The sequence below is a fragment of the Vipera ursinii genome (assembly GCF_947247035.1).
Source record: "Vipera ursinii genome assembly, chromosome: W".
Lineage (NCBI taxonomy): Eukaryota > Metazoa > Chordata > Lepidosauria > Squamata > Viperidae > Vipera > Vipera ursinii.
The window spans coordinates 6141249-6285427 of NC_139522.1; the positions used below are offsets into that span (position 1 = coordinate 6141249).

General features: G+C 43.2%; 1 protein-coding gene across 1 annotated transcript; it reads right to left on the bottom strand.

Moving 5' to 3' along the window:
• Positions 1–10927: 10927 nt before the first annotated feature.
• On the bottom strand, positions 10928–84234 carry LOC310648209 (uncharacterized protein; the record flags this gene model as incomplete). The annotated part of the gene is made up of 43 exons (XM_083375958.1): positions 10928–11390; positions 12038–12280; positions 12384–12574; positions 15278–15560; positions 15658–15765; positions 16146–16199; positions 17977–18004; positions 18277–18330; positions 18827–18934; positions 19090–19143; positions 19781–19888; positions 22969–23130; positions 28108–28190; positions 30565–30618; positions 30714–30821; positions 36140–36193; positions 36352–36405; positions 42347–42454; positions 43777–43884; positions 44254–44335; positions 44432–44476; positions 52000–52053; positions 52503–52556; positions 52660–52713; positions 53474–53527; positions 57156–57221; positions 59783–59881; positions 68624–68677; positions 69300–69407; positions 69507–69560; positions 71921–72019; positions 72109–72153; positions 72396–72494; positions 74154–74198; positions 74339–74392; positions 75886–75911; positions 76507–76560; positions 76995–77048; positions 77721–77774; positions 81872–81925; positions 82905–82949; positions 84018–84092; positions 84181–84234. The coding sequence occupies 43 exons, from the start codon at positions 84232–84234 to the stop codon at positions 11244–11246; spliced, it is 3591 nt and encodes a 1196-aa protein (XP_083232084.1). The 3' UTR covers positions 10928–11243.
• Positions 84235–144179: the final 59945 nt, after the last annotated feature.

Sequence of the window (144179 nt, forward strand, 5' to 3'; positions counted from 1 at the left end):
GATCCTCTAAAACAGGGGTCCCCAACCTGTGGGCCATGGCCCACTACTAGGCCATGGCCTAATTGCCACTGGGCCATATGAGTGGCCTGTCACTGTGCATGCGTCCACACCCACACTGCCCCACTTGCGTGAGGGTCGCTGAAAGGGTCGTGGGTGGTTGCAGCCCCACTCACACTAGCATCATCATGGGTGCTTGCAGTCCAACTCACACTCACATCATCACAGGCACTCATAATCCCAGTTGTACGAACCTCGTTGTGGGTGCTTGTGGCCCCACTCATACGAGTGTCACCACAAATGTCACAGGAATTCACGTGGCACACGTATGCTCACATGCGCCTGCCTTCCCCACAAAAAAACATCCCCTTTCCCTCTCTCCCCCCCCCCACTCCGGGCCACCAACCTGGAAAGGTTGGGGAACTCTGTGTCAAGACTGATTCGCCATTTCACCTACATTTTCTCCCTCATATCTTTTTTTTATTAAAAAGTTTTACAATACATTTTTAAATACAAAAAACTCCCTCCTCCCCCTCCCCTCTCACCAACCCTCCCCTCCCCTCCCTTCCCCTCCCCCCTCCCCGACTTCCCAGAGCTGAATACAGGGTATAGTGATACAAACATAAGCTAGAATATGCTAACAATAAAAATAAAACAATAAATTCTATCGCACTTTAACTCTCCCTAGTCATAATTATATTACTAACAGATAACAAATAACTAATAATACATCATATAAAACCACTACTTATTCAAATGCTAAATGAAACTTTTTAGTCCCATATTTATTCTGAATATATTCAATCCATCTTCTCCATTCCACAATATATCTCTGTTGCAATTGTTCTTTCAAATATGCTGAAATCTTTGCCATTTCCGCCAGGTTAGAAACTTTCAGAGTCCACTCTTCTATAGTCGGCAGTTCCTCCTTCTTTCAATATTGCGCTACTAAAAGTCTTGCTGCCGTGATTAGATTCAACATCAATTTAGTGTCTATGACAGTAAAATCTGTAATAATACCCAACAGAAATAACTGTGGAGAAAACCTTATCTTTTTCTTAAATATCTTCTGCATGGTCCACCAAATTTTAATCTAAAAAGCTTTGACTTTTTTACAAGTCCACCATATACTGTATAATAATACATTGCATCATCACAACCACACCTCCAGCATTTGGGCTGACAGTTCGGATACATACTTGCTAGTTTTTTAGGATCTAAATGCCACCTATAAAACATTTTATAAAAATTCTCTCTTAAATTTTGGGCCTGTGTAAATTTTACATTTCTAACCCAAATCTTTTCCCAAGTATCCATTGTTATAACCTCCTGAAAGTTCTGGGCCCACTTTATCATACAATCTTTAACAAGTTCCGTTTCTGAGTCAATTTCTATCAATGCATTATATATCCTTCTTATATGTGCTTGACCTTGATCTCTAATTTGTTTTACCAAATTTTCATCAGTTATCGAGAAACCAACTTTCTGATCCTCTTTCCATCTTGCCTGTAACTGCCCATACTGGAACCAAGTTTGTACAATCTTTTCTTCTTTTAAAATATTATATGGCTTTAATTGCCATACATTCCTTTCTAACCTTAACATTTCCTTATATGTAATCTCATCATGTTTAAATCCAACATTTATATTTTCTATTGCATGTTTAGGTATTGTCCAAATTGGTATCTTATAATTTAACTTATGTCTATATTTTTTCCAGACTCGCAACAGAGCATACCTTAATATATGTATCTTAAACACATTATCCACCTTCTTATTTATTTATTTATTTTTAATTTAATTATATTTTTATACCGCCCTTCTCCCGAAGGACTCAGGGTGGTGTACAGGGCAATAAATATAAAAAACAGAATATAAAAGTTAAAATACAATTAAATATAATGCCCAAATTTAAAATTTAAAACAATAATTAAGAACATGTTTAAAACCCCAACCCTAACCCATCAGACCAGGTCAGATTGCTCAAATAGATACGTTTTTAGATCGCGCTGGAAGGAGCGAAGGTCGGGGGCCATCCGGAGCTCAACCGGCAAGCGGTTCCACAGGTCTGGCGTGCCCACAGAGAACGCCCTCCCCCTGGGGGCCACCAATCGGCATTCTTTGATCGGAGGCACCCTGAGGAGGCCCTCTCTGTGGGAGCGCACTGGACGAAGGGAAGTTGACGCCGGCCGCAGGTGTTGCTGTAGTTAATCCGGACCCATGCCATGTAGGGCTTTGTAAGTCATTACCAACACCTTGAATTTCACCCGGAGTGCAACCGGCAGCCAATGCAGCTCGCGGAGCAAAGGTGTAACATGGGAGTATCGGGAAACTCCCAGTACAACTCGCGCGGCTGCATTCTGCACCAGTTGAAGCCTCCGAGTGGGCTTCAAGGGCAGCCCCATGTAGAGAGCATTACAGTAGTCTAGATGAGAGGTCACGAGCGCATGAGTGACTCTACGCAAGGCATCCCGGTCCAGATAGGGTCGCAACTGGCGCACCAGGCGAACCTGGGCAAAGGCCCCCCTAGTCACAGCTCCAATATGCTCTTCCAAAGAGAGCTGTGAATCTAGAAGGACCCCCCAAGTTACGTGCCCTATCTACGGGGGGTAATAGCTCACCCCCCATGGCTAGAGATGGAATAATTGGAATTTCCCGGGATGCCGGCACGAACAGCCACTCAGTCTTGTCAGGGTTGAGCCGAAGCCTGTTCCTCCCCATCCAGACCCGGACCGCCTCCAGGCAGCGGGACATCACGTCGAGGGCATCACTGGGGTGGTTTGGGGTCGAAATAAAAAGCTGGGTATCATCAGCATACTGATGATACCCAACTCCAAAACCACGAATGATCTTGCCCAGCGGCTTCATGTAGATGTTGAACAGGAGAGGCGAGAGGACCGATCCCTGAGGGACTCCACAAATGAGAGGCCTCAAGGTCAACCTCTGTCCCCCTGCCAACACCGACTGCGAACGTCCCAGAAGGTAGGAGGAGAACCACTGGAGAACTTTGCCTCCCACTCCCAACCCCCTGAGACGTCGCAGCAAGATACCATGGTCGATGGTATCAAAAGCCGCTGAGAGGTCTAAAAGGACTAGGACAGAGCAGCAACCCCTGTCCCAAGCCCGCCAGAGATCATTCACCAGTGCGACCAATGCCGTCTCCGTGCTGTACCCGGGCCTGAAGCCCGATTGGTACGGGTCTAGATAATCAGCTTCATCCAAGAACAAAGGGAGCTGTTGCGCCATACAATAGATATGCATGCCAGCCAAATGACAAGTCATAACCCTCAAGATTTAATAATCTCCCTTGTGTTAAATTAAACCAGTCACTAATTGATGATAAAGCAGCAGCCTCATAATATAATTTAAAATTAGGCATTTTAAGACCACCACTTTCACGCGTATCTTGCATTATCTTAAATTTAACTCGCGGCTTTTTCCCTGCCCAAACAAATTTATTAAAAACTTTTTGCCATTCCTCCAAAATTCTCCCTCATATCTTGACAAGATTGTGGAATGGAGGTAGGACAATAGAGATAGGCGCTCCTGGCGCGTAAATGAGAATTTGTTTAGAAACCAGAGAAATGTGGAAGAATGTAAAAAGCAGATGAAGGATTTTTTTGAAATTAATATGAACAAGGATACCTCTATGGACATGGTTTGGGATGCTAGCAAAGCTTATATGAGAGGGGTGTTAATATATATGAACAATAAATATAGACGTAATTTGGAAGTTAGAAGGAAAGAACTGGAGAATGAAATTAGGGAAAAAGAGAAGGCCCTAATTTTGAACCCATCGGATGCGAAGATTAAGGAGGTTATTAAACTGCTAAGAGGACAATTTGATAAGCTGATGGCTGATCAGGTGGCAACTAACTTACGGTTTGCTAGGCATAATACTTTTTGCAATGCCAATAAACCAGGTAGGTGGCTAGCCTACAGGTTAAGGAAAAAACAAAGGGCTTCTAATATAGATAAAATTGAATACAAAGGAAAGGTTGTGTTTCAACAGGATCTTATTAAGGAAGCCTTTGTGGATTTTTATTCTAAACTATATGTTAAGGAGAAGATTAATGAAACAGACATTGATGTATATTTGAAGAATGCTAGCATCCCGGTCCTTACACAAGAACAAAAGGAGGAGATTTTAATTTAATTTAATTTATTAATATTTCTATACCGCCCTTCTCCCGAAGGACTCAGGGCGGTGTACAGGGCAAGAATAAAACATAAAGTTACAAAAATTAAAAAGTAATTAAATACATGCCCATAAAAACAACAAATACATTAATAAAACCCCCAATAAAATGATAATAAAAAACCCCAGCAATCCCACCCTCAGGCCAGGCTGGCTTGTTCGAACAGGTATGTTTTCAGATCGCGGCGAAAGGAGCGAAGATCGGGCGCCGTCCGGAGCTCAACCGGTAACTGGTTCCATAACTCCGGGGCGCCCACAGAGAAAGATCTCCCCCTGGGGGCCACCAATCTACATTCTCTGACCGGTGGCACCCTGAGGAGTCCCTCTCTGTGGGAACGCACAGGGCGGAGGGAAGTTGACGCCGGCAGCAGGTGTTCCCTAAGGTACTCCGGCCCCCTGCCATGTAGGGCTTTAAATACCATAACTACTACCTTGAATCTTAATCAATTGATAACAGAAGAAGAAATTTTTATAGCAATTAAGGAATTGAAGTTGGATAAAGCGCCAGGTATGGATGGTCTGACTGCGATCTACTACAAACATTTACAATTGGAGCTGATAAAGCCATTAAGGGAATTGTTTTAGACAATTCAGAGGGGGGGAAAGGTGCCTCCGTCTTGGAGAACTGCTTTTATTTCTTTGATTCCGAAGGAAGATCAAGATGCTACTCAAGTAAAAAACTACAGACCAATATCACTTTTAAATACAGACTACAAGATATTTGCCAAGGTGTTAGCTAATAGACTGATGAGGGTTTTGCAACAGATGATTCATGGGGATCAAACCGGGTTTATTAGTGGTAGACAAATGAAAAATAATGTGAGGCATATAGTTGATGTGTTAGAGCTTTTGGAAAGGAACAACCAGATCCCTGCGGCGCTAATTTTTTTAGATGCTGAAAAAGCTTTTGATCAATTGAATTGGCAATTTTTGATGAAAGTTTTAGATAAAATGAATTTTGGGGATAAATTTTTGCAACCAATTAGGGCATTATATCAAAAACAAACTGCCCGAATAATAGTTAATAATAGTTTGACTGAAGTATGCAATATTGAGAAGGGCACAAGACAAGGGTGTCCGTTATCACCTTTATTATTTGTTTTAACATTGGAGATATTGATAAAAATATGGAACTCGAAAAAAATTAAGGGTATTCAAATTAGAGATCAGGATTATAGACTGAGGGCGTTTGCAGACGATCTGGTTGTTACGGTGACTCAGCCAGAAAACTCTGTTGTGGACCTGATGGAGATAATAATGCAATACGGGAAGGTTTCTGGATTTAAGGTTAATGTACAAAAAACAAAAATTTTGGCCAAAAACATGACAACACCGCAAAAGGCCCTTTTAGAAGGATTAACTGGATTTGAGATTGTTAAAAGGGTCAAATATTTGGGGGTGTATTTGTCACCCTCAAATGCAAAGTTATATAAAAATAATTATGAAAAGTTATGGGGAAAAATTCAAAAAGAATTGGAGAGTTGGGAAAAATTGCAATTGTCTTTACTGGGAAGAATTGCAGCAGTGAAAATGAATGTCCTGCCTAAATTTTTATTTTTATTCCAAATAATACCGATTCTTAAAAAAGACTCTAATTTGGAAGAATGGCAACGGGGTATCAATAAATTTGTCTGGGCAGGGAAAAGGCCACGAGTTAAACTTAAGATTATGCAGGATACTCGTGAAAGAGGTGGTCTTAAAATGCCTAATCTTAAATTATATTATGAAGCTGCTGCGTTGTCAGGAATAAGTGATTGGGTTAATTTGACACAAGGGAGATTATTAAATCTTGAGGGCCACGACTTGTTATTTGGCTGGCATGCATATTTGTTGTATGATAAGAAGGTAGATAATGTATTTAAAGTGCATATTTTAAGACAGGCATTGTTGAGAGTTTGGAAGAAGTATAGACATAAGTTAGATTGCAAGATGCCGTTGTGGGCAATTCCGAAACATGCAATAGAAAACATAAACGTAGGCTTCAAACATGATGTGACTACGTATAAGGAGATCTTAAGTTTGGAAAGGAATGTCTGGTGTTTGAAGCCGTACAATTTCTTGTGAGATGAGAAGATCGTTCAAACTTGGTTCCAATATACTCAATTACGTGCCAGGTGGAAAGAAGACCAGAAAATTGGTTTCTCAATGACTGATGAAAATTTGATAAAGCAAATTAGAAATCAGGGTCCAGCACATATTAAACGGATTTATTTTGCATTGATAGATATTGACTCAGAAACAGAACTTGTTAAAGACTGTATGATAAAATGGGCCCAGAATATTCAAGAAGTTATCACAATGGACACTTGGGAAAAGATCTGGGTGAGGAACGTAAAATTTACACAAGCTCAAAATCTAAGAGAGAACTTTTATAAAATGTTTTATAGATGGCATTTAGATCCTAAAAAGCTTGCAAGCATGTATCCGAATTATCAACCTAAATGTTGGAGATGTGGTGGTGAAGATGCAACCTATTTTCATATATGGTGGACCTGCAAAAAGGTTAAGGCTTTTTGGATAAAAATTTGGTGGAATATGCAAAAGATCTTTAAGCAAAGGATAAAGTTTTGTCCGCAATTGTTTTTGCTGGGCATAATTACAGATGCTACTGTTGTGGACATTAAGTTGATGTTGAATTTAATTACAGCTGCAAGACTCTTAATAGGTCAATATTGGAAAAAGGAGGAACTGCCGACTATAGAAGAATGGACTCTAAAGGTTTCTGACCTGGCCGAAATGGCAAAGATCTCGGCTTACTTGAAAGATCATTCGCAAGAACGTTATATTATGGAGTGGAAAAAGTGGATTGATTATATTCAGAACAAATATGGGACTAAAAAGTTTCACTTAGCATTTGAATAAGTTTTCTTTTCTTTTTTCTTTTTTTTCCTTTTTATATGTAACATTAGTATTGCTTGTAGTCATTTTATATGAGCTAGAGGGCGATAGAATTAATAGTTTATTGTTTTTAGCATATGGATGTTTATGATTGTTCTTTGTTTTTATACCTTGTACTTAGCTCTGGGAAGTCGGGGGGGGGAGGGGGAATGGGGGGGAGGGATAGGGAGGGTTAGGTAGGGGTGGGGGGAGGGGGGATTGTTAAAGATAAAATGCACTGTAAAACTTTTCAATAAAAAAAAAGATTGTGGAATGGAGGGCAAAGGTGGGAAGGGTTGGTATTTAGGCAACTGAGGCATCTTTGAGATCTTTCCAGAATGCCACGGTCTCTAATGTAGGTTACTCACCAGGAAGCAACTCACTAGGAATTCCTCTGGCCAGTTTAAGCCAGGGCTTTTCAACCTTGGTGGAGCCTTGGTGGAGCAGTGGGCTAATGCCTCCTTAAGTAACACCAGCTGCCTGCAATTAGTGAAGGTTCGCATCCCACCAGGCTCAAGGTTGACTCAGCCTTCCATCCTTCCGAGGTAGGTAAAATGAGGACCCAGATTGTTGGGGGCAATTAAGCTGACTTTGTAATAATGCCGCTGGGGGGGGGGCGAAAGCCCTAATAAGCAGGCATATACATAGAATGAAGGCTACTGCTAAGCTTGTAAGCCGCCCTGAGTCTTCGGAGAAGGGCGGGATATAAATGGAATTTTTAAAAAAACCTTTTCACCCATTGTACCACTTTTAGGATATGGCAACATCCGAGTACCACCAGTTGCCTAGCAAGGTGTCAAAAACTTGATGACCAAAAAAAAGGAAAAAAAATGATGAAGTACAGGTAGTCCTTGACTTACAACAGTTCACTTAGTGACTGTTCAAAGTTACAACGGCACTGAAAAAGTGCCTCCCAAGTCACAGCCAAGCAAGACACCTGCCTGCCCACCCGATGGCGCTCTTCCTCCTGTTCAAGGTTTTCATTGTTGTGAGCATTTCTGTTGAGGATTGGCAGTGGGGGTGGGGGGGTGTTTGTTTTTTTATTTCCCCCATCTGCTGGGTGGTTGCAGCAGGTTTTGGTCACATCACATGACCCTGGGACACTGTGACCACCATAAATATGAATCAGTTGCCAAGCATCTGAATGTAAATCACAAGACCCTGGAGATGCTGCAAGATTCCAGCTGATTGGTGCTTCTGGGCTCAGCAGAAGTGCCAGGATAGGTGCCAAGCTCCAGCTGGAGCCTGGTGCTGATCCTGGCGCTTCTGCTGAGCCCTGACAGCCCCGAAGAAGCGCCGATCAGCTGGAAAGTGGTGTTGATCCTGCCGCTTCGACTGAGCCCTGACAGCCCTGCAGCTCCCATCATCGCTTGCTCAGGCTTGTGCGGTGCTGCCACCGGTTCAGCTCATTCCCCTCCCCTGCTACCACTTTTCTAGGATGGTCGCATACCACCTGCCAGGTGCCAATGTACCACAGGTGGTACCCGTACCACTGGTTGAAAAGCCCTGGCTTAGATTACATTCCTTTCCTCACATTGCCTGCTACTCCTTCTTGCCAACTAGCTCTCCTCATATGGACCCACAGATGATTGGGGAAGATAGTTGTTGGAGGCAACATGTCTTCTTGGTTCAGAAAGGCCCATTTGCCCTGTATTCTTCTTTCAAAAGCAAAAGAAGACACCCCATTTTGGGGGTTAAATTATGGCTTCCATCACCCTGGAAGTGATGGAATGACATGGCCTTTAGAATGAGCTGGCTGGCCTTCTTTTGTTTCTGAAAGAAAAAAGGAAAAGGAAAAAGGACAGTTCCAGGCCAGCTGATCCTTCTGTTCAGATAGTTGCATTGCTAGAGTGGTCACTGCTGCTCTGCAGCAATAGACTGTGTTGCATAACTTGGTTTGTTAGTGTTATGAAAGACCAATCTTTCTAAACTTGGTTAGCTTTAATTTTGGTTCGGTTTTTTGTGGCTTAATATATTGTTCTTTTTTATTATGGTGAAGGTGTCATCTACATATCTGATGCATATTTTGGGTTGTATTTATGGAAGTGCTATGGCTTCTAGATGTTGCATGACAACCTCCACTATAAGTCTTGAAAGCAGTGATCCCACAAGTGTCCCTTTAATTTGTTGGTAAATTTGTCTATCAAATTGGAAGTACAGTATGTAGTTAATCAGAAGTTTATGAGATCCATAATCCTGGGTGTTTTGATCTTTGTGTATTCAGTTAAGTCAGTTGTGTTGTGAAGCAATGCGGTCACGGATTCTTTGGCTAATTCTGGATATATAGACATGAACAGGGCTGTGACATCAAATGAGACCATGATTTCATCCTTATCTATAGTAGCAACCCTGATTGTTTAAAGACACTGTAGGGGAGAGTTAATGAAGTGTTTGGTTCTTTTTGTTAGGTGCCCAAGCCTAAGAATATGATAGGCTTTTATGCTTGTAAGTATCGACATGTCCAAATTGTGTAGCAACTATGATCCCAATCCCCACCACCAGTCATCACCCCAACCATCTCCTGGCCTTCCATGACAGAAAAGTCTAAAGAACAACTGGTGTATTTGGATCATTTCACATGCTTTATTTCAGCAGTCAAAATAATTAAAAACATCTCAAATTATTATACATAAACAAAATAGGTATAAAATCTTTGGTCAGTCATACTCCCTAGAACATCTCCTTCTTGATACAGAAAAGAATGGATTTGCTTGAACTTGAACCCACAGGATAAAAAGAAGAGTTAAGGTGACCAGAGGGATGGTGGTGAAGACCTGGATGAATAGGAAGAAAAGGAAAGCCAAAAGGGAATCTACCTGCTTTACAAGAGAACAACAGAAAATATTAAGACCTGGATAGCTTGTAGCAATGTTTTTTTTTGTCATCCTGGATTTTTTTGCTTGTTAAGAAAATTAGCACCTTTTGAAAATTCACAAGTATCTTTGGGCAGCAAGAAATTAATTCTACTTTTTCACCTTCTAATGCTTTAATTTCTATAACACTAAACAGGGCACACTTAGCAATAGAATTTGCTTGGAGCAAAAGTTGTTATAGTTTCACCACTTCAGAAATAATTCTATGGGACCTGAACATTATTAACATACAGTAGCAGACTAAAAGAATAAAAGTAAAAGTAAACACAGTTAGCACCATTCACTAAACTTCACTAAATCTGCTCTGTTCCCTGCTCCCCAACAACCTGGTGATAACATTGAAGAAAACTCCAAAACTACCCCATATTGTTGTCCATACAACAATAATATACGTTTAACATTACATTTTCTCTGCTTTCTGTATTAGCCATTTATTTTTCTTCACTTGTTCACTGACAACATATTTGTAGCTCTTAAACCTATTTTCTCCACCTGTTCTGCTTTTTAAAAAATAACCTTCAACCTTTTTTGCAGGTATACCAGGCATTATTTACTGTTAACACTTATCAAAATTGGTATTTGTGTTGAAAATCACTCATTGTCACACCTATATTTAAGGTTAATCAAATTCCTATTACCAACTGAACAAAACAGGAAAATATGTACACTTACAGTGGCTGAAAGAATAATCTTTTCTGTGGTATTGCTCTGTATAAAAACAAATAAAAATGTAAAATTGCCAGTAGAGAAAGAGGGCCTATAGGGAAATGTTTGGGGTGGGTGGATGGGTGGTTTACCTCCAGGTTAAAGGGTAAATTTATAATAATTAGGAAGAAGTTATGGGCAGGCTGTACCACTAGTTTACCATTGCTTTTTTGTTGGTTTGGAAACAACATTCCCCCCCACCCCCGAGTTGTAGTTAATATTCAGGTGTTCCTTAGTTGGTACTGATTTTTATCATTTTGTATGGTATCTCTATATATTTATTTGGAATGTGCAAATAGTGATCACAAGATATTAGATGATTTAAATAATGAAGAAAGTAAAATCAGGCCATTCTGTCTTTGGTGATTTTAATTTAAAAGGTCAAGTAAATGGATGCACTTCCTTAATTATTTTTCAAAAGTCTTTTATTTTTGCTATTTTGATTTGATACTTTTTCAGTTTTTTTAATGGAAATGAAAATAGTTTTAGAGATGATGGATAGAAAAAGACACAAATTTAAGTCCATGTGAAATTTCCTTCTTTTTTAGCTGTTTTTTATTTTATTTTAAAAACTGTCAGGTTTCCTTTGGGGTTTACAAGTAGCAGACTGGTCCAACATCAAAGCCAAATTCCTGGTCTGGAGCACCAATGTCCATGGGAGCCACATCAATGATGGGCAACCGGGAAGTTTTTGTTGTCTTATATTCAATGACTGTCTTTTTCCAACTGTTGGTGTGACTCTGTAAAGGAAATGAAAATGGAATGAAATTACAAATGCTGTATATGTTTTCTCAGGTTTCTTGGTATAAGTAAAATGTCATCTAGAGATCTGGGCTATAAAAGAACTGGAGCTTTGAAATTTAAATCTCTTAAATTTGCATAAATGGTTAGGGGAACCATCAAGCCTTCTCATCTTGCTCTATTCCTTAACTTTCAAGTGCATAGCAGCTCCCAGCCCTAAGAATCTTGGTTGAGACTTAGCTACAAGTGTGGACATTTTGCTGTTCTGTAAAGATCTAAATGGAGGCGATATCTTTTTTTTTAGACTTTTTATCCCACCCTCAAGGTAGCGAACATACCCAATACTCCTTCCCCTTCCTATTTCATTCAGAAAAGACTTGTTATTTTCCAGTCTTTGACTTGACTGTTACATAATTTCTGCCTTTTAAATCTAACATCTTCCTAGGTATTAATTCCGGATTCAAAATATGGCAAAAGCTTTAGTAACTTGATGCAGGGAGAAGAAAAAATTTCCTTTCCACACATACAACAATATATAACATATTCAGGTATTTCTGCTTAGGTCTAGGACAATTTTAAAAAGCAAGTGATGTCCTTGTGTTTTGCTTCAAGCCAGCTGCCCCAGCTAAAGGACTTGAAGACTCACTGTGCAGCCATCCTCAATGACTCCATAGGTGAAACGGCTGTTGCCCTCTGCTCTGATCTCAATTTCGTTAGAGCCCTGGAGGAGCAGCGCCTTCTTCAGGTTTCCAGTCTGTTGGTCCATGTAAGCTACACTGTTCTTGCAGTGGTAGGTGATGTTCTGAGAAGCCTCAGTAGACATAAGGCGCAAGAAGGTCAGTTGAATGGCAACATCAGCTGGGATGGATCCCTCACTACCATATTCAAACTAACAAAAGAAAAAGGTGAAATAGCATTTACCTTATCTCCTGTAGAAAAAAAACTCAGCAACATCTAGAAAACAACTTGTTTCTTAATCTGTCCTTTCTCACCTGGAAACCATCAGTCATAGTCTCTCCAAACCAGACATGTTTCTTCTCCTTAGAGTTCTTGCTGATGTACCAGTTCTTCTGAGAAATAGTGGCCTGAGTTGGGTAGACACAACTCTCTCCACTCTCCATATTACAGTAGACTTTGATGGCATCCAGATTGCAGCCTTGGTTGGGGTCAATCCAATACATGCCTATTTATGAGAAAAAATAAATGAGTAATTTGACTGACAATGATCTTGGAAGGGACACAATTATCATTTATTTCAGCCTCTAAAGAAGACTGACTGGCTAAATATCTTCCCTGTTCCTTCCTCTCTATAGCATCTTCCTATGCTATGGGTTCTTTGTTCTCAAAAATTGTCCAAGTGGCCTCTCCATTTCCTAAAATATATGTAACATTTGATTGTGGTAGTGGTGATGGTGGGGAATATCCTTGCATGAAAATGATGCATGCAAATATGCATCTATGAAAATAATGGGCCTAAGGATTATAGGCAGGGGCATGACCATGTGCAATAAAAATAGATGTTCAGAATCAGAATAGAGCTGGAAAGGTGGAAGTCTTCTAGTTCAGCCCCCTGCTCAAGCAGGAGGTCCTATACCATTTCAGACAAGTGACTGTCAAGTCTTTTCTTAAAAAACTCCAGTGATGAAGCACCCACAATGTCTGAAGGCAAGCTGTTCCAATAGTTAAATGTTCTCACTGTTAGGAAGTTGCTCCTTAATTCCAGGTTGCTTCTCTCCTTGATTAGTTTCCATCCATTGTTTCTTGTCCTGCCCTCTGGTGCTTTGGAAAATAAATTGACCCCTTTGTGGCAGCCCCTCAAATACTGGAATACTGCTATCATGTCCCCCTTAGTCTTTCTTTTCTCTAGACTAGCCAAACCCAAATCCTGTAACCGTTCTTCATATGTTTTAGTCTCCAGGCCTTTAATCATCTTAGCTGCTCTTCTTTGCACTTTTTCCAAAGTCTCAACATCTTTTTTCTAATGTGGTGACCAAAACTGGATGCAGTATTCCCGGTGTGGTCTAACTAAGGCTTTATAAAGCAGTGCTAATACTTCACGTGATTTTGATTCTATGCCTCTGTTTATACAACGAAGGATTGTATTAGCTTTTTTGGCTGCTGCCGCACACTGCTAACTCATGTTTAAGTAATCGTTCACTAGGACTCCAAGGTCCCTCTCACAGTTACTGTTTTTAAGCCAGGTTTCACCTAATCTGTACTTGTAACTTTGGTTTATCCTACCCAGGTGTAAAACCTTGCTTTTCTCCACATTAAATTTCATGTTGTTGGATAGAGACCATTGTTTAAGTCTGTCAAGATCTTTTTTGATCCTGAGCTTGTCTTCTGGGGTGTTGGCTATTCCTGCCAGCTTAGTGTCATTGGCAAATTTGATGAGTTCCCCTTCTATTCTCTCATCTAAGTCATTTATGAAGATATTGAAGAGTACTGGGCCTAAGACGGAGCCTTGTGGTACCCCACTGCTTACTTCTCTCCGTGTGGATGTAGTACCATTGAGGACTACTTGCTGAATACGGTTTGTCAGCCAGCTACAAATCCATCTGGTGGTGATGTTATCTATTCCACCTTTTTCTAGCTTACCAAGCAGTAGATTGTGGTCTACTTTGTGAAATGCCTTACTGAAATCTAAGTATACTATGTCCACAGTGTTTCGCTGGTCTACTAATTTAGTCGCTTTATCAAAGAATAAAATAAGATTGGTTTGGCATGATCTGTTTTTAAGAAACTGGTGCTGGCTACTAGTTATAAATTTATTTGTTTCTAGAAGTTCACAGATCTGTCTTTTGATTATTTTTCCCACTATCTTTCCAGGTATTGATGTTAGGCTGATTGGTCTGTAGTTTCCTGGGTCTGTTTCCCCCCCCCCTTTTTTTGAAGATGGGAACCACATCAGCTCTTTTCCAATCCTCTGGTAGTTCCCCAGTGCTCCAAGATTTTTTAAAGATATGATACAATGGTTCTGAGATAACATCTGCCAGCTCCTTCAGAACTCATGGTGATTTATGTTCATCAAGGTCAGACAGGTGCTCTCTTACCATTTTCTTGCTTATTTTAATTTTTATTTCTAGTCTGTCTTTTACAGTTATGTTTTTGGTATGTTGGGCTATAGTTTTTGTGTGAAGACTGATGCAAAGAATGAGTTAAGCAGCTTTGCTTTCTCTCTACTGTCTGTTACTTCCTTGCCATCTTCTCTCTTTAGTGGACTGAGTGTTTCCTTGACTTTTTTTGTTATTTATATGTTGAAATAAACTTTTTTATTATTATCTTTGACATTTGTTGCAAGTCTTTGTTCATTCTCAGCCTTTGCTTTCCTGACTTCATCTTTGCAGTTTCAGGCTATGTGCTGATATTCTGCTTTAGGTATGTGTCCCTCTTTCCATTTCTTGTACTTATCCTTTTTGTCTTTCAGTTTATCAGAGAGATCTTTGTGCAACCATGCTGGTTTCTTCATTTTCCAGTATTAATAATCAACAGAAGAAAGAACATTCTAACTTAAGTGACTTCTCTTTTAAGAGTTGGAACGGGCAGGAAATAGGTAAGAGTTGTTAATTCATAGTAACTCTCCTGGAAAGAGAACCTCACTAAAACAAATGCAGATCATACTCTGCAGAAAGAAAACCTGCTTAATAGAATATTTTTGTGAAATTGCTGAATATTCTGCTGAAAGAAATAATTTATTCCTGATCCCTGCTGAGTCAATAGCTATGTTGTGAATAACTAGTTATGAAAACATGCAAGAAAAAGATCAGCAGTGCAAAAACAAAGAACAGCAATTCTGACAGCACAAGGCAACATGTTCAGCCACAAGGATCATTCATAGCAGTAAATACTGTTCTAGAAGCTCAGATATGACTTTTCTCACACTTACCACTCTTCCAGTCTCCATGGCACATCTTCAGGTCACGGCAACTACGGGCTGGGTTCTTACGGGTTCCTTCAGGGCTACGGATGTTCTCAATCTGGAGAGAAAGACTCTTGAGGGTAGTGTCAACTTCCAGGTCACGGTCACGCATTACATTAGCATCATCAGCTCTGTAGTATCGGCCACCATCATGTGCTTTCTCCTGAGGAGGTTGGGGCAGGAAGCTGAAGTCAAAGCCACCACTAGGTGGGCCTGGGGGACCAGGTGGTCCAGGAGGTCCAGGAGGACCCTGCAGGAGGAATATGAGGAGAAGAATAAGAATTAAAGACAAAGATCTTTTCAACTTACTGTAGGTCAGTTATGATATTTCTAGAATTATTACATACAGCAGGGCCAACATCACCAGTACGCCCACGGGGTCCAGGTGGGCCAATGGGACCAGGGAGACCATTCAGACCATCTTTGCCAGGGGAACCAGCAGATCCAGGGGGACCCTGTCAAGAAGAGAATTATTAGTGAGCATTTGGCATAAGATGGAAAAGCAAAAAAGCTAAAATAATAGCATATCCAGCTTAACACATCCAAATCTCATTTTATAACATGATGTATCTCTTTTCTTCTGAAATAATACCTGTGTGTTTGCAGAGCATTAGAATCTAATTCAATACAGAAATACATTTCTGAGATTTTCATCAACAAAATTACAGCCTCGTTTTTTCTCAAGTGGCTGTACTAGAGTTTTATGTTAACCTCATCTTGCAATAATTTCTTTCGTCGATCAGATTCAAGATATTTCAAGTTGTTCTCAGAGTTCCCTTATTCATCCTGGACAGTTATAACACACCAGATAGTGTTACAGAATAATTATGCTTACTCTTGGACCAGCAGGGCCAGAAGCACCAGAGGGACCTTGTTCACCAGGAGAGCCCTATACCAGAAAAGAAACTGTCAATTACCAAATCATCTACATGGATATCTGATTATCCTAATACAATGACAAGTGGGAAAGCTGAAGTCATGACCTTAACAATGGCTTAAAAATCAGTGAAGTGTGTCTCATAATGATTAATAAGAAATGTTGGGCTTCTTAATGGCCCATAATATCTCTCACTCTCTGGCAAATGTTGAGAACACACAGCTTCTCTCATGGACACAGGGAATCAATACATATGCAGTGTATATGTATGTATGTACATATCTGTTTGTCTGTATACAGTTTTTGTGGTCACCTAAATAAATGTTTGAATATATCACACTATTGAGGAATGCTTTTCTGCATGAAGGGAAAACATATTAACCAAATGTTTATGTTTTTGAAAGTCTGTATTTCTCTGCCAATTGGGTGGCCTCAAACTTGTGTCTATTATCAGAAAATACAATATGCAAGACATTTTGAGGCCTACTGCACTATACTGGTCTCACAAACAGTCCTACCTGTGTTGAGCTCAAATTGGTAAATTTGAATTTATTAATTTTTAGATTGATTTGTAAAGAAGAATAGTTGATGAGGGCAGATAGTTTTGGTATTCTTTGAAAGCTGATGTCCCTATAGGACAGCTTGTAGAAGTAGTTTTAAAATCAAAATGATTTTAAAAGGCAGCATTTCCTTTTAGAAACAAATTGTAGTTTTTGTACTGTATATTATAAATGCAGCTCAATTGAGAAGTCGCATCCAAAGCAGAAAAATATACAGCCATTCCTTGCTGTCTGTGCTCAGAAACCTATCTATGTTCTAAACATTGGAGGTTTCATTTAATCATTTTCTACAAAATGACAGCATTGAGTTAAACTCCTTAATAAGATATTTGGGTTCTCATCAAGAAATTTGTTTGAATTGTGTGGGAAGAATTTATATATATATATAACTGTTAGAAATATTATATGGGGAATCATATGTTAACTAACCCAGGTCTCCACAAAGTTACTGATCAACAGTCTCTGAAATCTTTTAAACTTACACAGACATAAAAAATAAACACTTATTTCAAGTTGTAAACACACACAAGCAAACATACAAAACTCAATTAACACAATGTAAACATAATTATAACACAGTTCAAAGGCATAGACTCAATCCACATCACTTGATTTAATCAACGTCTTCTCTCTAGGGTCAATACATACACACACACTCCTCAAGTGTCACCCTAGAATCATCATGTACACACTTCCACACCCAGGACAAGCTCCCCTATAAAGCAATCTTTCTGTATCCCATTTTCTCTGCAGCTGCCCCTAAGGCAAAGCAATTTGCTTTGCGGAATAAGCAATTCTCCTTTCCTTAAAGCTGTCTGGATTTCATTTTTATTTATTCTTGTGCAACCCCAGCTCAGCTTGGAACCCCAGATTATTCTTCTGACAATTGGAATACTCTTTTCTAAACTGTGAGTGTGAACAACTACAAAATCTGTGATTTTTTAAAAAGTCTACATTATAATAAAGTAAATTACACATGAATTCAGATCTGATATTTTAAGACAAAGGGATTGACATGGAAATTGACTAACATAATGGATTAACATAGAGCCCATGATATATCCCTCCCCTTTTTTAACCAACTAGAGCTAAAAAAGATTTCAGAAACATAGAGTTGTATCTTGTTCTTGGTGAATTACAGATACTCACAGTGGGGCCAGGGGGACCCTGAAGACCAGAGAATCCTCTATGTCCCTTCATGCCTCTTTCACCTTGTTCACCAGTCTCACCCTTGTCTCCACGTGAACCTTGTGGGCCCTGGGGATAGACCAGAAGAAAGTTTAAAAAACAGTTTTTAACAAACAAAGCAAAACCTATTAATAACATTTCTGTGTAGACATTTTGGCTATTGAAAATATTGTTTGTATTAGCATAAGGGAAAAATAAGAAATATGTGAACAACAACAAACTCAGCTACATTCATTCAGTGCTGTGCAATGGCAGGACTCTTGGAAAAACAACTAACATAATAACCAGAGTATTATGTGGTTTCTTTTAAGAAAAAGAAAAATTTTGTAACTCCAACTTACAGCAAGACCACGAGCACCACCAGGACCAGTGGGACCAGCCGGGCCAGCAGGACCCTTGAGAAGAGAAAAAAAAATGTTCACATCTTTAGTTAAGCATCTCCACTTGCCAATCCTTTCCTTGGAAATTCAGTCATTCTATGGAACTATTTCTTTTCAAGCAAGAAGAATTCTGGAATGTGAATTATATTTTATTTTACAAGGAGCAAATATATTTTTTATGAGACAATAACTTTAATTTCTCTTTTGTTTCCACAGCTACGAGTCCTTCGGGAGAAGGGCGGTATATAAATCAAATAAATATAAATATATAAATATATATAAATATAACTGGACATTTAAAGAAGAATCAATAAGATTTTTTCAATAAGAGAAGTAAGCCTGATCTTTGGAACATGAAAATCAGTTGGAAATCAGTTGTTTTGGATTAATATTCTCTTGTGCATATGAAAGCACAACTCTTGGAGCAAGAAAGGATGACTCTGGTGTTTGGAAAAAGGTTTCTCTTGCTACATTTGAAACATGATCTAAGAATGAAAAAAATGTCACTTACACTCTCACCACGCTCTCCATTCTTGCCAGCAGGGCCAACAGGGCCAGGGGCACCAGGGGCACCAGGAGCACCAGGAGCACCAGCTGGGCCAGTCTCACCACGATCACCCTATTTGGGAAAGGCAAAGGGAGACAAGAAGATCAAAGCTCATAATCAGTGTGAAGTCAGCCTTTTTTTCAAAATCATTTGAATATGATTATCTTGTAGCATTGGTCAGTTCTTGATCCTTGGTGTGTGATTCATTCAAATACCTAATAACTCACCTTGTGACCAGCAGCACCATCACGTCCAGGAGCACCTTCAGCACCGGGAGCACCCTGTGAACCAAGAAAGAAGGGAGACAGATTAAGCAAGATGGCAAGACTAAGGAGAGTTAGAGCTTGAACTTGACCACAATAGAGAATTTAGAATCCTACACTGACAAGCAACTCCAGACTCTCCAATAAAGTATTTAATTAGAATGCAGACTATATGAAATGGCTGTATTCCAACTCAAACCTTGGGATATTACTTAGGATGCTTAGGGAGAGCATCCCTCCAAGGTCTCCAGGAGAAGTCTTTTAAACAAGAGCTTTGAATGCTAAAAACTGAATTCAAGATTTTCATATATCTTATCATTAACTGTCTTTTCCTGAAGCTCCCTTGCACTGAATCAAACCATTGGCTGATTTAGCCTCCACCTGTCTGATACATTAAAGCTCTCTAAGGTCTCAAACATAGAACTTTCTTGAATTTCCTACCACTCTTTTAGTTAGAGGGCTTAGGAATTGAACTGAGGTCTTCCTGTATGACACTGAACATATGTTCTACCTCTAAGGGATGTCCCCTTCCAAAGCTACAGACTTCTAGTTTTGAAATTAATAGTAGTAGGTTTTATGAAACTAAACTTCCACACAGGAATGAAAAAGTTGAGAGCTGGAAGCATCAAACTCCCTTGGAAATATGAAGACACACCTCACGTCCAGCTTCACCAGGGGGTCCAGCCAATCCAGGGGGTCCCATTGGGCCAGGAGGACCACGTTCACCAGGGGAACCAGATGGACCTTGTTTGCCAGGCTCACCCTATGGACAGCAAAAGAGAATGCAATGCTGTGACTAACAAGAACTGCTGTTCCAAAGAGAGAAAAGAGGAACCAAATCATATAGATTATGAATGATATTCTCTAGTACTCAGTATCTGGGAAAATACTAATAAAATATGTTCAAAATTCAAGGCATGAGATACACAGTAAGATACGGCATTTTGCTGCTTGATTTGGAATTGCTTAAATCAAAATGCATTGTCAGCCAGGTAACTTGATCATGGATCTTTCATTTCTCTCCTAGTATGTTAAAACATTTGCTTCCCTTTTGTGACATCCCAAATCTCATCAAACAAAAATCTCACTCTGCCTAATGGAACAGCCAGCTCTGGGGAAGGCGCTTGTCCTTTGGATTAACACAAGGCAAGATTGTTCATTTTGCCTAAACTCTAAATCAAGCTGAATTCTGAGAGCCACACAACATGGACTTTGTCCTGTGTGAAATGTTGAATATATATTGCTTCTTCAGGTAATACTGCTACGTATCTTTTAAGTGCAGCCTCAGCATGGAGGCAGATCTACCACTAGTAGAAAACAAAACTTATCTCTGCAGCAATGCACATTAATACTATCACAAATGGGGAAACAAATCAAGCCGATTGCTATTGTGCATTGAAAGAATGTGCAGAAATAAAGAACAGCAACTGGGTTAAAAAACACTCTTGCCTTGAGACTTCAGTTGCAATCCGAATCACTGTTCCTTGGAAATATACCCTGTATATCAACTGTGCTTTCTATACAAACACATTTAGCACAGTATTATTGAAGAAACAACATACAGGTGAAACTCGAAAAATTAGAATATCGTGCAAAAGTTCATTTATTTCAGTAATGCAACTTAAAAGGGGAAACTAATTATGAAATAGACTCATTACATGCAAAGCAAGATAGTTCAAGCCGTGATTTCTCATAATTGTGATGATTATGGCGTACAGCTCATGAAAACCCCAAATCCACAATCTCAGAAAATTAGAATATTGTGAAAAGGTGCAATATTCTAGGCTCAAAGTGTCCCACACTAATCAGCTAATTAAGCCATAACACCTGCAAAGGGTTCCTGAGCCTTTAAATGGTCTCTCAGTCTGGTTCAGTAGGAATCACAATCATGGGGAAGACTGCTGACCTGACAGTTGTGCAGAAAACCAACATTGACACCCTCCATAAGGAGGGAAAGCCTCAAAAGGTAATTGCAAAAGAAGTTGGATGTTCCCAAAGTGCTGTATCAAAGCACATTAATAGAAAGTTATGTGGAAGGGAAAAGTGTGGAAGAAAAAGGTGCACAAGCAGCAGGGATGACTGCAGCCTGGAGAGGATTGTCAGGTCTGTTGCTCAGTGGTCCAAAGTCCTCTTTTCTGATGAGAGCAACTTTTGCATCTCATTTGGAAACCAAGGACCCAGAGTCTGGAGGAAGAATGGAGAGGCACACACTGCAAGATGCTTGAAGTCCAGTGTGAAGTTTCCACAGTCTGTGTTGATTGGGGGAACCATGTCATCTGCTGGTGTTGGTCCACTGTGCTTCATTAAGTCCAGGGTCAACGCAGCCGTCTACCAGGAGATTTTGGAGCATTTCATGCTTCCTTCCGCAGACGAGCTTTATGGGGATGCTGACTTCATTTTCCAGCAGGACCTGGCACCTGCCCACACTGCCAAAAGCACCAAAACCTGGTTCAATGACCATGGGATTACTGTGCTTGATTGGCCAGCAAACTCGCCTGACCTGAACCCCATAGAGAATCTATGGGGCATTGCCAAGAGAAAGATGAGAGACATGAGACCAAACAATGCAGAAGAAATAAATGAACTTTTGCACGATATTCTAATTTTTTGAGTTTCACCTGTATAAACAAAAGGAAACCTTCATTGAGTTTGCCCGTATTTATTTATTTATTTATTGGTCTGAAGAAAAATCCAGTTAAATTTTTCCTTTGCCACTTGTGTTTGCAGCCCTATGTATGTGTGAACCCTCCTAGGAGACCTCAGATACTCTTTTCTTTTTTTTTAGTACTCTGCTTCTTTCTTGGAGATCAAAGTTTATGTCATAAAGCTAATGAATGAAAATGGATTAATATTACATTCCTGAAAACTCCAGATGACTGAATTGAAGAGAAGTACTCACAGTGGGACCAGGAAGTCCAGGGAATCCTCTCTCGCCTCTTTGTCCAGGAAGACCAACTACACCACGTTGTCCAGCAATACCTTGTGGGCCAGGCGTACCAGGTGCACCCTATAAAACAAAATAACAGATTTTAGAATCAAAGCATAGATTTAAGTGGACAAACAGGTTTCTTTCTTATGAGTAGCATGGTCTACCAGATTTCTCCATCTTTTTTCTTCAATGATTTATGGACTGCACATCTTCTCCTCTTCAGCTAACATAGTCATTGGTCATCAGCTTAAGGAAGGTGATGGAACTAGACCTCAATAACTAAGTAACAAGCAGTGTGTTGTCCCTTCTATGACTGGATACAAGAATCTTGGAGGGCTTACATGAATGAGAAAACTGGTGGATGCCCTGATATTTTTTAACATTACAAGTAATATTCCTTCCTAGTTTTCCAACCCATATCCTTCCTAAACATGAATCCCCATCTTCTTGATGCCTATATGTAAAATTCTCTACAGAAGAGAGACTCTTTTACTACTGAGATTTTTCATATGTCATGCTTTTTATTCAAAACAACATAAGCAAACAAACTAGTAAATATAACTATAACAAAGGTAGGAAACCATTTTTTTAAAAGAGTAATTAAAATGTAACTAATTTGAATAATGTTTCTAACTTGGGAGGTCCCCAAGTTGTGCGTAGTTTGATTTCCAGAACTGTAAGTTTAGCAACATGGCTGTTATTACCAATTGCCATTAAAATGGTCATGGGTGGTAGGTGCATGAAAAGGCATGCTATAACCACCAGGAAAGGATACCTTTAAATGTCAGTTTCAGATAAATTTGCTTTCAAAACTGTTATTGCTAGATGTAATAATAGGGAGACTTTTCAAGGAGGAGATACCCAACTTGGCTCAAACACTTCATTTAAGAGAAGTGAATTTTAGGTTTACTTACAGTGGGTCCATCAGCACCAGGAGATCCCTTCTCACCAAGAGGACCAGGTGGGCCAGCAGGTCCAGGTTCACCAGGGCGCCCAGCAGGTCCAGACTCTCCACGGGGTCCTTTGTTTCCTTCCTTTCCACTAGGGCCAGGTGGGCCAGGAAGACCAATGTTGCCCTTTGAGGGGAAAAAAAAAGTAACAGACATATCAGTCACTGCAACATCCAGCCAAAAGGCTGAGTTGTATGCAACAATATTTTTTTTAAATAAATCTTCATTAATTGAGGTGCTGTGGATGGGGATGCAATTATGCTTCCAATCAGACAGATCACTCTGGATGAGCAAAATTTTCTCTCCCTTTGGCTAATTATTTAGTTGTATGTTTCTTAAGGCCCCTTCAAGGAAACTAACTAACCACATTCTGAACAAGTGGCATGTTGAAAAAATCCAGCATTTTTAATTGACAGGCATTGATTCAATGAAATTTGAGGGTTGCATTGTGAGGGTTTTAATATTTTCCTCTTAGAGATCTTAGCCTGCCCTCTCTAACAAGAACTTCCAGAAATCTCTGGGAATGTTAAGGAATTTGTTGTGCAGAGGTCTCCTTGTGCTACCAAAGAGTTGCACAGACAAGGAAGGGTACTGAGAGTAGTAAAAGTCACACAAAGGAGTACACTGAGTTCTAAAAGCAAAAAGTATTTTACTTTGAGGTGGTGTAAGAACAAAAATGCACAGTCAAAAAATAAACAGTCCAGGACATAAACAATAGCAACAGTCCAAGCTACAAAGTCTTCTTACCGGTCCAGAGGTCAATACACAGTTCAGGTTACAACAGTAGTAAACCAACAGCAGAGCAAAAACAGTAACAGTAGAGATCAGTGAATTCAGAGAGAGAGAGAAGCTACATTCCTAGCTTCCTCTTATGGCCATGAGAACACTTACACACCCATTGGCCAATTAACACCTTAAAGTCATAGCATTATGGTTAATATATTTTCAACCCAACATTGTAGGCTAACACCATATGCCTAACATTCTCCCCTTTGGGTAGAATAATATATAACTCTTACAATCTTATGCACATTCTTTCACAATTAGCATTGTGTTTCACAGCACTTTGTACATTCGTAAAATGGTCTGCAATATTTACATCAGATGAACAATACTCTAGCTGTATTAATTTATCTTTGACACATTGTCTGACATTTAAATAACGAAGATCAGTATATTTAGATCTTGTTCTTACTGCAGCATTATTAGCCATCTTTATCGCAGCTTGATTGTCCTCATACACAATAAATGGATCATTTACATTTAAACCCATATCTAACAATAATTGTTTGCACACTAGCAGTTCTGTACATAACACTGATAGACATGAAAATTCAGCCTCCATTGTAGATAAGCTTATGTGCTTTTGTCTAATGGACTTAAAGTAGTTGCCCTTAGACTGGGTGCAAACACTTGGTCATAATCCTCAGTAGTTTGGGCAAAACCTTGTGCAACCAAACGTGCCTTATGGGTTATAGTTCCATCTACACCCTTCTTTATTTTATATATCCATTTGCAACCTATAGTTTGCTCACCAGGTGGCAGTTTTGCTTTCTCATAAACTTTAAGATCCTGCAAAGACTTCAACTCCCTGTTCATTGCAGCTTTCCATGATGCTTGTTCCTTTTCAGGATACATCCTGATCTCATCATAGTTAGATGGCACTAAACTAACTTGACATATTATACTAGCTTCATAGCGATCAGGTGGACGTCTGATGCGCGTTGAACGCCAAGGAATTACAGGGCTTTGAATTTCAGTCTCCTTTCCTTCCTCTGATTCATCTTTTATCTCCCCTATCCCCTCTTCTATATTTACAGGAGATATATTATCATTACTAGTTACGTTATCAGAGGAGTCCTCAAACACTAGAGGATCAGTATTAACAGTTTCTTGCTCTAACCTATCCCAACCTACGTGCTCAAGGAATTTTGCACTCGCACTGTTATATACATTAGTTGTGCCTCGTTCCCAGAAACGATATGATCTGTGGTTAGCTTTGTAACCTACAAAGTATAATTGCCTAGCCCTATGTTGGCCTTTACTCCTGAGTTGTGCAGGAATGTGGACCCAAGCTGGGGTGCCAAACGTGTGCAGGTAATCAAGGTTTGGTCTTCTACCATGCCATATAGTGTATGGTATTTTACCAGTAGAAGTATTAACAACTATATTCAAAACATGGTTTGCACATTTTGCTGCCTCCCCCCACAGTCTATCTGTTAAGCCAGAATCTTGTAACATGGTTCTCATCATGGCTTGTAACGTTTGCCCACGTCTCTCAACAAATGCATTATGTTGAGGCCTATAAGGGGCTGAACGTTTATGCTCAATACCAGCTGATTGTAGCATATCAACAAAACGCTTGTTTGTAAATTCAGTACCATTATCAGTAATTATGCACTGAACCTTTCTCTTTGTTTTTCTCTCGAGGAACTTCAGCCAGTTTGCAAATTGTTGGAAAGTGTCTGCCTTTGACTTAAGCAGATAACAAAAACCATATCTAGAGTAGTGGTCCAATATACTTAAAATATAACATGATCCTCCTAAACTTGGTTTCATGGGTCCTATTAAATCAGCAAACACAACTTCCAAAGGTACAGTTGTTTTGAAGCTGTTTATCCTGTTTGCAGGAGTTGCCTTGCTCTTTTCCTGATTACAGGCATTGCAATTCAAATACTTACTACATGGCTTCAGTTTAATTCCTACTAACTCAACTGTTTTACGTAGTGAGTTAAAGTTTACATGCCCTAACAGCCTATGCAATAAATGTATACACTCATCATGTGGCTTCTTGTTCTCACATATTGAGTTAGCTTTAACTGTACTAACCTGGTTACTTGTGAGAACAAATAAACCATCTTTCAAATTAGCAGTTACACAGGTTCCATTCCTCTCAATAGTGCATTGCTCCCCTCTGAATGTTACCACAAACCCAACTTTAACCAATTCCCTTACAGATAACAGGTTGAATCTTAGCTTAGGTATATATAACATAGGTAACTGTTCATCAATGCATGGACAATAGGAATTACCTTCACCAGAGGCCTTCATCCTCCAACCATTTGCCAGTGAAACATATTGGTTGCTGTTTTTCATATTAACAAACCTCTTTTTCTCTTTAGTAATACATTGTGAAGCCCCACTATCAACAACCCACAATTCATTATTTCTGGATGTTGGTTCACCAGAAATAGCCAAACCAACGTTCTTTTTAGCCTTCCCACTGCTCTTCTTCCCTTTCTACAGAATTTGGCTATATGCCCTCTAGCCCCACAAGAATAACATTTCTTGACGTTGTAAGCAGTGGTAAATTGCTGCTCCTCTTGTGGCTGTGTCTCTCTCAGCTGGTCTCTGTCACGCCTCCTTCTGGACTCTTCCAGCAGTCTCCCAGTAATGTTAGTCAATGTCAGTTCCTCTCTGGTCAGGACTTCCAAAGAAGAAACATACCCATCATAACTCTCATCCAAAGATGACAGAATAATGTAGACCTGATGCAACTCTGAAAAAATCAGCTCCTTTTCATGAAGCTCTTGAAAAATTGCCTTCATGTAGTTTAAATGGGTCAGCATATCTCCATTCTTCTGCAAACGAGCCCTAAACAGCTTACGTGTAAGGTGTATATGTGCACCCACACTGTCTCGAACATAAAGCCTTCGCAAAACATCCCAACACCTAGCAGCAGACTCCTCACCACGAATATGGACAAGCTGCTGGTCATTCAGTGTTAGTCCAATAATGCAAAGAGCTTTCTCATTGCTACATTTAAAGTTGTCTAACTTCTTTGCATCCTCTTCGTCATCTGGATCCCAAGCAGTAGTATCTGGTGGGTTATTAACAACAGTCCATAGTCCTTCCTTGCGCAAAAGCAAGCAGCATTTCGTGGACCAGGAAACATAGTTTGTCCCATCCAACCGGGTTATCCAGGAGATGCCTGACAACAGTTCCTGTGCCATTTTACACCAAATAGCTAACACAAACTCAGCTAGGATACTGTGTGTACTAACTCTCAGTACAGGCCTGGACCCATAACCAGTGTTAAGGAATTTGTTGTGCAGAGGTCTCCTTGTGCTACCAAAGAGTTGCACAGACAAGGAAGGGTACTGAGAGTAGTAAAAGTCACACAAAGGAGTACACTGAGTTCTAAAAGCAAAAAGTATTTTACTTTGAGGTGGTGTAAGAACAAAAATGCACAGTCAAAAAATAAACAGTCCAGGACATAAACAATAGCAACAGTCCAAGCTACAAAGTCTTCTTACCGGTCCAGAGGTCAATACACAGTTCAGGTTACAACAGTAGTAAACCAACAGCAGAGCAAAAACAGTAACAGTAGAGATCAGTGAATTCAGAGAGAGAGAGAAGCTACATTCCTAGCTTCCTCTTATGGCCATGAGAACACTTACACACCCATTGGCCAATTAACATCTTAAAGTCATAGCATTATGGTTAATATATTTTCAACCCAACATTGTAGGCTAACACCATATGCCTAACAACAGGCATTGATTCAATGAAATTTGAGGGTTGCATTGTGAGGGTTTTAATATTTTCCTCTTAGAGATCTTAGCCTGCCCTCTCTAACAAGAACTTCCAGAAATCTCTGGGAAATAAGGTGTATCTATATCAGTATATGTCCTAACATACATTTCCTGTCCATTCCTTCATTTTGTTGTGTATTTCTGAATTGAAACATCCACAAAATATCCATAACACTGAAGTAGGTAACCTGCATTCTATTACAAATGTTTTAATTTTTGTGCTGACCTCTTTCAGTCAGCAATTTGTAAAAAAAAAAAAGTGGGCGCAAAGCCTATTTCTAAGTAGAGTATTTTAAAGCTTCCAATTCAGAATTAAATATTAGACTGAATACTCATTGAAATTAATAGATGTTAGTCTCAAGAAAGGGAAAAAAGAAAAATAATTTGGGTATAACTCATTGGATATTAAGACCTGAATTTCTTCAGCCTTTTCTCACATTGGTAACATTTCCTCTTTATAATTAACATTATGGTCCTCATTTGCCAAAGGGCAAAAAATTCTCCTGGTGAATGATCTCACCCTGATGGCCATTTTGAGGTTTTGAGGATTTTTCCTCTTATTTATTGCCAACAATGACAAACTGTGTAGTTACTTACAGATGGACCAGGAGGTCCAACTCTTCCAGCAGCTCCAGGGAATCCAGTAGCACCCTATAAAAATAAAGAATTATTCCATTTTCAATTATCCTTTCCTACAAAAGAACACTAACACAGGTTCACTGTATACCATGTTCCAGTGAGTTTTGCAATTGTTTAAAGGGGTTTGGTTTTATTCAAAAATGTGAAAGCTGGCCTGAAAAGCTCTCTTGGACCTTTTTAGCACCTTGTCTGCATACATCACTGTTTCTTATTTACATGAAGATGCTTTTATTTCTGATGCAGTAAGTTTTTTCTGAACTGCCAACTGGGAATCCCAAATATTTCAGACAGGTAAGAGTATAGGATCTAGGTCAGGGCTTTTCAACCAGTGGTACGGGTACCACCTGTGGTACATTGGCACCTGGCAGGTGGTACATGACCATCCTAGAAAAGTGGTAGCAGGGGAGGGGAATGAGCTGAACTGGTGCACAAGCTTGAGCGAGAGATGGCTGGAGCTGCAGGGTTGTCAAGGCTCAGCGGAAGCACCAGTGCCACTTTCCAGCTGATCGGCGCTTCTTTGGGACTGTCAGCTGGAGTTCGGCGCGGATCCTGGTGCTTTTGCTGAGCCATGAAGAAGCACCAATCATCTGGAAAGCAGCACTGATCCTGGTGCTTCTGCTGAGCCCAGAAGAAGCGCCGATCAGCTGGAATGTTGCAGCATCTCCAGGGTCTTGTGATTTACATTGAGATGCTTGGCAACTGATTCATATTTATGATGGTTACAGTGTCCCAGAGTCATGTGAAGTGACCAAAACCTGCTGCAACCACCCAGCAGATGGGGGGGGGAATAAAAAACAAACACCCACCCCACCCCAATCCTCAACAGAAATGCTCACAACAATGGAAACCTCAGACAGAAGAAAGAGCGCCGCCGGGTGGGCAGGCAGGTATCTTGCTCAGCTGTGGCTTGGGGGGCGCTTTTTTCAGTGCCATTGTAACTTTGAACAGTCCTTTTTTTTGGTCATCAAGTTTTTGACACCTTGCTAGGCGACTGGTGGTACTCGGATATTGCCATATCCTAAAAGTGGTACAATGGGTAAAAAGGTTGAAAAGCCCTGATCTAGGTAATATACTATCAAGTAGTGCTAAGATCTGCTAGAAGGACTTGGTGACAGGATCTAGAATAGGATTCTTTCACTATCATACTTGGTATTAAGCTGGCTAGTGAGACATTTTTAATATGGGCTGTCCTTCACTTCCCTATCAAGTAGCCAGTGCCATATATATATATATATATATATATATATATATATATATATATATATATATATATATATATATATATGTGTGTGTATATATATATATATATATATATATATATATATGTGTGTGTGTGTGTGTGTGTGTATATATATATATATATATATATATATATGTATATATATATATATATATATATATATATATATATATATATATATATATATATATATATATATATATATATATATATATATATATATATATATATACCATATTTATTTAAGCTCCTGTCTCAACTACTTAGTGTAGATTAAAAGCTATTAAAGAAAAGTTGCCTTTTTCTATTGTGTTCAGCAGTTCATAAGTGCTGAAAAATTTATTAATTTCCTAAATCAAATTAGAAAACCAAAGAAAATTAAGAATCAGGCTTTTTAAAAAAAAATGTTACAATATTTTGCAGATTGAATTCTGCATTCTTCAAAACCAGGAACAATGATTTTAATCCTTAGTGAACTACCATTTTGTTGGAAGTCAGCACCCACCCATCCTGCTAGAGAAGGAAATATTTTGGGGGGATATTAAAAAGGACAGAATATTATATTTCCCCAAAGGAATAATGAAAAAACGTAGGCAAAGACAGCCCCAAGTCTCCCTCCTCCAAGCAGAAACCAAGCAGGCCAGCTTTTAGAAATGCAGATTTGATCATCCTTTCAGAAAGACTGTAGCCAGGAAGCTTGGAACTGATGGGATTAGAAAGACAAAGATCCTTAGAACCAACAACCCCTCACCCAAAAAAATCCAACACAGGACATAGCCATCATCCACAGCCCCAGGGAAGCAGGATATGACCTTTAGGACATAATAGGATTAACCCACCACCATCAGAATACCAAAAAGGACACTCAAAAGCTCAGGTCAAAGTTCATGCCACAGGAACAGGAAACAACTCCAAACACAAAAGCCCAAGAAAGTATAAAACCCACCACTCCCAGCTACATGTGGTCAGCTTTCCCAGAGCCACATTTCTGTCTGGCTCTGCTTTTCAATAAACTACAATCTTCATTCTAAAGCAGTCTCCATTTTGCTTATTCCCGGCTTGGACTGGAGCCTGATAAAGATTTTTCTTTCAACAATTTAATAATATAGCATTTGATTTAATAATACAGAAAGAACTCTTACTCACAGGGGGACCGGCGTTTCCACGAGCACCTTTGGGACCAGGAACACCAATAGGACCCTGCAATCAATAGGGAAAGGTTAGCATGAAACTAAAGGCTGAGAGAAGGGAAAATTTTCATGGAAGGGACTGGGAAGCAGTGCAGGAGAACTTACAGCAGGGCCAGCAGAGCCAGTAGCTCCAGCAGGACCAGGAGGACCAGCATCACCTTTAGCACCAGCATCACCAGGTTCACCTTTAGCACCTGGTTGTCCATCAGCACCCTATTGGAGTAGAAATAACACAGATGGTGAAGATCAGGGAGATGGGGACAGAAACATAGTTGTATATTGATTCTATGAGATTTAATTTCCACTTTTCTATGCATTTTCCAAATATATCTAACTAAACCAACCCTTGAACCAAAGTAATTTCCTGTTGTATGGTTTTCTGGATCTTCCATAGATGATCAACCAGGGAAAGGTAATGCAGAAGGCTTAGGATGTGGGATTTGATACGTTTTAAAAAATTTGCTTGCAGATTTATATCTCTGTTACTATGGGCAGAACTGCTGATTACAACCCTTTACCCTTCAGTTACTGGCTGAAGTAGAACAAAAAAAAAATCAGATGCACAAATTAAAGAACTTGCAACAAAAATCAAATTGTCTAATGTTCTTGGGAATCTCAATTGAACTGGTTCTGTGACAACTCTCCATTATCATCCAGATCATTTGCTTCTGAAAAATACTCCTAACATAGATTTAGGTGGACACAGTGACTTGCATTCTGGACTTCTATTGGTTTGTGTGAGTTCCAAAATTGTTCAGAGTATCAAACTTTATAGGGAAAATTATTTGTATTCATTCATATATATCCAGTAACTGTAATTAGGTTATACATAAGGACAAATTGACTATGATCCTAACTCTGGAATTGATTGGTTCAACTTTCTTTTCCTACCAAAGGTCATCTGTTGGTAATCTATGGCTGTTTTCTGGTTCACTTCCTATGCTCCTACAAGAATACAACAAAGTAAACTGATTTTTTTTTATTGAAAAGTTTTAAAATACATTTTTGAAACATATACCCCATCTACCCCACCACTCTCCCCATCCCTCCCATCCCAACACCCCCCCCAACTTCCCAGAGCCGAATACAGGGTATTACATCATACAATCTTACTCTAAAATATTCTAATTACTATAATTACTCTTTAAACCCTATCGCACTTTAACTCTCCTTAACCATAGAAAAGAAAAATAATATAGCCTCTAATTACTAATTACTAATAACTATTCAAATGCTAAATGATACTTTGTAGTCCCATATTTGTTCTGAATAAAATCAATCCATCTTTTCCATTCTACCATATATCTCTGTTGTGAGTGATCTTTCACATATGCCAAGATTTTAGCCATTTCTGCCAAGTTCGAAACTTTCAAAGTCCATTCTTCAATAGTAGGCAGGTCCTCCTTCTTCCAGTATTGCGCTACCAAGTGTCTTGCAGCTGTTATTAAATTCAGCATCAATTTGGTTTCTATAGCAGTACAATTAGTGATAATACCCAACAAAAACAATTGTGGTAAAAATCTTATCTTTTTCTTAAAAACCTTCTGCATATTCCACCAAATTGTAATCCAAAAAGCTTTAACTTTTTACAAGTCCACCATACATGGTCTCGTGCCTTCAAAACTGTATTAAGACGATATCTTATTCCAGCAAAATTCACCACAATCCCCATTGGAATCTCCCATCTGAACTGAAGCTGTTGTTTTTTCAATTCTTCTGCCAAAAAAGCAAATTCTTTCCTTTTTCTCAAAACCTTTGGGGGAATCTCTTTCAGAATCAACACCTCTTTTTTTTTTATTGAAAAGTTTTAAGATACAATTTTCCTTTAAAAAACCCCCCTTCCCCCTCCCTCCTCCCCCCCTACCTCCCCCCCTCCCCCCCTCCCTCCTCCCCCCTACCTCCCCCCCTCCCCCCCTCCCCCCCGACTTCCCAGAGCTAAATACAAGGTATATATATAAAAAAAAGCAAACATAAACAACCATATACTAACAACTATAAATTCTAAAATCCATCACTCTCTAGCTTATATAGGATAAAACAAACCTTAGCAATATTAAATATATATAAAAAACTAAGATAGAAAAAGAAACACTCTCTAACTTATATAGGATAAAACAAACCTTAATAATATTAAATATATATTAAAAACAAAAAAGAAAAAGAGAAAAACCCCAAGATAGAAAGAAAAAAAGAAAAAGAAAAGAAGGAAAAAAGAGTTATTCAAATACTACATAATACTTCTTAACCCTATACTTATCCTAAATAAACTCCATCCATTTTGTCCATTCCATGATATAACGTTCTTACAGATAATCTTTCAAATTAACCAAAATCTTCACCACCTCAACCAAATCAGAAAACTTTAAAGTCAACTCTTCTGTAATCGGCAGTTCCTCTTCCAGTGCCACATCTATAATTATTCCAAACAAAAAAAAAGATTGCAAACAAAACTTTAACCTCCATTTAAGAATCTTCTGTATATTCCACCAAACTTTAATCCAAAAAACCTCACCCTTTCCAGAAAACCACCACATATAAAAATATATTGCGTCTACACCCAAATCTTTTCCCACCTCCCATTACTTGACTATAAATACATTGTAAAAAATCCATAGACTTCTGCAAATCCTGCTATTTTCTCTTTTTAGATCGTTTTGCAGCAGCACGCGTCACCCTCTGTTCTATAGGATCATCCGACGAAGTTGTATCTTGATCTCCTCCAACACCGTTGTCTTCTATCTGACCATCTTCGGCCTCTTGATGCACTCCTTCTCCAGATCCCTTTTCAGCTTCCAGAAGTGTTAATGGCGTTGCTTTTAAAACATTATTGTAGAAATCACGCGCTTGCATCACAGTAACCAGACGGTACCTTTTACCTTCGTGCGTCACCATCAGCCCAACTGGGATCTCCCATCTGAACCTTATATCTCTTTGCTTGAGCTCTTGCACAAGAAATGTAAAATCCTTCCTTCTCCTTAAAATCTTTGGAGGAATTTCTTTTAGGACCAAAACTTCTTGATTAGCAATCACAACTTTAGTATCATAAGCAGCTCGTATAACTTCATCTCTAATTTCCCTTTTTGCAAAATATACCACCACATCTCTAGGCAACTTTCTCTGTCTAGCAATCCATGAATTCACACGAAACACTTTATCCATGCCTCCTTTTATTTCAGATGCTGGCTGTTTCAATACTACTTCGAAAGCCTCAGAAACCAGCTGCTTTAGATCTTCCTTAATATTCTCCTTTAAGCCTCTAATTCTAATGGCAAACTGCATCTGGTAATATTGAGCAAGACTCAGTTCCTTATCCATTTTGTCTTCATTCTCCAATACTTTTGCTTCTAATATAGCATTCTTTTGAGTCAAATCTTCTAGCTTTTCCTCCAATTCTTCCACACATCCAGCCACTTTATACACTGAAGACAAGATGTCTACCTTCATCACTCTGAACTTCTGTTCCATCCTCTCCTCCATTCTCTCCTCCAATTTCTCCAATTTCTCCTCCATCTGTGCAAATCTATCATTAATTGATTCCAAAATTACCTGGGTGTGTTTTTCAAGAGCATCTTGTAAGTCCTTTGATGTCAATACATCAGGAGGATGCAGCGCCTGCAGTAATGATTGTTGCACCGGAGAAGTTCCAGCACTCCGAAGAGTTTTAGGGGGTGGTTTAGCCGCCATCTTTTACCAATTGTGACGCACTTTCACTTCAGATTTAAAATCCAAAAAAGTCCATCAAGCTGGAGAGTAAAATATAATAATCCTCTTCACCTTTTCCTCTTGTACCGCTCTGCCTGCTCCTTTAATCCATAGTCATTCCTTCAGGCAGGGGTGGTCGCAGACGCCTGGCTCTGCTCCAAGAAATCAGGAGCAGAGGCGCTGGCCAGCTGGGAGCAGCCCAGGCTACGGGGGAGTTCAATCAACACCTCTTGACCAGTAATTGTAAATCTCTTATTATAAAAAATTTGGATAATCTCATTTCTTATCCTCCTCTTCGTAAAATACACCACCACATCTCTTGGCAATTTCCTCTGCCTGGCAATCCAAGAGTTAACTCTGAAGACTTTATCTATCTCCCCAAAGAATTCTTCGGGTTTAAACCCCAAAATAGGTGCCAAAGCATCCACCAGCATCTCTTGCAAGTTCTCCTGAGAATTCTCTTTCAAATCTCTGATCCTTAGGGCAAACTCCATATCTCTATACTGTATCATCAGAACCTCTTCCTCTGTTTTATCCATTTTAAATTCAGCTTCACCCATTTTAGCCTCCAACAACAAATTATTTTGTTTCACTTCTTCCACCCGTTCATTCAAAGTCTCAATACATCCTGCCAGCACCTGAAGTGCTAAGAGAATGTCCTCCCGCATTTCCTTGTTCTTCTCCTCAATAAGCTCAGCCACCTGTTCAGTTATTTTTTCAGTTATTTTTTCAGACTGAGTGGCTAAAGCCATTTTTAAGGCATCTTGCAGGTCCTTTAACGTTACAGGTGGAGAAGCTGCAGGGGATGATGTCAAAGACTGCAGTCCAGATTGCTGAACAGGTGATGTCCCTGCACTTTTAGTAACAGGGATTCTAGGAGGCTTAGAAGCCATTTTAAAGGCACTTAACTCTCCGTTCACACTTTCACTTCTCTTCTCCTTTAAGAACTAAAACCACATCATGTAAGTTCAGGCAGAGCAAATTTAAAGTCCAATTCCTCCTCAATCTCCCAGCAAACACTTTCACTATAAAAAAAAGTGAGAGAGGGGAAAAAAGAAAAACCCCTTCACCTCTTATAAAAAAGGAAAAAAAAGTTCTTCCCCTCTCTCCTCCCTATTCACTCAGATACCATTTTCCCTTTCTTTTCCAAATAGTAAGCAAGACGAAAAAAAAGAATTGTTTTTTGAGGGTTAAAGCCTTGTACTTGCTGTTTATACGACTCCTGTCTCCGCTCTGCTGCAACAATGTTTCTAGATGTCAATCAAATCCGGCAGAAGTGGATTCAACGTCTTGTTCTGCTAACGGCAGAAGAGTCCTCCGCTCCGGAGACTCCCAGGCTTTGGGGGTGGCCCTCACCCTTCAAGCCCCAGAACAAACGCTCTGGGGCTCTAAGGGGGCTCTGCCCCTACCTGGGAACTCCCCCTCCCCTCTTCACCCGAGGAGTGGGGTTTTCACACCACAAAGCAGCTGATTGGCGGCTGCTCAGCGGTTTAAACAGAAACGAAGGGCCGGCGGTTGATTCCGACCGTCCGTGATGCTGGAGAGCCACCCGGAAGTCCCCAACTGATTATTGAATTAATCCAAAGTCTTGGTTAACACCAGATCACACATTTATCTAATGGGCTGGATTCACATAATAAGCTAAACTACAGAAAACACCCAATCAAATCAAACACTTATTAGGTTTACCATGTTATATAAATATATCTGCTAGAATTCTAAGACTAAGCATATTGTGTGTACCACCTTCACCTCATCATAGCTTTAAGAGGATGCAAGCATTTTAATGGGGTTCCTGAGAAGTAGAAGATATTTTCCATCTTACTTACAGGCGGGCCAGCAAATCCAGCAGGCCCAACAGGGCCAGGTTCACCACGATCTCCCTGGGAAGGACAAAAAACCAAAAATGTCATGATGAAATGAAAGAAATGCAAACTTAAAAAGAAAGAGAGGATTTATTTAAGAGCTGTATAGACTGCATTTCAGGATAAGGCATCTCAAGGCAAAATGAAAAGCAAACCTAGGAAGGAAAATTACTTACAGGAGCACCACGTGCACCAGTGGGGCCAGCAGGGCCAGAGGGACCAGTTTCACCCTGGGAAAGAAGAAAAAGAGAGAAGGCTAAGCACCAGACATAGTAATAGCTTTCTATGCATTAATAGCTTGTTATAATTGTTAAGAAACAAAATTAGAATGTGCAGAATGCCTTATACAAGGCTTGCAATGCACAAAGGAAAGTGTACTGGGACCTTTAAGAAGAAAACAGTAAAAGGCAAACTAACTTGAGTTGTATCATAACAATATTTTTACTCAGACAATATAACACAAAACAAAAAAAAAACAATTACATATAGTCCAGTTTTCAATCCAAGGTCAGTAACGAAGAATCACCATTGAATAACAGTTCAGGAGTAAACAAAGTCAAAGTCAAAAAACCTTACCAGTTAAAAGTCAAATATCAATACACACAGTAACAAGTCAGTTAGAGAAAAAACACTAGAGAGCGTGAGCAAGTCTAACATCTGAAATTCATTTATGCTGAATAGAATTAGTCACACCCTTAGGCCATTTCTATTCTTAAAGGTACACAACCATATTATATGTATTTCACCCAAACCAGGTTAGGACTTTAATTCCTAACAATAATAATTTGTTATAAATATTATAACAAATTATATTTGCTATAATGTTGAGACTCTAGAAAGAGTGCAGAGAAGAGCAACAAAGATGATTGGGGACTGGAGGCTAAAGCATGTGAAGAACAGTTGCTGGAAATGGGTATGTCTAGTTTAATGAAGAGAAGGACTAGGGGTGACACGATAGCAGTATTCCAATATTTGAGGGGCTGCCACAAAGAAGAGGGAGTCAAGCTATTTTCCAAAGCACCTGAGGGCAGGACAATAAGCAATGGATGGAAACTAATCAAGGAGAGAAGCAACCTAGAACTAAGGAGAAATTTCCTGACAGAACAATTAATCAGTGAAACAACCTGCCTCCAGAGGTTGTGAATGCTCCAACACTGGACGTTTTTAAGAAAATATTGGACAACCATTTGTCTGGAATAGTATAGGGTCTCCTGCTTGAGCAGGGGGTTGGACTAGAAGACCTCCAAGGTCCCTTCCAACTCTGTTATTCTATTAATAATGTACTGTAAGAAGGATTTCTTACAGTCAGTCTTATATTCAGTACTACCCACTGCTTGGATAAAAGTCACAAATGCCATCATTTCTAACCAGAGATTCACTGAGTTCCAATAGAAAAATACAGGTTTCCTGTTATTTGTGACTATTAAGCTAAAAGAACATAACAATGGTTAACAGGTATCAACAGAGTTTTAAGGGACGTGGGAAGAATGGTCATATCTTTTGGGTGAGTGGGTGGATTAGCCAGTTTCTAGTCTATGTTCATTTACAAGTACAGGTGAAACTCAAAAAATTAGAATATCGTGCAAAAGTTCATTTATTTCAGTAATGCAACTTAAAAGGGGAAATTAATATATGAGATAGACTCATTACATGCAAAGCAAGATAGTTCAAGCCGTGATTTGTCATAATTGTGATGATTATGGCGTACAGCTCATGAAAACCCCAAATCCACAATCTCAGAAAATTAGAATATTACATGCAATCAATAAAACAAGGAGTGCACATAGAACAATATTGGACCTCTGAAAAGTATAAGCATGCATATGTACTCAGTACTTGGTTTGGGCCCCTTTTGCAGCAATTACTGCCTCAGTGCAGCGTGGCATGGAAGCTATCAGCCTGTGCCACTGCTGAGGTGTTATGGAAGACCAGGATGCTTCAATAGAGGCCTTCAGCTCTTCTGCATTGTTCGGTCTCATGTCTCTCATCTTTCTCTTGGCAATGCCCCATAGATTCTCTATGGAGTTCAGGTCAGGTGACTTTGCTGGCCAATCAAGCACAGTAATCCCACGGTCATTGAACCAGCTTTTGGTGCTTTTGGCAGTGTGGGCAGGTGCCAGGTCCTGCTGGAAAATGAAGTCAGCATCCCCATAAAGTTCATCTGTGGAAGGAAGCATGAAGTGCTCCAAAATCTCCTGGTAGACGGCTGCGTTGACCCTGGACTTAATGAAGCACAGTGGACCAACACCAGCAGATGACATGGTTCCCCCAATCAACACAGACTGTGGAAACTTCACACTGGACTTCAAGCATCTTGCAGTGTGTGCCTCTCCATTCTTCCTCCAGACTCTGGGTCCTTGGTTTCCAAATGAGATGCAAAAGTTGCTCTCATCAGAAAAGAGGACTTTGGACCACTGAGCAACAGACGGGGTCTGTTTTTCTTTAGCCCAGGTAAGATGCTTCTGACGTTGTTTGTTGTTCAGAAGTGGCTTGACAAGAGGAATACGACATTTGGAACCCATGTCCAGGATCCGTCTGTGTGTGGTGGCTCTTGATGCACTGACTCCAGCCTCAGTCCACTCCTTGTGAAAGTCCCCAACACTTTTGAATGGCCTTTTCCTGACAATCCTCTCCAGGCTGCGGTCATCCCTGCTGCTTGTGCACCTTTTTCTTCCACACTTTTCCCTTCCACATAACTTTCTATTAATGTGCTTTGATACAGCACTTTGGGAACATCCAACTTCTTTTGCAATTACCTTTTGAGGCTTTCCCTCCTTATGGAGGGTGTCAATGATGGTTTTCTGCACAACTGTCAGGTCAGCAGTCTTCCCCATGATTGTGATTCCTACTGAACCAGACTGAGAGACCATTTAAAGGCTCAGGAACCCTTTGCAGGTGTTATGGCTTAATTAGCTGATTAGAGTGGGACACTTTGAGCCTAGAATATTACACCTTTTCACAATATTCTAATTTTCTGAGATTGTGGATTTGGGGTTTTCATGAGCTGTACTCCATAATCATCACAATTATGACAAATCACGGCTTGAACTATCTTGCTTTGCATGTAATGAGTCTATCTCATATATTAGTTTCCCCTTTTAAGTTGCATTACTGAAATAAATGAACTTTTGCACGATATTCTATTTTTCTGAGTTTCACCTGTATACTTCAAATTATTTGCATATTAATCATGTCATTTTCAAATCTATATAAAATGGCATTTTTAATCTAGGTAGTTTAAATTCATCTAATTGTAATGTAAGGTTTCCACTCAGCCTCACAAACGTCTCTGCGCTACTCAGAAATTCCAAAGAGCCGAAAGAAACTCCTGAGCCGAGGTTTCAGCAAAGAAAACAACTTTATTTTGGCCAAGACAGAGTTGGGTAACCTTCTCCATTTGTGGCTGCTTAGAGGGACGAAGGCACACCCTTTAGAGATTTCTTCTACCTTTTATACGTTTTCAAAATAAAGAGATTCAAGTCTCTGTACCAGGAGCAAGGAAGCACAGAAAAACAAATTCCAGAATGATGACTCATATACATCAATCCAAGCTAACTCACCTTCCCCCTCCCTATCTCCTGGACCACTGAATCCCACCTTGCTCCTTTCATGTAAGCAATCTCCTGTATATTTAGCATGAGACATTTACTTTTTCAATATACGTACACAAAACACTTGCTTCTATCTATAAGGTTGCTTGCATATTAAAAAAATACCGTATTTTCCGGCGTATAAGATGACTTTTTAACCCATGAAAATCTTCTCAAAAGTCAGGGGTCATCTTATATGCCGGGTGTTAGGGTTGGGGCGGTTTTATTGTCCGATGTTACAGGAAAAACCAGAGGCAACACCCCTCCACACATACACACATGCAGGCAACCTCGGCAGCTCATTGATAGGGGGGAGGAAGGGGGAGGGAATCACAAAATTGCTGTCTGTTGTCGAGCCCTGCGGGCCCGACACTACACAGGGGGTCTCGTTCCAAAAACAAGCCCTGCTTCACCTACTCACACCCCCCCACTGCACACGGCTCGCTCCATGACCCGGCGCTCCGACAAACAAGGGAGGAGGTCGCCCGTAATCAGCAAGCCCGACTATCAGCTGATCGTCGGTTCCTGGCTCTGCAAACCCAATGACCAGCTGCTTCACGGTGTTTGCACGTGCCTGCATCGCAGGGCTTTGCTGAGGACCCCGCAGGCACTCAGGAGGACAGCCCAGTCTGCCTTGCCATACAGGGAGCTTGGGCACTACAAAACATGCCAGCTGTTCCCTTGCCTGCCAACGGACCTCTGCCAGGACTGCATGCTATAGCCTGCGCGCTGGAGGCAAGGGCCGGCTGTTTTCCATCGGTGTCAGATGGACTGGAGCTGGGGACTGCTGGAGGGTGGCCCTGGGACGTGTGGACGAGCCCGCTGGAGCCAGATATGGATGAGGGGGGGCAGTTGGTTGGAGAGGGATAGGCACACACTGGGAGCACGTTAGCATTTTCACCCAGGTTGGGGTAGAGGGGGTTTGGAGAAGAGTCACCCAGGATACTAACAGCAGCAAGGTTTACAACGCTGAAGTTGTCGAGAGTGGGAAGAATGTGGAGGTTAAAGAAATGCAGGCAGGCTCTGGATGCCGGAAGTGTACTTTGTACATTGCTAAGCACATTGATTTGTGCTTTATATTGTAAGCTGTCCTGAGTCTTCGGAGAAGGGCGGGATATAAATGGGATTTTTTTAAAAAAAATTGCGTACTACCACGCTTGGATCGTCTTGGAGACAGGGAGGGCTGGGCAGGCAGGGAGGGAGAGCTGACCCACCCAATCCAAGCAGACTTTGTATGCAGTGGGGTAGTCTTGTACGGCAAGTATAGCCCAAACCCTATAATTTAACAGTAAAAGTAGGGGATCGTCTTATACGCCCAGTCGTCTTATATGCCAGAAAATACGGTATATAAAACAGCTACAAACTAACACTACTAATATCAAGCTTAAGCATAATAAAATCATAAGCACAATAAGGTCCCTTCAGTAAAATAGATTGTTAATGCATTTCTCATAAAAATATGTTTATAAACCAGCAACTACATCATAAAATATGGGTAGGTGTAATATCCAAAGAATAATTGAATTCTAGTCTGTGTATTAAAATGGAAGATGCACATTTGTGTCCCTTTGCTTGAAATAAATGAAACCACTGAGTACCCCACTGATTTAGTTTCTAGCAGGGTGAAGGTTCATTCTCTAAGCTTTTGGGTTGGTTTACAAACGTTTCGTTCCCAGGCTAGGTGTTCTGTACCAGCCTGCTACCGGCCCTGCAGAAAAGGCAGGGACAACCCCTTTACAAACGGCAAGAGGCTGGAATTACGCCTGCCAAATTTATAGCTACAAAAACAAACAAGACACGAACCAAGAAACAGGAGCTTTAAGAAACACGAACTATCCAAGCAGTTAACTTCAGCAAACCAGCCCTCCCCACACATTCCCCTTATATAGAGTTCAGGGCGTGGCTTCTCTCTGCCTCCTTCCGAGAAGCCCCATTGCCTTCCTCTGTTTACTCCTAATTGACTGCCTCCTGCGTCGGGTGTCCTTGAACAGGGCCAGCTGTGGGTCATCTTCATCCACGCTGTCAGGCTCACACAGCTGGGTCTCCGTGGTGACCAAGTGGGAGGGGCCTGGCTGAGGGCTCTCATCAGCAAGATCTTCAACCCCCTCAGCAAGGTCTTCAACACCCCCTCCTCCTCCTCTGAGTCGTCCGACCCAACTGCTGAACCCACAGGCTGACCCTGAATCACAACACTAGGTAACATCTTCAGCAGAGTTTAGGGGAGTATAATGTACTCATTCTATGACACAATTTAAAGCCCATGTATATAGCACTTTAATTGGTTGTGAGGAATAGCCTTTAGAAGGGATGTTTGGTACTCTGCAATCCCATGTTATCCAGGAGAGCATTCCATTTCTATCTCCTGGTGGCAGCTAGTCCTTTTTGCAAAGCTTTCCTTGATGCTTTGCAAAGAATGACAATCCAAGCTTGACCTGAGTATAGCAGCTAGTTCCTAATTCATGCACAGATCTGTGTAGATGCCAGGAAATGTACACAGTAAGTGAAACACATAGCATAGCTTCCAATGACCATACTGTAAATCAGTGGGAGTTTGGGGAGAACAACTTGGTGTAATACTTGCCTTGTCACCAGGAGCACCAGCTGGTCCAGGTGGGCCAATGGGTCCAGTCAAACCTCTAGGTCCATCTTTGCCAGGAGAACCATCAGTGCCTTTGGGACCTGGGTCACCCTAGGAAAATAGGAAAGACAAAATAAGATTATCAATACTGAAAATATCAGAAGTGTATAAGAATTGGAAAGAAGATCCTTCTGTTGATGATACGTTATCTCGCACATTTGAAATTTTGAAATAAGTAGATTTCACATCAGGCTTGATGTTAGGAATTTTCTCTAATATATCTCAAAAGCTAAATATGAAAATCATGATCCTGGATTGCCCTCTTAAGTTTTACTTCTTACTAGAAGGCCTCAGGCCAAACTGGAAGACAACAATGGCCAATCAACCTCTTAATCTGGCTTGTGCTGTATTGAGGAAAATATCTGAATGCCAATGAATGGAGGATAATATAAACTTCACTTCTTCTTTGCCTTTATAATTCTCCCAGCAGTTTATTTGTATGGTGGCATTAGAGAAGGACGATAATTTATTGATAGATGAGAAATATGGATGCAGAAGACTGTAAATTCAACTACTGTCATACTTCGTCTACAATAAAAAGAATCCCAAGTTGCAATGTTGGGAACTGATGCCTACCTTCTTTTGGGGGCTAAACACCAAGCCTGACTCAAGGCTTATCCACAGGATATAGTCAACTTATGACAGCTCATTATTTGTGTAAATTATTCAAATTGCTAATAAAGAATTTGAGAGGCTGAGATGATCATTTCGAACTTATTATGTTCTCATCAGTCAGTCATACCCTTTATCTGAGATTCAAACCTGGGATAAGCCTTGAGTCAGGCCAAAGCAGGAAAGAAAGAGTTAATTAGCAAGGTGCATTCAAAAAGCCTTGACAAATTCTTAACACATATTTCCCTTGCCTTCTAGCTAATAAAAGAGAGAAAGAACCTGTGGCTCAGGAAGTTAAAACAACTGCCTAATATATAATCAGCCCAGGTTCGAATCTCAGATAAAGGGTATGACTGACTGATGAGAACATAATAAGTTCGAAATGATCATCTCAGCCTCCCAAATTCTTTATTAGCAATTTGAATAATTTACACACACACACACACACACACATATATATATGTATATATAATTCCACGGTCCTATCCAAAATCTTACTATACCTAGTCTAAATCAGACTGGCCTGATGGAATATTTATGTCACCATAACAGGTAGTGAATATCTATGTCAAGATTGTCTCTGGGTACAATCTTGAAGAAACTTAAGCCATGCATGAAGCTGGAAAGTAGATGATACTTGGAAAAGAGTGGATGTTATTTGAAAAAGGCAGAATGATTTTTCTTGTTCTCCATCTTTTTAAGCATAGTAAGATGATGACTGCCATTTTGATGATAACAGTGTTCAACAATCATGTACTTACTCTATCTCCCTTGGCACCAGGCAACCCAGCAGCACCACGTTCACCAGGCATACCCTGAAGACCGGGAGGACCTTGACCACCAGGAGCTCCAGGAGCACCAGCATCACCCTAGAATTGTATAGTCAAGGCAACAAGGAAGGCATTGATCAGGAATGGAAACCATACAGAGAGGTGCCTATCTATTCTGAATTTCCTTTTTCTTTAAAAAAAAATATATTTTTTCTTCTATCTTCAGAATTCTATTCTGAATTTCCTGTATTTTTTCACACACTTTTCTAAGACAACATTTAATTTTTCTAATGTCCACAAGGCTTATTAGGGAAAAGAAAAAATGATATTGCTCTTAGGAAAGCAGCAGTTTAGTGGGTTGATATACTCTATCATTCTGAGTACCCAAGGCCAAGGTGTGTTCATTTATCTTTTAGGTAGCCTTTTCATCTTGACTTCATTAATCTCTCACCTTAGCACCATCGTTACCAGGAGCACCATTAGCACCACGGGGTCCAGGAGGACCTGCAGGACCTTGGGCACCACGTTCACCAGGGAAACCTCTCTCGCCCTACATGAAATAGTGACTTGATTACAAATTGATTATGGAAGTGTTATTGGACAAATCAAAGACATATAGGAACCTAGAGAGAAGATCTTTACTTACTCTTGCACCAGAAGGACCAGGAACACCGACATCACCAGGGGGACCCTGCCAGAGTAGGGAGAAACAGAAATTGTTAAAAGAGAGCCATTAAGAATGCATTCAGGTAATGTACTTAATTTGACATGGGGGTGGATAGGTGGAATGCAGTTCAGCAAGAAATGGGTTGTTCATGCTCAAGTCTGAGGGCAAGATTAGACAGTTTTTTTGCTTCTTTCAATTATGAAGTTATAGAGAATTTTAAATAGAAGAGCACATATGAGAAGGTATTTATTTATTTTTATTTTATTTTATTGAATTTATATACCGCCCTTTCCCGTAGGACTCAGGGCGGTTTACAGGGTATATAAAACATTGATACAAAAATTAAGAACAATTTAAAAAGATTAAATTAAATCCCTGAAAAAATATAAAACCCCAATTAAAACCCCGATTAAAACTCAGCCTGGGCCGGAAAGCTCAAAGAGCCAGGTCTTCAGGTCTCAGCGAAATGATCGAAGGTCGGGGGTGGTCCTAAGCTCCACGGGCAGCTGGTTCCAAAGGGCAGGCGCCCCCACAGAGAAGGCCCTCCCCCTGGGTGTTATCCGCCGGCATTCTTTTACCGGCGGCACCCTGAGAAGGCCCTCCCTGTGGGAGCGCACAGGACGAAGGGAACTTGATGCTGGCAGCAGGTGTTCCCTCAGATATCCTGGACCCAAGCCATTTAAGGTAGGGGTTTGGTTTTTTTAGTGGAAGTAAGAACTCTAAAATAAAGGTGTGCTGTAGAAGAAAGAAATATCCAATATCTTCTTCCATGAAGAAGAGATTGTTTCCTTCAAAATGTTTTATTTGAAATATAAATATTCCTCTGGATAAATTCTAAAGGTGGCTTTCCTAAACTGCCAATTACTTCTTCAGAAAAATAGAAAAAATAATTGAACCCTGCATATTCTGCTGCCATATTGATCATGCACTAGGCAAAGATGAAATTTTCCAGAAACCTTATTATTTTAATCTCAAGTCTTACCCTATTGAAATCTCCAAGAAAAAAGTTATATGTGTCATGCATTAATCTGCATTTAAAATTATGATCATACCACTTCCGGCAGACTCATAGAAATAGAATAGACTCATAGTCTTATAATACACTCAGTCTCAGTAATAGACTCATAGAAAAGGTGATTTGAAAGATCTAGTCCCAGATTACAGTAATCCACTGTTACAACAGTACCCCTGAAAAGTGACGATCTGTTGTTATCAATGTCCCTCACTGGATGAAAGAGTCCACCATCTTCAAGGATGGTCTGTTCCAAACCTGGGAAAACTACTAAGACTTTACAAGGGAATGGGAAGGTATAGTACAAACCTTGCATGCTTAGCAAGAATCAGATGAATATTTGTTTTTTTTTTAAAAGAGGCTTTTCCAATCAAATAACTGTTTCATCAAAAGAACCTGAACTGGTCATAATATTGTCCTGAAGAGAAGGTAAACCCAGTGGTGGGATTCAAATATGTGAACAACCAGTTCTCTGTGTTAGATGATTAGTGCCAGCCATGGCAGTTCCCCAAAAAGGTCATCAGATGGGAGCAAAGAGGCTTCTTTGCTTCCACTGATGAGCCAAGGGTCTCGGACCCGACAGCCCCATTGGTGAGAGAGTTTTATGGTCAGGGAGGGACCAAGACCCCCCATAAATACCTCTGCACGAGGGGCTGCTCTTTGTTCTAGTTTCTAGTTTCTAACTTCTACCTCTACTCCTAGCTCTCAGTCCTTCTCCTGTTTTAGTTATGCAATGCTAGCTTGTTTTATTTTATTTCTCTCTCACATGCAGGCATGAATGCTTTCATGCCAAGTATTTCTTTCTCTTTGATCTATCATTGAATAAAGCTAATATGATTGCATCTCTGCGTAATGCCTTTGCTTGGAAGCAACTTTAACGGTTCATCGTGAAATCACCTCACAAGTTGGTAGCCAGAGGCTGGTTTAAAGGAAAGCTTCCAAGCCAGCCAGGACCTATCCAACAAGATGTCTGGAAGACCCGGCTCAAATCCATTTATAACAGATGGCAGGATTTCTCCTATCGTGACCAGAAGTCATCGATCACAGACGGCATCCCTGCCTACATCCAAGACTTCAGTCCCTGAAGCAACCTCAGCTGCAGATGAAAGCACAAATGGCCTTCATCCCGTCAGAGGATCCAGCAGAGCGTCTAGGACCCCTTCACATGTCTCTCTACAACTGGACGCCACAGAGGAGAGCATAGAAGGCTTGCAGACTGCCCAAGATTGTTCAGATGCTGCAGAGACGGACCTGGCTGAAGCCAAACGCCGCGTGAGTAAGCTGACTGCACAGGAACGTGAAGAGCTGCTTAAAGAGATCTTTGCAATGCAGGGGAGGGGGAAGGCAGCCCAGGAAACCGCGCAGGAAGCCTCCGAACACGTGGTGAGTCTTTCCCTAGCGACCACGAGGCCTCCAAATATGGCGCCTGCCACCCTTAGTGACCCCGGGACCCCAGGGCTTTTGGCGCGAACCCCCCCGCCCAGCTGTGAGCTACAGCTTCCTGGGGCAAGCGGAAACAAGATGGCTCCGCCCACATGGTCTGGCACAGGAAACAAGATGGCGGCCCCCTGTAACCCCACACGGTCTAACAAAGACAAGCCTTTTTTAAGCCTGGAAAGCCTGCAATCCCTGGCATCCAGCAGAAACAGCATGCAAATTCCTGGGCTCTCCCCACCACAAAGCCTAAAGTCCTATGATGGCGATGAGATCTGCCCAGCCGATACTAATACAAATACAAATGCAATTAAAAAGGCCATCCAAGTCCTGACTACGGCCCTAGGGGCCAAGCAGACGTCGGGGGTGCCCACCCCCCCCCAAGGCCTCCCATCCTCTCCCCAGGGCCCAACTGCCGGGGGGAATCCAGCCTGCAGCCTCCCAACAATCAACCCCCACGGCCTCCCACCTTCTCTTCAGGTCTTCAGGACCAGCCAGGCAAACCAGGCAATGATGAAAATCCATGTGGTTGCAATTCTCGGGAGGATTCATTGTGGCAACTCCGAGCTGGCAAATCTGGGCTCCGCCCCCCCAATGCCTCATGGGAAGAAGGGAGAAATCCTGAACAACGCCCTCCCCCGGATCACATGGTTTCCGGGCACGCCCATCTGGAGTTACTAAATAAGCAACAAGAAAAAATTCCCTCCTTGTCCACTAGAGGGATACCTTTCCCTTTTAATGATAAAGGAACTGAAAAGGGTTTCATCTGTGGCTCTGAGGAGCACCTCAAGAAAGACTGCCCCCATCAACATCAAGCCCCTAAACGTGGTCCCAATCAAGTAAGGGGCAAGGGGCAAGGAAGGGGGCATGGCAGGGGCAAAGGAAATTTTCTGCCTACTTGTTCACTCACCCCCAGAACAAAGGCTGATAGCTCCACTGACTTATGGTTACTGGACTCTGGAGCTTCTTCTCACATTACTAATATGAGTCAAGGTTTTAAAAGGTTAAAGAAAATTAACTCATCTGTCAAGGTTGCAAACGGTGATACTGCTTCAGTTGTTGGGGAGGGGTTTGTTTGTGTACCTGGTCTTGGGAAAGTTGAAGGTGTCTTACACGCCCCCTCCATAGCCAACAACCTTTTAAGCATTACCAAATTGTGTGACGATGACAAAGTGGAAGTCTTATTTCGCAAGGGGGGAGGTCATGTCACCCGGGACCAGAGGGTCATTGGAAATATTACAATCATAAACGGCTTACCATATTTTTCTCCCAAGCCGCCACAGCCTGCCCCAAGGCTTTCCAAGGGCAGTGTGGGCAAGGAGCCTGAATCTCAGCAGGCACCTACAGCACCACTCAAAGCAACCAGAGCCAAGAGGGTGTCAATGGGGAAGCCAATTCACAATAAGTGCGTCCACCTCATGCACAGAAGGCTAGGACATGCAAGCTTCCCTGTAGTTAAAAAGATGGGAGAGTTTGCTGAGGGAGTCCAGCTCAAGGACTGTGACGTGTTTCTGGACTGTGCCATTTGCAAGAAAACAAAGAGAAAGGCTGCCCCTATACCAAAGGTGTCATCCCGTAAGACTCAATACCCATACCAACTAGTACATGTTGATTTGGTTGGGCCTTTTACACCATCCCTAGGAAAGAAAAAGTATTTTCTCACTGCCGTTGATGATTTTTCACGATACGGCCACGTGTATACCCTCACAGAAAAATCTGAAGCCTTTGACGCCATAAAGTCACTGTACAACTTCGTAGAGGCCCAGTACAAGACCAAGATCGCACAATTGCAGAGCGATCGCGGGGCTGAGTTCATGTCTCAGAAGTTCCAGGACTGGGTAAGGCGTAAGGGCATCCGCCATTTTCTTACTGCACCGTTCACCCCTTCGCAAAATGGTGTAGCTGAGAAAAGGAATGGAATCCTGCAAACCATGATGCGTAGTCTGATTGCAGACGCAGGTGTCGCAGAATCATACTGGGGAGAGGCGGTCCATTACGCCAATTACACCTTAAACCGCACCTGGAGCAGTGTTGTGAACCAGACCCCATATTTCCTGGTTCACGGTAGGAAACCAAATCTGGGACATTTGCGTGTGTTTGGTTCCTATTCATGGGTACACATCCCCAAGCAGCTGCGGAAGAAGGGGAGATCTGTTTCCCAGAGACTACGGTTCTTGGGCTATGCTCCTGGCTCCAAGGCCTATCGTTTTCTGGGAGAAGGGGGCAGGCCTGTGACTTCCCAATCTGCCTCTTTCGAAGAGGACTCCAATTGGACTCAGATCCACTCAAATGATCTGAGCCCATATGCCAACCGACCCAGCAAGGACACACCGACCGCGACATCACCAGAGGCGACCACGTACCCTGCCACCGACGAAAGTGAGGAACAAGACGAAGATGCGTCCAGTCCCATGGAGGAAGACACGCCGTCTTCACCCCCAGCAACACCTCAGAGACCCGCGGAAGAAAAGAGCGGTGAGTGGCAGAAGGTAAGGAGGTCAAAGCAGTCCAACAAAGGGGTCCCGCCAAAGAGAATTGACATTGGCCACATCGCGTCTGTCAACAGCGTTGTGGTCACCCCAAAATCCTTCTCTGACATCCAGGAGCTGCCCATCGAAGAGCAAGAGAAATGGCAGCTTGCGATGGAGAAGGAGATGCAGAGCTTAAAACAACTCAAGGTCTTCACCCCCCAGCAACCACCAAAGGAGAGGAAAGTCATTGGCACAAGGTGGGTTTACAAAGCCAAACCACTTGCCAATGGCCTCTACCTGTATAAGGCCCGTTTGGTAGCCCAGGGCTTCGCTCAGCGTTATATGGAAGACTACTCGGAGACTTACTCTCCAACCGTCCGGGCAGAGAGCGTCAAGGCCGCCCTCGTGACTGCAGCCGCTGTGGGAGAGGAAGTCTTCCAATTCGACATCCAGACGGCTTACCTCCACGCCAACTTGGACCGGCAGATCTACGTGAGGGCTCCTCCTGGCTACCAGCAAGAAGGGGGAAATACATGGTTGCTTCACAAAGGGTTATATGGTCTCAAGCAGTCAGGGAAATTATGGTATGACTGTCTTAGAAAGAGTTTAGAACGAGTTGGTTTCTCAGCATCTCATGCAGATCAATGTGTTTTCACACGCAATTCCAAAGGTACCACAGAACGGGTGTTAGTTTATGTGGACGACCTATTATATGTAGGGCCTAACAAGAAAGGGTGTGATGAATTTGCCAAGGCCCTGGAAGAAAAATTTACTCTGAAGTCTTTGGGGTGGGTTGACAAGTACTTGGGTGTGCATATTTTGGCCACTAAAGGGGGGTTCGCTTTATCTCAAAAAGAAAAGATAGAGGAATTACTGGCCAAATGCAAAATGACAGAATCTAATCCTACGCATAGCCCAATGCAAAGCGACTTTTACAACCACACCCATAAGGACGGTCCTGAGTTCACAGATAACACGCTTTACAGATCTGTGATTGGCTCCTTGCTATACATCAGCAATTGGAGCAGACCTGACATAGCTTTAGCTGTGAATCTATTGTCCAGGCACGTGGAACACCCAAAGGAATTCCACTGGACTGCTGTTAAAAGGGTGCTTAGATACCTTAAGGGCACAGCTGATGCCCTCCTTATGCTAGAACCAGAGAAGGGGAAGACGGCACAGCTCTCCGCTTACTCAGACGCAGACTGGGCTGGCGACACCAAGACTAGACGGAGCACTTCTGGTTTCCTCATATTGCTAAATGGCTGCCCAGTACATTGGCATGTTAGGCAGCAAAAATTTATTTCTTGCTCCACGGCCGAGGCTGAATATGCCAGCCTGTCAGACACGGCCAATGATTTGACTTGGTTCAATGAGCTGATAACAAGCATCTGGGCATCTCCCCCTCTGCCCATCCAAATTCTAGAGGACAACACAGCCGCCATTGCAATCTCGGAGGCTTATGCAGTAGGATCTAGATCTCGCCATATAGACATACGCTATAAAAATGTCAGGCAGCTTACCAAAAAGGGTTTTATACATGTTGAGCACTGTAATACAGCTGACCAGATAGCTGATCTGTTTACCAAGCCTGTTCCCATTGACCGGCACAACCTTCTGTGTAAGCGTTTGTGTTTGGCCTTCTGAATGTTTCTATGCATGTCTATGACACCTGCTCACCCCTCACATACATTCACTGGTCCCTGTCATTGGCTGGCAAGAAGGGGAATTGTTAGATGATTAGTGCCAGCCATGGCAGTTCCCCAAAAAGGTCATCAGATGGGAGCAAAGAGGCTTCTTTGCTTCCACTGATGAGCCAAGGGTCTCGGACCCGACAGCCCCATTGGTGAGAGAGTTTTATGGTCAGGGAGGGACCAAGACCCCCCATAAATACCTCTGCACGAGGGGCTGCTCTTTGTTCTAGTTTCTAGTTTCTAACTTCTACCTCTACTCCTAGCTCTCAGTCCTTCTCCTGTTTTAGTTATGCAATGCTAGCTTGTTTTATTTTATTTCTCTCTCACATGCAGGCATGAATGCTTTCATGCCAAGTATTTCTTTCTCTTTGATCTATCATTGAATAAAGCTAATATGATTGCATCTCTGCGTGATGCCTTCGCTTGGAAGCTCCTTTAATGGTTCATCGTGAGATCACCTCACACACTGTGTGGATGCCACTTCCGGAAATCCATTCTGGGCCTGGGCAACAAAAAATTAGCTACCTGTTCTGCCGAACTGGTGCAAACCAGCTGAATCCCACCACTGGGTAAACCTCCACCTACTAAAATTCTCTACAACTACTAAAAGACTGTAGGAATTGGAAATTCTAAAGCAGAAACATGCTGAAGAGGCCTGATTTTCCATATGTCAGTAGATGCTTTTCAATTATTGGATGATGCATGCATCCATTTGAAAAAGAAATACAAAAAAGCCCCAGTGGGGAAAATGGTAGCCATTATCTAAAGTACGGTTATTCTGGAGAATATTTGTGCTGAATTCAGACTCCAAAGTAGCCTTTTCTAAATGGAGTCCTGCAACTCAAGGGTCCTAATTTAGTTTCTCCCTGCTTTAAAGTATGTACAGACCCCATAATTCCTTCTTTATACTTCTGCACAAAGGAACACATTACATACTTGTTCACCAGGCTTTCCAGCCTCACCAGGGGCACCAGTGGAGCCAGGAAGACCCTAAAAACAGAAGTCAGAAGTGAAGAAAATATTAGCTTTGATAGAATTGGATAAGCTTGGCAATCAAATACAGCTTGTTAGTCTTGCTAGCACCGCATGAATTCTACATGCTTATATTTTACAGCAGTGTTTTTCCAACTTGGCATCTTTAAGACCTGTTGATTTCAACTCCCAGAATTCTCCAGCCATCTGAAAACACTGTTTCAGTTTTCTTATAGACCTCATGATTTGAAAGGGGGAGGGATATATTTTTTGACTATTTTAGTTCAGTTCTCCTTCCACACCTTTCAGCTCCTTGTCACAAAATGATTAAATAAACCTACATCATTTGAACATCGAAAAGAAACAAAAACAATTGTATTAAATCTTTAACTAGTGTCTGCCATTCCAAATTTGGTATTTTGTTGTAGAGAGAATATACACATTTGTTTTTTGAAGTAACTGCTCACCTGAAAGCCAGGAGCACCAGATGGACCTTGTTCACCTCTTTCTCCAGCAGGACCCTGTAATAGAAAGGTAGGAAAGTTCAAGCCTTGATAGAATTCAAAAAGAGATAAACATTCATAATATTGTAGAAGGAGAAATCAGGAAGAAGTTCCTACTTACAGCTGGGCCTGGAGGACCTTGAGCACCAGCATCACCATCTTTGCCAGGAGCACCCTGGGAGAAACCAAGGAGGAATAAGCATTAAAACAAGCAGAGCTCAATGTTTTTAAAATAAATCTTGCATAAGAAATGGGTTGATTGAAAACCTTCCCACTTACCACATGATCAGATAATTTACCCTCCTAAAATATTCCTGCCACTTATCATTGCATGCAATACCATCTCATTTGGGGTATTGTGGATATAGTAGTGAAGGTGATGGACTGGCATGGGGGAGTCCCAGCGTTAACCCACACTCAGTCACAAAGCCTACTAGATGACTTTGAGCCAGTCCCTTTCACTAAGCCTAACCTATCCCACATCATTGTTGTGCGCAAATGTAGAAAGAGAGAGCACTATATATACTCTCTTGGTCACCTGTTGTCTGCTTTTCCAGTACTATTTATTTGACTACATGGCTTCATTCATTGCCTCTTTCTCCATTATGTAGATCCAAAACACCCTAAAACAGGACTTTGACTATAAAATGCTTAGCACACATATATAAACTCTAGTTCATTGAGATAGGGTAAAAGTAGCAGCTCACACAGCTTGCTGTAATGATCCCAAAGGAAACATTTATGTATGTGTGTATGTATATGTATGCATGTATATATGTATATTTATTTAAAAGATGTGTATGGCCGTCCATGTTATATAAAATAACTCTGGGCAGCTATTTATTGCTAGCAATTATGTAAACAAATCCTTGTACATATGTCCATCCAGATCACTGAAGTAGATCTGGATAGAGGATGAGGAACAAAATACTTACAACAGCCCCAGTGGGTCCAGGAGCACCTCTCTCACCAAGTTTGCCAGGTTCACCCTAGAAGAGGATGGGAAAAAATGGATAGAGGCTGGGAGTTATTTCAGGGAGAAAAATCAATGACTTTCATTTCACTCTTCAATATGTCTCCATGCTAGGGCAGATCTAGGATATTTGGATTTTTTTGGCTTGCTAACAAAGAATAAAGGGAGACCGATATTCTTTGTTAGCAAGCCCCCCCAAAAATTTACACAAATATGAGCTGCCACTGCTGTGGCTACTGCCTGTACATGGCCTTGGGCTAGGCTGAAACAGGAAATAAGATTTGTCCCATGTCTAGGACTAAGCAAGTGTATTCTGAATGCTTAACAAACATTTAAAACATACACACACACACACACACACACACACACACACATATATGTATATGTATATGTATATATATACACACACACACACACACACACACACACACACATATATATATATATGTATGTATGTATGTATGTATGTATGTATGTATGTATGTATGTATATATTCCTTGATAAGATTAAAAATGCGAATCCCAGGCATATTAAAATTAACAAACTAAGTGAACACTGAGATGAAATAGGAAAAACTAAAACAGTTTTTATTGTTAAAAGATCAAGCTTTCGTTGTCTAACTGCCAACGTCGTCAGGATGGAAATGCTGGGGTGGGGGGATCGCGTTTATACTGTTGGTGTCTCTGCGCTCCACTCATGGAGCGCATCACTGGTCTGTTTGTTGAGGCTAATAGAACTGACACTCAGAGAAAATCACACTCTATAGGAATGAATACGAGTCGACTCGAAAGAATATGGCCGGTTGAAACAAACAGAGCGGTGATGCACTCTATGAGTGGAGTGCAGAAACACTGATGATATAAATGCAGTCTCCCCACTCCGATGATTTCATCCTGATGACGTTGGTAGTTAGCCAATGAAAGCTTGATTTTTAATAAAACTGTTTTAGTTTTCTATCTTATCCCAGTGTTTGGATCATGGAGAAATCTCAATACCTGCACTTCTGCCTTGGGTCAAAGATTATTCTGTACAGAAACATATATTCCCTTCCCATACTGGGCTTCTGAAAGGCAACTTTCTTTTACACAAGCAAACTATTATGTAGGAATGACCTTGGGATACAAGAGAAAGAGTCCCAGCCTTGGCAATGGTCAGATAAGAGGCAACTGAGTTCACAGAAGGAATGGGTGATTCTGTTAATGTAACTGTCAATGCTGCAAACATTGGATGTTTTGCTCTGACAATATAAGAGGCAGTCTTTTCCTTTAAACTGTTTTGCTTTGAATCCATGAAGCTGGGGGCGAGGGGGATCAGAATGCTAACCCGGCTACAGAAAGGAAGTGAAACTTGGCATGTTAAGCTAATTGGAGAATGTGATTTATGACATGCAATTAAGGGAGGGAATTGTGTATGATAGGATGTGTTCAGGGGAGGAGAATTCAGATTCTGGCATCCTTCCATGAGTGCCAATGCTTCGTTCTCATTATTATAGACTTTTTAGAATAAACAATGCTGGAATGTTCTTTGATCTGTCTCATTAGTCGGAACCATGACAGTAACTTTACAATAAAGATAGAACTGGTACTCCTGGGTGTGCTTCTTATCTAGATTACCTAAGAGGGCTGACTCAAAAAGTATTTTTTATTATTTAGAAATTCTTCAATATCACTAGTATTCCATTTTCATTTGGAAAAACAACCTGTTTTATCAACAACTTCCTCTCTTCAATTCACAGTCTAGACCATGGGTGTCAAACTTGCTGTGTCACATGACGTGTCACGGCGTATCGTGATGCATCGTGACTTTTTTCGCATTGCTGGAGCTGGGGTGGGTGCGGCCTCCACATGATGCAACCGGCCCACAGGCTGGCAGTTTGACACCCCTGGTCTAGAGTGATATTTACAATGAACTGAAGCCAAATAGATCTTGAAATAATCTATTTCATGTGTATTCAAGTGCAGTTAGTGCTTCTCTCAATAGATCTATTTATACTTCAAATAGTTTGTTACTGAATATAGAGTTGTAATCATTAAAACAATCATGAAGGCCTCTCAGAAAATTGATTAACTAGTGGGTTCTGATAATGACAGGAAGATCTGACAATCACAGAGAAAATCTATCTATATGTTCACTAACAGATGAGAATGATTTGATGACATGTAGTTAATAGTGGTAAACTGGCTCAATAGTGTCTGAAACAGTACTCAATGAGTAGTCCTTAATGGTACTACATGTACATGGCACATGTACATGTATCTACATGTACATGGCAGGAAGTAAGCAGTGGGGTACCACAAGGTTCTGTCTTAGGTCCAGGACTCTTCAATATCTTCATAAATGACTTAGATGAGGGAATAGAAGGGGAACTCATCAAATTTGCAGATAACACTAAGTTGGCAGGAATAGCCAACACCCCAGAAGACAAGCTCAGGATCAAAAAAGATCTTGACAGACTTAAAAAATGGGCCCTATCCAACAACATGAAATTTAATGTGGAGAAAAGCAAGGTTTTACACCTAGGCAGGAAAAACCAAAGGTACAAATACAGATTAGGTGAAACCTGGCTCAAAAACAGTAACTGTGAGAGGGACCTTGGAGTCCTAGTGGACAATCACTTAAACATGAGCCAGCAGTGTGTGACTAGCCAAAAAAGCTAATACAATCCTTGGTTGTATAAACAGAGGCATAGAATCAAAATCATGTGAAGTATTAGTACCGCTTTATAAATCCTTAGACCACACCTGGAATACTACATCCAGTTTTAGTTACCACATTACAAAAAAGATGTTGAGACTTTGGAAAAAGTGCAAAGAAGAGCAATACGATTAAGGGCTTGGAGACAAAAACATATGAAGAACGGTTGCAGGAATTGGCTATGGCCAGTCTAGAGAAAAGAAGGACTAGGCGTGACATGATAGCAGTATTCCAGTATCTGAGGGGCTGCCACAAAGAAGAGGGGGTCAACTTATTTTCTAAAGCACCAGAAGGCAAGACAAGTAACAATGGATGGAAACTAACCAAGGAGAGAAGCAATCTGGAATTAAGGAGCAACTTCCTAAAAGTGAGGACAATTAACCATTGGAACAGCTTGCCTTCAGAAGTTGTAGGGGCTTCATCACTGGAGGTTTTTAAGAAAAGACTTGACAGCCGCCTATCTGAAATGGTATAGGGTCTCCTGCTTGAGCAGGGGGTTGGACTAGAAGACCTCCAAGGTCCCTTCCAACTCTATTGTGATTAATTGTCAATATAGCATATACATGTGGATTATTTGTGCAACCAGTTCTGAAATGAAATTTACTTTTATGGTAAATAAATATTTTACTGGAAAATAATCTCAGTGACATGAACCAGGAAATAAGTCAGAAGGACAAATAGAGGGAGATATAATATAGCCATCAGCTGTCCTTATTTCAGAAGTAGCACTGTACAGTAGGTAGTCTTTTTTGAAAGTTGCTCCTTGAAGTATTGAAAGCTGTGGTTCTGGTGTCATTGCTTTTTCATGGGTTGAGTGCTAACTAGGCTGGTCATTTGAGGGAGAAAAGTAGATGTCATCCTTTTATTTCACCCATAAAGCATGTGATTCAGGAAGCAAATATGAAGTTCTACTTACAGCAGAGCCTTTAGGTCCAGGGAATCCCATCACACCAGCTTGACCTCTTGCACCAGGTGGACCTGCAGCTCCAGGGCGACCATCTTGACCAGCAGGGCCCTACAAAGAAAAGGAAACAATAAGCCCATTAAAAAATGGGTTTTATTTTGCAAAATGTAGGAGCAATCCCAGTAAGCTCTCTCAACACTTACAGCAGGTCCAGTCTTGCCATCAGGACCAGGACTACCAGGGCTACCAGTCAGACCCTAGAAAAGAAAAAAAAAGGAAGAATATTTGTGAATTGGGAAAGATGGTGTGATGGGATGTAATGAGGAGGTGGGAGAGGCTGCATTCCAGAAGAGTAACAGTTAAATCAGCCCATATATCATGTGTGTGACAAAGAGAGTGAAGACAGGTCCTCCATAATAGTTCACAAAGTATATTATAAAAGCAGATAGTAGTGTCTTCAGTTTGGTAAGTTTTTGTCTATAGGAGTGAAACAAAAAAAAATTCAGCTTGGAAGAATTACCATATGTCATTTCAGGGGTTTGGGCCTGATAGATGGGGAAACTATGACTATGTTATCCTTGCCTCTACATTACACAGTCTCATTTTTATGCTATAGAAGCTTCTATAATGTCACAAAGATAGTGGGCTATAACTCTTAAATTGCACAAGTTAGACTAGACTTCGTATGCTTTAAGGCAATAAAAGTACCTGTTAAAAACTTTTAAATCCTAGTTTTCTGTTTTAAAACACGCAAACTTTTATATATAAGCTGTATTTTGTAAGAATCCCTGACTGGGCATTTCTTTTGTGAAACAAATATGCCCTGCACTTTAAGGGTTTCTTCTGCAGCTTTTGTGTTCAATTGTGTTTTGACTATGTTTGTCTCTCACTTCCTTCCAATCACCTTAAATTGTGCAGGCTTTTTGAATGATCAATAAGTTTAATCCATGGTCATCCAAATGAGTAATGTTTTGATCAGAGGATGGAAGAGTCATTTTAAAAAACACCAAATGGAAAAGCATCATTGGTTTATCTTAGTATTTTTCACAAATGAAGGCAAATATGTGTCCCAGGATAATGTTGCAGGATCCAATCAGGGTCAGTCACCAGGAAGTACAGGTAGTCCTTGACTTACAACAGTTTGTTTAGTGACCATTCAAAGTTACAATAGCACTGAAAAAAGTGCCTTATGACCATTTTTTGCAGTCACCACCTTTGCAGCATCCCCATGATCATGTGATCAAAATTCAGATGCTTGGCAACTGGTTCATATTTATGACCGTTGCTCTGTCCCAAGGACATGTGATCACCTTTTTGCGACCTTCTGACAAGCAAAGTCAATGGGGAAGCCAAATTCATTTAACAACTGGGTTACTAGCTTATTAACTGCAGTGATTCACTTAACAACTGTGACAAGAAAGGTCGTAAAATGGGGCAAAACTCACTTAACAAACATTTCACTTAACAACAGAAATTTTGGGCTCAATTGTGGTTGTAAGTCGAGGACTACCTGTATTTTTAGTATTAATTCATTGTTGCTTTGAGGTTTTATGTTAGTTTGAATGGATTAATACATGGATTGATTTGATTAGGATTAGGGTATCCTAAGAGGATGATGATAATGGTAATATCTTAAAATATTTCCCAATGAAATAGGGACAACATGCAATAGAGTGAGTTTACAGTGACAGTTTTGTCTTGAAGTGAGAGCTAGGAAGCAATTTATTCACCATAACAGAATCTAAGAGCTAAACCATTGGTAGAGCAACTTGATTTCTAAATCCTAAATTCAGATTGCAGCTGGTATATTTGACTTCATAATCTTTTCTACATTAAAGTTTATCACTCCTGGGAAAAAATGGGGTTGTGAAAAAGGATGATTTGTGTGTGTGTGTGTGTGTGTGTGTGTGTGTCATTCACAGTGTCCTTTCAGTTCTGTTTCATTGCTGATTATTTAGGGCACGGCTGTCAAAATCACTGCGTCACATGGCATGTTGCGATGTGTCACAACTTTTTTCACATTGCCGGAGCTGGGGTGGGCGCGGCCTCCTCATGATGCAACTGGCCCGTGGGCCAGCAGTTTGACACCCCTGATTTAGGGTCTTGATTTTCCTTTTTTCTTTTTTCCAACCAACAAAGTCTCACCTGGAAAATGCATTCATATCATAATGCTAAACGGTCAATCAGATCATGTTATATGATTACACCAAACACCAATCCAAAAGGAGCCAAGGTTTTCTGGATTAGCATTGCCTTTTCATGAGTAAAAATATTTGCTCTACAGTAATTCACATATGCCCAGAAATGTAACTAAAATAGAACAATAAAACCACTGCAAGGAGCTTAATTCCTTTTAACCTAGTCCTATTTATTTCTCTGCTTCATTATCCTATGAGTGAAATAAGATAGTTAAAAATAACCTTGCTACTAATTCACTTAATTGGGGAAAGTGGATTACTTTGCATATGGTAAAATCCCAAATTACTGTTTATGACAGTGTTTCATATAATAAAGAAGAAACTAGGTGATATATCAATGTGCTTCACTACTGTAGGGCCTAAATGCTGCACAGGGGTGGACAGGGGTGGTAGAATGTGCCCCATTCCCCACTGTCTAGGAGCCCATGGGGCAGTATGTGAATATCTCCCATGGTAAGCTTGCCATTTGCTTACCTTGGCTCCAGGAAGACCAGGCTCACCAGGGCGTCCAGCTTCACCAGGAGATCCTTTATGTCCAGCAGGGCCAGGAGCTCCACGTTCACCAGGAGGTCCCTGGAAGAAGGAAAGGCATCAAGAAAAGCTACAAAGAGCAGGTAAATCCTAGCTTTCTTTCATTTCTCCCCAGTTTAAGAGGCCTCTGTGTGATATTAGGACTATGAAAAGTGTATGTAAGAAGGAAAGGATATGCCTGGTGCAGCAATGGATGGCTTCAGCTGCAGATATTATACATGTTCATGAAAACAAGATCTGAGGCAAAGCAAACCTCAAGACTCTATCAAAAGTCCAAAGCACAACCTGAGCAAGAATTGTAATACAGCCTGTAGTTTAGGCAAACTAACATGCATAAGTTTGAAATTCTCTACCTGATGTGTACTTGGAGAATTCTAATGTGAGGAAGGGACAAAACATGAGACAGAAGAAAGCAATATGGACAGGGAGGAGAAAGCATGAAAGAAATGAAAAGAGACATTGAAACTGCCTTCCAGGCAAGATATGATTATTACAAAAAAGCACAAGAAAGTCTCTGGAGATTTCAGTGAAGCAAAACGTATGGGAAAGCAGGGATCTTATTTACATTATTCTTTGGCACCCAGGAGTGATAGCAGAGTACCCAGGACTATTAGACAAGAACTAGGTGTGATAGCAGGTGTTAGCAGTCCCACTAAGAATAAGGACCCTAGAGGTTTGCAAAACAGGCTCTAATACCATTCATATGAATAAACTTTCCTACTTTTAGTTAAGTGAGGTTGGCCTCATCCCTACTGAATTGCCTCAAAACCTGGTTAGGTCATCAGGTCTGGAGGCCTAAGGGGATGGTTGAGATACTAAAGTGGCTCCATTGTTATTAACATCTGCTGTTCTCTCTTAGCCTCATGGTTTTTATTCTAAACATTTTTAAAAAATAATTGTCTTTTATTTATTAACTTTTTGCCATCTTGTTCCATGCTACCAAGAGTCACTTTTTTATAAGATAGGTGGCCCTCCCTGTATATTTGACAAAAAACTAGCCATCCCTCTTAGCTCCTATAAATCCTCACAGTACTATTCAACTGCTTCAGACAACGTTGAAGGGTTAGGGTTATAAAAAGGATGTGGCAAGGAAGACCTTCATTTTTTTCCCTGTTTCCTAGGTAATAAGAACCCTGGATATCTGAGTTTCAGTATGACACAAACTCATTGAACATGATCTTGAGCAATTTGCAGCCACAAATGTGGATACCTATACAGGTGAAACTCGAAAAATTAGAATATTCCGGGTGGCAAGGCGTCGCCGGAGGCAGCCATTCTCAGGCTGTCAGCCCCGCGGCTCCGTAGAGCTGCCGAAAACAGCGCCGATCAGCTGTTTCGGTGGCTCAGAAGCCCCCTCCTCAGGAGAAGAGGAGGGGGTGAGCGCCCAGGTAGGGGTAGAGCTCTCCGGGGCCGCAAGAACTTAAAGTTTTGGTGGCTGAAGGATTGAGCCCCCCCGAAGCCTGGGTTTGCTCCGGACTGCGAGGCGCTTCTGCTCCGGGCTTTTTGGAGCAGAACAGGGCGTCTGCAACCATCCCTGCCAGCAAGAGAGAACTTTGGAGAACTTGGATGCAGGCAGAGCGATACAGGAGACTCAGGTGAAAGTGGATTTATGATCTTTAACTCAATGGACTTTGCGGAGTTTGAAAGTAAAAGTGCGTAGCAGGCAATAGTGGGTGAAAATGGCGGCTAAATCTTCTAAAGTTCTTAGAAGCGCGGGGGTTTCTCCGGTGCAGCAGTCTTCGTTGCAAGCTTTATTGCCCCCTGCACCCGCACCTGCACCAGCCCTTACAGTTAAAGATTTGCAGAATGTGATGCAAGAGGCTATGGAAAAGCAATTGCAACAATTAGCTGAGATTATGGATGAAAAGCTGGATGAGAAGTTAACAGAAAAACTAGCTGAGGTTATGGATGAAAAGCTGGATGAGAAGCTAACAGACATAAGGGCAGACATCTTACTTGCATTTCAAGGCATGGCTATATGTATTGAGCGTTTGGACGAAAGAGTGGAAGATCTTAGCCAAAATAATATCAGATTAGACGCAAAAATGTCAGAGACTGAGAATTTGGTGGAGAAAATTGATAGTGATACAGTATCACGAGATGGAGTTTGCTGTGAGAATCAGAGGCTTAAAAGAGGATCCTAAAGAAAATTTGAAGGAAATGGTTTCTGAGGCTTTGGAAGGGGTGCTGGGGCGACCAGCAGATGTAATTATGGAAGATATAGACAAAATTTTTCGTGTTAATTCGTGGATTGCAAGACAAAGGAAATTATCCAGAGATGTGGTGGTTTATTTTACAAAGAGAGCAATTAGAAATGAGGTCATTCAAGCCTCTTACAATACTAAATTTGCAATTGCTGAGCAAGAAGTCTTGGTTTTAAAAGAGATCCCTCCAAGAATCTTAAGGAGAAGGAAGGAGTTTGCTTTTTTAGCACAAGAATTAAGGCGACGTGATATTAAGTTCAGATGGGAGATACCAGTGGGTATGGTGGTGATGCATGAAGGTACGAGACATCATCTTACTACAGTGATGCAGGCACGTGATTTTTACAGTAATGTTTTAAAAGCAACCCCCATACCACTTTTGGAATCTACAAAGAAGAATGGCGACGGAGAGCCTCAATTATGCAGTGAGAACTTACAAGGTGCTGAAGGAACAACGCAGATAGATGAGAAAGCTACAGGAGTGGATCAAATTTCAGTATCATCGGAAGAGGCTAGAGACCAGAGGATGACGCGTGCTGCTTCGAGACGAATGAGACGAGAACAAGATCAAGACCAGCAGAAAGTCATGGGACTTCCAAAACGTACCTATAGCGAAGCTGTGGGAGGGGCGCGACCTAAGAAAGTACAGGGGATCCTGGAAGAAGCGCTCCAAAAGCTTCGGGTCGCGAAGGATGGCGACAAAGTTTCTAACTTGGAATGTTAATGGTTTAAATTCACCGCAGAAGAGAAAGAAAGTTTTTCAATATTTAAAACAATTTAAGAATGATGTTATTTGTTTACAAGAAACACATATTAGAGTTATGGACCAAAAGTACTTATTAAATTCAAGACTGGGTACACACTTTATTGCCTCTGCAATGGACAAGAAAAATGGAGTGGTTGTTTATGTTAAGAATACCTTGACAGCGGAGTTAATTGAAGCAGATAAACAAGGTAGATATGTTATAATTGAACTGTTAATAGAAGGCAAGAAAACACTTTTGGTTGGATTATATGCTCCTAATCAACAACAAGCAGACTTTTATAGTTTACTACACAGCAAGATTACTCAGTTGGATTATAAATCTTTTATTTTTATGGGAGACTGGAATGGTGTTTTGGATGTACAAATGGACAAGAGTGGTTCTTTTAAAAGTGTCCCAAGTCATGCTAAACTGCCTAAATCCTTTTTTCAGATGAAGGATGATTTGGAACTGCGAGATATTTGGAGAGAAAGAAATCTACAAGAAAAGGACTATACTTTTTTTCCGATAGACATCAATCTTTTTCTAGGATTGACTTTATACTAATTACCAATGATTTCTTTTCTAGGACTAAGAAGATTAAGATTTGTCCAAGAACCATGTCTGATCATAGCCCAGTCTGGCTACAGATAGACAAGGATAATAGAGATAGGCGCTCTTGGCGTCTAAATGAGAATCTGTTTAGAAATCAGGAAAATGTGGATGAATGTAAAAAACAGATGAAGGATTTTTTTGAAATTAATATGCATAAGGGTACTTCTATTGAAATGGTCTGGGATGCTAGTAAAGCTTACATGAGAGGTGTGTTAATATATTTGAATAACAAATATAGACGTAATTTGGAATTTAGGAGGAAGGAATTAGAGAATGAAATTAGGGAAAAAGAAAAGGCTTTAATTTTGAATCCATCGGACGTGAAGATTAAAGAGGCAATTAATTTATTAAGGGGACAGTTCGACAAGTTGATGGCTGATCAAGTGGCAACTAATCTACAGTATGTTAGACATAATACTTTTTGCAATGCCAATAAACCAGGTAGATGGTTAGCTTATTTGTTAAGGAAGAAGCAAAGGGCTTCTAATATAGATAGAATAGAACATAAGGGTAAGGTAGTGTATCAGCAGAGTCTTATTAAGAAAATTTTTGTTGATTTTTACTCTAAGTTATATGCTAGAGATAAGATTAGTGAGGTAGATATTGATGTATATTTGATGAATGCTAATATTCCTGTTCTTACACAAGAACAAAAGGAAGAGATGAATCAATTGATAACTGAGGAAGAAATTTTGTCAGCAATCAAACAATTGAAAGTGGGCAAGGCGCCAGGGACAGATGGGTTGACTGCTGTGTATTATAAAAATTTACAGTTAGAGATGGTAAAGCCATTAAGGGAATTGTTTCAGACAATTCAAATGGGAGGAGGGGTGCCTCCGTCTTGGAAAACTGCTTTTATTTCTTTGATACCGAAGGAAGATCAGGATGTCACCCAAGCAAAAAATTATAGACCAATATCACTTTTGAATACGGACTACAAGATATTTGCTAAGGTTTTAGCTAACAGATTAATGAGGGTACTGCAACAAGTAATTCATGGTGATCAAACTGGGTTTATAAGTGGTAGACAAATGAAGAACAACGTGAGGCATATAGTTGATTTGTTGGAATTTTTGGAAAGAAACAATCAGATCCCTGCAGCGTTGATCTTTTTGGATGCTGAAAAAGCTTTTGATCAATTGGATTGGCAATTTTTGTTGAAAGTATTAGATAAAATGAATTTTGGGGATAAATTTTTACAACCAATTAGGGCACTATATCAAAAGCAAACAGCCCGTATAATAGTAAATAATAGTTTGACCGAAGTATGTAACATTGAAAAGGGCACAAGGCAGGGGTGCCCGTTGTCACCTTTATTATTTGTTTTAACATTGGAGATATTACTGATTAAAATACGGGATTCGGAAAAAATTAAGGGAATTCAAATAAGAGATCAGGATTACAGATTGAGGGCGTTTGCAGACGATCTGGTTGTTACGGTGACCCAGCCTGAAGATTCAGTTGTAGAACTGATGGAGATAATAATGCAATATGGGAAAGTTTCTGGATTCAAGGTTAACATACAAAAAACTAAAATGTTGTCTAAGAATATGACAGTAGCACAAAAGGCTGCTTTAGAAGGGTTAACGGGATTTCAAATTGTCAAAAGGGTTAAATATTTGGCGGTATATTTGTCACCCTCAAATGCAAAGCTATATAAAAATAATTATGAAAAGCTATGGGGAAAAGTTCAAAAAGAATTGGACAGTTGAAAAAACTACAATTGTCTCTATTGGGAAGAATTGCAGCAGTGAAAATGAATGTTTTACCGAAATTTCTATTTTTATTCCAAATGATACCTATTCTCAAAAAGGATTCAAACTTGGAGGAATGGCAAAAGGGTATTAATAAATTTGTTTGGGCAGGGAAAAGGCCATGAGTTAAATTTAAGATTATGCAGGATTCGCGTGAGAGAGGTGGTCTTAAAATGCCTAATTTTAAACTATATTATGAAGCTGCTGCTTTGTCAGCGATAAGTGATTGGATTAATCTAACACAAGTGAGATTATTAAATCTTGAAGGTCATGATTTGCTATTCGGTTGGCATGCATACCTATTGTATGATAAGAAGGTGGACAATGTGTTCAAGGTGCATATTTTAAGACATGCTCTGTTGCGAGTTTGGAAAAAGTATAGACATAAGCTAAATTATAAGATACCTTTATGGGCAATACCGAAACACGCAATAGAAAATATAAGTGTTGGGTTTAAACATGATGTGACCACATATAAGGAAATTTTAAGTTTGGAAAGGAATGTATGGCATTTGAAGCCGTATAATTTCTTACAAGAAGAAAAGATTGTTCAAACTTGGTTTCAGTATGGGCAATTACAGGCCAGGTGGAAAGAAGATCAGAAAATTGGTTTTTCAATGACTGATGAAAATTTCGTAAAGCAAATTAGAAATCAAGGTCAAGCACATATTAAACGGATATATCTTGCACTGATAGAAATTGATTCAGAGACAGAACTTAAAGATTGTATGATAAAGTGGGCTCAGAATTTTCAAGAAGTCATTACAATGGATACTTGGGAAAAGATTTGGGTGAGAAATGTAAAATTTACGCAAGCTCAAAATTTAAGAGAGAACTTTTATAAAATGTTTTATAGGTGGCATTTAGATCCTAAAAAATTAGCAAGTATGTATCCGAACTGCCAGCCTAAATGTTGGAGGTGTGGTGGTGAAGATGCAACGTATTTTCATATATGGTGGACCTGTAAGAAGGTTAAAGCATTTTGGATTAAAATTTGGTGGAATATGCAGAAGATATTTAAGAAAAGGATAAAGTTTTGTCCGCAATTGTTTTTACTGGGTATTATTACTGACACTACTGTTGTGGACACTAAGTTGATGTTGAATTTAATTACGGCAGCAAGACCTTTAGTAGGGCAATATTGGAAGAAGGAAGAACTGCCGACTATAGAAGAATGGACTTTAAAAGTTTCCAACCTGGCGGAAATGGCAAAGATCTCAGCGTATTTGAAAGACCATTAGCAACAGAGATATATTGTGGAGTGGAAAAAATGGATTGATCATATCCAGAATAAATATGGGACTAAAAAGTTTCATTTAGCATTTGAATAAGTATTGATGTGATATTTATATTGCTTGTAGTCATTTTCTAAGAGTTAAAGTGTGATAGATTTAATAGTTTATTGTTGTTTGCATATGGTAGATTATGATTGTTTCTACTTTTATACCTTGTATTTAGCTCTGGGAAGTTGGGGAGGGGGGAGGGGGAGGGAGGGAGGTGTTGGGGAGGGTTGGGAAGAGGGGAGGGGGTTGGGAGGGGTTTTGTTTTGTTTTGTTATAAATAAAATGTACTGTAAAACTTTTCAATAAAAAAAAGAAAAATTAGAATATTGTGCAAAAGTTCATTTATTTCAGTAATGCAACTTAAAAGGGGAAACTAATATATGAGATAGACTCATTACATGCAAAGCAAGATAGTTCAAGCCGTGATTTGTCATAATTGTGATGATTATGGCATACAGCTCATAAAAACCCCAAATCCACAATCTCAGAAAATTAGAATATTACATGCAATCAATAAAACAAGGAGTGTACATAGAACAATATCGGACCTCTGAAAAGTATAAGCATGCATATGTACTCAGTACTTGGTTTGGGCCCCTTTTGCAGCAATTACTGCCTCAGTGCAGCGTGGCATGGAAGCTATCAGCCTGTGCCACTGCTGAGGTGTTATGGAAGACCAGGATGCTTCAATAGAGGCCTTCAGCTCTTCTGCATTGTTCGGTCTCATGTCTCTCATCTTTCTCTTGGCAATGCCCCATAGATTCTCTATGGGGTTCAGGTCAGGCAAGTTTGCTGGCCAATCAAGCACAGTAATCCCACGGTCATTGAACCAGCTTTTGGTGCTTTTGGCAGTGTGGGCAGGTGCCATGTCCTGCTGGAAAATGAAGTCAGCATCCCCATAAAGCTCGTCTGCGGAAGGAAGCATGAAGTGCTCCAAAATCTCCTGGTAGACGTCTGCGTTGACCCTGGACTTAATGAAGCACAGTGGACCAACACCAGCAGATGACATGGCTCCCCAAATCAACACAGACTGTGGAAACTTCACACTGGACTTCAAGCATCTTGCAGTTTGTGCCTCGCCATTCTTCCTCCAGACTCTGGGTCCTTGGTTTCCAAATGAGATGCAAAAGTTGCTCTCATCAGAAAAGAGGACTTTAGACCACTGAGCAACAGACCAGGTCTGTTTTTCTTTAGCCCAGGTAAGACGCTTCTGACATTGTTTGTTGTTCAGGAGCGGCTTGACAAGAGGAATACGACATTTGAAGCCCATGTCCAGGATCCGTCTGTGTGTGGTGGCTCTTGATGCACTGACTCCAGCCTCAGTCCACTCCTTGTGAAAGTCCCCAACACTTTTGAATGGCCTTTTCCTGACAATCCTCTCCAGGCTGCGGTCATCCCTGCTGCTTGTGCACCTTTTTCTTCCACACTTTTCCCTTCCACATGTGCTTTGACACAGGACTTTGGGAACATCCAACTTCTTTTGCAATTACCTTTTGAGGCTTTCCCTCCTTATGGAGGGTGTCAATGATGGTTTTCTGCACAACTGTCAGGTCAGCAGTCTTCCCCATGATTGTGATTCCTACTGAACCAGACTGAGAGACCATTTAAAGGCTCAGGAACCCTTTGCAGGAGTTGTGGCTTAATTAGCTGATTAGCGTGGGACACTTTGAGCCTAGAATATTGCACCTTTTCACAATATTCTAATTTTCTGAGATTGTGGATTTGGGGTTTTCATGAGCTGTACGCCATAATCATCACAATTATGACAAATCTGATTTTTCGAGTTTCACCTATATATTGGTACTTCTAAACAAATTATTACTGTTTTAGATGTGGTTTCCTTTTGGCTAGCCTATACAACTTGGAAGGGTGGGGCAAAAAAAAGCAAAGGTTGTATTTTTATAATCAGAAGTCAGCTCCAGACATAGAAAAATATACAACCACTAAGATATCTAGTGTCATGTCTTATATATTAAATCTGGACAGCCCATAAGAGATCAAGGGAACCTTTAGCTATTTCTAGCAGGTATCATATTTTAAAATGTTCATTTAGTGTTCTGACTCTAGAAACATCTCCCACCAATTAACCCAAGTGCTTCTCAGTCAATAGTTGAGATACCTATTTGAGGTGGGGTGGTATTTTTACATCTCTCATAAAAAAAATAGCTCTGAGACTACAACCCACCTTGGGACCAGCAATGCCATCAGCACCAGGGAAACCACGGCTTCCAGGAGCACCCTGTGACACAGGATTAAGAAAAGAAGTGAATAGTACATACCCATTATTGCTACCTAGTAACCTACAAAGAGATCTGTCCTCTCAAAATGGCAATATGGGGTCATTTATTTTTCTGTGACTAGAAAAAGACAGTCGCAACAACTTTAATAACCAGCATTCTGCTAGAAAGGACACAAAGTTGAAAGGTAGAATCATAAACTAAATGCCAACTTCAGATTCAGGATGATATCCTTCTCTCAGGAATTATAATTCAGTTCCCTGATTAGAGTCAAAAGCACCCATTTGTCATTTTGCCTGTTGCCTTAAATTAGCACATATGTCTTTCAAATAAAGGAAAGGCTATAAAAAGCCATTGCCATGTAGAACAAAAAGCTTAATATCTCCCAGCCTATTACCAGAGGAAACAGTAATACCCTACTTTAATTTAGTTTCCTTTGAAATGTTGCAATACTCCTTGGATTATGGATAACTTTTCCCCATGAGAACATTCCTCTGACTTATTAAAATTAGTTAAATCTTCCCAACCAATATTATGAACCTGTAAGACAGATGCACCTTTCTGCACATGTTCGTCCAAATTTGTCTTGGTACCCAAAGCTTAACAAATAACATTGTTACATACACGTTCACCAGCAGGTCCAGGCAATCCAGCAGGTCCTGGCTCACCATGGGATCCTCTCTTGCCTGCCTCACCAGGTGGACCAAGGGGGCCTTGCACACCAACGGGACCCTAGAAGATAAAGTCAAGGATAGAGGTAAGTTTGTGGGAAAGGTAAACTAAAATCATAGAAGAAATAAAACTACAAATGCATTTACATGAAATACTTACGGGTTCACCTTTAGCTCCAGTGTCTCCTTTGTTTCCAGGAGCACCAGGTTCACCCTAAAGTTATTAAGAAAAGACAAAAACATACAGTAACATATCTCATTCATATCTCATTCAACAGAGGATTTGTCTTATTTTATATCTTGCAAGAGAACAAGACAATATTAAGTATTTATTAACCATACAATATAGGGAAACCAGCTGGAAAATGTTTATAAATAATTGGTAATAGGGAACAGAACTAGGAGAAAGGGATCTGTGAAGATACTTCCCACCATGCTTCAGCTGATATAAGCATATGATTATGATTGTTAAGCTAGAAAAAACTGGAATAGACAACATCACCACCAGATGGATCTGTAGCTGCCTGGCAAACCATACTCAAAGAGTAGTCCTCAATGGTACTATATCCACACAGAGAGAAGTATTCAGTGGGGTACCACAAGGTTCCATCTTAGGCCCAGTACTCTTCAATATCTTCATCAATGACTTAGATGAGAGAATTGAAGAGGAACTCATCAAATTTGTAGATGACACCATACTGGCAGGAGTAGTCAACACCCCAGAAGACAAACTCAGGATCCAAAAAGATCTTGACAGACATGAACAATGGGCCCTATCCAACAAAATGAGTTTCAATGTGGAGAAAAGCAAAGTTTTACATTTAGGCAGGAAAAATCAAAGGTACAAGTACAGATTGGGCAAGACCTGGCTTAAAAACAGTAACTGTGAGAGGGACCTTGGAGTCCTAGTAGACGATCACTTAACCATGAGCCAGCAATGTGCAGCAGCAGCCAAAAAAGCCAATAAAATCCTGGGTTGTATAAACAGAGGCATAGAATCAAGATCACGCAAGGTATTAGTACCGCTTTATAAAACCCTAGTAACACCACACCTGGAATACTGCTGCCAATTTTGGTCACCATATCACAAAAAAGATGTTGAGAGTTTGGAAAAAAATCAGAGAAGAGCAACTAAGATGATCAAAGGCCTGGAGACTAAAACTGTTGTGATTCAGGGTCAGCCTGTGGGTTCGGCAGTTGGGTCGGATGACTCAGATGAGGGGGAGGAGGGGGGTGTTGAAGAACTTGCTGATGATGGCTTTGAGGCTCCGCAGAGCCCCCAGCCAGGCCCCTCCTACCTGGTGGAGACCCAGCTATGTGAGCCTGACAGTGTGGATGAAGATGACCCACAGCTGACCCTGTTCAAGGACGCCCGACGCAGGAGGCAGTCAAGTAGGAGCAAGCAGAGGAAGGCTGTGGGGCTTCTCAGAAGGAGGCAAAGAGAGGCCACGCCCTGAACTCTTTATAAAGGGAATGTTTGGGGAGGGCTGGTTTGCTGAAAGCAACTGCTCCGATAGTGTTTCAAAGCTCCTGTATCTTGGTATGTGTTTTGTTTGTTTTTGTAATAAATTTGGCAGACGTATTCCAGCCTCTTGCCGTTTATAAAGGGGTTGCCTTTTCTGCAAGGCCGGTAGCAGGCTGGTACAGAACAAAAACATACGAAGAATGGCTGCAGGACTTGGGTTTGGCTAGTCTAAAGAAAAGAAGAAATAGGGGAGACATGATAGCAGTATTCCAGTATTTGAGGGGCTGCCACAAAGAAGAGGGGGTCACATTGTTCACCAAAGCACCAGAGGGCAGAACAAGAAACAATGGTTGGAAACTGATCAAAGAGAGAAGCAACCTAGAATTAAGGAGAAACTTCCTGACAGTGAGGACAATTAATCAGTGGAACAGCTTACCCCCAGAAATTGTGGGCGCTTCTAAGGTCAATAATTTTGCAATGGTTATCTTTAAAGCCCACATTGCCATACCATCATATTTCATATTTTTATAACTATCTCATCTGGTGAACAGATCAGATCGTTCTGAAATACTGCACATTTCAAAATGTCAAAAAACAATGTTTGCTGAAAGAGTGGTGTGATCTGGTGCCAAATTAAGAAAGCTGTTGTTCTCTCCAGCAAAATATTTAGAAACTATATTCCCTTCTGTCCTCCTCAAAGTTCACTTTTGGATAACTGGTTACATGAATTTAAATATTGCAATATTAAGCCCATGATGAAGAGGATATGATAACAGAACATTCAAAAAATATATCCTGATTAATGATATGGTAGAATGGATTCTCTGTCTCTTTTTGTGGCTAAAGAAGTTGGGATTTACGCTAATAAGCTGTTCTACGACCCATTTATCACAGGATAGCTACCTGAGAGATGTAGATGTTAGTCTGTACAATATCCTTAAAAACAGAGACATCTGAAATTCATGTGGTCCAACCTAGTGTCCTCTAGGAAGGTTGGACTGTCATGCACACAATTCTCATTGTTGACCAATATATAATTCAACATATTCAGGTGACACCAGTTGATATTTGATAAGGTTAAAGGTGAAAAGCAGTTGGATGGCACTTACGCTATTACCCTTGGGACCAGGAGCACCAGCGGGACCCTGAGGTCCAGCTGCTCCACGAGCACCAGGGAAGCCAGGAGCACCAGCAATACCAGGAGCACCCTAGAAGAGAAAGCAGAGAGGTTTAGAGAAGTGGCAAATGACGATAATGACAAGAATAAAGAGAGTTCTTGGGATGAGAAGATACTTACAGATGCACCTTTGGCACCAGGTTGGCCATCAGAACCAGGATTTCCCTAAAGCAGAGGGGGGAAAAAACCAAATAATTACTATATTAGTTCATTGAATGTATAAGTCACATCTTCTGTCTCCTACACTGGGACACCATGTAATAAACTGTCTTCAATATTCACCATTAATCTTGAGAATACTGAAATACTGTCCAAAAAATAAGTGAATACAGTACACGCTTTTAAGAGTGCTAAAAGTTAAACATTTTTAATGAATCAGAAGCATGGAAAAAAGAGGTAATTCTTACAGTGGGGCCAGCCACACCAGCAGGACCAGCTGGGCCAGGCTCACCACGAGCACCTTGTGGGCCTTCACCACCACGAGCACCTTGAGGACCAGTTTCACCCTGTGCAAGAAAAGAATGAAGATTCCTAAGACTGCAGGCCTCCCAGGGTTGATGGGCATCTTTCTCCCTAGTCAATCCCACTGCATCATGCTTAGTCTTTCCAAGACAATTTTATATCATAGTCAGTTGTATTATAACACTATCCTAGTTAATCAGACTTCATGTCCTCCCAATCAAGATATCAGGGATCTGAGGTGTTACTCTTGAGACACACATTTCAGACTTTCAAGGGCTGTTCTATGTAATGGAGGACTCTATGTAAAGCTTAAAACCTCATTCTTATATTGTTGAACATTGTTGCTACTTTTCAGTTATGCTTTCATTTTACATTATTCAACTAATATTTAAAGTTTAAGATTATTTAAAAGATAAGCCTTATCTTTTCTTGGGCTAGCAATCCCCTTTCTATATCTAAACCTGGGCTTGTGTTTAACTTCAAATGTGTCCCCCTTGATTTCTAAAACAAGGAACTCTAGAGGCTTCAGCAAAGCTAGGCAAAATGGAGGGAGCTTAAAGCAGGAACTTTTTCAAGTTCAGGCATATCATTTCTGTCCATACATCTTTCCTCCAAGGAATGCTTTGTAGCCCACTTGCTAAGAAACAGTAAGGTATGGGAGTGATAGAGCTATAGATGCCTTCATCTTTAAATAAACCTGACAGACATCTCCCCCAACTTTATTTCTTAATTTCTTTCTTAAAAATAAAGAGAAAAACTAAAAAAATCAGCAGCCAAATTGAAGGAATTTAATACTCTCATAACACAAATACATTGCAATGTTAAGGCTGTCAGGCATCTTTCAAGGCTGCTCAAAGTTGCCTTGAACCAGGAGATGGGCAGTAAATAAATTTGATGATGATGATGATGATGATGATGATGATGATGATGATGATAATAATAATAATAATAATAATAATAATAATAATAATAATAATAATAATAATAATAGATAGGTAGACAAAAATCCCAAATCCAGTATGAACAACCGGCTGACTGTGCAACAAATTAATTTGCAAATTGAAGTTGAGCGACTATGGAGGAAGAAATCAATGATTGTATCAATAGTAATAGGAGCCCTTGGAGCAATACCCAAAGGGCTGCCTAGATACATGGAATTCCTGAACTTATTAGACCTGAATCTCCTGAATTTGCAAAAAAAAACACCCTACTCGGAACTGCCTATGTACTTAGGTGCTACCTTAATAGCTGTTAGGTCCTTGGTTAGGACTTAAACCATTAGGTTTTTACCAGTCCCAGACTGTGAATCAAACTGAAGATTAAATCTTAAACAACAACAACAACAACAACCACCTTAGGACCAGCAGGACCAGGGAATCCAGGAGGACCAGTTGGACCAGTGGGACCCTATGAAAAAGAAGAAATTAAGAACATTTCCATACTGTCCCAAATTAATAGTTCTTAATGCTGCCAGATCTATATTAACTTTGGCTTTTGAAATAAGGCAAAGGAAAAATAGACTCAAGGCAAACTCTTGATTAGTAAGTAATAGAGAAGTAAAGAAGGAATATCCTCATTCAAGGCAGAAAGCTTAGCAGAACAGTCTCCATCTTCTATTAAAGGGTCTCCCCTCTCTAAGAAAAGGATCTCCAGTCATGCAATATGAAGACTTCTTAGGAGAAGCAAATTAAAGTGATACTTACTGAGGGACCGGCAGCTCCAGCAGCACCATCATTACCACGAGCACCCTGTAAAGCAAAAGAGGAGAAAGGGCATTTGAATTACCTACAAAACCACATAAGATGTGAAAGAGGATACTTGAACTGAGTGCATAAAATACTACTGTATGAATATGTAGCAATTTAAAAGTCCAGAGGAATGTGCTTACAGCTGAGCCAGCAGGGCCTGGACGTCCTCTCTCACCAGGAAGACCACGTGGGCCCTAGTTAGAAGAAACAGGGGAAAAAAGTCAGTTAAAAATACTTTGATCTGGATCTCATTCTTATGCCTTCATCCTTTCCATTAATTTTTATTATATTTAGCATTTATCATACTCTTCCAAAAACATGTTTCTTAACCTTAGCAACTTTAAGATGCATGGACTCCAACTCCCAGAATTCCTCAGCCAGCATGGCTAGCTGAGGAATTCTAGGAGTTTAAGTCCACTCATTTTAAAGTTACTAAGGTTGAGAAACACCAATCTACCATATTATTCTAAAAGTGTCAAGTGTTAAGTAAGTTTTAGAAGTTCACTCATTTACTGTGAAGCCATAGGGGTTGTAGAGAGCTATAGGAATTACACTGTCTTATGACTAGGACCTAACACTAACTTTTAAGACTTCTCTTTTCCCAGATATATGATGTGGTCCTTTTTTCTCACTATGTTTTCCTTTTTGTATGGATCTGCTTATAAATATATTTAAAAGCAAATGGAATGACACTGTAGACTTTATTAAAATTTGCCCTATTCAAGTACTACTAATACTCAGTTCTATTATGAATTTAGCATTCTTCCTTCTTGACAAAGTCCCTTGTATTCTTCATATCAAGTGTTTTTCCTTTATATAGGAGGTTTATTTAAGGTTGGATTCAGAAATGACTTCTGCATTGTCTTTCAGGTTTGCCTTCTCTTAACAGTAGTGTGGAAGTAGATTATCTTATTTGGTACTCTTTGGCCAGAGTACAAAAAGAAGTCCACACTGGACATCTTTAGATAAGGTAGCCTCATAATTCTCATAATACTTTCTATTCAACTACTGTCTTCTCTGTCTGGGTGTCACCCCACTAGGTAGAACAGACAAGGAAATCAACTTCACATGAAGGATAAAACTACTTTCACTGAGATTGGATGTACCTTGAATCTCGCAAATTTGATTATGCTACCCCTCTCCTCCTTCTTATATCCCAGTGAATTAAGAAGGCATCTGCCTGAGTCACTTCTGAATGTTATCCCGTTGAACTGTTTCAGATTGTTTTGCTTAGGTAACAATTCCTGTACATCTCTGTAAAGATAATCTTCCTTCCTCTCAACAGTGCTACAATGGGTCATCAACTTTTCTGGGGTTTCACACAGAAATGCTTGCAATTTCCTGTAGATTTTGCCCCAGACATTCAATTTGCATTGTATCAAAGTACTGTGATACAATTAGACTGCTCTTTCTCCATGGTAAAATAAGTTGCTTTGGTTTATGGTATAATTTAAACAAATCCATTGTCCATCTAAATTAGTCCATTGATATACAGCCTATATCTCTTACAGCAATGGATTGAAGAATGATAAAAATATATACTCACTACTTGTCCAGGAGCACCATTTTCACCAGGGCTGCCAGGCTCACCCTAGAAGGAAAGAAAAGAATAAATGTCAATACCAGTTGTTAAAATGGAAGGAGGCAGAATTTTGTATAAAGACATGTACTTAAATTGGACACTTACCTTAGGGCCTGCTGGACCAGGATCACCTTTAGCACCATCAAGACCACTGAATCCCTAAAGAAGATGGGGATAATATACATTTATTATTAATGGATAATAAGATGGATTGAGAGAAGAGACATTAGAAAACAATAATAACATTTTACAAGATATGAGTATTACATTAGAAACATCATTTAAAAGAGTTACAGGAGTGAAATGCTAAATGACTTTGGGTACTGTGAGCCCCAGGATGGATGAACTATTAGAAACCACAAAGACATACAATGTCCAATTTTTAGAAACTGGCTAGATATTTTAAAAAATCTGTTTAATGGACTTCTCTACTTGTGTTTTGTATGCCTTTTAAAATAGGGGACATAAAAAACCATGACGCTATAGTACATTCCTAAGTTCACTTGACTATGTGATCAATATTCATGGCCATAATGAATGCCAGAAATTATGAAGTGAAGCTTTCTGGCAATGACCACGAACACTATCAACATTTTGAAAAGTGCAATTCCTAAAAATCTTCAGAAGACATGCATATACAATCTAAGTAGTAATCTAGCTTTGGCAGACTCTGAATTGTGGAATTTCTGAATAATGTTGGATGTTGAATAATTGAAACATGCTTACTCTGTGTCCCTTCATGCCTGGGAGGCCAGCAGTTCCAGGAAGGCCACGGGCACCCTGAAAGAAATAAGCAAGACATTCATGAGAATAAAGGAAGAAAAGAATCATGGCAATTCACCTTTCATCATGTGGCCTTAACCAGGTTACCATTTCAAGACCGACCTCCTACCATGAAATTATCTATGACAATGAATTGAAAAAAGGGGTTGTTTGATTTCTAAATAAGAAATCAAATATTGCTACCAAAGTGGAGATTTCAATACTTGAGCTTATCTTCTGTAACCCAGTCTTTCAATAGCCCTGATGCATAATGCATATATGTGAGATTTCATTTTTTTTCACAACCCACCTCACTATTAAGGCTTTGTATTCCCCTTTCTATGATCAAAAATAGATTTATGTTTGAGCAGCTGGACAAATCATCATAACAAAACAATTGTTGGCTAACTAACCCATCATTCTTTTCTACATATAAGGACAGGACATCTTACCTGTGGGCCAGGAGGACCACGCTCACCAGGACGGCCAGGTTTTCCAGCTTCACCCTTGGAGAAAGAAGGCAGGAAAAAAAAACCAAGCTAGTGCTAAAACAATAATAATTAAGAAATCTGAGAGTATTTTTTGAAAAGCGACCTAAACTCTTTCATCTGCAAAAGAGTTCTTTAAGAATTGCAGAAGCTAGTCAAAAATTATGGCTTGAAGCCTGAGATCTCTGCTCTTGACAATGCAAACAGGCAGTTGAAAGAAAATATAGTGTGCAATAATGAAGAAGGTCTAGCTTGTTAAGTTACATGAACTCCACAAATACCAACTGAGGAATTAGCATCTTAGACTGCCCCTTGGATGGTTTAACACTGCAAATTTTTTATATAAGATAAATGGCAAGACCAAGGATGTAGTAAAATTAATAGTTATCTTTTGCAGAACTGCCATTCATTGCAGTGCATAATAGGAGGACCAAAGAGAACAAGTGAATGTTTCCAAGAAGAAAAATGAGCCCCCCAACTCATTTTTGTGCTTGGTTTCCACTGCTAGACTCGCATTTTTTCAGAAGACAACACAGAACTGATACATCATGAGTCAGTTGCTTCAAACTTGTAGATTCAGAGAAGCCTTTACGTTTGTCAGATTTGCTTGGAAGGTGTATATTCTATCTGTGGATAATTAGAGAAAACAAAGGGTGTTTTTATTTTCCAAAGAATGATATAGTTACTCACATCATCTCCATTCTTGCCAGGTGGACCAGCTGGACCACGAGGACCCATTGGACCCTAGATAATTTAATGAGAAAAAAGAGGCATTAAAATTAGAACAAATACATCTGTGCTCCCATTTATAACCTTGCTGATATCTTAAAGAACAGACTCAAACAGAAGCCTGTCTGTAGCACTCCTCCCCAAGATGGCTGCTGAGGAGTAAGGGGCTTTCTTTCTCTTACTCACAATCTACTGTGTTTGCTGCCAGAGCTGGTTCTTTGGCAGTCTTGCCTCCTGGATTTGAAAGGGGGCACTTAGGAATAACCCATGATGAGTTTTGGATAGTTGTGGACCCACCCGGGAGGGGAAATCTTACTTTACTTTTTACTTTTATTAAATTTGTATACTGCCCTTCTCCCGAAGGACTCTTGAAGATCGCAGCTTCTTGTGAGAACAGCTGAAAAGTTAATGGGTATTTACACCTCTTCCTACCAACAGAACATTATCGTAAGAATGCCTGGGATTTTTAGGTTCACTTTTTGAATTTTGGTTTTTGTTATTATCTTTAAAGGTTATTTGGTTGGCTGAATGCTGATTTATTTCAACCCTGACTGGATTTTTTTCTGTTTTCTGTTTTGCTTTCTTTGATTTATTGCACTATTTTTTATCAGTTTCTGCTTTTTGTATGGAAACATAGCACGTGACTTTGGATTTGTATTTTATCAATCTGCAAAAACTTTTTGGATCAAAATAGTCATAAAATATCTTCTGTTTTCTTTGCTTCCTCCCTGCTTTGAGCAACAACATATCAGATTACAGAGAGAAGGAAGAGGCTGACACCCAAGGGGGAAAACAGATTCTGGCTAGCAATATGCAATTTTTAACTGAATTTATTTCTAAAATTTATTTCTAAAACTTATAAAGTCTGTGCAAAACATTTTTAAAAAACAGACATTAAATACTTTAAACCTACAAGAAGAACTTGTTTTCAAAGTAGCAGGTTCATTGGGAAGAAATATAGACACGGAAATAAAAGAGATGGTGGAGAACATTGAGACGAAATGTGATTTCCCAGCTGTAAAATGGCCAGGAAGAAATATAGACTCAGAAATAATAAAGTCAACTCCATACATCTTCTGGAAGCTTAACTCTGCCTTTATATAATAGCAGAGAACTCTCTAGGTGGACAAATGGCATTTTTTAAAAGGAGTTTGAAGGAGAATAGGAAATGGACTTAATACATCTAATTTAGGAACAATTTTACCGTATATACTTGAGTATAAGCCGAATTTTTCAGCCCACTTTTTGGGCTGAAAAATTCCACTTCGGCTTATACTCCAGTCAACAAAAAAAACTTACCGAGGACTTGTGCGCGGCCGAGGCTTTGGTGCTTCCGGGATTGCGCGCACCGCTCCCAAGCAGCCGCCGTCCGGAGACCTGCCGAAGTTTGGGGAGGTTTGGGGAGGTGCGCGCGCACCTCCCCAAACCTCCCCAAACGTCGGCAGGTCTCCGGATCTCCGTGCCTTGCCTGCCTGCTTCTTTCCGCTGCGGAAAGAAGCAGGCAGGCAGGTCACGGAGATCCGGAGACCTGCTGACGTTTGGGGAGGTTTGGGCACCTCCCCAAACCTCCCCAAACGTCGGCAGGTCTCCGGATCTCCGTGCCTTGCCTGCCTGCTTCTTTCCGCAGCGGAAAGAAGCAGGCAGGCAAGGCACGGAGATCCCGAGACCTGCCGACGTTTGGGGAGGTTTGGGGAGGAGATCCGGAGACCTGCTGACGTTTGGGGAGGTTTGGGCACCTCCCCAAACCTCCCCAAACGTCGGCAGGTCTCCGGATCTCCGTGCCTTGCCTGCCTGCTTCTTTCCGCTGCGGAACGAAGCAGCCTGAACGAAGCAGGCTGCTTCTTTCCACTGCGGAAAGAAGCAGCCTTCTTTCCGCAGCGGAAAGAAGCAGCCTGCCTGCTTCTTTCCGCTGCGGAACGAAGCAGCCTGAACGAAGCAGGCTGCTTCTTTCCACTGCGGAAAGAAGCAGCCTTCTTTCCGCAGCGGAAAGAAGCAGCCTGCCTGCTTCTTTCCGCTGCGGAACGAAGCAGCCTGCCTGCTTCTTTCCGCTGCGGAACGAAGCAGCCTGAACGAAGCAGGCTGCTTCTTTCCACTGCGGAAAGAAGCAGCCTTCTTTCCGCAGCGGAAAGAAGCAGCCTGCCTGCTTCTTTCTGCTGCGGAACGAAGCAGCCTGAACGAAGCAGGCTGCTTCTTTCCGCTGCGGAAAGAAGCAGCCTTCTTTCCGCAGCGGAAAGAAGCAGCCTGCCTGCTTCTTTCCGCTGCGGAACGAAGCAGCCTGCCTGCTTCTTTCCGCTGCGGAACGAAGCAGCCTGAACGAAGCAGGCTGCTTCTTTCCACTGCGGAAAGAAGCAGCCTGCCTGCTTCTTTCCGCTGCGGAACGAAGCAGCCTGCCTGCTTCTTTCCGCTGCGGAACGAAGCAGCCTGAACGAAGCAGGCTGCTTCTTTCCACTGCGGAAAGAAGCAGCCTTCTTTCCGCAGCGGAAAGAAGCAGCCTGCCTGCTTCTTTCCGCTGCGGAACGAAGCAGCCTGAACGAAGCAGGCTGCTTCTTTCCGCTGCGGAAAGAAGCAGCCTTCTTTCCGCAGCGGAAAGAAGCAGCCTGCCTGCTTCTTTCCGCTGCGGAACGAAGCAGCCTGAACGAAGCAGGCTGCTTCTTTCCGCTGCGGAACGAAGCAGCCTGCCTGCTTCTTTCCGCTGCGGAACGAAGCAGCCGGCGGCGGAGGCTTGCAGAACGGTGGATCGGCTTATACTCAAGTCACCAACTTTTTCCAGTTTTTGGGGGTGAAATTGGGGGTCTCGGCTTATACTCGAGTCGGCTTATACTCAAGTATATACGGTATCCAGTGGTGGCATTCAAATATGTGAACAACCAGTTCTCTGTGTGGATGCTGCTTCCGGAAGTCCATTCTGGGCCTGGGCAACAAAAAATTAGCTACTGGTTCTGCCGAAGTGGTGCGAACTGGCTGAATCCCACCACTGATTTTATCTGGTTTTTTTTGGGGGGGAAGATAGATTGGTTTTGGAGATTGGACTTATTGTATTCAATCAATCAGCAATTGATGGTATAAAGAAACAAATGTGGATATTTGATCCGGGACCAATAAAGGTTAAATTTGGGATGATTTGGTATTGAAGCCATGGTAATTTTCTACGAGTTAATTACAATAATAGTTTGTTAACAGAAGGTTTTGGAATTTCAATGTTGTCTTTTTCTTATTATTGTTCACATTTTTGTTACTTTTAAACTTTAATATGTTCATTATTATTACTTTTTCTACAGTGATGGAATTCAGATATGTGAACAACCGGTTCTCTGTGTGGATGCTGCTTCCGGAAGTCCATTCTGGGCTTAGGCAACAAAAAATTAGCTACCGGTTCTGCTGAAGTGGTGCGAACTGGCTGAATCCCACCACTGTTTTTCTATTTTGTTATTAACATTGTTTATAGATCAGAGGTCCCCAACCTTTTGGGCACCAGGGACCGGTTACGAGTAGACAGGTGTTTCCATGGACTGGAGGGGGCGTGGTTTTGTGTGCTGCCTGCATCCTGTAGATGGGGCTTTGCTTGTTTGTGCGGACTGGTTGCTGGCATGCTGTGGCCCAGTACTGGTCCACGGAGTGGGGGTTGGGGACCTCTGTTATAGATGACAGGCTAACAATTTGCAAGTAGATTTAGTAGTTTAACATTACTTTGGCCTGTTTTGCAAGGGGTGGGAAACTAACATTGCTGCATTATATTAATCAGAATTAAACTAGGGAGGATGTTATGTGTATATGTTAGTCTTTCTTTAAGACATTTTTTCTTTTTAATGTTTTTTTGTTTGGTTTTTTTTTAATTTCTTTCTTTCTTTCTTTCTTTCTTTCTTTCTTTCTTTCTTTCTTTCTTTCTTTCTTTTTTTGAATACTTTGGCATTTTGTATTTTAACCTTCTTTGAATAAACTATTTTTTTCACACAGACAAAAAAGAAGCCTGGCTATAGCATGTTTATGTTCAAAGACTACATTAGGTAATAAAAAAGACAACTTCAAGGAAAAGACTGATGACTCTTCTGGCTGACTATAATCATAATACCTCCACCATCCACCACAAAAGGCAAACATCAAACTATACTTACAGCAGAACCAGGCTCTCCAGGCTCACCGGGGGGACCTTGGAAACCTTGGGGGCCCTGGATGTTTAAAACAGGGACATATATGTTAAAAAGAAAGCAATTCAAAATAACACCCTTATTTGTTCAGGGTTGCATTATTGAGGATCCCTAAACACTTTCAGCCATGGACCTTTCATTTCTATTTTAGACTCTGGCCTTCATATCTTTAGCTCTGCAGATTACCTGGCATGAAACAATTCGTTTCATCCATGAAGCCAACTGTTTTCCCACACTGTTATTTTACTGAATTTCTCTACGCTCTATTTTCAATAGTCTAATATAGACTGCAAATCTGTTAGGGATATGTTGACCCAAGATCACTGTAGTTGAATGGTTGACTGTGCAGCAAATAAAAAGAAGCAAAATTTGATGTTTCTGAGAAAATGCAGAGCTGATCAAAGAGGAATTAAATACTCCTATCATACTGTACTTGGGTTAGGTTTAGTAGTAGAAGGAATTGATTTAAGAAAGTCTTGATCTTGTTTATTTATCTACAATAAGCAAGTTCTGCAGAGCAAATGATGTCTCATCTTTGTTTCTGTGAATGAATTTATATTGTGGGTTCCTAAGTTTAAAATTTTACAAGGAAGGTAGCATCTCCAATAAAGGGAAATGAAATATAATTTGTCTTCTTTCCTTGTTTTCAACTCTCTGGTTTGTCTGCAAGGTTTGTGAATAACAGGCCTTCCACAAACATTTGCTACTAACACCTCTGCACTAAAAAAATCCTCCAGTTCTGTGTGGGATTCTGCAAACTACACAAATTAAGCAGTTTTGTATTAATTTTGAATAAGTGTGGCTGATTTTCATTAATAACTGAGCAGAGTATAAAATTCTTTTTTCTGTAACATCAAGATTCTCACTTTTACAAGGCCACTGCTCTTTACAATGAAAGGAAGGAATAAAAAGATTTTGAAATGTTCCCCTTGAATGTAGTACCAAATTCACATGTCATTGTTATAGAAAGTTCATACTTAAGAAGACAGAAAATACTTACAGGAGCACCAGGAGGGCCAGGAAGGCCACGGGGACCAGCTGGACCCTAAACATCAGCAGGAAATAAATAGTCAGGATAAATGGAATTGGTACAATTTCTCCTTCACCTCAGTGGATATGTATGTTCTTGAAGTCTATATAATCATATTGCCCTGATCTTGTATGATCATTTTGAAGCCTTCATTATTGTAGATCTGTTCTATTAAGTAAGTCTGGCCTTCCTTGTATATCATTTCCTAAATTACCTTTCTTGAGACTTTTCTAAATGATCTTTTCATACCTCATGGCCTAGCTTCAATTTCTAGATTGATTTTCAGAAATGCATTTTTATCATCACTATGTTAACTGTCAAATGTAATTTGCAATCTCTCCAGGGATGGGTGAGTTGCCATCAGTTTTGCTTAATGTGAAGCATAAGGCACAATGGATTACTCCCTCTTGAGCAAAACATCTGATTGATTTTCTTCTTTTCAGAAGCTAAAAGTAGGCTGTACATTTCTGCTTCACTTAAAACCGTATTAAAGGATGAATTTAAGCTATGATTGTTCCAACTACTTTATTACAAACAAGTAGCTGGAATAATCACAGCTTAAATTCAAGCTGTTCTCCTTAACTGCAATTCTCCATTCAATTAAGACAATGTAATTAAAATCTTTATGAAGCCATTGTAACATTATGGTCTGAAATCCCATTGATTGCAATGACCTCCTTTTCATAACTAAAGTGGCTCCATTAGTTCTATAAAGTTTTATTATAAATTACACGTACTATCATTATGGGCCTTAATTAAACAAGAGAAAACTCATTACTTGAATTTCCTGTTTAATTCTACTGCTTTTCTGCATTACTTTTTCCTACAAAATAAATCCCACAGGTGAACCTTTGCTTCTTCACTGAACTCTTCTGATGACACCTCATCTATATCTCCATAGGTTCACCTTCTGGTCTTAATAATAATTAAACAAAGAAGGGTCAAATCATTTACATCATATAACTTAAAGTATACATATATTATCAGGTTTCAGTGTTTTTCCTCCTCCTCCTCTTCCTCCTTCTCAATCCCTTCCCCTTCAACTAGCATTTCCTCCAAATCCTCAAGAACACCAGCACTTACCATTGGGCCAGGAACAGCAAGACCAGCACCACCAGATTTTTCATCATAACCGTAAGACATCTGAGGTACAAAGTTCTAGCAAAGAGTGAAAAGAGGACATGTTGGCAGGTGCTTAAACAAGAATGCCATATAACTAGATGGAATAACCAAGTTAATGAGAGACCAAGACCAGGGGGGCCTGGAGGTCCAGGGAGACCAGGTTGTCCAGGGATGCCATCTTTGCCAGGGGGGCCTGGAAGTCCCTGAAAATAAAGATAGTAAGAAGTCAGATATTACTATTATGAAAGTATATTCTGCTCCATGGGCAAGATCAGAACTTGTTGAAAATTCCCTACAACTCTGCAAAATTTGGATGGGGGATAGAATAGAATAGAATAGAATAGAATAGAATAGAATAGAATAGAATAGAATAGAATAGAATAGAATAGAATAGAATAGAATAGAATAGAATAGAATAGAATAGAATAGTTGGAAGGGACCTTGTAGGTCATCTAGTCCAACCCCCTGCCCAAGCAGGAGTCCCTACACCATTTCTGACAGGTGGAAGTCCAGTCTCTTCTTGAAAGCCTCCAGTGATGAAGCACCAACAACATCTGAAGGCAGTCTGTTCCATTGGTTGATTGTACTTCAGATTTTTGTAGAGAACATGAGCTTGCAATAAACCTTTATATTCATTTGAACTGCCTGGACTTCTGATTTCCAGTGCTTGACAGGACTAAAAGTAGAATGGGGAAGTTTTTAAAATATTAAGTAATTGTGGATCCCTGATGAAGGGATCATGTATCTTTTTTTAAAAAATCAAAAGTTAAATATTAAGACTGGCATGTAGTTTTAATTTAGGTGCTATTTTATCTTATTTTTATTTTAGAAAGTTACAGCAAGTCAATGAAATTGGAATATGCTTCCCATTGGATGAGAATGTAGCCATACATTAGTATCACTTTGCATATTTTATGGGCAGAATAGGTGTTTGTGATATAAATCATAAAAATATAGCAAGTGTGTATGAGCAATTATAGTGTAGATCAGGGGTAGGCAACCTCGGCTCTTTTATGACTCATGGACTTCAACTCCCAGAATTCCTGAGTCAGCTGACTCAAAAATTCTGGGAGTTGAAGTCCATGAGTCATAAAAGAGCCGAGGTTGCCTACCCCTGGTCTAGATTATCGAAAAGTATCTCCCATATTAATCCACAGTATTACAAAATGTTTTGCCATACTTCTGAACATGGCTTTTATATTTTTATCTTTAAATCTGAACTACAATTAGCCAAACTTATAGATACCTACCCTATCTCCTCTGGGGCCTGTTTCTCCTATAGGACCCTGTCAAGTAAAATTAAAAAATAAACTTTTATTATTCAATGAATAATAAAAATGACATAGCTAAAAAGTTGAAGTTTAGATTGCAAAAATATATTTTACCTCTACAGCAGTGACTTCTGGGTAAACAGGAAGGGAGTCTTGAATACAAAATGTAAGAGAGTATTAAGAACCAGAAAATGTGACATCCAAATAGTTTAATTGTTTTTCTTAAGCTTCAAAATTTCTCCTGCCAAACATGAGTTTGTTTTAGTTTAATTAAGTTTATGGGCTAAACATGCTTATGAGATTCACAGTCTTCTGCTGGATGAATCTAGTTAATTTCAGAAGATAATATAACATTGACACTCCTATCACTATTGGCCTAATTAGAAAAGGCTGTAAGTGATTATTAATGCCAACCAGATTTCAAATTACCCACATTTCAGAAAAATACAGCACTACCCAATTTCCTTTCCATGATATGCTATTTTGCTATGCAATAATGCTTTGATATTGTAGCCTGAAAACATCTTCCCCAGGCTTCACTCTCCTCAAATCTTGCCTAGCTCTATAGATATTATTTATCTTGCCAGTTTTCTCCCTGCCCGCAAATGATTTTCACAAATATTTATATTAAATCCAAATGAATACAGGTAGTCCTCAACTTACAACCACAATTGAGTCCCAAATTTCTGTTGTTCGGTGAGACATTTGACTTTTCTTGCCACAATTATTAAATGAATCACTGCAGTTGTTAAGTTAGTAACCCAGTTGTTAAATGAATCTGGCTTCCCCATTGTCTTTGCTTGTCAGAAGGTCACAAATGATGATCACATGACCCTGGGATACTGCAATTGTCATAAATATGCATCAGTTTCCATGCTTCTGGATTTTGATCATGCGATCATGGGGCTGCTTCAAAGGTTGTAAGTGTGAAAAACAGTCATAAGTCACTTTTTTCAGCGCCACTGTAACTTTGAACAGTCACTAAACAAAGACTACCTGTAGATTGAGATGGAAAGAGATCAGAAAGTGGACTTGGGTAAGAACAATGATTTTCCATTAGATTAATAACCTTTTGAAAAAAGATAGGTGGTGGAGAGAGAGAAACAAAAATGGGTTCCAAATGGAAAGAGGATTCATGAATGGGAAGAAATTGTTTATCAATAGTGTGTGCTTTTGGGAAACTGAATCAGGTGCAAAGGAATTCAGGGAAAGAGGCATGGAATATGTGAGCCATGTAAAGCAATCTCCACAAGAGAGGTGTGATGATCTCAGAACTTAGATGAAATATTTTGTAAGCTCTCCGATGTTAAACAGAGTAGACCTAGTCAGGCCGAGAGGAGCAATCAAAGGAGAAAAGCAAAATAAAGGATTTTTCTAATGCATTTCACTCCAAAAAGAATAAAAAACCACTATAATTATAACTCTTGATACAGAGCAAGGTGCTTTTAAAACTGAATACTTCCTTTCAAAGTAGTCTACAGTTTCAACGCTAAACTCCCCAAATCAGAAAGATATTTTACTTTGCAGCAGTAGATGGGAAATAAGAAGAAAGTAAGTAGTTTCTGGGAAATTAAAAACAAAAACAAAAACAGGAGGAGAAAAAGATCCATAGAGATTTAGGAAAATAAAATTTCCCTGAACATTGCAATAAAAGTGCAAATTATCCACAAGATGGCAGGAAAATATCCACAATTTGAGATCAGACAAGTCACCAACACTGGTATATCAATTTTCTTTCCTTCTGAAGAGGGCAAGGGTGGTGTTCAACAGGCATATTTAATCCTTTATTCCAGAAAGAGTCTGATTGGTGTTGATTCCTTTCAAGGCCACCCCAATAACCCTGTTGGAAGGCTACCTCAGAATGCCTTGGTAGCCAAAAGACAAAAGGAATTTCTTCATGGCCACTAGATGTCACCACTGGATATTGTTGACCAGAGGCAGTAAGTCCCTCTGAACCCTTCGCCATCCAAAAGGCTTTGTCTATGAAATGATGTCTAGACTTTTGTGCTTTATAGATTGCCAAAAATTTTTCCTTATGAATCATCTTGAAGCTCCCCACCACCACAAATAGTTTTGTGATGGCTTTTGCAGGCTTCTTCAGCAAGGCAGTACAAGAGGCTTACTTGCTGTACTTCCTCTGCCTCATCTATGTGCCTTAGCTTTCTAAGAACTTTCCAATGACTTTTCCAACATTTGCTTAATACCCCTTTCCTGTCCCTCTCCCCAAACAGCTCCCTCCCACTCCCACTCTCTGCTTTACTGAACTTGACAAGATAGCACAAAGGTTCTAATTGGTCCAACTTGTTTTCCCGGAGGCAAAGAAAAGAGAGAAACAGGGAGACCAAAGAAAACAATGCCTAAGGCTATCCACAGCTGCTTAAGTTTGCTTTTAGGAGTGGTTCATGTTCTCCACTAAATGCTACACTGCCATGGATATAAAAGAAGTCAGGTGGAGTAAAGATTTTACTTTTCAGCCTTCCAAAGTTCTTTCTCTGCATTCAAGACAACCTTAAAAGCTTCAGGAAGGTCAAGATGCACTGACCTTTTCCTCTTAATAATAATAATAACAACAGCACTCTCTTTGCCTAGATGTATTTCTCTACCTTTCAAATTATAGCACATGCAACAGGAATTACAATTACAGCATAAAAGATGACACCCCAGGCTTGGTGCCCTATTTTGTAGGAAGGGTTGACTCTTGCTCTGCATTTGCTAATTTTAAATGATTTGTGGGGAAGGGGGGGACAGTTTTATGTTCAACACAAAACAATTAAAGAATAAGAGGAAAATGCACTCCCTTCTCAGGATATGATAAAATCTTTCACTTAATATATACAGAGAGTGAAAGAAAATAAAGGACTGTACATACCGTCTTCTTCATCTTTGCCTTTGGTGAGTAGAACAGTTGCTGCTATCAAAAGCAGTAACCGGGAATCCACAAAGCTGAACATGTCTAAATATTAGACATGAAAACTCTTTGTATCCTTGGTTCTGCTTTAGTGTCCAGTCATACAGGGACGGTCTGATTTATCTAATTCCACTCCAGGCCCCAGCAGAAACTTCCTACTGACTCTGTCAAGTTTTTAGGTTCCCTTTTTATATGGTCCAGTGTCCTAAAGGTGGATCCCTTCTTCCCTTGTTCCTGAGTGTTGAAGGGTGGGGGGAATCTTGGGCCAGCCCCTTAGCCAGTCAGAAAATGCATTGACAGACAGACACTCCCAAAAGTTGAGAAACAAAGTCAAGCCCCTTTCTATCTACTCTGAAAAGAATGAACCATGTTAGTCTCCAAACTAGTGAAACTTCTTACTTGGCAGTGCACTTTTCAAGAGGGAGCACTAGAAGGGGTATGAACTGACGGAATGAACATGGGGAAAAGGAAGGGAAAAGGAAAGCGGGTTCCTTGGGAAAGTAGGAGGCACAGGAAGGTTTGGAGGAAGAATGTTGCAAAAATTGAATATCCAAAGGCATGCAGTTACAGAAAATTTTATGCTGGAATTTGGAACTCCTGCATGATTTAATAAAGTATCTATGAAGGTGGGGCACCAGAGGGTGATATAGAGCAAAGCATGCATTTCTTTCTAAATATGAACAAAGCAACCTTTTAGAGATCACAGGAGCTGTCATTAAATATCCATTTATCTTTTGCTATGCTTCCATTTAAGTATGGGTGAATGTTCTGCCTTCCCTCATTTCTGTCTCCTTCTCAGAATGTTTGAATAACTTATTTAAAATAGGTATAATTATGGAACTGTTTCTGCCTTTGTTAAGTTTTTTTTCTCCATTTATCCTTTAGGGGAAATATTCTATCCTGCCTCTTTTAATATTCCCCAAAATATTTCATTCTCTGGGGGGGGGGGGTGCTGACTTCCTACAGTACATATGGGAATGGTATATGCATATCTGTTTTTTTTCTCTGTACAGAATTATATGGATTAACTCTGTCGGAGTGTCAGGATTCGTAAGGTTAGGATAGACTGCAGCATGTCAATGCAACACAAATTAATACATTTTAAAGAACTTAAAAGTTAAAGGTTTTTTTAAATTGAAAATAAAATGTTGCTCATGACACAGTCCCTTATTTTATTAGTATGGATGTGACTGAAATGTTGAAAAATTCAGTTCCTACATCCTATTATTCTATTGATCACTTCTTCTGCAAAATTTAAATGGAAATTGCAAAGATTCCTTGTAACAACAAAAATCATTTCAAAAACCAGATAAAAATTTAAAGAATAAGTTTTTATTATTTACTATTAGACCCATTGCAGCTTTCTTTTAAAACCCTTAAGGCATCTTCTTTTTTTAAGTAACAAAGAAAAGTTAAAAGCCTTCATCATGGTTCCTCTCCAAGCGGGGAATAAACATGGCAACTGCTTTGGGAAGAAGGTTGTAGTTTATTGCAGAGGAAAGGCAGACAGAAAGACGGATCCAACAGGAAAAGGGCCTGAGCACATGTGGGTAGTGGGTTTTTATACCCCCTGGACTCTATTGTCTGGAGTTATTTCCTGTTTCAAGCTTTGTATTTCCTTTGTCAGGTATTCTGTCCTGAGCCTAGGTGTGCCCCTCTAGAATTCTTGCTGGTTGTCTATCCCAGCCCACCTCCCTGGGGCTGGGGTATGTAGATTTTAGGAGTCTTCTTAGCTTCAACCTTCCTGAATGGTTTACATCTGCATTTCTATAGAGTTGGTTTCTGCTTGGGGAAGGGAGACTCTTTAAGATCCTTTTAGGAAATATATTTTCCTGCCCTTTTAATATTTCCTTCTCTGGGGAGCTGACTTCCCACAATTCCCCCCTTTGTCCCATAATTGTGAATGACACACTTACTGGCACAAGATTAAAATTGGTCTGATCAGGGATACTTGGTAAACAAACTTTAAACTGTTAATGCAAAAAGAAAAACACTAATGGAGGCAGCAGAAAAGGATTCCTGCCCATAAAGTTCTAAAAAGTCAGGGCAAAAATTAGGTGGAAAAGAAATTTATAGTTACCAATATTCTGTGCCAATTATTTTCAAATGTTGAATGTCACCTTTAGCTTCCAGTCAGGTTTGCACATTGCTCCCAAAAATCTTCACAGCCATGGTTTGCCTCAGTACCTAACCACTGGCTGCCCATTTTCAAGAGTTGTTTCCTGCCTTAGCTCTTAATTCAGTGAATCCAGGTTTGTAATTTGTAATGTCCAATTAATGTTAGCCAGTATCCAAGCAAGGCTATTCAATCCTTTAAATTGCACATAGTGAGCCCAATCTGAGTCCACCAGAGCAGGATATTCAGGGCTTAGATCTCTTTCCTGATACCTCCTCATGGCATATGAATTACAAATCACCTGAGGGGTACTGGTTCCCTTCCCCTTGGAATTTTGCTGGAGGTTGGAGCTTTACTGAAGGTAACTAGAAGGGAGACTCAATGTGATTCTAAATGGTGTGTGTGTGTGTGTATGTGTGTGTGTAGCTACTAATACAAAAAGGCAATACAAACATTCTGGATAAATTTTTCCTCCCACCATACAGAAGTCCCAAGGTGTTCAGGACTTGCTGTGCCAACTATTCCCAAATGCCATCTCTCCATAAATACATTCAACTGGCTTATTACAATACAAATGAAGCAAGAAAGAAAACTTTACAATGAGTTTCCACCCTCCCCCCCCCATAGTCCAATTTTTCTTCTAAGGCTTCACGTTGGGTCCCATGGCTCCTTCCTTCAGTTTTTCACAGGTATCTGGGGGACTGGTAGAACATGGCATCTGGGTCAGCGTGTGCTCTTCTTCCAAAGGTTGGGGGGGTGTCATCTGTGCAGAGCTGAAAGACATGAGAACAAGAACTCCTCCCCCCCCTTTCTGGGTGGACTCTCCCAGGAGGCAGACAAAGGCATGGAAAACAAAAGGATAAGAATTGAGAGGAATAGAATTGGGAGGGGGGGGTAAAAGAAGGACATCCCCTCCTCACCCCAAAGAAAAAATATCTTGGCAAATACAGGAAGAACCCAGTAAGTAGTCTGACTCAGTGGCCGCCTGAGGCTAAATAAACAAACACTTAACACACACACTGGCCACAAGGAATGTAGAACTGGCTAACAGCAATTAGAACTGATAGAATTAGAATAGGAACAACAAAAGGTACACAACAATAAAATAATTAACACTGGATCCCTCCTGAAACAAATGTTAACACCTTTTAGACAGATTTGAGATAGAAATTAACCCAAACCCAATAATAGACACTGACCAACAAATCAGAGAAGACAAATTTAAACTCACCAAATTTAAACTCACCAATCAGAAATGACAATTTTGGAAACCATGAAAAGGTATAAGAACTCATGCTTAGGACCATTCTGTCTCACTAGCTGGGGTTTCATGCTGAACTGTCACTCAACTTTAATCTCCGTGATCAAACCTATCTTTTCAGTACCTGGCTTCACATTCTATTTGTTCCCCTCTGTGGCTGGAAGAGCCTGAACGGGAGAATTCCTCCCAACAGTCTCATTTCTAAACTGAACATTTGTAACGTGTTAGGACTTAGGATATATTAGTCACAACGTCTGTACCTGGTCCAATGAAACAACAAAAATAATAATACAGCTTGCATCCATCAAATCTGCAATAAACGTACAGATTTTCTGGAGGAATATTTAAGCTAAACAATGGGGATATTGAGTTAATTGATACAGAACATCCCTGTCCCTGTCAATCAAAAACTACAGGGTTAGCAGTGAATGTAACAAAGATGTATGTGTGGACAAGAATGTCAACCTTGCTATCAAGCAAAATCAAAGTTTTAATAGTAAGTGCAAAAACAGGTGATAAGAAAATAAGGGGAACTCAGGCACCACACACAGTTTATGTAGAAAGTAAACACAGGGTCAATTATAAAGGACTCAAATGTCTGTACACCAATGCACAGAGTATAAACAGTAAACAGGGTGAACTAGAAGTTCAGGTAAATGAGGGCAGATATGATAATGTTACCATTATGGAAACCTGGTGGGATGAAACCCACAAATGGAATCATTTAAAGGAAACAGACCAAATAAAAGAGGTGGAGTTTCTCTCTATATAAGAAATAACTACCGTATTTTCCGGCGTATAAGACGACTTTTTAAAGCATGAAAATCTTCTCAAAAGTTGGGGGTCGTCTTATACGCCCAGTCGCCTTATACGCCGGAAAATAGTAAATCCTCGGGAGCAGAGACGTTAGTGGAAACAGACAAATCCAGCGCTCGAGAATGGCGAAAGACGGCCTCCTCATAAATAAACCGCCCACCCCACCCATACACGCCTACACCCGCCCACTCCCCTTTTCCACCCCACCCTTCCCTGACAATGCCTCCTGCCTCACCCCTGCCTCCCAGCGTCTTCCGCACGCCAGGTAAACTTCCATTGTACCCCGGGACCACCTCCTCGCGGCCCGCCATTCCTCCCACCACGCCCATCACCCACCCGTGCATGGCCCCCTCCCAGCTCCAGTCCATGGACCCCTCTTCAGCCTTCACGGCCTCTGACGATGACGCGTTCCCAGCCAGGCTAGTAGGTGTAACGGGCGCAGCCTCTATCATCGCATTCTGAAGCCGCCGCTCAGCCAGACTGTCGCCGCCAAATGACCCCTCCCACGTTGCGTCCAGGCTCGCTGCGACCTGGATGGGCCCGGTCCCGGGCAAGGATGCCGCGGAGCCCGCCAGCATCGGGTGAGTCCCGGCAGAGGCGTCCTGCGCATGCACGCGCTGGCCAGCTGCCGGGCGATCTCTAAGGCGGCGTCGGACGGTCGGGAGATGCAGCCGACGCGCGGGAGAAGGCTGGCTCATGACAAGTCGAGGTGGGCCTGCTGGCGGGGGTGGCTCCCGTAGCGAGGAAGGCACGTCCGTGGGGAGACGGGCGAGGCCCGTGCGCCGTGCTGCGAAGAGGGGCCCCGCTGAATGTCGCGCCCATGGGTCGTGACACCTTCACCTAATTGAGAAGCAGCCCTGACTTCCTACTTACCCGTATTTTCTGGCGTATAAGACTTTAACCCATGAAAATCATCTCAAAAGTTGGGAGACGTCTTATACGCCCAATCGTCTTATACGCCGGAAAATACGGTACATCTCTAAAGAAATAGAGCACAACAATGATGAAAATTCTTGAATGCATTTGGGTTAATATAAAAAGGAAAGTTGGGGAGGGGGGAGGGGGTTGGGAGGGGTTTTGTTTTGTTATAAAAAATGTATTGTAAAACTTTTCAATAAAAAAAAGGAAAGAATGACATTGCCATAGGTCAGGGGTCGGCAACCGGAAAAAGGAAAAGAGCCACTCAGAACCAGTTCCGTCACACAAACAAAAAAGTGGGAGCTGCAAAAAGTGCGCACGCGCGCGTCCACTCACGCGCATGCGCAAAAAACATTTTGTGCATGCGCAAAATGGGAGGCACCTGCGCGGCGACGGGTCTCCCCTTTGGAGAGGTGCGCGCCGTCCCATCTGGAGACCTGCCACGTTCGTCAAACGGGGCCAGGCCGGCGTGCGCAGGGGGGAGGGGGCGACAGGGGCTTTTCTCCTAAGAACAGCGGCTTTTAAAAGTGGGAGGGTCGGAGTGCCGCGGGCAGCTCTGGAGAGGTGGGGGACGAAGCCCCGCTTGCCTGGAGGGGGGGCAGAGAAGCGAGTTGCTGCAGCCCACCTTGGGCGGCTCCCGCCCTTTGTTCAGGCGCCAGCATCCCAAAGAAGCCCGGCCAGGAATCCCGCCCCCCGCCCGCTTTTCTGGAGGGGGGCAGAAGGAGGGAGCACGTCCCTCCCTTCTTTGTCTGCTCCACGGCTGCCCTGCGGGAGGGGAACAACGCTTCGCGTGCCCAGCCTGGCCCCTGGCCCTGGCGCAGGGGGCGAGAGAGGCAGCATTTGGGCCAGGCCAGAGGACGAAGCCGGACCGTGCGAGCTGCGCTCCCCCCTCCCTTCGAGCAGAAACCCGGTCCTTGCCGCTCCCGAGGATCTGCGAGGCTGGGGGAGCCACCCTTCCCCTCGTTTGCCCCGGCGGACGCTCCTGGCACTGCTGCTAACGGGCGCGATTCCAGCCCGAGGCATCAGAAAGCCGCCGCCATCCTTGGGAGAGGTGCACGCGCACTCTCCAAACCGCCGCCATCCCGTTTGCACAGCTGCCATGTTCGTCAACGCGGCAGGTCTCCGGGCTTCCTTCGGGGGGCCTTTCATTCCTGTATAAGGGGGAAGGGGAACTCTCTGTGCTTTTGTGTGTGCGTGTGTGTGTGTGTATGTAAAGCACGAGAGAGGGAGGAAGAGGGGGGGAAGCGAGATCTCAAGCCCCGATGTTTCCTGTCTTCCACTGCCAGTGGCCGCCCCGCATTCTTAGCATTCCTAGGCTGTGACTCCGAGGTCATCGTCGCCGTCTCCGCTGAGCAGCGCCGCTTGGAAGAGAAAGGGAGCAGGACAGGCACGCTCGCCCCAGTGGAGTGGCCGGCCCTTGTTTTAGTAGTGAGACAGTAATCGCTCCCCTCTGCCCCCCCCATTGCTCCCGGTTCTCCCATTCGCCCGCCGCCCCGCTTTCCTTCCTGAATTTTGTGCTTCCTTACCCAACTCCAAACTTTCTCTAGCGCCCCTGTGCTTTAGGAGGGGGAACCAAAGGTGGAGCTGTTTCTCTCTCTCTCCCCCCCCCATTTTTGCCGCTCCCCCACCCAACCAGTGTCCCGCTTCTCCTTCCTCGGCAGCTTTGCAGATGGGCCACACACACACACACACACACGCACACACAAAAGCACAGAGAGTTCCCCTTCCCCCTTGTACAGGAATGAAAGGCCCCCCCGAAGGAAGCCCGGCCTCTTCACCGCACCTTCCCTTCCCTTCCAAGCGGGAATCCCGCAGCAAATGACCAGCATTTGGACAGCGTGTGAATGGGCGAGTGTCGCCGTCCCCAAACAACGCAATTCCTTGCAGCGATGCGGACAAGAGGGAAAGGAAGCCCAGCGGCCGGACCGCGCTCCCACCCCGCCTCCCCAAGGGCTCGCGCGAATTACCTAATGGCTTGCGCGCGGCCTCTCGCGAGGTTGCTGCCCCTCGTGAGCCTGCTGGCTGACGCTGGCTCCGTCTCTCTCTCTCTCTTCCTTCCTACCTCCCTCCCTCTGTCCCTCCCTCCCTCGGTCTCCCCCTCCCCCTTTTCCGGCTCAGCCCCACGTCACCAGGAGACCAAACGGGGACATCATGGCAGAGCGGAGGAGACACAGAAAGCGGACCCAGGTACCGGGCTGGCTTATCTCCTCCCTCTTTTCGCAAACGCTCTGCGGGATGAGTTTCCCTTTTCCTTCTGGCTCACCCCCCCTCCCCCGCCCGGTCACCCTTCCCTCCCTCCCCCCCTCCACCTCCTCCGAGGCCGCCGCCAGTCAGCATCTCTCCTGCCGTTTCTGCGACTTTTCCGTCCCCCCCCGCTGCCGCTCCCCCTTCCCCGCGGGGCCGGCCGCATCCAGCGCCTTTTTCCTCTGCAGGGGAAATCGTGGCCCCTCCAGTTCCCGCTTCTCTGGGCCGAGCGCCGCCTTGAAGGTTTGGAGAGCTGCGCACGCACCTCCACCCGTTCGGAGAGGTGCGCGCGCACCAGGCGACTGGGAGCCGCAGGAGACGGCTCAAAGAGCCAGATGCGGCTCCGGAGCCGCAGGTTGCCGACCCGAGCCATGGGTGTATACTACAGGCCACCCAACCAAACAGAAGAAATAGATGAACCTTTTGCTAGTCAGCTAACTAAGGTATGTAGGAAGCATAAGCAATAGAACATAGTCAAATTAGAGTCTTGGACTTTAAGAGCTAATTTCAATAAACTTAGAGAGGGCTTGGGAGGGATTCCATGGATGAGAATCCTCAAGGGAAAAACAATTTTAAAAAGCTTGGGAAAATTTTGAAAAAAGTTTAGCACAATACCAACAAAGAAAAATAACAGCTCTCAACAGATATCAGCATGGCTCTACAAAGAACTCTCTGATAAATTGAAAGATAAAAGACAAGCATAAAAAGTGGAAAGGGGCACATAACTAAAGCAGAATATCAGCAAATAGTCCAATCCTGCAAAGATGAAGTGAGGAAAGATAAGGCTCAGAATGAACTAAGCTTGTGACCAAAGTCAAAAATAACAAAAAAACTTCTTTCAACAAGAAAAAAAAAATTGACTTCCGGTGGCGGCGCGGCGCCGAAGATAGCCATTTCGGGCTGTCCGCTTCACAGCTGTGTCTTTCCACCGAAAACAGCGCCGATCAGCTGTTTCGGTGGATTTGAAGCCCCCTCCTCGGGAGAAGAGGAGGGGGTGAGGCCCCAGGTAGGGGTTGAGCTCTCCGGGGCCGCCTGAGCTGAAAGCTTGGGCGGCTGAAGGATTGAGCCCCCCCGCAGCCTGGGTTGCTCCGAGCTGCTGAGCGTCTCTGCTCCGGGATTTTTTGGAGCAGAGCCAGGCGTTTGCGACCACCCCTGCCAGAAGGAATGACTTTGGAGTAATAAGGAGCAGGCAGAGCAGTACAGGAGGTCAAGGTGAAGAGGATTTTTATTTTTACTCCCTAGCTCAATGGACTTTATAGCTTTAAAGTGAAAGTACGCAACAAGTGAAAGTGGGGAAAGATGGTGGCTAAATCTTCCTCTAAAGTTCTTCGGAGTGCGGGAACTTCTCCGGTGCAACAGACATCGTTGCAAGCTTTGCTTCCTCCTGTACCTCCGGTGGCATTGACGCTTAAGGACTTACAAGATGCCTTTGCAAAGCAATCCCAGGTAATGTCAGAAATGATGGGTGATAAGATGGCAAAGCTGGAGGAGAAACTGGAGAAATTGGAGGAGAGGATGGAAGAGAAGTTTAATGTAATGGAGGAGAAGATGGAAGAGAAGTTTAGTGCAATGAGGGTAGACATTTTGTCTACAGTTGAAAGCGTGGCTGAATGTGTGCAACGTTTGGATGAAAAAGTGGAGGATTTTAGTCAAAAGAACTCTATACTAGAAGTAAAGGTACTGGAGAATGAAAATTTAAGGGATAAAATGGATGGAGAATTGAGCCTTGTCCAGTACCATCAGATGCAGTATGCTATTAGAATCAGGGGCTTAAAAGAGAATCCTAAAGAAGACTTAAAGCAGCTGATTTCTGAGGCTTTGGAAGCAGTATTGGGCCAGCCAGCATCTGAAATAGAGGGATGCATGGATAAAATTTTTCGTGTAAATTCATGGATTGCAAGGCAGAGGAAGTTACCTAGAGATGTGGTGGTCTATTTTACAAAGAGAGCAACTAGAGATGAAGTTATTCAAGCTGCTTATGATACTAAAGTTGTGGTTGCTGAGCAAGAAGTCCTGGTTCTAAAAGAGATTCCTCCAAAGATTTTAAGGAGAAGGAAAGATTTTGCATTTCTTGTACAGGAACTTAAGCAACGTGATATTAAGTTCAGATGGGAGATTCCAGTTGGATTGGTGGTGATGCACAAAGGTAAAAGATATCGATTGGTTACTGTGACTCAGGCGCGTGATTTCTACAACAATGTTTTAAAAGCAACCCCTCTATCACTCCTGGAAGCTGCAAAGGGATTTGGAGAGGGAAAATCTCAAGAGGCTGATGGTGGACAGGCAGAGGAGAATGGTGCTGGAGGGGATCAAATTATAGCTTCATCGGCTGCTGCTGGAGAGCAGAGGCTGACGCGTGCCGCTTTAAAACGAGCAAGACAAGTACAAGAGCAAGACCAGCAGAAGTTTATGGAACTCTCAAAGCGTACTTACAGTGAAGCTGTGGGAGGAGCGCGGCCCAAAGAAAATATAGGGGCTATTGAAGATGTGCTCCAAAAGCTTCGGGGCGCCATGCATGGTGACTAAATTTTTAACCTGGAATGTTAATGGATTAAACTCACCACAGAAGAGAAAGAAAGTTTTTCAATATTTAAAACAATTTAAGATTGATGTTATATGTTTGCAAGAAACGCATATTAGGGTTATGGACCAAAAGTATTTATCGAACTCAAGGTTGGGCACGCAATTTGTTGCTTCTGCGATGAATAAGAAAAATGGAGTGGTTGTCTACGTTAAAAGTACTTTAACAGCGGAATTAATTGAAGCAGATAAGCAAGGAAGATATGTTATGATAGATTTGCTGTTAGAAGGTAAAAAAACGCTTCTAGTTGGACTGTATGCTCCTAATCAACAACAAGCTGATTTTTTTAGTTTACTTCATACAAAGCTTACTCAATTGGATTACAAATCATTTATTTTTATGGGGGACTGGAATGGTGTTTTGGACGTACAGATGGATAAGGCTGGTTCTTTTAAGCGTGTTCCGAGTCATGCCAGATTGCCTAAATCTTTTTTTGAAATGAAGGACGATTTGGAACTGCGAGATATCTGGCGTGACACACACCTACATGAAAAGGATTATACTTTTTTTTCTGACAGACATCAATCTTTTTCCAGGATTGATTTTATTTTGCTGACTAATGATTTTTTTTCTAGGTTTAAGAAGGTAAAGATCTGTGCAAGAACTATTTCGGACCATAGTCCAGTTTGGTTAGAGATCAATAAGGACAATAGGGATAGGCGCTCGTGGCGCGTAAATGAGAATTTGTTTAGAAATCAGAGAAATGTGGAAGAATGTAAACAGCAGATGAAGGATTTTTTTGAAATTAATATGAATAAGGATACCTCTATGGACATGGTTTGGGATGCTAGCAAGGCCTACATGAGAGGGGTGTTGATATATATGAATAATAAATACAGACGTACTTTGGAAGCCAGAAGGAAAGAATTGGAGAATGAAATTAGGGAAAAAGAAAAGGCCTTAATTTTGAACCCATTGGATGTGAAGACTAAGGAGGTTATTAAGCTATTAAGAGGACAATTTGACAAATTGATGGCTGATCAAGTGGCAACCAATTTGCGGTTTGCCAGGCATAATACTTTTTGCAATGCTAATAAGCCAGGTAGATGGCTAGCTTACAGACTAAGGAAAAAGCAAAGGGCTTCTAATATAGACAAAATTGAACATAAGGGAAAGGTTGTGTTTCAACAGGATCTTATTAAGGAAGCCTTTGTGGATTTTTATTCTAAATTATATGCTAAGGAGAAGATTAATGAAAAAGACATTGATGTATATTTGGAGAATGCTAGCATCCCGGTTCTTACGCAAGCACAAAAAGAGGGGATTAACCAATTGATAACAGAAGAAGAAATTCTTATAGCAATTAAGGAATTGAAGGTGGATAAAGCGCCAGGTACGGATGGTTTGACTGCGGTTTACTACAAAAACTTACAATTGGAGTTGATAAAGCCGTTAAAGGAACTGTTCCAGACAATTCAGAGAGGGGGAAAGGTGCCTCCATCTTGGAGAACTGCTTTTATCTCTTTGATTCTGAAGGAAGATCAAGATGCTACCCAAGTAAAAAATTATAGACCGATATCACTTTTAAATACAGATTACAAGATATTTGCTAAGGTGTTGGCCAACAGATTGATGAGGGTTCTGCAACAGGTGATTCATGGGGATCAAACTGGGTTTATTAGTGGTAGGCAAATGAAAAATAATGTGAGGCATATAGTTGATGTGTTAGAGCTTTTGGAAAGGAACAACCAGATCCCTGCGGCGCTAATTTTTTTAGATGCTGAAAAAGCTTTTGATCAATTGAATTGGCAATTTTTGATGAAAGTTTTAGATAAAATGAATTTTGGGGATAAATTTTTGCAACCAATTAGGGCATTATATCAAAAACAAACTGCCCGAATAATAGTTAACAATAGTTTGACTGAAGCATGTAATATTGAGAAGGGCACAAGGCAAGGGTGTCCGTTATCGCCTTTACTATTTGTGTTAACATTGGAGATATTACTGGTAAAAATACGGAATTCGGAAAGAATTAAGGGTATACAAATTAGAGACCAGGATTATAGATTGAGAGCGTTCGCAGACGATCTGGTTATTACGGTGACCCAGCCGGAGAACTCTGTTGTGGACCTGATGGAGATAATAATGCAATATGGAAAGGTTTCTGGATTTAAAGTTAATGCACAAAAAACTAAAATTCTGGCCAAAAATATGACAGTATCGCAAAAGGCTCTTTTAGAAGGATTAACTGGATTTGAGATTGCTAAAAGGGTCAAATATTTGGGGGTGTTTTTGTCACCCTCTAATACAAAGTTATATAAAAATAACTATGAAAAATTATGGGGAAAAATTCAAAAAGAAATGGAGAGTTGGGAAAAATTGCAATTGTCTTTGCTGGGAAGAATCGCAGCAGTGAAAATGAATGTCCTGCCTAAATTTTTATTCTTATTTCAAATGATACCGGTTCTTAAGATTCTAATTTGGAAGAATGGCAACGGGGTATCAATAAATTTGTTTGGGCAGGGAAAAGGCCACGAGTTAAACTTAAGATTATGCAGGATACTCGTGAAAGAGGTGGTCTTAAAATGCCCAATCTTAAATTATATTATGAAGCTGCTGCGTTAGCAGGAATAAGTGATTGGATTAATTTGACACAAGAGAGATTATTAAATCTTGAGGGCCATGACTTGTTATTTGGCTGGCATGCATATTTGTTGTATGATAAGAAGGTAGATAATGTGTTTAAAGTGCATATTTTAAGACAGGCATTGTTGCGAGTCTGGAAGAAGTATAGACATAAGTTAGACTGTAAGATACCATTGTGGGCAATTCCAAAACACGCAATAGAAAAAATAAATGTTGGTTTCAAACATGATGTGACTACGTATAAGGAGATTTTAAGCTTGGAAAGAAGTGTATGGAGTTTAAAATCGTATAACCTCTTGCGAGATTAGAAGATTGTTCAAACCTGGTTTCAATATACTCAGTTACGGGCCAGGTGGAAAGAAGATCAGAAAACTGGTTTTGCAATGACCGATGAAAATTTGATAAAGCAAATTAGAAATCAGGGTCCAGCACATATCAAACGGATATATCTTGCATTGATAGAAATTGATTCAGAAACAGAACTTGTTAAAGATTGTATGATAAAATGGGCCCAGAACATCCAAGAAGTTATTACAATGGACATGTGGGAAAAGATCTGGGTGAGGAACGTAAAATTTACACAAGCTCAAAACCTAAGAGAGAACTTTTATAAAATGTTTTATAGATGGCATTTAGATCCTAAAAAGCTTGCAAGTATGTATCCGAACTATCAGCCAAAATGCTGGAGGTGTGGTGGTGAAGATGCAACATATTTTCACATATGGTGGACTTGTAAAAAGGTCAAGGCTTTCTGGATAAAAATTTGGTGGAATATGCAGAAGATCTTCAAGCAAAAGATAAAGTTTTGTCCGCAATTCTTTTTGTTGGGTATAATTACAGATGCTACTGTTGTGGACACTAAGTTGATATTGAATTTAATTACAGCAGCAAGACTTTTAATAGGTCAGTATTGGAAGAAGGAGGAACTGCTGACTATAGAAGAATGGACTTTAAAGGTTTCTGACCTGGCAGAAATGGCAAAGATCTTGGCTTATTTGAAAGATCATTCGCAAGAACGCTATATTATGGAGTGGAAAAAATGGATTGAATATATCCAGAACAAATATGGGACTAAAAAGTTTCATTTAGCATTTGAATAAGTCTTCCTTTCTATTTTCTTTTTTTTCTATATGAAATATTAGTATTGTTTGTAGTTACCTTATATGAGCTAGAGAGTGATAGATTTAAGAATTTATTGTTGGTAGCATATGGATGTTTATGATTGTTCTTTGTTTTTATACCCTGTACTTAGCTCTGGGAAGTCGGGGGGGGGGGAGGGGGGAAAGGGGGGAGGGGTAGGGAGGGATAGGTAGGGGGGAGGGGGGATTGTTAAAGATAAAATGTATTTTAAAACTTTTCAATTTAAAAAAAAAAGAAAAAAGAAAAAAATTAAATATAAATGAAGGATGATAAACAGACAGACAGATATCACCATTATACAATAGTAAGTCATGTTTTGCTATTTTGAGCTGGTGTAAATTATGTTTATGTCACAGCCATCCACGCTGAAAGAACGATGACAACGTGGTACAGGTGACGACGAGGTTTTCTTTACTTCAGAAAAGCCTAGCAGATACAAAGTCAGCGTTGGGAGCTAGCCGTCCCAACGCGTCTCTTATACATTGGGGGTGATTAGCCCCACCCCTCCCCATGCAAACCAGCATCCGGCTGAGTCTGCTCAAAACCCACCCCCTTCCCAGCTCTCCGCACGTCACCCCGCCCTTTGTGCCTGAGCTCCCACACAGACTCCAGGTGAGTGTATGCCCTTAACCCCCCTTTCGTGCTCCCCCACCCCTCCTCCGTGCTCCCCTCCACCGTCCAGCATGTCAGTGTTACAGCCCCCCTAACAGCTCCCCACAGGTAGGTGGAAGTCTACCTTACAGTCTACCCAAGACTGCTCAGACGCAGCGGAAATGGCCCGGGCCCAAGACAGGCGCTGCGTGGACCAGATGACTGACCAGGAACGCAAGGAGCTGCTTCTAAAGTTCCTTGCAGCACAAAGGACATCACAAGCCTATCCACGGGAGATGCCAGCGCAGGAGGCCTCTGGACACCGGGTAAGTCCTTCCCCAGTGCCCACGAGGCCCCCTAACATGGCGCCAGCCACCCTGAGTGACCCCGGGACCCCGGAGCTTTTGGCGTGAAATTTCCCACCAAACTGTGACCTACAGCTTCCGGGGGCAACCGGAAGCAAGATGGTGGCCCCCAGGACACCCACATGGCCTGATATTGATAGGCCTAAGCCAAGCCTCGAGGCCCAGCAATCGATGGCATCCAGCCGAAGCAGCATGGAAACCCCCTGGTCCTCCCCACCAGAAAGCCTCAAGGCCTATGATAGCCTCAAAGCCTGCCCAGCCGAGACTGCTACAGCAGGGCTTGAAGCAGCCATCCAGGTCCTGGTTGCGGCCCTGGAAGCCAAAAAGACCGCAGCCTTAACATCGGGGGTAGCCAGCCTCCCTTGCCAACACCAGGGGGCTCCCGGAAGAGTTCCAAGGCCTCCAATCCTCTCCCCGGGGCCTAACTGCCGAGAGGGGTCCGACCTGGAGTCTCCCAGCTGCATCCTGCAACCCCAGAGGGCCCTGCAGCCTACTTTTTGCCGCTGCCCAGATGCCCTGCTTGCCAGATGGTCTTCGGGGGGGCTCCGGATGAGGCCCCCTCCTCCAGCACCGTCTTCAGCCGCCTCCAGGGTCTTCAGGGCCAGCGATGGGCTTCTCAGGGCAATCCAGGCAATCCATGTGCCATCCAGCCCCCATCCTGCGATCTTCGCCCCCCGGTGAGTGTTCCAGTGCCGGGGGGGCTTCAGGAGGAATCTTCAGGGTTGCTGCGGCCTTCAGCCCCTCTTCAAGCCCAAATTCCGGCCTGCAGACCTGGACCAGGCCCTCCCTCTGCCTCATGGGCTCAAATGAATTCTGAGCATGCCCAGTCGGGGCCATCCAACTCTGAGCATGCCCAGTCGGGGCCATCCAAAAATCAGAGAAAAATACCACCATCTACCAGCAGAGGGGTCCCTCTTCCATTCACATCAATGGAAAATTCACAGATCTTTATAAATGGATTTAGAGCCAAGGAAAATTCCTTTTTATCTGCTCCTGCATTCTTAAATAAATTTGAAAAACTGCAACTTGGGGGGGAAATTTCAGCAGTTGGAGTAAAGAAGTGCAGATGTATTTATTAGAGCAAGGGACTCTAGAGATGGTTCTGGACCCCCCACCTCTTCCCTGGGGACCCCAAGAAGAGTGGTATCATAGGAAAGCATATACCACTCTACTGAGTTCACTGGATACTAACTTGTACTCCAGCATTCCAGATGGGCTCACAGCTGGTGAAGTTTGGCGGTTATTATACAATTTATTCAACAGCGACAGCATCGGTTCGATCACCAGACTCACAACTGAGTTTTACACCACTAGACTCATATTTGGATCTAGCATGGCCGAACACCTGGGAAAATTGAAAGCACTCAGGGCAGAACTGATGTCCAGAGACTACCTTGTACCTGAGGCTAACATGGTCGCTGTCATTCTGGCTTCCCTGGACAAAAAGTGGAGCAGCTTCATTGTTTCACTGGAGGGGACAACGAAGGAAACCATGACTCTGTCCTACCTCACAGGGAGACTCATTGAGGAAGATAGGAGACGAAGAGATGGAGGAGAATACGCCAGAGTTACCACCGAGCGAACCAGCAGGAGGCACCACAGCTCAGAGCAGGTTAATGCTCTACTTAAGTGTTTCATCTGTGGCTCTGAGGGGCACCTGAAGAAGGACTGCCCCCATCACCAACAAGGCCCCAAGCGTGGTCCCAATCAAGGAAGGGGCAAGGGGCAAGGTAGGGGGCATGGCGGAGGCAAAGGTAGTGCCAAGGGCAATTTTGTGCATACTTGTCCTCTCACCCCCACCACAAAGGCTGATAGCCCCACTGACTTATGGTTACTGGAATCTGGAGCTTCATCTCACATTACCAATATGAAACAAGGGTTTAAAAGGTTAAAGAAAATTAACTCATCTGTCAAGGTGGCCAATGGTGATAAGGCTTTGGTTGTTGGGGAGGGCACTGTTTCTGTACCCAGGCTGGGAAAAGTTGAAGGGGTATTGCATGCTCCCTCCATTGCCAACAACCTATTCAGCATTATCAAATTATGTGACGATGACAGGGTGGAAGTTTTATTTCGCAAAGGGGGAGGTCATGTCACCCGGAACCAGAGGGTCATTGGAAATATTGCCATCATAAATGGTTTGCCATACTTCTCCCCTGAAAAACCACCCACAGAGGACAGTCCACCGGATGCCACCTCAGAAGGGGCCTGCGCACGGGAAAAGAGAAAGCGCAAGGCCGAAGCGGTTGCACCCAAGCCACCTCAGCCAGCCCCACAACTTTCCAAGGGCAGTGTGGACAAGAAACCCGAATCTCAGCAGGCACCTACAGCACCGCTCAAGGCAACCAGAGCCAAGAGGGTGTCAGTGGGGAAGCCGCTCCACGATCAGTGTGCCCATCTCTTACACCGAAGATTAGGTCATGCGAGCTTCCCTGTGGTTAAAAAAATGGGAGAGTTTGCTGAGGGAGTCCAGCTCAAGGATTGTGAGGTGTTCCTGGACTGTGCCATCTGTAAGAGGACAAAGAGGAAGGCTGCCCCCATCCCTAAGGTGTCACTGCGTAAGGCCCAATACCCGTACCAACTAGTACATGTTGATTTGGTTGGGCCATTCACACCATCCCTAGGGAAAAGACAGTATTTTCTCACTGCCGTTGACGATTTTTCACGATACAGCCATGTGTATACCCTCACAGAAAAATCCGAAGCCTTTGACGTCATTAAATCACTGCATGACTTTGTAGAGACCCAGTATAAGACCAGGATCGCACAACTGCAGAGCGACCGCAGGGCAGAGTTAATGTCCCGAAAATTCCAGGACTGGGTAAGGCGTAAGGGCATCCGCCATTTTCTTACCGCGCCATTCACTCCCTCTCAAAATGGCGTAGCAGAGAAAAGAAATGGAATCCTGCAAACTATGATGCGTAGTCTGATTACAGACGCTGGGGTCGCAGAATCATACTGGGCAGAGGCGGTGCACTATGCCAATTACACCTTAAACCGCACCTGGAGCAGTGCTGTGGACCAGACCCCATATTTCCTGGTCAACGGTAGGAAACCAAGTCTGGGACACTTGCGTGTATTTGGCTCCTACGCTTGGGTGCACATCCCCAAGCAGCTGCGGAAGAAGGTGAGATCTGTTTCCCAGAGACTGAGGTTGTTGGGCTATGCTCCTGGCTCCAAGGCCTACTGTTTCCTGGGAGAAGGGGGCAGGACTGTGACTTCCCAATCTGCCTCCTTCAAAGAGGACTCCAATTGGACCCAGATCCACTCAAATGATCTGAGCCCATATATCAACCGACCCAGCAAGGACACACCGACCACGAAATCACCTGAGATGACCACATACCCTGCCACTGACGAAAGTGAGGAACAAGACGAAGATGTCATCCTACCTGGATCAGATGGGGAGGATGAGCCGTCCAGTCCCAAGGGGGAAGACACACCGTCTTCACCCCCAGCGACGCCTCAGAGACCCGCGGAAGAAAAGTGCGGTGAGTGGCAGAAGGTAAGGAGGTCAAAGCGGTCCAACAAAGGGATCCCGCCAAAGAGAATCGACATTGGGCACATCGCATCTGTCAACAGCATTGTGGTCACCCCAAAATCCTTCTCTGACATGCAGGAGCTGCCCATCGAAGAACAGGAGAAATGGCAGCTCGCGATGGAGAAGGAAATGGAGAGCCTGAAGAAACTCAAGGTCTTCACCCCCCAGCAACCACCAAAGGAGAGGAAAGTCATTGGCACAAGGTGGGTTTACAAGGCCAAACCACTTGCCAATGGCCTCTACCTGTATAAGGCCCGTTTGGTAGCTCAGGGGTTCGCTCAGCGCTACATGGAGGACTACGTAGAGACCTACTCTCCAACCGTCCGGGCAGAGAGCGTCAAGGCCGCCCTCGTAACTGCAGCAGCTCTGTGGGAGGAAGTCTTCCAATTCGACATCCAGACGGCTTACCTCCACGCCAACTTAGACCGGCAGATCTACGTGAGGGCCCCTCCTGGCTACCAGCAGGAAGGGGGAAATACATGGTTGCTCCACAAAGGGTTATATGGCCTTAAGCAGTCGGGGAAACTATGGTACGACTGCCTTAGAAAAAGTTTAGAACGAGTTGGTTTCAGTGCATCCCATGCAGATGAATGTGTTTTCACACGCAACTCCAAGGGTACCACAGAATGGGTGTTAGTTTATGTGGACGACCTACTATATGTAGCGCCTGACAAGGAAGGGTGTGATGAATTTGCCAAGGCCCTGGAGGAAAAGTTTACCCTGAAGTCTTTGGGGCGTGTTGACAAGTACTTGGGTGTGCACATCTTGGCCACTAAGGGGGGGTTTGCCCTATCTCAGAAAGAAAAGATAGAGGAGTTATTGGCCAAATGCAAAATGGCAGAATCTAACCCAACGCGTAGCCCGATACAAAGTGACTATTACAATCACACTCACAAGGACGGTCCTGAGTTCACAGATAATACGCTTTACAGATCTGTGATCGGCTCCTTGCTATATATCAGCAATTGGAGCACACCAGACATAGCTTTAGCTGTGAATCTACTGTCCAGCCATGTGGAACACCCAAAAGAATTCCACTGTACTGCTGTTAAAAGGGTACTTAGGTACCTCAGGGGCACGTCCGATGCTCTCCTTGTGCTGGAACCAGAGAAGGGGAAGATGGCCCAGCTCTCCGCTTACTCAGACGCAGACTGGGCTGGCGACACCAAGAGTAGACGGAGCACCTCTGGTTTCCTCATATTGCTAAATGGCTGTCCTATCCATTGGCATGTTAGGCAGCAAAAATTTGTTTCTTGCTCCACGGCCGAGGCTGAATATGCCAGCCTGTCAGACACGGCCAATGATTTGATTTGGTTCGATGCTCTGATAACGAGCATCTGGGCATCTCCCCCTCTGCCCATCCAAATTCAAGAGGATAATACGGCTGCAATTGCAATCTCGGGGGCAAATGCAGTGGGCTCTAGGTCCTGCCACATAGACATACGCTATAAAAATGTCAGGCAGCTTACCAAAGAGGGGTTTATGCATGTTGAGCATTGTAACACAACTGACCAGATAGCTGATCTGTTCACCAAACCTGTTCCCATTGACCGGCACAACCTTCTGTGTAAGCGTTTGTGTTTGGTCTTCTGAACGTGTTTATGCATGTCTATGACACCTGCTCGCCCCCTCACACACATTCACTGGTCCCTGTCATTGGCTGGCAAGAAGGGGAATTGTTAGATGTTTTGTGCCAGCCATGGCAGTTCCCCAAAAAGGTCATCAGATGGGAGCAAAGAGGCTTCTTTACTCCCACTGGTGGGTCAGGGGTCCCCGGCCCCTGCAGCCCCATTGGCGAGAGAGTTTTATGGTAAGGGAGACCCCCCATAAATACCTCTGCTCAAGGGGCTGCTCTCTGCTTGCTCTCTGTTCTCTTTGTTATTTCTTTTGCTTGCTTGCTTATCCATGAGCTCAACCACTCGGAGGCTTCAACTGGTGCAGAATGCGGCCGCGCGAGTTGTAATGGGGGTCTCCCGATACTCCCATGTAACACCTCTACTCCGCGAGCTGCATTGGCTTCCGGTTGCCCTCCGGGTGAAATTCAAGGTGCTGGTTATCACCTATAAAGCCCTACATGGCCTGGGTCCGGGGTATTTGAGGGAACACCTGCTGCCGGCATCAAACGCCCTTCGCCCAGTGCGCTCCCACAGGGAGGGTCTGCTCAGGGTCCCGCCGGTAAGAGATTGCCAGCGGGTGACACCCAGGGATAGGGCCTTCTCAGTGGGGGCGCCTGCCCTCTGGAACCAGCTGCCGGTGGAGCTGAGGACTGCTCCCGACCTCCGCTCATTCCGCCGGGGCCTGAAGACCTGGCTCTTTGAGCTCTCGGGCCCAGGCTGAGGAGACATTCATTTTAATTGGGGTTTTTAATAGTACAGGGTTGATTTAATATTTTTTAAATTGGGTTTTAACTTTTGTATGGTTGATTTTTAACTCCCTGTAAACCGCCCTGAGTCCTCAGGGAAAGGGCGGTATATAAATGCAATAAAATAAATAAATAAATAAACCCAGGCATGGATGCCTCCATGCCAGGGATCTCTTTCTATTTACTTTATCGTTAAATAAAGCTTTGAATGATTGCATCCCTGCGTGATGCCTTTTACTTGGAAGCACCTTAACGAAACATCGACCTTGTGAGACCATCTCACACTCCCTTTTCCTTAACAAAAGGTCCTGCGCTCTGGCCAAAACCCCCATACTTTCCAGGGTCTGCAACTTGAACAGATCCTTTCTGTGGCTAGGAAAGGCAGAGGGAGCAAAATCCAACTGTGATTGGGAAAAAAGGTCTTCTCAGTCACACACACAGAAACATACACACATTTCTTTTAACCCCCTGGGCTTTAAAGTTAAAATTTAGAGGTACTCACCTTCACCTTCTTTCCAAAGCAGCCCTTGAGCTCAAACCCAAAACTCCCTTTACTACCCTGACTCCACATGGGCAGGGCCTGGAAAATCCATCCACAGACACAAAGGGGTCTGCTGCCAGCAGGATGGGCTTACCAGTCTCAGTCCATTGGAAAGGTTAGCTTGGAGTCCCATCCTGGGGTGCCAAATTATTGGAAGAAAAGCCTTCATCATGGTTCCTCTCCAAGCGGGGAATAAACATGGCAACTGCTTTGGGAAGAAGGTTGTAGTTTATTGCAGAGGAAAGGCAGACAGAAAGACGGATCCAACAGGAAAAGGGCCTGAGCACATGTGGGTAGTGGGTTTTTATACCCCCTGGACTCTTGTCTGGAGTTATTTCCTGTTTCAAGCTTTGTATTTCCTTTATCAGGTATTTTCTTCTGAGCCTAGGTGTGCCCCTCTAGCCTAGGTGTGCCCCTCTAGAATTCTTGCTGGTTGTCTATCCCAGCCCACCTCCCTGGGGCTGGGGTATGTAGATTTTAGGAGTCTTCTTAGCTTCAACCTTCCTGAATGGTTTACATCTGCATTTCTATAGAGTTGGTTTCTGCTTAGGGAAGGGAGACTCTTTAAGATCCTTTTAGGAAATATATTTTCCTGCCCTTTTAATATTTCCTTCTCTGGGGAGCTGACTTCCCACATTGGCAAGGATCCATAAGTGTTCAAAAGTGCAAAGAGCTACATTGGTTGAAAAAAGAAGCACTACTGTAACCACAGTACATAAGGTAGAGTACCATTTTTAAAAACTGCTGTTACAGGTGTGTTTAAATATGTGTGTATTTTTGCCAGCTAGGGTAAAACACACCTTCCAACTCGGGCCAAAAAGCTTCTAAATGAGGAACATCCTGAGACAAAGGATTTTGGAATAAGAGACATCAGGACAGTTACCTTTCCATGTAGAAATAAACAAAGAGTTGTATCTCTGAAGGAGTGGAGAGCTAAATAGATTTAAGAAAAGTTGCTTTAGAATTTTAGGATTTAAGATGGGTCTGTGACACAGGTCACTAACATTCTCAAAAATGATAAGTGCCTGTCAGTCATATCCATTCAACAAAAAATATTGGAATGCCAAGTGGTCTGAAACACATTCACTCTTTGAGAGGCAGACTGATAAGTCCCCCAAAGTTGCTGAAGGTCAAGTGGCACATGCATTTAATAAATTAATGAATTAATCTCAGCTGCATTGGCAACTGATCCTAATCATGATCTCAAGATGATGTAATGTGTGTTGTGATGTCACAGTGCAAGTGTTGTGATATAGATACATAGAAAACTGACAGCAGAAAAAGACCTAGTGGTCCATCATGTCTGCCCTTTGATGGCTTTTTTGGTTTTGTTTTTTTTAATTTCTTTTTAATTTCTTTATTTTTAATTATTTTTAATTTTATTTTTTAATTTCTGTCAGATGATGGGCATGTGTTTATCCCAAGCTGTCCTGTCCCAGTCCACAAGCACACACATGTGGTAAGGCATTAGATGAGTTTATTCACACAACTAACCACAAACATTCCCCAAGCCCCCTCTGTGCATGTAAAGTCTTACGGGCAGTCCCATTAAATCTTTTTCCAAAGTCCTGGCTCAACAAAAGCAGCCACAGCTCCCCACAGGTTCAAGGCAATGCAGAGGCAAATGTAGCTCCAGCAGCTCCAAAGTAGGACAAAGGCCACACATCTCCAGTTTGAAGCAAGACAAAGGCAACTGTGACTCCCAATGAGTTTCATGCAGGATGAAGGCAAATGCAACTCCAAGTTCAGAGCAGTTTGATATAACCACAGCATTCCTCAATGCAGAGTTTGAGGAAGAAATTTACATGGTTCAAGCACCAGGGTATGAAAGTAAAAAGCTTGACACTGTGTATAAACTGAACAAGGCCATTTATGGGCTGAAGCAATTAGCCAGAAACTGGAACATCTGTTTAGATGTGGCATTAAAGGGTCTTGGGTTCAAGAGTTGTAAGGCTGATGGTTGCATATGAATGAACCTTTATTGTCAAAGTACAACCAAGTATACATTGAGATTGGCTGAGCCTCCCTTCGTGCCCCCACCCCCAACTTACAGTGACACAAACCCTCCATCTTATTACACCATGTGAGCTAATTGCACAACACACTGGCCTCGCAAGTCAATCATACATAAAGTTTATAAAATTATATCCCGTTCAAAAGCCTAACAGCCCATGGATAAAAGCTGTTCTTCAGCCTGTTGGTGCGACTGGCTATACTCCTATATCTCCTACCCGATGGTAGGAGAGTAAAGAGATACCATCCAGGGTGTGAGTCATCCCTGAGAATTTTCCTCACTCTTCCAAGGCAGCGAGCCCTGGCAATGTCATCCAGTGGTGTCAGGGGACAGCCCACAATGTCTTGTGCTGTGCTTACCACCCTCTGTAATGCTTTCCTATCCGTGGCTGTCAGGCCAGCATACCAAACCACAATACAGTACGAGAGGACGCAATCTATAGTAGATTGGTAAAAGAGGGTCATTAGCCGTTGTTCTTGTGAGATGGCCTCACAAGATCGATGGTTCGTTAAGGTGCTTCCAAGTAAAAAGAGCAGCACGCAGGGATGCGATCAGATTAAGCTTTATTAACAATAGAGTAAAGAGAAAGAGTTCCCTGGCATGGAGGCATCCATGCCTGGATTGAGCTCATGGATCAGCAAGCAAGCAAGCAGAAGAGAGAACAAAGAGAGCAGAGGTTTTTATAGGGGGTCCTCAGCTCCTCCCTTACCAATTAACTCTCTCCAATGGGGCTGCAGGGGCCGGGGACCCCTGACCCACCAGTGGGAGCAAAGATGCCTCTTTGCTCCCATCTGATGACCTTTTGGGGAACTGCCATGGCTGGCACAAAAACATCTAACAATTCCCCTTCTTGCCAGCCAATGACAGGGACCAGTGAATGTATGTGAGGGGGCGAGCAGGTGTCATAGACATGCATATACATGTTCAGAAGACCAAACACAAACGCTTACACAGAAGGTTGTGCCGGTCAATGGGAACAGGTTTGGTGAACAGGTCAGCTATCTGGTCAGTTGTATGACAATGCTCAACATGTATAAACTCCATTTTGGCAAGCTGCCTGACATTTTTATAGCGTATGTCTATGTGGCGGGACCTAGAGCCCACTGCATATGCCCCCGAGATTGCAATTGCAGCCGTATTATCCTCTTGAAGGATAAAGCTAGCTAAAGCTATGTCAGGCCTGCTCCAATTGCTGATATATAGCAAGGAGCCGATCACAGATCTGTAAAGCGTATTATCTGTGAACTCAGGACCGTCCTTGTGAGTGTGATTGTAATAGTCACTTTGTATCGGGCTACGCGTTGGGTTAGATTCTGCCATTTTGCATTTGGACAATAACTCCTCAATCTTTTCTTTCTGAGATAGGGCGAACCCCCCCTTAGTGGCCAAGATGTGCACACCCAAGTACTTGTCAACATGCCCCAAAGACTTCAGGGTAAACTTTTCCCCCAGGGCCTTGGCAAATTCATCACACCCTTCCTTGTCAGGCCCTACATATAGGAGGTTGTCCACATTAACTAACACCCGTTCTGTGGTACCCTTGGAGTTGCGTGTGAAAACACATTCATCTGCATGGGATGCACTGAAACCAACTCGTTCTAAACTTTTTCTAAGGCAGTCGTACCATAGTTTCCCCGACTGCTTGAGGCCATATAACCCTTTTCGGAGCAGCCATGTATTTCCCCCTTCCTGCTGGTAGCCAGGAGGGGCCCTCACGTAGATCTGCCAGTCCACGTTGGCATGGAGGTAAGCCCTCTGTATGTCGAACTGGAAGACTTCCTCCCCCAAAGCAGCTGCAGTTACGAGGGCAGCCTTGACGCTCTCTGCCCGGACGGTTGGGGAGTAGGTCTCTACGTAGTCCTCCATGTAGCGCTGGGCGAACCCCTGAGCTACCAAACGGGCCTTATACAGGTAGAGGCCATTGGCAAGTGGTTTGGCCTTGTAAACCCACCTTGTGCCAATGACTTTCCTCTCCTTTGGTGGTTGCTGGGGGGTGAAGACCTTGAGCTTTTTCAGGCTCGCCATCTCCTGCTCCATCGTGAGCTGCCATTTCTCCTATTCTTCGATGGGCAGCTCCTGGATGTCAGAGAAGGATTTTGGGGTGACCACAACACTGTTGACGGACGCGATGTGCCCAATCTCGATTCTCTTTGGCGGGATCCCTTTGTTGGACCGCTTTGATCTCCTGACCTTCTGCCACTCACCGCCCTTTTCTTCTGCGGGTTCCACGTCTGCCGGCATTTCATAATTGGGACGTGTAGACCCTCGGTCCCAGGTGCTCGGCATCATGGGTCTTTGAGGCGTCGCTGGGGGTGAAGACGGCATGTCTTCCCCCTTGGGACTGGACGGCTCATCCTCCCCATCTGAACCAGGTAGGATGACATCTTCGTCTTGTTCCTCACTTTCATCAGTGGCAGGGTATGTGGTCATCTCAGGTGATGTCGTGGTCGGTGTGTCCTTGCTGGGTCGGTTGACATATGGGCTCAGATCATTTGAGTGAATCTGGGTCCAATTGGAGTCCTCTTCGAAGAAGGCAGATTGGGAAGTCACAGTCCTGTCCCCCTCTCCCAGGAATCGATAGGCCTTGGAGCCAGGAGCATAGCCCAAGAACCTCAGTCTCTGGGACACAGATCTCACCTTCTTCCTCAGCTGCTTGGGGATATGCACCCAAGTGTAGGAGCCAAACACACGCAAGTGTCCCAGACTTGGTTTCCTACCGTGGACCAGGAAATATGGGGTCTGGTCCACAACGCTGCTCCAGGTGCGGTTTAAGGTGTAATTGGCGTATTTCACCACCTCTGCCCAGTATGATTCTGCGACCCCAGCGTCCGCAATCAGACTATGCACCATAGTTTGCAGGATTCCATTTCTTTTCTCTGCTACGCCATTCTGAGCAGGAGTGAAGGGCACTGTAAGAAAATGGCGGATGCCCTTACGCCTTACCCAGTCCTGGAATTTTCGGGACATTAACTCTGCCCCGCGGTGCTTTGGGTGCCTGCTGAGGTTCGGGTTTCTTGTCCACACTGCCCTTGAAAAGCCGTGGGGCTGGCTGAGGTGGCTTGGGTGCAATCGCTTCGGCCTTGCCCTCCTTAGATAGCCTTGAGGCTGGCCGTAGGGGCTTTCTCTCTTTCCGTGCGCAGGCCCCTTCTGAGGTGGCACCCGGTGGACTGTCCTCTGTGGCTGGGTTCTCAGGGGAGAAGTATGGCAAACCATTTATGATGGCAATACTTCCAATGAGCCTCTGGTTCCGGGTGACATGACCTCCCCCTTTGCGAAATAAAACTTCCACCTTGTCATCGTCACATAATTTGATAATGCTTAACAGATTGTTGGCAATGGAGGGAGCATGCAGTACCCCTTCAACATTTCCTAGTCCGGGTACAGAGACAGTGCCCTCCCAAACAACCAAAGCCTTATCACCATTGGCCACCTTGACAGATGAGTTAATTTTCTTTAACCTTTTAAACCCTTGTTTCATATTGGTAATGTGAGATGAAGCTCCAGAGTCCAGTAACCATAAGTCAGTTGGGCTATCAGCCTTTGTGGTGGGGGTGAGAGCACAAGTACGCACAAAATTGCCCTTGGCACTACCTTTGCCCCCGCCACGCCCCCTTCCTTGCCCCTTGCTCCTTCCTTGATTGGGACCACGCTTGGGGGCTTGTTGTTGTTGGGGGCAGTCCTTCTTCAGATGCCCCTCAGAGCCACAGATGAAACACTTAAGTAGAGCATTAACCTGCTCTGAGTTGTGATGCCTCCTGCTGGCTCGCTGGGTGGTGGCTCTGGCGTATTCTCCTGCAACTCTTCGCCTCCTGTCTTCTTCAATGAGCCTCCCTGTGAGGTAGGGCAGAGTCATGACTTCCTTCGTTGTCCCCTCCAGTGAAACAATGAAACTGCTCCAATTTTTGTCCAGGGAAGCCAGAATGACGGCGACCATGTTCACCTCAGGTACAAGGTAGTCTCTGAACATCAGTTCTGCCCTGAGCGCCTTCAATTTTCCCAGGTGCTCAGCCATGTTAGCCCCAAACCTCAGCCTGGTGGTGTAAAACTCAGTTGTGAGTCTGGTGTCGAACCGATGCTGTCGCTGTTGAATAAATTGTATAATAACCGCCAAACTTCACCAGCTGTGAGCCCATCTGGAATGCTGGAGTACAAGTTAGCATCCAGTGAGCTCAGTAGAGTGGTATATGCTTTCCTATGATACCACTCTTCTTGGGGTCCCCAGGGAAGAGGTGGGGGGTCCAGAACCATCTCTAGAGTTCCTTGCTCTAATAGACACATCTGCACTTCTTTATTCCAGCTGCTGAAATTTTCCCCCCCAAGGCGCAGTCTTTCAAATTTATTTGAGAATGCAGAAGCAGATGAAGAGATCTGGGAATGAAAGAGATTTTCTCCAGCTCTTTGTCCATTTCTATACATCTTAGAGCTCTCCATTGAGGTGAATGGAAGAGGGATCCCTCTGCTGGCAGGTGGTGGTATTTTTCTCTGATTTTTGGATGGCTCCGACTGAGCATGCTCAGAATTCATTTGAGCCCGGGAGGTAGAGGGAGTGGATGTATCTCTCTCTGCCTCGGGGCCAGGCCCAGGCCTGGGCCTGTAGGCCGGGATTTGGGCCTGAAGAGGGGCTGAAGGCCGCAGAAGCCCCGAAGATTCCTCCTGAAGCCCCCCCAGCACTGGAACACTCACCGGGGGGGCGAAGACTGCAGGATGGGGCCGGGATGGCACAGAGACGCCCAGGATCGCTCGGAGGAGCCCATCGCTGGTCCTGAAGTCCCTGGAGGCGGCTGAAGACGGCTCTGGAGGAGGGGGCCTCGTCCGGAGGCCCCCCCCGAGGACCATCTGGCAAGCAGGGCATCTGGGCGGTGGCGAAAAGTAGGCCGGAGGGCCCGGGAGTTCACTGGGGGCCCTCTGGGGTTGCAGGACGTAGCTGGGAGGCTCCAGGCCAGACGCCTCCTGGCAGTTAGGCCCTGGGGAAAGGGTTGGAGGACTCGGAGCTCCTCCGGGAGGCTCCTGGGGGTAGCGAGGGAGGCTGGCTACCCCCGATGTCGATTGCTGGGCCTCGAGGCTTGGCTGAGGACGTGGGTTTCCTGGGGGCCGCCATCTTGCTTCCGGTTGGCCCCGGAAGTTGCAGATCACAGTTTGGTGGGAAATTTCCCGCCAAAAGCTCCGGGGTCCCCCAGGGTGGCCGGCGCCATGTTAGGGGGCCTCGTGGGCACTGGGGAAGGACTTACCCGGTGTCCAGAGGCCCCCTGCGCTGGCATCCCTGGTGGAGAGGCTTGTGGCATCCTTTGTGCTGCAAGGAGCTTTAGGAGCATCTCCCTGCATTCCCGTTCAGTCATCTGGTCCACGTTGCGCTTGGCCTGGGCCCGGGCTGCTTCCGCTGCGTCTGGGCAGTGTTGGGTGGACTGTAAGCCTTCCATGCTTCCCTCTGTGGCTTGCAGCTGTAGGGATGCATGCGAAGGGGTCCCTGGCGCTGAGTCCAATTCTGGGTTTGTGGTATTATTTGGAGGGACTTTAATTGGATGGAAGTCCAGAAAACAAACAACTGTAGCTATTTCTACTGCGGAGGCAGAATTTATTGGTCTGTCTGAACTTTGTTCAGAGGTAACCTGGTATGTACAGCTGTTAAAGGATTTAAGTATAGAAGTTAAAGAAGCTGTAACAGTATTTGAAGATAATGCTTCTTGCATTAAAATGGCAAAAGGTGACACAGTGAAAAGTAGAAGCAAGCATTAAGTATTGTAATGTCAGAGAAGCCATCAAAAGTAAACTAATTCGCTTGCTTCATTGTTCTTCAGATGACAATCTGTCAGATGTAATGACCAAGCCACTGGTTGGAGTACACCATGGGAAGAGTATTATTTGGTTTTATTTTATTTTATTCCAGTCATAAAGGGAGAAGTGTCACTGTGTAAGAAATTTTATAAACTGGAATAGCCATAGCAACAAACCAGCCAATGAGAACTGTTTTTGATTAAGACACAGTATTGGCTGTGTGAGGCATGTGATCCAGCCTAGGTATGGGCATGTCTTAGTCTCTCCCTGTGTCCTGATCTCCTGAGTTAGTTGTTGATGTTCAGGAAAATAAAAGCTGTCACTACCTCCATTTCTTCCCCATCTATTTGCCAGGAATTGAGAGGGCCGGATGCCATGATCTTGGTTTTCTTAATGTTTAGTTTTAACCCAACCTTTGCACTCTCCTTCTTCACTTGTAACAAGAGGCTCTTTAGTTCCTCTTCACTTTCTGCCATTAGAGTGGTATCATCTGCATATCTTAGCTTGTTGATATTTCTCCCGGCAATTTTAATTCCAACTTTTGATTCATCTAGCCCTGCCTTTCTCATGATGTGCTCTGCATATAAGTTAAACAGGCAGGGTAAAAGTATACTGTACAGCCTTGCTGGACTCCTTTCCCAATTTTGAACCAATCAGTGGTTCCATGTCCAGTTCTCACTGTTGCTTCTTGACCCGCATATAGATTTCTTTTTTTTTTTTTATTAAATTTATTATTTAAAAACATTTGACACAGTACCAGCGAGCTGACAAACCTTTTTGTCTACAATGTTTAAATATATATATATACATGTATATATGTACATCAAAAATACACTTAAATACACTTAGATTACAAATCGGTGAAATACCACAATATTTAAAACAGTGAGCTAGTCTGTAAAACCTAATAGAGACCTTTCTTTTTATCCATCCAAAGATACAATTTGTTCCAAATTCTATAATAGTCTGATTGATCTTTATTCTTTAATTCCAAAGTTAATTTGTCCATTTCAGCGCAATCCCAAATTTTCCTAATAACCTCTTTTTGTCCTGGGATCTCATTCTTTTTCCATTTTTGCGCAAATGATATTCTAGCTGCTGTGATAATATGGATCGTTAAGTATAGCACATCTTTAGGATATTTCTCTTTCGTGATTCCCAACAAGAAAAGTTCTGGACTAAACTCCAGATCTTGTTTCAAAATTTCTTTCAGCCAAATCCAAATCATTCTCCAAAATTTTTGTGTTTTACTGCAAGACCACCACGTGTGGAAGTATGTGCCTATCTCTTCAGAACACTTCCAACATTTGGGAGATGCTGTTGTGTACATTTTTGCTAAGCGGGCTGGGGGAAGATGCCATCGGTAAAACATTTTAAATAAATTTTCTTTATACGATGAGGCCAGTGTTATCCTTTTATTCCTATCCCAAATTGTTTGCCAAGTATCTAGGTCGATGTTATGTCCTAAATTGTTAGCCCAGGTCAACATGGGGTCTTTCACTTGCTCTTCAAACAGCTTATATCCCAAAAGTAATTTATAAAAATTCCTTATTTGTTTAGAGTCCGGTCCCAATAATATTTTGTCCAATGCTGTTTCAGAGGTATATATCCCCCATTCATTTTTATCCTTCCTAAATCTCGATTGGATTTGTAAGTAGGCCCACCAATCGAGTTTTATACCTTGTAATTCTAGTTCATTCCTAAGTTTCAATTCCCCCTCCTCATTCAGAATATCCTTGTATGAGATTATGTTACCCAAATCAAACAGATTTGGGTAAACTATCGCTTCAAGGGTGGATAGCCAGACCGGTATTTTGGTGTAATTGTGAGATCTAATTTTTTTCCAAGTATTGAGTAGCGCTTGCCTGATCCAGTGTCTTTGAAAATGCGAGAAAAGACCTTGTTTCTCCGTCCATAGGAAAGCATGCCAGCCATATTGCAAATCGTGACCCTCTAAAGTTAATAGTCTTCTATTTCTCAAGATTACCCATTCTCTAATCCAGCTCAGGGCCGCGGCGTGGTAATATAATTCCCAGTCTGGCAATCCAAAACCCCCATTTTCCTTCGTGTCTTGTAAATATTTCAATTTAATTCTTGGTTTTTTCCCCTGCCAAATAAAATTTAGTGATAATTTATCCAAATTTCGAAAAAATTTAGAGTCGAGTTGAATTGGGATATTCTGAAACAGAAACAGGATTTTAGGCAGAATATTCATCTTAATGACAGCAATTCTTCCCAATAATGAGAGTTTTAGGTTTCCCCATCTTTCCAGGTCACCTTTTATTTGGTTCACTACATTATCATAATTATCCTTTTTGAGTGAAGTGCATCTAGCCGTAATGTTAATCCCTAGATATTTTATTTTCTTGACTATTTCTATATCCGTGATTTCGGCCAGATTACCTTTTTGTTTATTGGTCATATTTTTAACAATCATCTTGGTCTTATTTCTATTTATTCGCAGTCCGGCAACCTCACCATATTTAGATAATTCTTCCAATAGCTTTGGTCCCGTCTGACATGGATCCTCCATAATAAAAACTAGATCGTCCGCGAAAGCTTGCAATTTAAAGGTTTCCTTTTTAATGGTTAATCCTTTTATCTTTGGGTCATTTCTTATAGTTCTCGTTAATACTTCAAGAGTCAATATAAACAGCAACGGTGATAAGGGGCAGCCTTGCCGTGTTCCCTTTTGAATTTGAAACTTGCTAGATGCTTCCCCATTAATAATTATTTTTGCTTCCTGATTGTCATAAATTGCCCTAATTATATTTATAAATTTTTCTCCCATATTCATAAAGCTAAGCTGTTGGCACAAAAAAGACCATTTAACATTGTCAAATGCCTTTTGGGCGTCTAAGAAAAGTAATGCCATCTGTTGTTCGCTATGTAATTCATAGTACTCCAATGTATCTAATATTATTCTAATGTTGTGCTTAGTGTGTCTCTTAGCGAGAAAACCATTTTGATCTGCGTGTATGAAATCATTCAGAAATCGTTTCTATCGTTCCGCTATAATTGATGTAAATATCTTGTAGTCCGAGTTAAGAAGTGATATGGGTCTGTAATTTTGGATTAATGTATGGTCTGTGTTATCTTTCGGAATAAGGGTTATGTTTGCCTCTAGCCAAGATTTAGGCGTCCTTGCGCCTTCTAATACTGCGTTAAATACCTCCACTAGGGGTTGAGCTAGGATATTTTGTAATTCTTTATAAATCTCTGATGGAAGACCGTCGGGTCCCGATGCTTTATTATTCTTTTGTGCATTAATAGCTTTTATCACCTCAGATAGTCGAATTTCCTCGTTTAACATATTTCTGGTATCTTCTGTGACCTTAGGTAGTTTGGCTCTTTGAAAATATTCCTCCATTTTCTCCACACTTGCCTGGCTATCTTCTTTATATAAACGTTCATAAAATTCCTGGGCTATAATTTTTTTTTTCCCTCCTGGTGGAATATTCTCCCTTCCTCATCTCGTAGTTCGTGAATCCAGTTTTTCCCCTTTTGTTTTCCCAATTTGTATGCGAGCCACCGGCCCGGTTTATTTGCATTTTCAAAAAAATTTTGTTTCGTGTTTCTCAATTGTTGTGCCAATTTCTCTTTGTCTAGGATGTTAAGTTTGTGTTTAATCAGATCCATAGATTGCTTGATATTCTCTTTTTGTGGATCTTGTTGGAGTGTAACTTCTAAGCTCTTATATTCCTCTTCTAATCTTTCCCGTTGTTGTCTTTTCCCCTTATTTTTATATACCATATATGCCCTCGCTACCCCTCTCATCATTGCCTTAGCTGTATCCCAATTGTTTTGTACTGAGGTGTCTATAGCTTTATTTTCCTTAAAGAAAAAACTTAGTTCTCTCTCCATCTTAGATTTGAATTCGTCTTCTTTTAAAATTGCTCTTTGAAGCGTCCATCTGGGTATTTTTTTGGAACCTTTCCAGATAAGTTTAATAGGATTGTGATCTGCCCAAGTACCTGTCGCTATATGTACCTCGTCTATTTCTGAACTAATTTCTTTCGTCATCCATACCATGTCTATTCTAGACCATGAGTTATGTCGGTTGGAGTAATATGTATATTGTCTAGCCTTACGATTTCTTTCCCTCCAGACATCTTGGATATTTAGTTCCTCAGCCAAGTTAAGAAAAGATCTCGGTAGAGTTCTTCTCTTCTTTTTCCTAAGCGTCTTTCCCATATAATCCAAATTTATATCTAGGATAGCATTAAAATCTCCTATTAAACAAATCTCCTCATAATCAATGCTACATATCTTATTATGAAGTGTTTTAAAAAATTGTTCTTGGTTATGGTTTGGGGCATATATCTCTACCATCATGACCTTCCTGTGATTTATTATAACCTCGACTATCAGTATTCTACCCTCTTTATCGTTATAAATTTGTTTTGCAGTCAATTTTGGGTTTACATATAGTGCCACTCCTCTCTTTTTCTTGTGTCGGTCTAAGGAAACGAATAGGTTCCCTATTCTTGGTTGTACTAACAAATATTTTTGTTGTTCCTTTATATGGACTTCTTGTATTGCCACGATATCCAATTGTTGGTGAATAAGCCTATTAAAAAATTTCCGCCTTTTCACTGGCGAATTCAATCCATTAATATTCACAGACATAATACTACACTCACCTCCCTTCATCTTACTTATTTCTGGTTTTTGTGGATCTCGTGATTCGGGGCTCTCTCTCTTCCTTGTCTCTAGTTCCATGTTTCTCTGTTAACTCACCGGATTTGTTCCTTCTATCCTCTGTAGCTAAGATCTTCCCATCCATTGCCACACGTATTGTATCTCTTTCTCTTACCTCCCTTCCATCTTGATCTTCTAAATCTACTTCCTCTTGGCTATGGAAGTGGCGTTTGTAAAAATCTTCTGCCTTCTCTATCGTGTCCAGTCTATGCCTTCTATCCTGCCACGTAACTAGAATACCCTCTGGAGTTAGCCATCTAAAGTTTACATTTTCTCTTATTAGTTTGGATGTTAAGAATTGATAGCCGCGTCTCAGATCCCTCATCCTTTTAGGTATCTGTTTAAGGATGGTGATTGGTTGGCCCCGAAATTCTAATGGTTCCTCTCTAGATCTATGCAGAAGCTCATCCCGAATTGATTTTTTAACTAGCCTTACATGTACTTCTTTTGGGAGGTTGTGCCTTCTCGCATAATTAGTTTGGACCCTGTATGTTTCATCAATTTCCGCCAGCATTTCCTCCTTCCCTACACCGAGTGCCTTTGCCATCAGTTCTGCCATCATGACCAACAGATCTTCCCCTCTTTTTTCTTGAACGTTCTGGAAGCGTAGATAATGAGCAGCCTTTTCTGCTTCCAGAAAAATGACTGTTGTTTCTAATTCCTTATTAGCCTGAAGGAGTGTTTCATTTAAATCATCTACTCTCTTTTCCTCTTTTTCCATTCTAGCTTCCATATCTTGAAGTCTTTGTTCATTTTTGACTAATTGCTGTTGAATCCCTTCAAATTTATCATCTATCGCTTGGATTTTCCCCTTTAATTCACCAGTGTCGTTTCTTATTTGGCCTATTTCTCTCTTCATCTCCTCGTGGTTTTTGGCCATTGCCTCGTGTAGGTTTTGCAAAAGGGCATGTAAATCTTTAAAGGAATTCGAGTTAGATCTTTCCCTTTGCAGCATATCCTCTATAGATTTCTGATTGGAGGGACTTGAGGCCATCCCCTGTCCCTGTGCTGCTGCCTTTTTGCCAGCGCTAGGCTTAGTTGCTCCCGAGATACTTGTCATGTTTCCCCAATTATAACAGCGTTTTATCAATGTATAATACCCTGAGTCTTATATAAACCTTTTAACTCTATGACGAAAGATATATAAAACAGTTACCACCAGATACTTATTACCAACTAAGCAATTTATATAATAGAATTCTATAGTATGAATATAATCAAAGTCACGTTCTTCTTCTTTTTTCCCCCCCCCCCCGTTTCCGGCGCAGAAATTGGCACCTTTTCCGTCTTCCTCTGCTGTCAAAGACCAGTAGGTGTCCCACTAAACAAACCTCCAGTTACTAAATTGCTATATCAAATGGCCGCCCGTGACAAGTAGAGTAGAATTTCAAAAGTTTCAAAAGTTCACAAATTCAAAATTTACCAGGATAGACCAGACTAGACCAAGCTGATCGCTTTCCACGCCCGACAATCCAGAGTTCAGTCTCTAAGGCTCCAAAGCTCAGACTTTGACCTGTTGTAGCTTTTCTCCAGCTAGAATACAGTCATATAGTCTTCGGCTTTCTGTCCCTTGCTGTTTTTGCCAAACGCCTCCCTCAAGACTTCTATCGCCGCTTATTCCCTCTCCGTGAGGCTCCCACTTCGAACCAGTACCTCTTTCACAAGCGCTTCCTATTTAATATTCGGATACACTCTCCGTCAGCTCCGCTCTACCGTTGTCCCGCTGCTTACGTGCTAGCTCCGTCCCTCTGTCAGAACTTCATGTCGGCCATTACTGGCCTCCTTCTCCCCGGTTCGCTCGCATCAGACTTTCTCCGGATCTTCAACACGAACTGCCGCTCATGAAGGTTCTCCGGGCTGCCTGCAACTTCGGATGTCCCTACAGGACCTCCTGAAGCTCCGAAAACCCCCCGCGAACACTGGGTGAGAGGTTGTGCGAGGAGAGAGCTCCGTTCACACAGCCGCCCGCTCTGACAGTTGGCTCCGCCCCTCCCGCATATAGATTTCTTAAGAGACAAATAAGATGGTCTGGTACTCCCATCTCTTTAAGAACTTGCCACAGTTTGTTATTATCCACACAATCAAAGGCTTTAGCATAGTCAATGAAGCAGAAGTAGATGTTTTTCTGGAGCTCCCTATCTTTCTCCATGATCCAGCGTGTGTTGGCAATTTGATCTCTAGTTCCTCTGCCTCTTCGAAATCCTGCCTGTACTTCTGGTAGTTCTTGATCCACATACTGCTGGAGTCTAACTTGTAGGATTTTAAGCATAACTTTACTAGCATGTGAAATGAGTGCAATGGTGCGATAGTTTGAAAATTCTTCGGCACTGCCTTTCTTTGGAATTGGAATGTAAACTGCTCTTTTCCAGTCCTGTGGCCACTGTTGAGTTTTCCAAATTTGCTGGCAAATTGAGTGTAGCACTTTTACTGCATCGTCTTTTAAAATTTTGAATAGCTCAGCTAGAATACTGTCACCTCCACTAGCTTTGTTGTTGCTCAGCTTTCCTAAGGCCCATTTCACTTCACATTCTAGGATGTCTGGTACGAGGTCAGTGACCACCTTATCATGGTTATCAGGGACGTTAAGCTCGTTCTTGTATAGTTCTTCTGTGTAATTTTGCCACCTCTTCTTAATGTCTTGTGCCTCTGTTAGGTCCCTGCCACTTTGGTCCTTTATTATGCCCATTTCTGCATGAAACATTCCCTTCATCTCTCCAATTTTCTTGAAGAGATCTCTAGTTCTCCCTATTCTATTGTTTTCTTCTATTTCTTTGCACTGTTCATTTAAGAAGGCTGTCAATGCTGCTAACATTGAATGTTATTGGGGGGACAGCAGCAATGGGGGCCCCAGCAGCCATTGAACCAACTACTAGGGTGGGGCCAGCAGCAGTGGGGGCCCCAGCAAGCAATGATGAGCCCACCCTTCAAAGCAACCTTTGATGGGGACCCAGAGAAACTGATTTTTTTCCTCAACCATGTACGCTCTCACTTGAATTGCTGGGGTCACACTTACCCGGACCCGGGTACGATGGTCGATGTGATTGTATCCAACCTAGAGGGAGAAGCATCTGAATGGGTGAACAATTTATATAACAAGAAGACCCCTTAATTGGAGGACCCCCACCTTTTCCTCCTGGGGCTGAGGGAAAGATTTGAGGACCCATGCATTACCCTCAAAACAGAAGAACAAAACCATAAGATAAAGCAAGCTGGCCGGCCTGCCCTAGAGTATGTGTGGGAGTATTGAAAGATGGCATGTCGGATAGAGAGATGGCCTGAGCAATCAATAATTCATCTTTTTAGAGAAGGGTTAGACAACCACCTTTCTCAGGCATGTATCTACCGAGCTGTGCTCGACCAGATGCATGAATGGTACCAGGCAGCGGTAAAATTAGATTTCCAGCTCGCCCGCTATAAAAAGCCTCTCCCACCTGAAGCTGCACCAAAACCAGGATCCAGATGGCTACCACCCCCCCAAAAAACCCCCAATGGCTACTGCCGAAAGACCTAGACCACCTACAGGTCCGCCAATCAAGTGCTTTCAATGTGCCCAGTTCCTTACCCGCAACAGCAGAGTAGACCAGATCCAACAATGAGGAAGAAACCCGCAAAACAGCCACCGAGAGAAAAGTCCAACTGGGTCACCCAGGAGCCCATTACCCAGGTTACGTGCCACACCCAGGAAGACGCTGGCCCACTGACCGGAACCACCCCCACTTTACCTGGTTTTGACAGCGACGATGAAGGGGAGAACGACCCGATGGTGAGTCGACGCATCATACCTTTTTATTGCCTGCTAAACTCATAGTTTTTATTTTAATTTTTGTATATTATGTGTTGTATATAGTGTTTTAATTGCCCTGTACACCTCCCCGAGTCCTTCGGGAGAGGGGCGGAATATAAATCCAAATAATAATAATAATAATAATAATAATAATAATAATAATAATAATAATAATAATAATAATAATAATAATAATAATAGTCCCTAAGTCAGGGGCACAAGTAGACCTGAAAGTGCTAATCAATACTGGTTGTTCCCGATGCATCATTAGCCTGTCATGTTACAGGAGAATTTAGCCCACCCAATGAGCGAGCACACATGGCTGCCTTACGGCCACCTGGCGAGCCACTCATCCCCAGTGAGTACCAGGACCTAGTGGAGGCGTTTAGTGAGACAGAATGCGACACCTTGCCTCCTCACCGTCCCAATGATTGTTCCATTGAACTGTTACCAGGGGCCAAACTCCCCTGACCAAGAATGTATGTTATGTCCCCCCTTGAAATGGAGGAGATGCAGCGATATGTAGATACAAACCTAGCGAAGGGGTTCATCGAGCGAGCCAAGTCAACCATGGGTGCCCCTGTGTTGTTCAAAGAGAAAAAGGATTGGTCTCATCATCTCTGCGTGGACTATAATGGCCTGAATGCTGTGAGTGTTGAAAATAGATACCGTCTCCCCCTTCTGCAAGACTTACTAACCCACCTGGTGAAGGGGAATGTCTTCACTAAATTAGACCTAAGAGAAGCTTATTACCGGGTGAGAATAAAGGAGGGGGATGAGTGGAAGACAGCCTTCAACTGCCCCTTGGGGAGCTTCCAGTTCAAAGTCATGCCATTTGGACTGCAGGGGGCCCCAGCCGTATTTATGCAGTTGATCAATGAAGTCCTACATGATCACCTATACCAGGGGTCAGCAACCTGAAACAGCAAAAGAGCCACTCGGAACCAGTTCCGTCACACACACAAAAAAGTGGGAGATGCAAAATGTGCACGTGCATGCGTGCACGCACACGCATGCGCAAAACAAGGCAAAACGTGCACCACCCCGACGCCCACGCCGCATCTTGAGCCGTACGCACCTGTTGCTGCCCAGTGCCGCCAGCTTACCAGGGGTTGACTCGCAGGCCAAGACGACCGCCGAGGGCCGCGTGAAGACGAGGAAGGAAACGGCCTTTCAGAGGATCCCGCCTGGGACCCCCTCGGAGGCAACGGGCCCTTCCCCGCCCGAAGGATGCCTCGCGAGCATCTCCCACAGTGTGGCTCCCCCGAGCCGGGAGGTACCTGCGTGGCGGTGGTGGATCTCCCTGGCAATGGGCGCTGGGTCGCGGCGCCACCTTCAGCCCGGGCACGCAGCTCTCCAAACATCCGCCCCCCCATTTTGAGAGCTGCTGCCTTCATCCGCATTTCTTTCAGCCCCGAAAGAAATGCAGATGAAGGCAGCAGCTCTCCAAACCTCCGCTGCCCCGTTTGGAGAGCTGCTGCCTTCATCCGTGTTTCGTCCGCCGCAGCTCTCCAAACCTCCGCCACCCCATTCTCTCAATGGGACTTTTTTACTCCCACTTTTTTTTCAGAACTACACATGGCAGAGGAGGACTGGGAGCTGCAGGAGACAGATTAAACAGCTGCATGCAGCTCCGGAGCCACAGGTTGCTGACCCGTGACCTATACAAAGGTGTCCTAGTATACCTTCATGACATCCTGATATACAGCACGAATATGACCGACCACATAAAACTGGTCAGAGAAGTAATAAAGAAACTATTGAATGCCAAACTTTATGTCAAATTGTTGAAATGTGAATTTCACCAAACCCGATTAGATTATCTTGGCTATAGAATTTCCAATGAGGGTATCAAATGGACCCAGCCAAAGTAAAAACCATAACTGAATGGCAGCCCCCAAAGACCCGCAAACAACTCCAGAGCTTACTAGGGTTTGCCAACTTCTACTGTCAATTTATTCCCTCTTTTGCCGAGATTGCTCTACTTCTTACAGAACTACTCAAAACGGGCAAGGGAGGGGGAAAACCGTGACCTGGCCAACCGCTAGCATGGACTATGAGTTGTCAGAAAGCTTTTGAGAATTTAAAAAGAGTATTTGTGGCTGAACTGGTCCTAAAGCACCCCTGCCCAGGGGAGACCTTTGTAATTCAGGCAGATGCCAGTGACGTGGCAGTCGGAGCGGTGTTATTTCAAAAGAATAAAAGTGGGGTCCTGCAACCTTGTGCTTACACCTCTAAGAAATTTACTGAAAGTGAGAGGAGATGGACAGTCTGGGAGAAGGAGGCCTTTGCAATTAGGTGGGGGTTATTAAACTGGCGGCACTACTTAGAAGGGAGCAAGGTGCTGTTTGAAGTATGGACAGATCACAAAAATTTAGAGGCACTAAAAATTCCCCGCAAATTGTCCCCAAAACAAGTACGATGGGCACAGTACTTCAACCATTTTAACTTTACTCTAAAGTACATACCAGGAAGAAAAAACGTCCTAGCTGATGCGCTCTCCCAATTGCCAAAGTACAAAAGTGAACGCGAAGAAGTTCACGAGGCAATTATCCCCGGTCCACAAACTGCGGCCCAACTCACACCTCACAGGACCCCTAATCCTGATGACCCTGGGGTAAAGAAAATAAAGTGAGAACTCCTCACTGATCAGTGGTTTAAAGACAATCAGACATTCCTAACATGCAGGGATGGTCTGGCTTACAAGGGGGGGAAATTGTACTTGCCTGAAGCTCTTCGTCTTAATGCCCTCAAACACAGCCATTGTTCTGTACCAGCCTGCTACCAGCCCTGCAGAAAAGGCAGGGACAACCCCTTTACAAACGGCAAGAGGCTGGTTTCAACGCCCGTCCGACGAGTCACCAAACAAATGAAACCGGAACGGGAGCTGGTTCTTCTAAGCCACGTTTATTAGCTCCATAAACAAACGCTCGAAGACTGATGAAGTCAGCGTTGATTCTACAGACTCATCAACGCTGTTAAATAGCCAGCCAAGCCACCGCCCTTCACCACACCCCTAATCATTCCACCCCACCCACACCCTTCTTAACTAACGCCCCCCATGACCTCACCCTTTGGCACCCGCCCCACCACCATTGCAGCCGGTAAGCCACCCCCCAGCGCATACCACCCCCCCTCTCCCCAGATTCTCGCGCGCTGCCACCTTCTCCCTCAGTCTCCCATTCCACCGCAAGCCTCGCCCTGAGCCCTTCCCCAACCCGTGGGGGTTCTCCACCACCCCCAGAGTCACCCTGGCACCCAGCCACAATATGTCCCCAGTTCCTACAGGCCGGTAGATCGCTCCCCGGCCGAGCACAGCAGCTGCACGTCTCCCCGGCTCGTCGGCTACTTCCGGGAGCTGCCGAGCCGATTCGCGCCTCCCCAGCTGACGAGCGGGCCGCTGCCGTCCTCCCAGCTGACAGGCGGTCTTCTCCGGAGCGCTGCGGCTCGCCAAAAACAAGAGAGGATTGGCAGGGGTCGCTGGGAACAGGTAAGGTGCTCTGCGGTCTCGTCGGGTGCCGGGCAGACGGGCGCTGGGGCGGAGCAACAGCCGAGCACCGTCCTGGCCCTCCAGGAATCTGCGGACGCCGGCAATCAGCGTTGGGGCCTGGCGGAGCGCTCCGTGGGCGACGACGGTGAATTTTGGGGCCTGGCGGGGCGTTCCGTGGGCGTCGGTGGTTGTCGGGGCCTGGCGGGGCGTTCCGTGGGTGCCGGCGGTTTTTGGGGCGCGGCTGGGCGTTCCGCGGGTGCCGGCAGTCCGGTGAGTCGCCCCACGGCCCGTCTGAATGTCGGGCGTGCCAGGCCCGACAGCTGGAATTACGCCTGCCAAATTTATAGCTACAAAAACAAACAAGACACGAACCAAGAAACAGGAGCTTTAAGAAACACGAACTATCCAAGCGGTTGCCTTCAGCAAACCAGCCCTCCCCACACATTCCCCTTATATAGAGTTCAGGGCGTGTCTTCTCTCTGCCTCCTTCCGAGGAGCCCCATTGCCTTCCTCTGTTTACTCCTAATTGACTGCCTCCTGCGTCGGGCGTCCTTGAACAGGGCCAGCTGTGGGTCATCTTCATCCACGCTGTCAGGCTCACACAGCTGGGTCTCTGTGGTGACCAAGTGGGAGGGGCCTGGCTGAGGGCTCTCATCAGCAAGATCTTCAACCCCCTCAGCAAGGTCTTCAACACCCCCCTCCTCCTCCTCTGAGTCGTCCGACCCAACTGCCGAACCCACAGGCTGACCCTGAATCACAACAGCCATGATGTCAAAGAGGCTGGACATTTTGGATATCTAAAAACTCTACATCTCACTCGCTGGCAATTTTGGTGGCCGGGACTTAAATGAGACGTAGAAAACTATGTCAAGAGCTGTACTGTATGTGCCACCAGCTGGGCCACTTGAGCTGATAACAAAGCGAGCTGCTGGGAGAGCTGGGCATTCTCCACAAGTAGCTGCTCCATAATAGTAGGGGGTGAGGGCTGAAGGCAAACTGTTCTGTCCCAGCCTATGTGAGTCCTTGTTAACTCACAAGGACAAACCCCTCTTTTAACAAGTAGGCTGGAAATGCAGGAAAAACAAACCCCTTTTATTATTATTTACAGACCCTCAAAATGTCCCAAAAGCAAAGGCAAACAGAACATGATTCCATGAAACTTGACTCCTTTGCAAATGGTTGCCTTCAGCAACCAGCACCACCCACACCTTCCCTTTTTATTATGCAGCCCCAAGGCGTGTCTTCTCAATGCCTTCTCCTCCGCCCTTGCAGCTGCCCCATTGCCTCCCTCTGTCCTACTTTTGTTGCCTGTCAGTGTTTTTGAGTGTCTATGATGTCTTCCAGCTGTGAGACCTCAGAGTCTGACTCAGCTTCCCAGCACAGCTGGGTCTCAGTCTGAGTACGAGTGGAGGGGCCAGGCCATTCATCAGATTGTTTGTCCTGGAGCTCATCAGAGCCTTCCTCTGACTCTGATGGCTTTCCAGTCCCCTCCTCCTCCTCCTCTGATTCCCCAGACTCAGCTGCTGGGTCCACTGGCTGGCACGGAATCACAACAGCACATACCTTTCACACCTAAAGAAAGATACTTCAAAGAGGATAGAATAAAACAGAGGAACTATACTGCAGAACACCATTAGGTCCCCCCTCCCCTCAATAGAATGGCAGAACCCAAAAATGAGGGCAGAAGGAAGAAATACAAAATACATTGTGGTTCTGACATTCCACCAACCCAAAAATAAGGGCAGAGGAAATACAAAATACGTTGGGGTTCTGACATGCCACCCGCCTTAAAAAAAGAGAGATCCACCTGGAGAAGAGAAAATAAGGACAGGGAGAGAAAATGAAACATAGCGGTTAGTCAAGTTTATCCAGGTAATGAGTATGAAAATGTTTGAGCAGTCTAGGGGCCTTCACATGCTTCTTGTGTACCCACTCATTCTGGGAGGCCAGGAGGTCCTTCCATGCAACTAAGTATTGGTGTTCTGTACCAGCCTGCTACCAGCCCTGCAGAAAAGGCAGGGACAACCCCTTTTACAAGAAGGCAAGAGGCTGGAACTAAGCCTGCCAAATTTATGGATACAAAAGCAAACAGAACAAGACACGAACCATGAAACAGGAGCTATTCAAGCGGTTGCCTTCAGCAAACCAGCCCTCCCACGCATTCCTTTTTTATACAGTTCAGGGCGTGGCTTCTCTCTTCCTCCTTCCGAGGTGCCCCATTGCCTTCCTCTGTTTACTCCTGATTGACTGCCTCCTGCGTCGGGGGTCCTTGAACAGGGCCAGCTGTGGGTCATCTTCATCCACGCTGTCAGGCTCACACAGCTGTGTCGGCAAGGGCTGCAGTAATCCAGGTGGGGCCCCTGTCGCTGACTTGGCCTGCCTGCATGGGATGCAGGAAGTGACATAGGACTGGACGTTGTGTCGGACCCGGGGCCACCAGAAGGTACGGGAGACCAGGTTCAGGGTCTTGAACAGGCCAAAATGCCCCGCCGCCGGGTTATTGTGACACTGGCTGAGGATGAGTCCCCTGAGTGGCCCTCCCGGAACGTAGAGCCGGTCACGATAATACAAGAGTCCATCCATGACCGTCCAAGGAGAATCTGGCCCCAACTCCTCCTTCCGCTGAGCCACCCACACCTCCTGCTGCTGTGCCTCCCGGATCCGAGCCCGTATATCAACCGGCTCCCGCAAAAGACTCGACAGGGATCACTGTCCTGGGCAGAAGCTTGTCTTCCACTCGGGAATATTCGGGCTTCCTGGACAGAGCATCTGCTCTTTGATTGTGCCCGCTAGGTATGTACCGAACCCGGAAGTCAAACCTCACAAAGAAAAGAGACCACCGGATCTGGCGTTGGTTCAAATTCCGAGCGGTCTGCAGGCTTTCCAAATTCCTATGGTCCGTCCAGACCTCGATTTGATGCCACGCTCCCTCCAGATGATGCCTTCAGGCCTCGAGCGCCACTTTGACGGCCAGCAGCTCCTTCTCCCAGATTGTATAATTGCGCTCCGAAGGGTTCAGTTTTCGTGAATGGTACACGCAAGGGAAGAGGGTACCGCTGGGCGTCGTTGCCTGGAGTAACACTGCCCCAATGGCAATGTCGGAGGCGTCCGCCTCCACGACAAACGGCCGTTGCGGGTCAGGTTGCTTCAAGATGGGCTCCTTCATGAAGGCTTCCTTCAAAGTCTGGAAAGCCTGTTGTTCTGGAGCGTTCCACTGAAACCGAGTCTTCTTCTGCAGGAGCCGGGTGAGGGGGGCCGTCAAGGCAGCAAACCCAGGGATGTTCTGTACCAGCCTGCTACCAGCCCTGCAGAAAAGGCAGGGACAACCCCTTTTTCAAGAAGGCAAGAGGCTGGAATTACGCCTGCCAAATTTATTACCACAAAAACAAATGGAACAAGACAAACCAAGAAACAGGAGCTTTAAGAAACATGAACTATCCAAGCGGTTGCCTTCAGCAAACCAGCCTTCCCACACATTCCCCTTATATAGAGTTCAGGGCATGGCTTCTCTCTGCCTCCTTCTGAGAAGCCCCATTGCCTTCCTCTGTTTACTCCTGATTGACTGCCTCCTGCGTCGGGCGTCCTTGAACAGGGCCAGCTGTGGGTCATCTTCATCCACACTGTCAGGCTCACACAGCTGGGTCTGCGTCGTGACCAGGTGGGAGGGGCCTGGCTGAGGGCTCTGTGGAGCCTCAATATTATTGTCAGCAAGCTCTTCAACACCCCACTCCTCCTCCTCTGAGTCGTCTGACCCAACTGCCGAACCCACAGGCTGACCCTGAATCACAACAATTGGGTAGACCCATGGTGCTTTCTGTAGTCTAAGATTTCCCTGATTTCAAAATGTTGTTCCCCTTCCAACCATAATTGGTTGTGGTGGAGGGGCTACTGCTGGCCCTAAAGGAGAGCTCATTTTGGGTTTTAGCAAACTACAGTAGAACACCAGATGGACCTGTCTTAACGTTTTAGAGAGTTCAAGCTCTACTGTGAATGGGTTGATGATGCGTTTAATATGGAATGGTCCCACAAATTTTGGTACTAACGTCTTTGAGGGTTGCAGGGATTGCAGAAACCTAGTGGAGAGATATACCCTGTTCTCCACCCTAAAAGTCTTGGGCCCTACCCTTTTTTGTCTGACTGCACTTTATAAACTTCAGTAGCTTCATTTAAGGCTTTTCTGACCACTGGCCATGTATTTTGCAATTGCATAATCCTTTCCTTCAGGGAAGGGATGGTAGGTTCATTGACAGGCAATTCAGACATCGGGTTGAAGCTCTGTCCTGTAGCCACCTGGAAGGGTGTGTAACCAGTGCTGGAATGCACTGCATTGTTATAGGCTACTTCAGCAAATGGTAGCAGGTCAGTCCAATTGTCTTGATGATAGTTTATGAAACATCTCAGGTGTTGTTCTAGCACTGAGTTCGTTCATTCTGTCCCTCCATTTGTTTGAGGATGATGACTAGATGACAGACCCTGATCTGTGCCCAGTAGGTCCAAAAATGCTCTCCAGAACCTAGAGGTGAACTGGACCCCCCTAATCTGAGACTATGCATTGTGGGGGCTCATGTAGCCAATACATGTGTTGCACAAACACCTTAGCTAAGGATTTAGCAGTTTGATTTTTTTGGCAAGGGATGAAATGGACTTGTTTGGAGAATAAATCCATCACTACCCAAATGACAGTGCTTCCAGTGCTTTCTGGTAGCTCTAGTATAAAGTCCACAGAGATCTCTCTCCAGGGTGCTGAAGGGCTCACAACTGCCTGTAGGAGGCCAGGCATTTTTCCATGCATCTGTTTAGCTGCTGTGCAAATGGAGCAACTGGCTACATAGCTCTCAATGTCCTTTTTTATGGATGGCCAACAAAATTGTCTCTTTATGAGGTGGAGGGTTTTCATGAACCCAAAGTGTCCCACTAGTTTTGAATTGTGGCAGAGCTGCATGAACTTTAATCTCTGAGTTGTAGGGATGTATAATTTCCCCCCAACCCACGGCAGTTCATCTCGCATTGAATAGAGGTTTTTGTGGCTGAGGATCCATTCGTGCTTCTCCAGAGCTTGCCTGAATTTGGTGGCCACCGTGCTATTCAGAGGTGGGAGGCTCTTTGTTTGCGCCCTCGTGGTGATGGGGGCGGCTAGTGATGGAGCACCCACAACTTCTAAAGGCAAACGGTTCCACTGATTAATTGTCCTCACTGTTAGGAAGTTTCTCCTTAATTCCAGGTTGCTTCTCTCTTTGATTAGTTTCCATTCATTGTTTCTTATCCTGCCTTCAGGTGCTTTGGGAAATAAGTTGAACCCTTCTTCTTTGTGCCAGCCCCTCAAAACCTGGAACACTGCTATCATGTCACCCCTAGTCCTTTTTTTCCTGGACTGGCCATACCCAAATCCTGCAACCGTTCTTCATATGTTTTAGTCTCCAGGCCTTTGATCATCCTAGTTGCTCTTCTTTGCACTTTTTGCAAAGTCTCAACATTTTTTTTGTAATGTGGTGACCAAAATTGGATGCAGTATTCCAGGTGTGGCCTTACTAAGGCTTTATAAAGTGGTACTAATACTTCATGTGATTTTGATTCTATGTCTTGGGCTGTGGGTAGCAGTGGTTTGACCACTTCAGCTTTCATGCTGTTGTATTGCAGCATCCGTGACAGGGCGTATGCCAGGTTTTTCCCCCCAGGTAAGTACCACAGAGTAAAGTTTAATCAGTGGAAGTGCTGGGCCCATCGAGCTTGTTTGGGGGACAGCTTCCTATGCATCTTTAATGCTTTGAGATTTTTATGATCAGTCCATACTTGGAAAGGGCTCTTGTTCCCTTATGGGAAATGCCTCCAAGTGAGAAGGGCCCAGCACAAAGTGTAAGCCTCCTTCTCCCAGACCACCCATCTTTGCTCAGTTTCAGTGAGTTTCTTTGAGTTCTAGGCCCAAGGTTGCAATTGGCCTTCCTGATTTTCCTGGAGCAGTATTGCACCCACCGCTATGTCGCTGGCATCAGCCTGGATGACAAATGGTTTTTCTGAATCTGGGTGTTTTAGCACTGGCTCAGCGGAAAAAATGTCTTTTTAATTTCTCAAAAGCCGCTTGGCATTCTATAGTCCATTTTAGCGGCTGGCTAGGTTTTGGTTTGTTTTCCCTCTTGGTTTTTAGTAAGTTAGTAATGGTGAGTGCAATCTGAGTGAAGGAGGGGATGAACTGCCAATAGAAGTTAGCGAAGCCCAGGAAAGTTTGCAGATGCCTCGAGGTGTGTGGTATACCCAGAGTAAATCAACAAAAGGTTACTTTGTAGTGAAGACAGGAAGTAAAAGCAACAAATATCCCCATGCATTTCCCCTCCCCTCTTTTCGTATGACAGAATCCAGGAGAACGCAAGGGCTGGATTTTTAATCAGAGAAGATAGGTAGAAATGAAATCTAACTGGATTCTGACATCCGGGTCCCCTTAAAAATAAGAGAGATCCACCTGTAAAGAAAACATAACAGGTATAAAAGTTAGTCTGGCTTGTTAGAATACTCTGAATGAAACTTATTTAAAAGCTTCGGGGCTTTTACATGACGTTTGTGAACCCACTTGTTTTGTGAGGAGGGGTGGTGCTTCCATGCTACTAGATATTGAGTTGTCCCATGGTATCTTCTAGAGTCTAGGATTTCCTTTATTTCAAAGTGTTGTTCTCAGCCCTGTCCGGAAGAGTAGGAAAAATGCAGCCGAAACGAGAGCTGAGTCCACAGGAAGTGTTTATTGTGAAGCAAACAGCAAACAACGATCCAAAAGAAAGCGAAGTCAGCGTTGGCTGCTACCCGCCTACATCCGCCCGTCCCCTATTTCCACCCCGCCCTTTCCTGACAATGTCTTTTGCCTCAATCCCTGCCTCCCGACGCTCTCCGCCCGCCAAGTAAGCTCCCATCGAACTCTGAGACCACCACCTCACGGCCCGTCACCTCCCTTCACCACACCCATCTCCCACCCGTGTATGGCCCCCACCTGACCCCAGTCCTTGGACGCCTCTCCACCCCCCACAGGCCCTGGTGCCGCCACATCTCCAGCCATGCTGGCAGGCTCAATGGGCATAGCCCCTAGCTGCGCGCTCCAGGGAATGCAAGCCCGTAACTGCCTCCCAGCCAGCCTGTCGATGCCGTGCTCCCCAGTCCACACCGCGTCCAGGTTCGTTGTGGCGTAGACGGGTCCGGTTCCAGACGAAGAAGCCACGGAGCCCGCCGGTACCAGGTGAGGCCCAGCAGAGCTGTCCTGCGCATGCGCGCACCAACCAGTTGACGGGAAAGCTCCGAGACGACATTGGACAGTCGCAGGTGGCAGCCGGCGCGAGGAAGGTGTGCTCGCGACGAGTCAAGGTGGGCCCGTGTCCGTGGTGAGCCGGGAGGGTGAGGGTGGCGCCTGTAGCATGGGAGGTGTGTCCGTGGAGGGATGGGTGAGGCCTGTGCGCCGTGCCGCAAAGAGGGCCCGTGGACTCGGTGCCGGACATCGGGCCCCCGCTGAATGTCGGGCCCGCGGGGCACGGCATGCCACCCCTCCTACCAAGGTCCCTCCTGAAAGGGAAGAATCAAGGGGTAAGTGACCGTCCACCCGGTGCACGGCCTCCACTCGGCCCCCGCCCGGTTTACCAGGGTGCCGGCGGTGGAAAGCCCGAACCAACCGGGGACCGTGAACGTCCTCCCCCTGCACCCATGTTGCCTCCTCCACAGGGTATCCCTTCCACCAGATTAGGTACTGCACATGACCCCTACGTGTTCTGGAGTCGAGGACCTCCCGTACCTCGAAGTGGTCCCTATAGACGGGCCCAGGTCTTCCCCCCCTCCCGTGGTAGGGGCCGTTGTAGCGGGCTTCAATAGGCTGCTATGAAAAACCGGGTGGATCCTGCCTAGGAGCTTAGGCAATTGGAGACGCACCGTTACGGGGTTGATTATCTGCACCACCCGGAACGGCCCAAGGAATTTAGGCCCCAGCTTTTTACATGGTACCTGTGTGCGCAGGTATTTGGTGGACAGGTACACCAGGTCCCCCCACTTTTGGAACGACAAATGGCCTCCGCTTCTTATCGGCCTGTTCCTTATACGTTACCGCGGCTCATTCCATTGCTTTTTTTGCTGCACCCCAGGCCTCCTCTATCTGCCGTATCCATTCCTGAGGCTGGCAGGGAGCCCCGTCTTCCAGGGCACATTCGCCGATAGGAACGAAATCACTGCCAGAGACTATTTTGAATGAGGAGAACCCTGTGCTACTGTGGACGGCGTTATTGTATGCCACCTCCGCGAACGCCAAAAGGTCCACCCAGTTGGTCTGCTGGTAGGACACGTAGCATCTCAAATACTGTTCATTGGCTCGTTCCGCCGCCCCATTGGTGCTGGGGTGATACGCTGTACTCAGTCCCTGAGACGACCCAATAAAACGGACGAACTCCCTCCAAAAGCGTGCCGTGAACTGTACCCCCCGATCAGATATTTTTCGTCGTGGGACGCCATGTAATCGGTAAACATGGGTCACAAAAAGCCAACCCAACCGTCGAGCAGAAGGCAAGCCTTTGCAGGGGACGAAATGAGCCTGTTTAGACAACAGATCCACGACAGTCCAGATGACGTTATGGCCCCTATTCTCAGGCAGCTCAACGATAAAGTCCATAGCAATGTCTTGCCACGGCCTGGTGGGGTTGGCCACCCTCTGGAGAAGACCTAATGGCTTTCCAACGGAGGGTTTGGCAGTGGCACAGATATGGCACCTTCGCACATAGTCCTCAATGGTTTTTTTCATGTGAGGCCACCAAAATTGCCAGCGTGCCAGGTGCAGGGTCTTCAGGAACCCAAAATATCCTGCCTGTTTGGTATCATGGCAACAGTACAATATCTTTTCTCGTAACGTCAAAGGTACGTACATTCGTGTTCCGTACCAAGCCAAGCCATCCCGCATTGTCAGGAGGCCTGGGTGGGCCTGTAGCCATTCATCCCCCTGAAGGGCCTTCCGGAGCTCAGAGCAAAGATCATCCTGAGTCGCTAGGACCATGTCCCCCACCCAGGTTGTACTCTCTGCCTCTGTTGGTACGAGTGCCTGTACAACTTCCTCCCTCTTACTCTCGTATTGCGGCATAGAAGACAACACGTCTGCTAGGAAATTCCTTCCCCCCGAGACGTACTTCAGAACAAACCGGACACGGCGGAAATATAGCGCCCACCAGACATGTTTGGGGGACAACCGCCGGGGTGCTTGTAGGGCCTCCAAGTTTTTATGGTCTGTCCACACCTCAAATGGGTGGACAGCCCCCTCCAGGTGATGTCGCCATGTTTCAAGGGCCCAGCGGACCGCGAAAGCCTCCTTCTCCCAAATCGCCCAGGCACGTTCCGTGGGAGTAACCCTTTTGGACGCGTAGGCGCATGGTTGGAGCACCCCTTCACTATTCTGTTGGAGGAGAACGGCCCCGAGAGCGACATCGCTCGCATCCGCCTGGACCACATAGGGCAGGTCGGGGTTTGGATGCAGCAAAACTGGTTCTTTGGCGAAGAGGGTTTTGTCTCTCTTTCCACCATGATTGGAGGTGGTGTGTGTGTGTGTGTGAACTTTTGGCCATAATGGTGAGTGTTTTTCTCTTTTCAGCAAACTGCAGTGAAAGATTGGGTGTATCTGTCTAAGATTTTTGGGTAATTCTAATTCTACTGTTACTGGGTTTATGATTCTTTTAATTGGAAAAGGTCCAATGTATTTTGGTCCAAGTTTTTTACAGGGTTGTAAGGATTTTAGGTATTTTGTAGACAAATATACCATTTCACCTATAATGAATGGTGTGGGTTCAATTCTTTTTTTATCTGCTTGTGCTTTATATGCTTGTCTAGCTTCATCCAGGGCTTTTCTAACTATTGGCGAGGTGTTTTGTAATTGTTCTATCCATTCTTTCTGGGATGGGATTACCGGTTCGTTTGGGGTTAGTTCTGGCATGGGGTTGAAACTTTGACCGGTATCTACTTGAAAAGGAGTGTAACCTGTGCTGGAGTGGACTGCATTATTATAGGCAACTTCTGCAAAAGGTAGTCCATCCAATTTGTTTGCTGGAAATTAATAAAGCATCTTAAATATTGCTCAAGTACTGAGTTAGATTTTTCAGATTGACCATTTGCTTGAGGATGATGACTAGATGTTAGTCCCTGATTTGTCCTTAAAAGGGATAAAAATTATTTCCAAAATGCTGACGTAAATTGCACTCCCCTATCCAATGTAATGTGTTGTGGTGCCCCATGCAATCTGTAAATATGCTGCACGAACAGTTTCGCTAAGTCTTTTGCGGTGGGAATCTTTTGGCAAGGGATGAAGTGCACCTGTTTAGAAAACAAGTCCGTGACCATCCAGATTACAGTATTCCCATTGCTTTCTGGTAATTCCACTATAAAATCCATGGCTATTTCCCTCCAGGGGGTGAAGGATTTGCCACTGTTTGTAACAGTCCACGTGATTTCCCTTGCAATCTCTTTACAGTCGCGCAAGTCGGGCACCTGGCCACGTAACTTTCTATGTCCTTTTTCATGGATGGCCACCAAAATTGCCTTTTAATTAAGTGTAATGTTTTTACAAATCCAAAATGCCCTGCTGATTTGGTGTCATGGCAAAGCTGCATGAATGTGACCCTCTGGGTGGTTGGTATGTATAACTTTTCCCCCACCCAAGGTAGTCCGTCCTTCATTGTGCACATGTGTCTATTCTTCTGGAACCATTCATCCATTTCCAAAGTTTTCCGGAATTCAATTCCGGTTTGGCTATTCAGCTCTGGTTTTAATTTAGCTTGGGCTCTGGTAGTTACTGGCACTGCCAGTTGTGATTCCACCATAAGTGGTTTAGAATAAGTGGATCGTGTGCTGTTATATTGGGGCATGCCAGGAAATTCTTTCCCCCCAGCAAATGCTTGAGCGTAAAGTGGAATTGGTGAAAATGTTGGGACCAGCGGGCATCTGCCTATATTATAAAGGCCTTATCCATGTCTGGGTGTTTCAGAATAGGTTCTGCAGAAAAGAGTCTCTTTAATCTCTCAAATGCCGCTTGGCATTCTATTGTCCATTTTAGTGGCTGGCTAGGTTTTAGTGAGGATACCCCCTTTGTTTTTAGTAAGTTCGTGAGGGGCAGGGTGATCTGGGCAAATGAGGGGATGAATTGGCGGTAAACATTTGTGAAGCCCAGAAAACTATGCAGTTGCTTTCTTGTGCGAGGTGGTGCCCATTCGAATACTGCTCTAACCTTCTCTGGGTCCATTTCAATGACCTGTGGGGATATGCAATAACCTGAACTGATTGTGTTCAATAGGCGATAATCTATGCACAAACATAAAGAGCCATCCTCCTTCTCTCTAAAAAGGACCGGAGTGGCCACTTTAGGCTTGGCTGGCTCAATGAACCCCCTTTCTAGGTTTTTCTTTATGAATCTTTCCATTTCCTCCTTCTCCTTTGGGCTCATGGAATTTAATCTAAGTTTCGGGAGTTTTGCCCCTGGTTTGAACTCTATGGCACAGTCCGTGGGTCAGTGGGGGGGAAGCTCATCTGCCCTCTCCTCGCTGAACACTTCAGCAAGATCTCTGTATTTCTCTGGTATTTCAGGTAGTCCCTTTTCTTCTCCCATGGATGCTTTTTCCCTTCTTAATTTTGGTTGATCCCCTTGAGGTTTTAAGTCCGTGGGGGTCCCCCTTCGGGAAGTTGATTTCTGCTGTCCTCCAATTTACCCAGGGGTTCCACTTCTTTAACCATTCCATCTCCAGGATCATTGGGCATTCCATGCCTGGGGTCACTATGGTCTTCCTCATGGTTTCCCAGGGATATGTGGACTGGTAAAATGGCTAGGGTAGCTGGCACCCCCCCTGCTATGGATCCATATAACTGGCCAACTGAGATTGGTTGTTCTAGCCTCCTCAATGGAATGTCCAGATTTCCCACTAGCGTCGGACTAATGAGGCAGCGGGTGCAGCCAGAGTCTATTAAGGCTTTCACTTTGACAGCTTCAGGCATGGAGGGAATTAATATAGTCACTTTCTTGAGGATGGGTGCAATGGGTCCACTTACCAGGGGTTCGCCTTCCGAGCTGTCGTCTGAGGTGTCCACTGGACCTGCGGTGTAGGCAGGAGTTCCTTTCCCGCATTGAGCAGAGGTTGGGGATTCCACAGCCTCTATCACTCTCATGGTTGATTCTTTTGGCTTCGCTGGGGACTTCCCAGATTTGCTGGCCGGTGATCTGTCTGGGTTGTGCTGCGGGGCTTTCGAGCAGCATTCTATGGCCCGATGCCCCTCACTCCCGCATTTGAAACAACTCGTTTGTTTCTTGGCCATAGCCAGTGGCTTCGCTGGCTCTCGCATCAGCTCAGTTGGGGAGCTCCATTGTTTTCCTCGGCGGTGTCTCTTCAGTAGGCTGATCTCTGCTTCCTCTGCCAGGATGTACCATTCGTCGAATTGTTGTGGGTCCCCCCAGGGAAGGCAGGCATCATATAGGTCGTAATTTAGGCCATCTTTGAAATGGCTAAGGAGGATGTCTTCCGGCCAGTTCAGCTTGCTGGCAATGGCCTGGAATTCTTGCGTATATTTGGCTACTGTCCATCCGCCTTGCCTCATCCTTTTGATTCTTTCGCGGGCTTTGCGGTCAGCCAGGGGGTCCTCAAATCACCTTCTCAGAGAGGACATGAAACAGTTGAAGTCATTGAGTTCTGGGGCATCAAAGTCATGCAAATTCACCACCCAATCTGCGTCCAGTACGTCCAGAGAAGATTGCACGATCCTGATACGGGCTTTGTTGCTGGGGATGTACCGGCCATATTCTTCCATGTAGTTGAGGACTTGGGTTAGGAAAAACCCCAAGCGTGTCAGCTCCCCCTTGAATTTTGTGTCCAGCGGTGGAAGTCTTTGAATGGATCATTGCCTTAGTTGTCGGTGGTATTGTCTTCCATCTGGATCGCCATCTGCGGTTCAGCGGGGAGTGGGGGCTGCTGAAATGGTTGCTACTGGATCAGTGGATGGCCCTGGGACTGCATGTTCCACTCCCCCCTCAACGTGTCTCCAACTGCCGCTCTGGATGCTGGTACGGCTATGGGGCTTGGAACTCTCCTCTCCTAGGGTGCTGAGGGTTCTTTTCATTAAGTCAATAGCTTTCTCGAGGATCTAGTTCGAGTGTTGTGCCCAAAAACATCCCAACCTCGAGCAACAGTTCATCATCCAAGCAGATGCAAGTGATGTTGCAGTGGGTGCAGTTCTCCTTCAGAAAAATAACAAGGGAGAACTGCAACCATGTACATATACCTCTAGAAAACTCACTGACACAGGGCTGTGTTGGACTGTATGGGAGAAGGAAGCATTTGCTGTGCGGTGGGCATTGCTAACCTGGTGTCACTTTCTAGAGAGGAGTAAGATACCCTTTGAAGTGTGGACTGACCATAAGAACCTTGAGTTGCTAAAAACCCTGCAAAAGTTTTCCCCCAAGCAAGTTCAATAGGCACAACATTTCAATCACTTCAACTTCTCCCTCAAGTATATTCCTGGAGGAAAAAAATTCTTGGCTGATGCCTTGTCTAGGATGCCACAGTATAAAAGCCATCAGGAGGAGGTGGTAAATGCTATCATCCCCTCTCCTCAAAAAGCCTCTCCTGAAAGCAATCCATCAGCCCTGACAACAGTTTAACCCAGAAACTCATAACCAAACTGAAATCCGACCCCTGGTTCAAAGACAACAGAGAACTGTTAACTTATAGGGATGAGCTAGCATGGAAAAGTTCTAAGTTGTACCTTCCTAGAACCCTCAGGGTTCAAGCTGTGCAACAAAGCCATGATGACAAGCAAGCCGGTCACTTTGGGTTCCTAAAGTCATTACACTTAGTAAGAAGGCAGTTCTGGTGGTCCAGGATGAAAAAGGACATTGAAAGCTATGTTAAAAGCTGTGCGATTTATGCTGCCATGAAAAAACAGATCGGGAAAACCCCCTGGGTTGTTACAACAGATAGCAGAAACATCCCAGCCTTGGGAGGAAATTGAAAAGGATTTCATTGTTGAACTACCTGAAAATAGCAGAAACACCGTAATCTGGACTGTTATTGACCTTTTCTCAAAAGAGGCTCACTTTATAGCCTGCCCTGGTTTACCCTCTGCTCAGAGACTGGTGAAGCTGTTTTTAAAACATATCTACTGGCTCCATGGAGCACCAAGGAGAATCATATCTGATTGAGGGATCCAGTTCACTGCCAAATTTTGGAGGAAGTTCATGAAGCTGATTGGATCCACCCAGGGGCTCAGTTCAGCTTTTCATCCAAGTACGAATGGAGGTACTGAGCAAGCGAACACAATGGTGGAGCAATACCTGAGATGCTATGTTAACTATCCGCAAACTAACTGGGCAGATCTGCCTTTTGCTGAAGTGGCATACAACAATACTGTGCACAGTACTGGACTTACTCCTTTCAAAGTAGCTACAAGCATGGAGTTCATAATTATGCCTGAATACCCTCAGGAACCCCCCCCTCCTCACAAACACTGACTAAGTGGTTAAACATGCTGCAGAGCACTTGGGCAAATGTCAAATGTGCCTTAGCGAAAGCCACAAAGATTCAAAAGGAGCAAGCAGATAAGAGGCCATCCCTTTGCTCTCTCCACCCCAGGTTGGACTCCTCAGCTGGAGTGAGAGAGCGGCTGGGGCTTCCCTTCGGATTGCCAGCTCAGGTGAGAGCTGAACTGGACTAGTGGACTGAGAGACATACCTACCGGACTCAGTATTATTCCATCTTAACACCATCATCCCATCGAACCACCCATTGTAATATTTGTAACATCTGCCCTATGTGGACATTTTATCGCTGCATGGTTTGTTTCCATTACTCTAGAGCTGATCTGTATGCCCTCAGGGGGGTTCCCTCCTCCTGGGCACGGCCAGCTGCCTGTTTCCACACTCCCCTTAATGACAAGCCAAATTGTTGGGACTCCGAGAGGTGGCTGGACTTAGACAGGGGCCTCGAGTTGAGACATGCTAAGAGATCCCTGATAAATTTTTAGCCGGTTATTTTAAAAGGTTAGGGAGGAGGAAGGATAGTAGGGTGGGGAGGGAATTATTAACCGGCACTCAGTCTGGGCCTGTTAGGGGTCCTGACGGGACGGGGTTGGGGGGGGAGGCCGCTGGTTC